Consider the following 144,179-nt stretch of genomic DNA (forward strand, 5'->3'; position numbering starts at 1 on the left):
ATTGTGTTGGAATAGATAGCTCCACTCCTCCCAGGGAATTGGAGGGTCCACCGTATGGTTTTGCCAAAATGAAGGTAAACCTCTCACGTTTGATTCGTTACTGTTTGACTGCGCCATGATAAAATGTTCCTTTGTTACAGCTAATTCTACTTATGTACAGATAAAAACGTGGTTAAAACTGAATTAATCACAAAGTTAAAACATTAAAAAATGAAAGAGCATTCTCTCCGCCAGTGAGAATGAACGTATCAAGGTCATAATTAAGTACCAGTTATTATGGCTAACAAATTAATTATAAAATACGATTAAGATAATGCAATTCACAACAGATTAGATGTGGGCAGAATGAATTTAGAACGTATAAAACTGCTTTTATTAGTTTTTTGAGACATCTCGAGTCTCCTTTTTTCGATAACGGCTTCGGCGATGTCATCTGTTTCGAAAAAGGCTCCCTCAACTTCGGTTGGAACTTCGTTCATTAAACTTGACAATAAGGCTTTTTCGATAAAGGAGAGCACATTTTCCTGGTTGTTTGAACTTTCACGATAACTTTTCGAAATTCGGGCAGTGAGCAATATTCGCATCGGCTCTGGGATGTTTTGCCAAGTTTATATCCAGGTATTTCAAAATAGCTCCATCGAGTAATTCACGAACTTCCCCCATGTCGATACCCTACCGTTGGAGAGCTTTCGTGACTGATTTCAAAGACTTGAAATTTTTTTAGATCCGACATTTGTACATTCTCGGAAGCATTAGGAATCAAATTGATTAGCTGCAGCTTCCTCGCAAATGCTGCGTTGAAAAAGATTGGATGAAGCTTCTCGGAACGAACTATCTTGTCGTGAGTACTCGACCATCTTGTTTATTTCGTTGCACAAATTTCAAATCCGTGAACACCCGAAGTTCACCTGACAGCTTTGTATTCTACAACGTCCCCATCAATGTGTTAATTTTATCCATTACTTCTTTGAAGGGTTTCAAAAAATCTCCTACTGCTAGGTTAAACCTGTGAGACGCACAACCAACTAATGGCTTATTTGCAAGGTTAGCAAAAGCCTTGTTCATCTCTGCATTATTTCCAAAAAATTAAACTACGTTGCTGATTTTTTGTTGTAAATGGCCAAAACCCAGACGGGAAATTCGTAGTGGTTTCTTGCAGCAGAACTGGTCTCACAACTTAGGGCAAAATAGCCAACTTCACAATTTCATAACTTTTTTGTTTTGCGACGCGAAAGATGCAAAAACTCCCACAAAGTGTGTTGAACTTTTAGTCCAGCCATCAAAAATAATGCAGAATTGTTAGGGCAACTTTTCCCATAATTACTACTTGACATCTTTCATAGCAATTTCCATGTGTTTTTTCGAATTATTGATACAAATAAGGCCATGCTTTGAAACTTTCTGGTTTTTTCTTCCTCCACAAATGAGAACGGTTTGAGACCAAGAAGTACCCAATTTAAACAATCGTGAATTTTCTTCCCTTTTTAGTGGCATTAAGCACTTTTGTTGCCAAGAAAAAAACTGGTTAAAACCATCTTGTTTATCTCGGAGAGCTTCTTTATGCTTCGACTATAAGTGGCCGAAGAGCTTTGAATTAACTGTATTTATCTTTAGGAAAACATAACCATTTTTAACTGACACTGTGGAAAAGGGTAAAAAGTTTCAAGCAAGTACGTTTCTGGTTGTCACCCAATTTGCTGAGAATAGAGAACTGCAAATAGAGAATAGAAAAAGCAAATAGAAAGCGAAGCGAATATGCAGCAGCATCCAAATCACAGCAGCAGGTCAAAATTTTTCCATATTCCCGCGCCAAAAATTACTCTCCAATAAGTTCTCTCCCGCAACCAATTATTTGCAGTGTTCTCTGTTAGCAATCAATACATTTCGCCTATAAAATTGACAATTGCTTGCAATTATTTAGAGTGCAATTAATTTTTGAGAGGCCCTGGTCGCGACCAAAATTTGGTAGTTCTAGACAACCGCGACCAAAATTGGATATTTTCAGACCGCCGCGACCAAAATTTGGTTTTTCAAGACTTTCTGGACTAAAGTATTGTATCCGCGCCGGCGTGACTGAAGGAAAGTTAACCAACACCGACAGAAAGTTGACCGCGACCAGCGCGACCGAATGAAAGTTAACCGCAAACAACGCGACAGCAGTAAGTTTAACGGCAATTGGCGCGACCGAAAACAATTGAAAGCAATTGAAAGCAGTTTCATCGGGTAATGTTTCAGTTTTTTGGGTCCAAACTGTGCATTTTGGGAACTTATTCCGCAACAAGGACGCCCCATTTTTTCTTCTTTCGATCTTTCATTTCCTTTGATTGTTCTGACAAAATTTTAACATGTTTAAAGACTTTTCTCTGGAATCCAGGAACATACCAGACACAAAATTGTACGCCTATCCAGTGCACCGTTTGGCTTTGTAAGGAGAGAACCTCTTGAACCTGAGTAGATTTAAACACCTTCGAACACGTTTAAATCTACTCAGGTTTAAGAGTTTCTCATTGTATAACATAAACTTATGGAGCTGCATCAGAAAGATTTATTTCGGCGATTTCAATTCAACCTTTGTCCAAGTTTTTATTAGAAGATTAAACAATTCTTGATATCACCAATTGAGAACTAAGAAATGCAATGTGAACTAAAATGGTCGCATTGGGCAGATAAATTAAAGAACGTGTTCTGTGGTGTCGAAATTTGAAGTCAAAAAAGCTGCATTGTACAAACTTGCAAATAGTTGGGAGTTTTGCTGTATCTGAAAATGAATGGTTATTTCAATAAATTTCTATAATTTTGAAACTAAATAAAGAACAAGACTGCTCGTATCAGGGCGATGCCTTGAATGTTCCGACTGCCTTTTAAGGTCTATGGAGCAGCAAGAACATGAAAAATTTAAATAGAATAAAATAAAATAATTATTTTTTTAAATATGAGATTTTTTTTTGTGAACACATCCCCCCACAAGCCTTTTTAAGTACAATGTGATAAATTTTGCATCAAACATTACAAGCACCACAAAACGCTAAATAGTCATCATTGAAAAGTTTTTTTTTCGAAAAAATTTGGCAAGTTTAGTTCATTATAACAAAAATGCACCACTTAAGAGGGACATCAGATAGTTAGATTAGCCATATTTTGAAATGCATAATTTATAGACATGAGAAACCCCGCCAACAATGTTTAAGTTTTTAGTATTCCTAAACATTATTTACAGGCTCAAAAATTATGAAAAAGCCACTGACTTGTCAAGAAAACTCATGAAAATAAGAAAAAATACCGAATCTAATTGCGGAATTACTTTGCCTCTTCACAATATTTTTTGCTAAAGAGCAGTTTGTTATAGAAAGCCGTTAGTTAGGTACGAAAAAGATATTGTTCGATGTTATGTATACTAATAAGAACTACCAATATTCCTTGTGTTTAACAAAAAAATATCTTAAGCGCAATAACTTGTTTTCGAGGACAAAAAAAAAGTTAAACAACGCCATGAGTGAAAAAAAATTACACTGCACAAAATTAATTTGTCACTGTCATCAAGTAATTGAAATAAAGTATCAGTTTGAATGAAATTCTACGGTAAAAGCTTGAACCTGTATGTTCAAATCGGCCTATATAAAATTATTTTTTTTAAAAATTTTTTGATCAAAAAATACTAAATGTTAGAAAAGTGTCTCAAAAGCTTAATTCCTAAATGGCATGAAAATTCGAAAATTTCCAGTTGCCTCTTACTTTTGAAAAAATTCCATAAGTGAAAAATAATGAAGATGTCCCAAATGGCTTAAAGACTCTAAATAATTCTGAAGGGGAGAAACATTGTTCAAAATTTAACAAAACGCCTAAAAGTCGTTTTTTTTTCAATAATTGGGCAGTTTAAATTGTGTCGAAAATGGATCTTAAAACGGTTTTGAGAGAGCTTCGAACACTAATTTGGAGGGCGTTTTTTTCGGAAGTCCGCCCACCTCTCCAAAACCAACCAGGATTTGAGTTTGAGAAGGAACGCATGGCTTCAGGGAAAAGATATTTCCTCAAAATCACCAAAATTTTGAATTAGTCTGAAAAAGAAGCAAAGCAAAGTTGGAACATTTGGTGAGCGATGCATACAGTGCTGATGTAAATTTTCCGGACAAAATGCATTAAGCTAAAAATTTACAACCCGTTTTTCTCAAATTGGTTGATTTTAAGTAGAAAATGATGAAAACAAAATGCTTAGACTTTTAGCAGATTTAATATAGTGTAATTTGTTTTGCGAATTTCAGGCAAAAAATTTTATTCTAAAAATTAACCAATTTTGGCTTTTTAGTCGTTTAAAAATTACCCCAAAATTACCAGGTCAAATACTGACATAACTATATCAAAAAAAGCCTTTTACGTAGCCTAACAAATTTTAAGAATAAATATTCTCCAAATTATTGCTTAAGTTGCTTGAATTTTGCTTAATAGACAAAATAGTCGTTTTAAATATACAAAAGGCCATTTTTTATTCATAAAAAATTTTAAAATTGGGCAATTTTTTGAAGAGCACGCCCTTCATAGAATTTGTTACGCTAGTTAAGAGGCTTTCTTCAAAATAATTATGTCAGTTTTGACCTGGTAGTTTCGGCACAATTTATGATTGACTAAAAAAGCCACAATGATAGATTCTAGGGTAAACTTTTTCGTCCGAATTTTGCAAAACAAATTGCATCATATTAAGTCTGCTGAAAATCTAAACAATTTCTGTCCTCGTCATTTTTATCTAACGTCAACTCAATTTGAGAAAAACGCGTTTTAAATTTTTAGTTTAAGGCGTTTTGTCCGGATAATTTAAATCAGCACTGTAGATTGATCTGCAATATACGTACACATGAATACGGTGACACATTTTGTCACAAGTCACTATGGTTCAAGCATAGATATGAGAAGCGTAATGCTGGACAGAGCAGGCTTGCCAGTAACTAATCAATTTATGCAGATGCGCATCTAAGTTGACCAAATTGCTTTTCCGAACTCCACCAAAACAAAAAGGGAATCTAAAGATTTTTTTTAAAAACAGGGCAAAAATTTGGACAATAAATTGCGGATTTTTAGTGCGAGCTCCTTTTTGGTGCGCGACAAAAATTGATCTCGACAAACAGTACCAAGGCAAACCTTACATCCGCTACTGTTTTTGTTGATCTATGAAGTTAAAATAAAGTATCTATGAAATTTTAACAACTGTTTATAATCCATGAAAAATACATAGAATGAAAAAATATCTGAGATAATATTTCCCAGATTTTGTATATCATAACAGAAAACGGAATATGGTCGGTTATAATGGATTATAATGGATTTTTGTTTTCAAAATTATCTATTATGATGAACTATCTTGACAAAATAATTGATTTGAGTGCCAAAAGTAAAATATTATAATCAATTTTAAGGCATTATAATGGGCTCCTTTTTCAAAAAAATCGATTTTAATGGAAATATGATCAATTTCGTGTGCTGAATAAGATATCTGTAAGGAATTATAATGAAATACTTTTATCTCAGATACCCACTATAATCGATTAGAGTGCATGATCGATAATCGAGTCGGTGTTCGGTGTGAGGAAGAATAATAACAAACTCATCACTGGATAGAGTAATTTTAAAAAAAAAATTTCTCAGTTTTTGTGTAAAGTTTTTTTGTTCAAAAATTTTATTCTTGCATTTCAATGAGTTTGCTTCTCGGCTCAAATTAAGATACTTTCCCCCTAAATAGACTAAAATAGCATCTCCCAAAATTCAATTTGGTATTTTTTTGCTAGAGCTGAATGTAAATTGCACTACTTTTTTGTTCCGACTTTCAAAATAACGGAATGAAAGAGCTTGGGCGGGTTTTTTTTCCTCCAGACAAATTCCGTTTTTTAACAAGCCATTTTCAACAGAACTTTTATTTCCTGTCGCAAATTTGTTTACTTGAGAAAAAAAATTGTTTTTGTTTTGTCATTCGGGAATTATGACATTTAAGAAGCTACCATGTGATAAGTTCATCAAAATTAGAATTAAATAAACCTATAAATGGGCTCTTGAAGGTATATTTCCTAAAAAAATGACAAAAAAGTTCCGTTGAGAGTTTTTATTGTTTAGTTTTTGTTCCGATCATTGAAAATGGGAAGAAATTTTGTTTTCGGGTGTTTTTGTTTCTTTTTTTTGTTGTTTTCCACGCAAAATCAGGTATTACAAAAAATCATTGGAATGGGTTGAATGATACATCATTTTAGTGCATTGTAAGCCGTGTTTCGAACGACATTAGCAAAAATTTCAAATTTTGTCACCTTCTTAAGAGAAACTAGAAAAAAACACTGATTTGAAAATTGGTTTTCTCCCAATCTTGAGGAACGTTCGTTATTTTAAAGTTTACTTTCGATTAAGGTTTTCTAAAAATTGTACAAAAAATGAAAGAAAACTTAAATTTTTTCTTTTATTTTCATTTTTTATTTGTTTTCCATTTTTTGACAAAAAGTTGTCAATTTTGTCTGTTGTACTAAATTTCTACGCATTCGTAATCACACCGCGCGCTAAAAACGACAAATAGTTTTTCATGAGCATGGTCGGAACATTCTGTGCTTCTTGCACAGCAGCCACTGTATTCTTGTTTTAACTGCAGGTGCTTCGCAATCCAATTAACATGTTTCTTCACTGTGATTATTTTTGCCAATATCAGACTTCTGGGAACACTTCAGACTTCTGGAAGTACAAATTGGTCCACTTCAGATACGGAAGTTTCGAAACTGTAATATTTCATTTTCATGAGGCAAGCAAGCCAAAAAAGCCATAGTAAATCCAAAAAATGTTAATATGATCATAATAATTTGATAATAATTATTATTTCCAATGTATCTAACACTTCATCATCATCATTTTTATATCGCTCTATCTATGACAAAATGCAGTTAATTTTGGTAGATCGCTTTTCTACACAAATTGTCTCTTTTAGGCATCAACCGTTTTCAACCTTCGAAAAATTGCAGAATATACCGGATGTTTGAAAAAAAACTGTTTAGTGCATATGTCTATATCAAATGGTATTTCAATATTTACCTCTTGAACAAATATTTATTTCAAAAGTCTCCGATGCTTTATAAACCGAGTTACAATAACTGTCAAAAATGGATCATATTGATCAACATATCTATCTAAGCTTGTCAGAACTGTCTGTTTTTCCCATTCTTCAATTTGAGGTACATTTTTTTTTATCAAACGGGAACATTTTATTTACTCATAAAACGAAAATACTATTATTTCTGGCTGGAGAACCAATACCATTTTTCATTAAAATGAAATCAATTTTTGAATGGTATCGACCTTAAACTGCGCTACGGCAAAAATTGAGTTCAGATCTTCCTCCTAAGAAGCAATTCGTTTCATTGTTTTTTCATCTATTTCAGTTGGTGTTTTCAAACTGAACGTGCAACAATTATTCAGGACGTACCTTTTTCCTACTCAGAACAGCTTTGGGAACTAAATAAATTTGCACCAAACGGGAATTATAAAATATAACGCCCATTAGATTTGTATCCACAACGCAGCAGCTAACTTTTCCTGTTTCCCTTCCGAGAGGTTACATGGTAAGCCAATGTCTAATTAAAAAGGAAGATTTTTGCCGAGGGGGCGCAGATACAAGCCGATAATCAACTAAGCCGAAAGCAATCAAAGTATAAGCAATACATTGGCTGGAAAAAAATAATAGCAACCTTTGTCTTTATCAACGCCTCCCGCAAATTTTCAAACACTGGTTAAATTTAAAAGTGCACTACAAGTATAAGATGGCCGCTTTTTTATCTATTTAACCGTCGCAAAACTGTATTGCATAATTTTTACAATCAATCATTGCCTAAACTGCGCTAATTAAACTTCAAAAGAGCTAGTTTGTTTTTAAATATCATCTTTCTTACATACGTCATAACTGTTTCCCTCTTAATAGACTGTAGTCTTTTTTCAGCTCTTCAATTTTAATCACACTGTTTACCTTGTCATTTGGCACATCCTTTGTCCCTATCGTCAAAGTAGTCCCTAAATCTGTCTCCGTCCTCTCAAAACCTAATTCTCAAAATCCGCGCCCACTTCAATTGCATTCACATTTCAGTTCGTGCTGGCACTCTAAAAGATTGATGGAAAATTGAACACAGGTAAATTAATACATTATCACTATTCTGTACTAATTTAGCGTATTATTATTTTTTTTGAAATGGTTGAGCATTAAGAAAAAATACTAGTAAAGTATATGGAAACAAAACTTTTGGGGTGCATTCATAAAACTTTTTTTTCAGTAAAATACCAGATCAGAAATCTGAAATCTTTAATAATTACTTCAATTGAAAAGCAAGGGTTTAAAGAAATAATTTTCCCTAAGCTAGAACAAACATTTAAAAAAATAAAAAACTTTATTTAATTTTTTGATGTTATTTGGTTTTGAGGAGAAAAAATATTCATATTGTCAACATATCAGTTTTCAATCAAAGCCCGGGCTGTCGCCGCAGAGACAATTAACGCTATTTCAGGCCCTGATCAATGGCCACTTAGCCATGATCAGGAAGAAAACATGGATAAATTTCGGAATTAGCGCTGAATTATCTCTGAAACAGTGCTAAAATCTCTGCCTTGAATTAGCCCTGCAACTTCTCTGAAACAGCGATGAATGTGAGATCCAGCACTGATGTATCTCTGAAAAAGCGCTAGTTTTTGGAATAGACATTGTCAGCATTATTTATCCAAAATTGAGTGCTGCTAATTAAACATAACAAGACTGCTCGTATCAAGGCAAAACCCTGAATGTGCCGATTGGTTTTGAAGGTCTATCGAGCAGCAATAACATGAAAAAATTAATTGTAATAACATAAAACTAAAATTTAACAAGACTGCTTGTTTCAGGGCGAAGCCCTGAATGTTCCGACTGCTTTTTAAGGTTTATGGAGCAGTAATAGGTTTGAAAAGTTAAATGTAATAAAAAAAATGAATTTTTTTTTCAATTTGAAATTTTTAAAATCAAAATCATCCCCCCACACGCCTTATAAAGTACAAAGGATAAATTTTCCTCCTTATAACAAATCAATTATGGCAAATAAACTTCTTTCAACCAATTTGGAACAATTTCTAAGACGGATAAAATCTCCGCTTACGCGTTAATACCTCGAAACATATCGCGCGTTAATTGTCCCAAATTGGCCAAAATTGCAATCTTTAAACCCCCGTTACATTACAAAAAATAATTTCAGATGAAATAAATTTTCACATTAAGGCTCAGGACAACAATACCTTTTGAATGATATTTAAAAAAACTCGTCAAAAATGGCTAGTTAAAAAGTCGAATTTTGTCTGAAGAAAAAAGCCACCCGAGCACAAATATTCCGTTACTTTCGTATCGAAAGTCGGAACAAAAAAATTGAGACTTTGTGAAAATCATCCCCCACATGCCATATTAAGTAGAAAGTGATCGATTTTGCTCCTACCAACAAATCAATTATGGCAAATAAGCTTCCTTGAAATAATTTGAAAAATTTTCTGAGACGGATTAAATCTCCGCTTACGCGTTAGTAGCGCGAAATATATCGCGCGCTAATTGTCCCCAATTAGCCAAAATTGCAATTTTTAAACCCCCGTTACTTTACAAAAAATAATTTCAGATGAAATAAATTTTCACATTAAGGCTCAGAACAACAATACCTTTTGAATGATATTTAAAAAAACTCGTCAAAAATGGCTAGTTAAAAAGTCGAATTTTGTCTGAAGAAAAAATCCACCCGAGCACAAATATTCCGTTACTTTCGTATCGAAAGTCGGAACAAAAAAATTGAGACTTTGTGAAAATCATCCCCCCACACGCCTTATAAAGTACAAAGGATAAATTTTCCTCCTTTTAACAAATCAATTATGGCAAATAAGCTTCTTTCAACCAATTTGGAACGATTTCTAAGACGGATAAAATCTCCGCTTACGCGTTAATACCTCGAAACATATCGCGCGTTAATTGTCCCAAATTGGCCAAAATTGCAATCTTTAAACCCCCGTTACATTACAAAAAATAATTTCAGATGAAATAAATTTTCACATTAAGGCTCAGGACAACAATACCTTTGGAATGATATTTAAAAAAACTCGTCAAAAATGGCTAGTTAAAAAGTCGAATTTTGTCTGAAGAAAAAACCCACCCGAGCACAAATATTCCGTTACTTTCGTATCAAAAGTCGGAACAAAAAAATTGAGACTTTGTGAAAATCATCCCCCACATGCCATATTAAGTAGAAAGTGATCGATTTTGCTCCTACCAACAAATCAATTATGGCAAATAAGCTTCCTTGAACCAATTTGAAAAATTTTCTGAGACGGATTAAATCTCCGCTTACGCGTTAATAGCGCGAAATATATCGCGCGCTAATTGTCCCCAATTAGCCAAAATTGCAATTTTTAAACCCCCATAACTTAACAAAAAATGATCACAAGCAAAATATCTTTTCAAATTCAAGTTCAGGACAACGATAAATTTTGAATGATATTAAAAAATTCGGTAAAAATGGCAAGTTAAAAAGTCGAAATTTGTCTGAAACAAAAACACCCCGAGCACAAATATTCCGTTACTTTCGTTACGAAAGTGGGAACAATAATCATCGCTGTTTCAGACCCTGATCAGTGGTCACTTATCCATTATACGAAAATTTGTCACACTGATTTATGATATAATTCTGAATCAAGGATGACCATCCCTGCGTCTTCAATCCGGGTGTGATTGCGTAATTGAAAATTACATTTTGGGTTTACTGATCTGGTCCACTGTTTCGGGTTACTAAAAAACCAATTTATCGACCTACCACCAAAGTTTTTCCACAGTATGAGAAACTCCACTTTTTGTTCCGGTCACCATCTTAGAATTGGGGGGAATTATCAAGTAGGGTGGTGGAGTATTCTTTCCTGCCAATTTTGACTGTAGTTTTCACTACTGCGAAGAAAGCTCAATGGGTTGAGAGAAGTACTCTAACAAAGCCTTCGCAGTCGCTTTTCCAATTCTGAAGATATGCTTCAAAAACATTCACTAATTGTCGTGAAATTTCTAGAGTCAAGAAAGTTTTTAGTCAAGCTTCAAATTTTTGAGACCCCCCCCACCCCTCTCGAGAAAATCCTAGATCCGGCTTTGGTTCAGATACAGATTTTTACTTTATCTCAAACTAGTTTTAGTATTTTTTGCAGTACTTTTAGATATTATTAGTTTAATTTCAACACACTAATGCAACCCATTAAAATGGTAGAGTTTGACAAGAAATGTAATTTTCGAATTTTTTAAAATAAGATTTCATTAAGTTTTTTTGAAATGTGACGCATTGTTAGAGACGGTGCCCATTACTTTTATGATTAAGTGCTGAAATCGCTTGTATGCTGCATTTTGTAAGCGTGAGCTCGTTTAAAATAAACATTACCTAATTGTTTTTGAGTTACTATCCTGTGGGTTGGATTTATGACTGGTTAGCTAAAATCAGTTTTTTTATTAAGTAGTTTTTTACGAACATCGCCGTTCAATTCTTCATCGACAGCTAGACCTGGGTGCTGGAGGCGATGATGAAAAGGTTATTCACACATTGGGCTACTCACGCACTTCCTCCCTGTCAATGTTTTTGGCACATTTCGCCCGTCACACGTTTAACCACCAAACGTTTCGCCCCTTAGACTAATTGCAGTCGGGCTGATACGTAGTCAGTCGGTGATATTTAACAAAAATGAACACGGCTGCTCGTAGCATTACTGACATTTTATAACTTGTCGGGAGAAAAAAAACACCACGAGCACAAACAGTCACTTTTTCGCTTCCGTCCAAGTCGGAACAAAAATGCTTGAAATCATATATTTGTTATTCAATTGATGGATATTTTTGAGGAAGAATACTGCAGATACGTAAAAAGGGAAGACGGAACAGTCAGGACGTTACCCTGATACGAGCAGTCCCGTTTACTATTTAATGACATACTGTTAGTGAACCGTCAATCAGCTCAGAAAAACTATTTATTCAAGTTCTATTGCAGAAACTCTTCTATTGCTATCTGATATTTTTTTGTTTTAACATCACCATCTGACCTGTATCAAGCAGCGCAGCAGGATGGTTGCAAGAAAATGCAAAGCATGTCCCCACTTTCCTTTTAGGATTTTCTTTGAAGGGAAGTGGGACAGCGGATTTGATCGGATGCATGCTATCATTCGACTACTTCCATCATTTAAATAGGCAGCAGACGCCCTTGAGAGGTTTCATTTGGTTAACCATCAGCTGATCCCAATTCAATTACCTCACACAAGGGGATCGGCAAAATAAGTTACAACTAGACATATCTTTTGAATGGAAAATATTATCAAGGGACAACTTTATTTGGTCATAGTGGCTTTTCAGATACTTTTTAGAAAACAATATTTGCCCTTTCAACAACTTCATAGACATAACCAGTAGCATGCCGGAAAAATGCAGATTGTTTCTGCACTGGGTGGTTTTTTTTCTCCGGGCAAAATTCGAATTTTTTACGTAGTCATTTTTGGCATAATTAACGCGTCAGTGGCCATTTAAAATGACTCAAAATTTGCTTCAATTAAATAGAGGTGTTTTAGTTGTTTTAATTAATACGTTACAATATATTTTAAAAAAAGCACTTTGGACTTATAAGGCACGTGGGGAGTTGATACTCAAAAAACCCTGATACAAGTGTTCTTATTAATTTTTTTAAAAATTTTTTAACAACCAGTGGGAAATTGACTCCAAAGATAACTTATCTAAAAAGGGGTAAACGCAATAGCATAAAACAAGCAAACAATTCCGGTCGAATATTTTTGTCGAATATACTTTTCGCCCAATATACATAGCCCCTCTTTGTCAGACCCATCTCTCTCGCTGTCATCACCCACGCAATCAAGGCCACACCATTTATCAAAAAAAATTAAAAAGGAAAAATCACACGAAATGTAACAAAAAATATTGCGAAGTGAAAGATGGAATAGAAAATAAGGAAACCACTTTAAAAAAAACAACAGCCAAGTCAATCCTAGTTTATTGTGGCAATTCTATCTTCATAATTTGGCCTACTTCATTCTTTTTCTATTGAAATTATGAATGACTATCATTTGTTTTAGCGTAAATCAAAAATTGATAATATACAAATTTATGTTTATATACATTTGTTGGGCTCGTTCTGATGTAAAATGCTCAGTGATTGACCTCGTAGTTTCGGTGAAAATTTTGACTGACTTAATGAAACTAAAATGAACCAGCTTCGTAGAACTTTAGGCACCAAATAAATCAAATAGAAATCGAAGCTACGTTTTTTCGAATTGTTTTTGGAATCTTGTTAACAATTTCCCCCATATTGCAAACGGGGGGGGGGGAGAGATTGTTAACAGGGTACAAAGTTCGTACATGCTTAACTGTTTACTTTTTTCTTTATGGGGAGTGGGGAGATTCGTAACAAGGCGCGGGGGGGGGGGAGGATTATTTAACAAGATCCGATTTTTGACTAATTTTAGATCAGATAGCAACAGGAGCTTGGAATTTTCATTTTTTTTGCTTTGTCCAGATAATATAAATCAAATACTCCACGCCGCCCAAAAATCGCTATTTTAACTGAAAACTGATATGGAAATGCATGATTGGCTTCTTTACACAGATTAAAATATGATTTTAAAACATCTAGCAGGGAGGACGACTCTGTGAAAAGGAGCAATATTTTCTCACATTTTTGTTCTGACTTTCTGCTCGGGGTGGTTTTTGTGCTCGTGGTGGTTTTAGTGTGCAGACAAATTTTGACTTTTTACTTAGCCACTTTTGACGGAAATTTTCTACATTATTCAAAAAGTATTGTTGTCCTGAACTTATATTTGAAATTATATTTCACGTGTGATCATTTTTTTTGCAAATTTATGAGGTTTTAAAGATTAACATTTTGGCAAATTTGGGACAATTAGCGCACGAAATACTTCGCGCTGTTAACGCGTAAGCAGATAATTAATCCATCTTAGAAATCGTTCCAAATTGGTTGAAAGAAGCTTATTTGCCATTATTGATTCGTTACTAGGAGCGAAATCTGTCACTTGGCGTGTGGGGGGATGAGTTTCACACACAAAAAAAATAAAATAAGTTTTTTTTCTTAAAAAAAACTGTTTTTCTTTATGCTTTGTTTAATTTTTCCATGTTATTACTGCTCCATAGACCTTAAAGGGCAGTTGGAACATTCAAGGTTTCGCCCTGATACGAGCAGTCTTGTTCAAGTCTTAAAGACAACTGTAGTCAATTATTGCCGGTAGTGATAATGATTGTTTTAGCTATTTTGGGAATTATCTTGATAAACGATCTTATCTGACTCAAATCAAACCTCTCGATGCCAAAAATGGATTCGCAAATGTTCATTTAAAATTTATGCGAGTGATGTTTTTTCGTTAAACCCACAATTATTTATAGATAAATCAGAAAACGGTTCTGGAGTTTAAATGGGGTACCATGTTTTTAGCAGTCTGATCTTTTAGCAGACTCAAAACGACTGATGAGTCAGAAAGCGCTTTTCCAACGCTGCATTGGCTATTACCGACCGCATATTGGATTTCGCTCGGCAGGTTTGAAGCTAGGAATCAGGGCTGCCCTTAATTTAAACAGCAGACCAATTTCTACTAGACCTATTTCAAAAGATTGATTTGCTAGGATACCGGTTGATAGTTTTTAAAAGAAACCGTGATATAATAGTCTTGAAGGGCAAAACTCACAGCAAACTCTTCGTCCTTTTGCGGTATCAACCTATCATCTACCAGTTGAATGACATTCGCCTGCAAACATAATCAGTTTTCAATTTATTGTTGTTCCGACTTTCGATACGAAAGTAACTGAATATTTGTGCTCGAGGTGGTTTTTTTTCTTCAGACAAATTTTGACTTTTTAACTAGCCTATTTTGACGTGGTTTACAGACTGGCTTTTTGGCCAATTTAGGACAATTAACGCGCGATATATTTCGCTATTAACGCGAAAGCGGAGATTTAATCCGTCTTAGAAATCGTTCCAAATTGGTTGAAAGAAGCTTATTTGCCATAATTGACTTGTTACAAGGAGCGAAACTTATCATATTACAGTTTATATAGCGTATGGGGATGTTTTTCATAAAAAATCAAATTTAGGGAAAAAATTTATTTTATTTTCTTACATTCAATTTTTTTTGTTTTTACTGCTCCATAAACCTCAAAAGGCAGTCGGTACATTCAGGGCTTCACCCTGATACGAGCAGTCTTGTTCCGACTTTCGATACGAAAGTAACGGAATGTTTGTGCTCGGGGAAGGTTTCTTTCTTCAGACAAAACTCGACTTTTCAACTAGCCATTTTTGACGAGTTTTTTAAATATCATTCAAAAGGTATTGTGGTCCTGAGCTTAAATGGGAAAAACTTTTTCTTCTGAAATTATTTTTCGTAAAGTTACGGGGGTTTAAAGTTTGCCAATTTGGCCAATTTGGGACAATTAAGGCGCGATATATTTCGAGGTATTAACGCGTAAGCGGAGATTTTATCCGTCTTAGAAATTGTTCTAAATTGGTTGAAAGAAACCAATTTGCCAGAATTGATTCATTACAAGTAGTGAAACATAATCCTTTGCACTTTATATGGCTTGTAGGGAGATGACTTTCTTAGAAAAAATGTCAAATTTTAGAACTTTTTTTTCTTTTTTTAATACATTTAATTTGTTAATGATATTTATGGTATTACTGCTCCATAAACCTTAAAAGACAGTCGGAACATTCAGGGCTTTGTCCTGATACGAGTAGTCTTGTTATGTTTTGATTTTTCATGTTTTAACTACTCTGTTTTTGTCAGGTTGATAGAGGTTTGTTGATAAGGCATGATATACACGTTTGACCCAATCCTAATTGACTTTTTAAGAGTTTGAATAATTTATGCGTCTTTTTGCTGAAAAAAATCCGTTTTTACTGTTTCTGCTAGGAAAGTGTTCTGCTAAAAAATTGCCTTTAAATGCAAACCGCTTTTGTTCGTAAAGGTAAATTTAAATCCGCCATTTAGTAGTTTTTTACGTGGCGGGATGCTGAAAGCATTTATTCTAGAGTACATGGAAATTTTTAAAAACTTCGTTTCAACTGGCAAATTGTCAATCAGGCAGCTAAATTACTGCTTGAATCGGATAATGTCTTCGATGATCAACTTAAAACCTACTCGTTCATTTTTGATAAATTACTTTCAAAAGCATTAGACGTTAACGGATTTTGGTAGACAAAAAAAAACAAAAAATGGGGAACTTGAATTATCCCCTCGCCAACATCCCCTTTAAATTATGAAAAGTAAACAACTACGTAATCAGCGTCTAGCAACAGCAACATGAAAAAAATTCCAAGTTTTCCTGAATTGAATTTGTAACCATTTCAAAACTGCCCGCACTCAGTAAAAAGAGAAAATAATAGATTATGATGGATTTTTATTGTCAGTCTTCATACATTTCAAAAAAAAAAACATTATAATTGATTAAAAATTGGTTATAATGTTACTATTTTTCGAAACAAAAAATCCATTATAATCGATTATAATCGACTAGTTTTCGAAAAAATGATTTCTGAAATTTTATTGAATTATAATCCATTTTAATCGATTATAATCCACTTTTATTCAAAAAACGTCATCGTTCATTCCGTTTTATTTTAGTTTTGTTTTGTGTGCTTTTCAGTTGGTTTCTTTTTTTACTGTTTACTGTTTACTGTTTACTTTCTTACTGTTTACTGCTAGGACAGATTGGGGGGAGGGCGGACGCTTTTTTCCAGGGAGTCGACCCCCTGCCTGCCCAAAGAGTTCTCCCTTTGTGCTGTTTTGGGATTTCCTTATTTGGTGACGGACCCTTTTGCCTTTCGCGCCAATAAAAACAAATTTTGAGCTGAAGCGCGCGCCAAAAAAAACGGGAAATTTTTCCAAAAAATGCCTAAAAAAGCCATTTTTGGGCCTGTTTCTTCAAAAGTTTGCCTGCGGCGCACAAAATTGGGCCAAAATAGGGTCTTTTTTGGGAGACCTCGGAAAATCAATTTGGTCGACCTAAAGTCTTATAAAAATCCGCCTCCGCTCGTCGAGAAAATCTCATATCCGCCCCTGGTTTACTGATTTCTAGCTTGATTTTCACTTCTATATTTTCACTGTGTTTTCATGCAGAATAGCTAAATTAAAATCCATTATATTTCATTTTTCTCGAAGATTTAAATTTTGATAGGAAACGGGATTATAATCTTTTATAATAGAATATAATAGATTATAAAAGATTATAAGAGATTTTCGAAAAAAATATAATCAATTACAATTATAATTTATCAAATTCTCATCAAAAATGTTATCATTATAATGGATTATAAATCATTTACACATCTAAAATTGGCGCTTATAATTATTATATATTTTTACTGAAGTTACGATTATAATTATAATATAGTCGATTTTTTCCTGTTTTTACTTAGTGCGGGTGAGTTAAATCGTTATTTACTCAATATAATCCTTTAAATTATTTTGCTTGGAATTGTCACAATTTAGCCAAACTGGCATTTTTCAAACCCAAAATTGACAAAAAAAGATCACAGGTAAAAAAAAAACTTAAAAATTGAGCACACAAGGTCATCTTTTCCAAATGGTACAAAAACTCGATTCAAAAGCGACTAATTAGGAAATTGAAAAATTTTCCTAACAAAGTTTTGCATCTTGAAACACTTGTACCGACCAATTAACTTGCCTAGCTACAAACTGGAGTGGTTTTTGAGTCGGGTTAATTAGTTGCCTACGCAACGCGTTTGTAGATTTTTAGCGCGATTTATTCGTCCTTAAAATTGTCACTTTCGTCATTTTTAAGCTTCATAACTTTTGTCTCAGGATAAGCTTTTACTTTTTTATGGGGCCTAGGAAATTCGACAAGAAATTAGACGACCGTAAAGAAACGGAATTTACGGACAACCAGTATTTACTCAGCCAAAACTCAATTTAAGCCTGTAAACAAATTCCATGCAATTTGCTCGCAAATTATTGTCTAAATTGGACAACCAGTATTTACTCAGCCAAAAGATAATTTAAGTCTGTAAACAAGTTTCACTTAATTTCACGCAAGTTATTGTCCAAACTCCGTTATTTTCTGATCGTCTAATTTGCTTGTCGTCTAATTTCCTAAACCCCTTTTTTCTTAATGAGCGCACGAATTATAATCTGTCCAATTTCAAGAACAAGATTTATATGAAAAAAAAAATAAACTTATGAAAACTGCCGATAAAAAAAACTTTAGAGAAAAAACTCTTGGAACATTCAAGAAAACCTAAAATTTTAAGTTTTTTTAAGAACAAAACATAAAGAAGTAAGACTAATGAGTCAACTTTCACAGACAAAAAAATGAAAAACAAAAACCAAAAAGACTATTTTTTTTCTGATAATTCCAGAAAGCCACAGAAAGTTTGTGATCGCGGTAGAGATACTTTTTATACTTACAAACTGATACTCCGATAAAAACATTGTTGCTTTGAATGCGAACGTTAAAATAACAACCGCACAATCGCTTTATTATTATGAAACTCAGGAATTGGAAGTTTGCAAGTTTAGTCAAATTATTGAATTAAATTACGCGCATTGACAACTTAATCGAGAAAAGTAGAATGAAATGCAAGCGTGAAAAAATCGACGTGAAAAAAGAATCACGAAAGATCTGATTGATCATTTACCAACTAATTGACTGGTGTATGATGCCCAATTGTTTAACTTCTTTAAATGAGAACTAATTTGTTTGACCTACATACTGACTGTTTGTAATTATCATATCGAACCATGAGATAGTTTTTCCTCAGCGCCCACACTCAGACTGAATTGGATTTCTTCAATTTCTTGCTAACCCACCAATGTTCGGCGATAGTGATCAACCTTAGTTTTAGCTAGAGGGTTGGTTCATTGGTCAATTGGTTCATTTTTGCTTGTCATTTTTGTTGACTGGGGACCGGTGCCCATCGCGCATATTTCCAATATAATAATTTTCAGGTGTAGAGCCTCTTGAAAAACTGCCGCTCTAGCCTCGTACTCTCCTTTCTAAGACAAGTGGGTTGCTCTTGTTTATTAGCGTTTTCCCTGTCCACTTCACATGAAAACTGAAGCCGCTAGTTGACATTCTATCATCTTCGTCTCCAAAAACCTCACTTGGTGGTTATAGGAGGACATTAGGGCCACAATGCTCCCTCAGAATAATGGCATGAAAAAATTGCCCAATCCAAGTTTCCCAAGGTGTGTCAGATGTTGGTTTTGGCCAGTAAACGGGAACCCCCAGTAGATGCGGCTTTCTCATCGTGATTCGTAACTGCTGGCTGCGTCATGTAATATGTCTGAATATATCTAAGCTAACAGACTAACTAGGAATAAGAATTGTTAAAAGACTAGAAATAAATTCCGGTAGATAAAATATAAATCGACAATCTATGCTCTAATCTTTCAACACGCACCAGGCAGAGTGAACACAAATCTCATATTCAAGTGTCAATCTCGGGATGGCTGTCCGGACCTTGAAACATACAATTAAACAACAAAGCTAGACATAATGACATAATACAGCCACACCCGCATCCAAGTTTAGGCGTAAATAATCGATTATAACGGATTATTATGATGATTTTTTGACAATTATAATCGATTATAATTACCAAAATTAGGTCCTTAAGGGATTTATAATTGATTATAATCGTGATATTTTCCAAGAGATTATAATCTCTTATAATCGATTATAATTGATTATAGTTCTTACTAAAAACCCTTAAAATGAATTATAATCAATTATAATCGATTATAATCTCTTATTTTGTCAGAATTTTCCTATTTTCGAATTGTATCTTATGGGTTATTATTTTTGTGTCATTAAGAAAATCTCTAAAAGAGAGATCTCTTGAACACTTTGGTTCATCTGAACACAAAGTTTTACCACGAAACAAAAGTTTCACAGAGATCCTTTCATATGACTGGAAAGGTTCTTGCGGTAGATGAAAGATAATTTTTCCGAATCAATCAAAAAACTAAATCAATTTGCTGATGTTTTGGTGTTTATAAAAGCTTAAAATATGCATCACAAAACATTTCTAATGGGGAACAAGTGAAAAAAAAAACTTATAAATATGAATTAATTGGAATTTTTTGAAAAGTTTTTTCTCATTTTTCATAGGAGCCAACGCCCACAAAAAGCATAAAATATAAGCAATTTAGATGCAACTTCGAAGACAAAAATGGACAAACAAAAGGGATTATAGTCAATTATAATCGATTATAATGGATTTTTGTGCAAAACTAACGAAATAGAAGTTTGAATAAAAATAATGGATTATAATCAATTATAATCGATTATAATTGTATCGAAAAATAGACGAATAAATGATCGATTATAATGGATTATAATTAATTATAATTTGATTTGAAAAAAAAAGAGATTATAATCGATTATTAATTGATTAAAATCGATTGTTTCTCAATTTTAGTGAGACTGGTACTAAAATCGTGATATAATCGATTATTAACGCTTGAAACTGGATGCGGGCAGCTTAACACGGTACGCTGTGCCGTACCATAGAGACAATTTCGCGCTAATAATGCGTACGCGGAGATTTAATCTGTCTTTGAAATTGTTCTAAAATGACTGAACGAAGCTTGTTTGCCATCATTGATATTTTACTAGGAGCGAAATGTAATACTTCGTACTTTACATGGCGTGTGGGGGGATGATTTTCAAAAAAAAAATCTAAAATTTAATTCATTTTTTTTCATTTTATTTTAATACATTTAATTTTTTTCAATTTATTTTTTGCTCCATAGACCTTAAAAGGCAGTCGGAACATTCAAGGCTTTGCCCTGATACGAGCAGTTTTGTTTTGACTTTCATAATGAAAGTATTGGAATATTTGTGCTCTGTGTGGTTTTTTTAGACAAATTTCGGTTTTTTAGACTTTTAACCAGCCATTTTTGACGGATTTTTTTATCAATCAAAAGGTATTGTTGCCCTGAGCTTAATATTGTAGAGATATTTTATCTGAAATTTTTTTTTAAAGTTATGGGGGTTAAAAATTACCATTTTGGCCAATTTGGGACAATTAAGGCGCGATAAATTTCGCGCTTTTAACGCGTTAGCGGAGAATTAAACAGTCTTAGAAACAGTTTCAAATCGGTCGAAAGAAGCTTTTTTACCATGACTTATTTGTAACAAGGGAAGTAACACTACATCATTTTGTACTTCATATGTTGTGTGGGATGATGATTTTCACAAAAAAAAATCTCAAATTTTATTTTTAACAATTTCCTTTTATTTCATTACATTAAATTTTCTATGTTATTACTGCTCCATAGATTTTAAAAGGCAGTCGGAACATTTAGGGCCTCACCCCGATACGAGCAGTTTTGTTTTGATGAGTCTCAATGACGGGCAAATAATGGAAAAATATATTATCACTTACATTGTACGCATCTTCAAATTAATCTGTATTCATTTTGCAAAACTATATTTTTTCATTGCTGAAGACTTTCCCGCACTGACAGAAATGGTTTCCGGTCGATTTAAATTGATTTTAAATCGATTTAAAAGCGATCCAAATTGATTAACCATGGACATTTTACGAACTTAAATGGATTTTAAATCAATTTAAATCGATCTTTTTGAAAATTTTAAATCGATTTAAGTGTCTAAAAAAGCGATTCAAACCGATTTCGATAGATTTTCCGACTCACTAAAATCCACCCGAATCTCACTTAAAACCATCAAAATCTCACTTAAATCCATTTTAAATCGATCTTTTTGAAAATTTTAAATCTATTTAAGTGTGTAAAAAATCGGTTTAAAATATTTTTTTTTTGCTAACAAGGCGAAAAAAACATACCCTTTGAAAAATTGTTGGAAATTTTTATTCTCGATTTTTAAATGTAAACACTAGTGCCAGATGTTATAGAATTTAATGAAATTATCCACATAAATCAGTTTCAAGCACGAAAAAAGGCAATGAAATTATAGAAAATTGTTGTAAAACAGATCTTGCAAAATCCTATGTAACAAGCAAGAAAAAGGTCAGAAGAAATTAAATTTTGATCTTGTTAATATGCAATTATATCATAGAAAGATATGATAATGAATCAAATTTTGGGCAAAACTTATAAAACGAATCAAGAGAAGGGTCAATATAGAGAGTTTTTGAACTCAAAATATGCAAGAAAATCAAAGAATTTTATCGATATTGTGGTCTTTTTATTTGGTCTTTTTATGCTACAATACGCTATGGATGTAAAATGAAAAATGATAGGCAATGAATAAATGCAATCAAATTTCGAAACTGATCAAATAAAAAAAAATCGATTTAAATCGATTTAAATCCGTTTTAATCCCCTTCAAATTAAAAACAAAATCAGACTGGAAAAAATGCATTTAAATTGATTTAAAATCGATTCGGATCAATTTTTTTTAGCTGGGATTTAAGATCAATTTAAATCGATTTTAAATCGATCCAAACCAATCTTCATCTTTTTTGTTTTATCTTCGTACTTTTTTCATACTAAAATCGATCTAAAATTAATCAACATACTTTTTTCATACTAAAATCGATCTGAATTTAATCAACGTACTTTTTTCATACTAAAATCGATCCCAATCCATTTTTGTCAGTGCGGGTAAGCTTTCGAACATTTTGGCAATTTAGGTTTTGTCGGCTTTGATTTCGACATGATTGAAATTATGATAGTTTTTTAGCGCAAAAATAGGTTTATCAAGAAAAATTAATATCAGATTGAGAGCCTGAATTTTGTTGAAAAAAATGATTAAAATCTGATGACATAAATTTTGATACCAAATTTGGAAGAAAAATTGAAAACGTCTATTTTGATTTTTTTGTTTCAACTGTGCCTTCATTTTGATTTTCCAGTCTTGATAAGTTACTCAAATTGTGCATGAATTACTGAACTATTGAGCTTGTTTTTTCATTACATCAGCATATACGAAAACCATGCTAAACTGTCTTCGCGCTATAGTTAATTGAAAAAAGATAACGCGCTGCAAAGAATACACTAATTTTTTTGGTACTATTTGACCAACCAACCCTTTAACGTTTCTAGTCGCTTCTTTGCCGCCAATATACACTAAAGTCAATTCCCCGCTAGCCCCCCGCTTTGTTCTTTGATAAGTTTTAAGCAAACCATTTCGTTCCAATTCAAAGTTTGTTTCTGATGCTGATAGAACGGGCGTACAAGACTACAGGGAGTGCCAAGTCATGTTTTTGGCAGAAAGTTTCAATAAAAGCTCAAAACAGCTTGTATGACACGTTTTGTTGTTTTGACAGTGATTTTAAAATGTTGCCACTCGTTGTTGTCGATTTTTTGGCCTTCTTACTGGCCTAGGAAATTAAGATTTAACGATTTTGACCCACCTAAATAGTTCATAAACAGTGTTTCTATTAATGATTATCTTGCTAAAATTGTACAGTCAACTCTAGTTTGTTACTTTATCAAAAATTGCTACGAGTTCGTTGAAAAACAAACGATGCTCGATGAGGATTAACAGTAAACAGTCTAGAAAAGTTCACTTAAGTGCATCATTACATTCTGGAATTTAAGGAATCGATTTTTCAAGGCACCAATGCAATTTTACCATCTAACTGAGGAGATAAACAGTTTCAATCGATGAAGTCTTACTTTTTTCGCTTCCTTCCTTGAATGCATGCGCTTCCACTTTTAGACCAACAGCACAGAAAAACTAAACAATTGTTTGGACGGATAAAAAAGAAAGTGCACTTTGAAACACATATATCTATAGATTTTATAATAAGAATTTGCTGCTTTACTCTTTTATTAGCTGACTCTATGTTGATCGAATTTACCAACCTTTAGATTTTACAATTTTTATGATATAGAAGGTTTCTTAGAGGTATATATTTTCTATGGAAAGGCTTTGGAGGTTTTGAGGTTTTCATGCCTACGAAAGTCGAAAGCTTTCTACAGCTTCCAATTAGTTAGAAAGGTTAACCTTTTAGTTTGACATTTTGCCCAACCTCTATACTTTTGCGGTTTATTGCTAGTCCAAGCCCACGAAAAAAGACACTTTAAATATTAAATCCCACTCAGAGTAACTTTATAATTCTTTAAGACTTGAAAAATCAACATGGACAGAAAGAATCTCATAATGAAAGATGCTAAGTTAAAAAATATATATATTTTTCGAGGGCATCAAGTAGTTCAGAGACAGATCTAAGATTTTCTCGAGGGGGTGGATTTTTAATACGTTTTCAAAAAACTTTTGGGTTCTTTTTTTTAGATTGACCAAATTGATTTTCCGAGCGCTCCCAGAACTCTATAAAGACCCTTAATCTTTTTTCGACAAAATTTTTTCCACCGCAGGAAAATTTTTGAAAGAACCGGTCAAAAATGCTGTGTTTCGGCATTTTTTTTGAAAAATTATGACCCAAAAAAAATCGTTTTTTTTGGCGCATATGTTGGCGCCAAAGGCGCCTTTAGAAAAATGGTAAAAAGTTTGGCAGACAAAACTGGATGTCAGAAAACACAATACCAAAGGGGGACCCTTTTGTGGGTAAGTGGGTCGAATTTCTGAAAGTGCAACGGAGCGTCTGCGCGTTCCCTTCCCCCTAAATCCGCCCCTGAAGTAGTTGTTCTGACCCATCCGAAGGGATGGGGAATGAGAAGGAAATGGATTAACTTGTGTTTTTCCCATCAATTTTGACCACCTCAGAAAAACTTGTAAGGGTTAAATGAGCTATCATATGGAAGCCTAATTAGTCGTGATTCAGATTCCAAAAAAAAACAGAAAGTTTTCTCTGTCGACGAAAGCTGGTCGAATTTTTTTCAGATTAAGTTACATGGAAAATGCACGAAGACCAAATTACACGGCGCAGTTCTGAGTTTATTGAGCATAAATTGTCCATTTTGGCATTGCTATACCGAATTTGACTGCCCTTTCTTTTTTTTGAAAAAAAAACACCGTTTGAAGAACAGAATCTTAAAATTAGAAGTGTGAAAAAAAAACTGAAAATTATTCGACTTTTTATAAATTATTCGACTTTTTATTAACTATGTGCGATATTTTAAAAGCAACGGCATCTATCCTGTTTTTTTATTTTTTTAAGTTCATGTAGAATTCTGTTTTTGTCTCGTGGTCTTTGACGCATGAAAATGTATAATACTTCGTGTGAAGTGATGCGATAGAAATGAGAACTCAAGTAAGCCTTTTCTTTTTGTATTCACTTTGACATATAGCTAAGCTCTTTGTTCGCTCAAATGTGATAATGATTATTACCTCTAGATCACTCTTCAATCATCATCAGGCCGGGTTTTACCCCTCTAAGGCTATAATCAATCTCAAAATTAACCTATACCCCTTAGCTACCCGTTTTGCTAATAACTAAGAAGGCCCACAAGCCCAAATTGATTTTTTCCTCTGAGGGCGGGTACTGGGACGAGACTTATTATAACTTCCCAATCAATTTACAGGAAGCAAATCTTCGTCTTTTTCACTTTTTTACCACATTATTAGAAACGAGATCTAGCTATGCTTCTTCTAACGGTAAAATAGAAAATGAAGCATCGCAAAAAGGGTATTTATACGCTCCAGGCGATGTTCTTTGCTCATGAAAAAAAAAGACTTTTCGCTAGGCTAAAACGCACTGAACAAAGGCCTGCTACTTCCATCCCCTCTATTCAATTCTGGGCGGTTTCTGCACCATAAATTAGGTTCCCCGATAAAGTGACAATAATGCAGGAAAGGTTCAATTTATCAATTTATCCACCAAGATCATAGTTTATTGTCAATTTTAATTCTACTGCCAACATAATTTTGAGCAAGCATCACGCCATTTTGTCTATACACTACTCAAATCGAACAAAAAGATTACTTGTAATTTTTTATCGTAGTAGATTAAGAAAAAACGAGTCCGTCTCTTCAAACGAGGACTATTTTTCTGGCTGTTTTTAGCCAACAATTTCATTTCAATTGTGGCAGACAGTATTCTCAGACCTTCTGCTGCTTTCTGTTTACTTTCGCGTCTTTTTTTCTTCTACTTCGACTTAGTTCTACTTCATCTATAGTACAAGTGCCGTTTCAGCAGACAAGTATAAAAGCAGACCAAGCTAAGTTTCAGAAAATCTTTCATAGATCTGCTTTTTGTCGCCAAAATGTAAAGAATCTTTTCGCCGTCATCTTTTCCAAAATGAGATCATATTAATTAGTATGAAAAACTTGGACAAAAAAATTGCAAAACTGGTCTAAAATTTATTGATATCGTCCTTCAATTACTACACCTACTGGTGAAACAATGAGTTTATTTTTTCTTTTACTTTGACAATTTTGTATAATCAAAAACTCCATAAAACACAAAAACAACCTGCTTTTTTATGGCGGCTACGGTATATTTTTTGAAAAAAAGTGCTCAAGGATTCTATCCTTAATACCCGGTCTGTTCATTGTGTGAGGTACTTATCATAAATAATGTAGGCGATTATTTCTCATGGACCAATTAAAACGAAGGAAAAAAAGAGGAAGTAAAAACTCGAAAAACGCAAGTTCCTTTCATAGTCATTGACGTGAAACTAAATTTACCTTTTCGCTAAATTGGCATTGCGTGGTTTAAATTGCTGCTGAGTCTTTCTATCTAACTGAAGGTTCTCTGCTCCGAGGAAAAACATCATTTTCATTCCAATTCATTTACACGTTTAAAGTATTTTAACCTTATAAACGACCGCAAACCCTGTTCTTAATACCCTTTCTAAAAGGAGTAGTTTAGGGCGGAATTTGTTGCCATTAATAGATTTTTTGTTCGCAGTTTGAACCCATTTCCCGCTTCCAAGCAGTAGTTGCAAAATTTTATAGCTAATTTATACGACCAGCTAATTCTGCTGATTGAATTCGTCTTTCACCAAGTGGCCATTAAGTGTGAGCTGAAACACCTTCATACCGTCCCCGGTAATTTGAAATTATTTCATTTCAGTTTCTACAAAATGTTGCCCGCACTAAATACAAACTATTTCCAATCAATCAAATCACTTTTCAAAAAAGTCTACGGCACTATAATAGATCATTTTTGAAGCCAATTTGATTTGAAATCGCAACTCATTTTTGTCAATGCGGACAACGACCCTCAGTTTTGGTGTGCAAATTAACTTTTCGAAAAAAGTTTATGGAGTTCAGCATTGAAAAGTCTGCTGCAGATAACTTCTGTCGGAAATGATTTGATTGATTTTTTTTTAGTTTAAAAGTTTTATTATTGGCCGATGAACTGACCTCAAATTTAAAAATTATGCACCGTTATATACTGAACTTCAGTGATTTTAATAATTAGAAAAAACATAAATCAATAAACCAAAAGATGGCTGATATGAAATCTTTTATTTAGGGTTTGTTTCAGATCTGACAGAGAGACACATTTTTTCCGTGCTTTTATCTTTTCAACTTTTTGTGTCCTGGAACTATGTTTTATTCGTAAACAAATTGGACCTATGTTTTCGACTTATACACATAGCGCAACAGGTTTCTGACATTTCTGAGTACTCTTGTTTTATCCTATATATATCAATGTTGAACTTTTAGTAAAATTCGAATTGGTCCAATTTGTGTGTTTTGTAGAGAAAAATGGATGCAAGACGGGGCAGTGTGCACGCACCGGCACTGGAGGCGGAGGTGTTCCGTGTGGTGTTTCTAGGAGCACCCAAAGTGGGCAAGACGAGTCTGGTGAAGAGAATGCTGCACAACAAGTACTCCGACTCTTACTCGCCAACTGTCGAGGACAGATACAGGCACGAGTGTATCACCAAAGGTTCGTGAACCAACATATAATGGAGAAACGGTAGTGAATAAACTAGCCAAAGTATGAACAAATGAGCAGAGTATATTAACCAGCTGTTATTTTCGCATCTATTACATAATTTTTAGATAGTTGATTTGTATTGCTGAATTATAGTTCTGCTCGTTTATATACTGATTTAAGTCCAAAGGGGCGGATTCACAGACTATTTCCTGTCTTAATACAGTAATACTGTCTGTTTGTCACGTCAGCTTTTCAGCCGGATAAGTTTGCCCAATTCCTTAGTCCATGAAATAAGCGTAAGGTACGAGTGTAATAAACTACCTTATCTAATGGAATCGGTTATTTATTCCCAAAACTGAACAAGGCTGCTTGTATCAGGGCGAAGCCCTGAACGTCGTGACTGACGTTTAAGGTCTACTGAGCAGTAGTAACATGAAACAAATTAAAAGTATTAAAACAAAATGATTTTTTTTTTAAATGGGAATCGCGCATTAATTGTCCCAAATTGGCAAAAATGGCAATCTTTAAACCCCCATAACTTTGCGAAAAAGGATCACAGGTAAAATATCTTTTCAAGCTTAAGCTCTGAACAACAATAATTTTCGAATGATTTTTTAAAAATCTGTCAAAATTGGCTAATTAAAAGTCAAAATTTGTCTAAAGAAAAAAAACCACCCCAAAGAAATAATATTCCGTTACTTTCGTTTCGAAAGTCGGAACAAAAAAGTGACCTGGCCTTTCAATCTTAATTCAATTTTAAGAACAAACTGTTTTACATACGATCATAGCGACGACTGAACATGGTGTTATCGTCAAAATTGTGCTATCGTTAGTACCAGTCAACAGCAATTAGGACAATGACCTTTAGCGTTAACACTCAATCTGTGTTAATTCGCACAAAAAAGCACTACCACTTAACCTTTTTTAATTACATAAAATTGCATAACTTACCCTTACAAAGAGTTTTTTTTTTTTAAAAAGAGTGTTTTTTGATAGACACTTTTTTTGGTTTTTAACTAATAAGCTCATCTATTTTCAATTTCCTGCTCAAATATTTTCCTCTTAACATTTTATTCTTTTAACGCGTGCCATACTCCGACTCTGAATTTCCGGACATTGCTTCCTTGTTCCCCGGCTCTTTATTTGTTGTTGACGACTTCGAATTTCCACTATCTCCGCTTATTGATGCATCTCCTCGAACGTTCCTTCTAATGTTTTTTTTCGACCAATCTCTGCAGTCCGTTTTCTGTGCGACAATTGCAATTGGCCGGCTACTATTCTCCTCAACTTTGTCCAGTCTGAGTCTCTCCTCCGGGACCTTCCTTATCACTGGGGCTGTTGTCTGTGGTAACGTCTTGAGATCCAACGTTTGGATCCGTTACTTTCTGCTCTCCACCACAACTTCACAACACCGTAGCCCGAGTCGAGATTTTTCACCTAATTTGAAGCAAGATTTGAGCGGTTTGAGCGTTCTTTTTTAGACAATTACGCTCAAAATCTTGCATCAAAATGAGCGGTTTGAGCGGTTTTTGAAATGTTTATCTAAAAAAACCGCTCAAAAACCGCGCAAGATTGGAGCGGTTTTTGAGCGTTTTTTTTTCGATAAACCGCTCAGACCTATCATATCTTGAGCGGTTTTTGACGGGCTCTCGACCCGGGAGAAGCTGGTCCAAAGTCAACAATCAAAGTCATCCCATCTGGTTTTAGTTATTGTTCCGACTTTCGATACGAAAGTAACGGAATATTTGTCCTCGGGGTGGGTTTTTTTTTCTTCAGACAAATTTCGTTTTTTTAACTAGCCATTTTTGACGGATTTTTTAAATATCATTCAAAAGGTATTGTTGTCCTGAGCTTAAATTGGAAAAGATATTTCACCTGTGATCATTTTTCGTAAAGTTATGAGGGTTTAAATGTTGCCATTTTGGCCATTTTGACCAATTTGGAACAATTAACGCGCGATATAATTCGAGCTATTAACGCGTAAGCGGAGATTTAATCCGTCTTAGAATTCGTTCAAAATTGGTTGGAAGAAGCTATCGTTTCAAGGAACGAAATCTATCCTTTTGTACTTTATATGACGTGTTTATATGATTTTCATTAAAAAAATTTAAATTAAAAAAAATTTCATTTTATTTTGTTTAAATTAATTTTTTCAAGTTATTTTTGCTCCATAAATCTTAAAAGGCAGTCGGAACATTCAGGGCTTCGACTTGATACGAGCAGTCTTGTTATATTTGATATTGAAGTAAAATAATACTGGCTAAAATGCGCTGTTAAGTCCGTGACTTGTGCTTGGCCTGGTTTAACTGAGTGAAAAACGTCCACGATCGCGGATTGCAATTTTTCCGAGCGTCAATCGTCTTATCTACCACGATCGCCCGCTTCACGCTCATGTCGTTCTGATATTGATTGTCCTACAGGTCTAATTCTCGACATCTTTCATTTTGTTTTTTGATTATACAGTCTCGCAACTCTCTTATTTTGCAACTCGATTCGTCAGGCCTGCTAGCCCTTTACAACTGGAGATTTTCACAATCTTACATCCCATAGGGTCTGTTATTGTGAAAACTTCATTCTCATTGTTGCTCGCCTCCTTGACATTTTTTGATTTTTTTCAACCGCAAATCGAATTTCGTACGCAAACAAACATTTTTCGAAAAAAAATTTTTGCATGCAAAATTTAATTTTTTGTGTGCATAACGTAGTCCTGGATACGATAATTTTGGCTTTTATTTTTTTTGACCTAATTTTTTTTTCTTCAAAAACGCTGAAAATTCCTATTTCTCTTTTATTAGGTGTTTATATGCCTTGATCAATGTCTGATAATTTGAAAATTCAAAAATTTAAAATAACCACCATTGAAAAAATTTGCCAAAAATTAAAAGTTTGTTACTTTTGTGATATAATTTGTGAAAGACAGCTCGAAAACGTTTCAGGTCGTTTTCTATGCATTGTAAATGCAAAGACCGTCAAACCATTGGTGCTTTTGCGAACACAACCGAAATTTTTTCAGAAAATAATTTTAGAAATATTTTTGGTTTATGGAAAAATACCTATCATACAATTTTCATATATGGAAAAATATTATCATAGAGATTTCATACATATTTCTGTACGTATGGAATTGTATGACAAGAAGTTTCTCATATATGGAAATTGTATGATAAGAAGTTTCGGTCATCCCGGGGACCGTACTCAGCTAATAACTCGAGATCATTACTACTACACCTCATTTCAGTCGACTTAAGAAAAGGTGAAGCGAGTGCCACACTCTTCAACGTACCGACTTGCGTTTTTTGTTCGAGGGCCGCCCCTAAACATTCTTTAGGCAAATCACACTTAACTCTTGTTTTAAATTTGTTGGTAAAATGAGCGTTTTCGGTGATTTCAAAAATTTTCTTTTTGACTAATTGAGAAAAATTGTCATGTTTTTGAAAATATTTTTCAATCCAAATTATTTTTTCCAATTTTCCGAGTTTTGAAAAATCTCTAAATGATGAACACAAAAGCGCTAAACCGGGTATAAAAGTTGGCTCATGATGCCGCGTTCCAAGAAAAAAATATGCCCGACCTTGACGCTTTCAAACCCTAACCATTCAGTTTCTTCATTTGCCAGTTGAAATTGCGGTAAATTAACCGAGATGTTTTGATCATCCAATCGTTTAAAACACCTTTCCTTCTAACTAGTATGATCTTCATGACTTTTCTTCAAAATTATAAGAGATCCCAGAAACAAAATATATTCGGTACATTCAATAATTTCGTATCTGAAGACAATTGAAACATAGCTGGCTCATCAGTCAAACCATTAGAACGTGCCATAAATTAGTATATACCTGTTGTAGCCACGCCAATAATGTTAAAGTTACAAGGTTGTCTTGTCTCAGGATGCAGATTCAGTTGACAATATTGATACTTCGAAACTATTGTAGTAAATAGTGGAATATCGCGACGATTCCCCTCAACTGAAAGTTGACCAATTGAATCAAAAATTTAATTCAGTATTAAGCATCTGATGTTTTTTCTTGTGAATTGCGGTGTTCATTTGTTTCGAATCTGTTAACAATTTATTTAAATTAATATTTTTTACTTTTAAAACAATAGATGGTTTAGTTAAGGATCCAAACTTTTTTTACCATGTTTGTATGTACCCAATTTTGTCTAATATTTTGATCTCTTCCAGTACTTTTTCTTGCAAATTAAGTAGGAAATACCGTCCTTTTTGATGCGTAAGTGTGAAATGTTTGTTAAACCTCGATTTAACAACAAGGTGTTTCGGTAGTCTATTTTTTCATAAATAACCTCAGAAATTCGTTTGCAAATTGAATTTTCAGCAACTTGTCATCTTCGCCAAATGTACTAACTTTATGTAGGATAACTCGGGTGGCAATTTTTGCGACACCTTCAACCAAGTCCCGTGATTAAATTACGACCCATAATTGATCTTTTGTTGTCATTCAACACTGTCAGCAAATGATCTCTCACATTCCAACCGTTGGAATTGTCACAGCATATCAGTGTGCCATGACTCTTTATGGCATACTGGTTATAATTACGTAGCTATCTGTCTGCCAAAACCCGGTAAGAAATTTCATTAACTTTTGCTTTCATATAAATTGATATCAGATCTGTGGTACTTCCACTGTCAACTAAAAACATTAACTGGTTATTGCTTGGTTGTAGCTGATTATTTTGATCCTTGTCCGTCGAAAAAACTTTAAATCCCCTATCTGTTCACATTTAAAACTGAAATCAATCTTTGATTCCTCCACAATTCTCGAATCTTCTTTCATGTCATCAATTGCATTTTTACAATAATCTTCCCACCAAGCCCAATAAAAAAATTGCCACTATTTTCCGAACTCTATAAGATTCATTGACTCTTCACGATAATTCTTCTCGTCCTCAGCATTTTCTTGTTTCTTTTCATCATTATAATAAGCAATACCACGGAATGGAGGTCCCTTTCACTTCCATCTCTTGACACTTGTCTTACACTTCTGCCTCTCAAATTAGCACTAGATTGATCTTGTTGACATCCTTTCCGACACAATCTAGCAAAGTGGTTCTTCATTCCACACTTTCTGCATTCTTGACCAATGCCCATACGAATTGCATGGATTCCCTTGACGACTCCCGCTGTTTTCTTGCTCGAAGGTCACATTTCCGCTCAGTTCGTTACCATTTCCGCCACTATCTTGCATAGTCTTCGTATCCTTCTGCGTTTGCTCTAACTGTATTGCTAACTCTAGAGTCGCTTCTGGTGTTTTCGGTTGCTTCATGAGCTTATACTGAATCTCTGAAAGTGATATATTTTCTACGAGTTTATCACTGACCATTACGTCTTCTCCCACCCGAACTTGCAGTGTTCTTCCAGGCCCCTCAAGAGACAATAGAACTGATCCAATGTTTCACCTTTTGCTTGTGAAAATAGTACGTATTTTTCAAATCTTCCATTTCCATACTGCCGGAAAACCATAGAGAAAAAAACCCACAAGAAAATCAAACCAGGTGGCAATATCAGCAATGCCTACATCCTAAAAAATTCAAAACACGTGCCTATTGACTTCATCCACGATGGCACGGCTAATATTGACTCCCTCTCCAAACAAATTTTTGTTTCTGGCAAGAAATGCTTATTTTTTAATCTAAGGTTTTTGCCCGGAGTTGTTTCTGAAGTTTTCAAATAAGCAGGGAATTTTGTAAATTCTTTTAATTCCAATCTAGTTTCTAACCAGGAATTCAAAAAACCTAGACTAAATTGAGCCCGAAAGAACTGCTGGTAGTGTTTCAAACCCCGGTCTCACGTTAGTTAAGAGAGTTAAGTTTTAGTCCATTGATCACAAATAGTTGTTGGAATCCATTGAGGACACACATCAGTGAAAATTTGCGCCACACAAAGGTTTGTCATGCATTTTATGGACGTGTCACAAAAACAAAATTTTGCTATAAATACGTTTTTACAATTATTACGAGGCCAAACTGTGCTCTAGATAGGCGCACAATTTTGTGTCTGTATGTTCTTGGATTCCAGAGACAAGTCTTTAAACAAGTTAAAATTTTGTCGGAACGATCAAAGAAAATGAAAGAACAAAAGAAGAACAAAGGGAGCGTCCTTGTTGCGGAATCCACTTACAATGCACAAAATGCACAGTTTGGCCTCGTAATGATAAATTTTTCGTATAGCTTAAGAAAGTAGGAAAAACAATATGCTACTGATATCATTCATGGAGTTAGAAGTAAATGGGGAGAAATTTACGATGGAATAAAAAACTCAGACACTGCGGCCGATACTTGTTCTTTGTTTTTTGAACCGCAAAACAATATGTATGAAGATGAAAAACTGTACGGAATCGTTTCAAAAAAACCGAATAATCAAGTAGTGTACAGGTTGATACATCCAAAAATTGCTTTCAATGTATGCAATTTGCTAAATATATCCACCGAAAAAGTTCAAAGTGTGTTTAACTAATTTTTTTCAGTAGTAAATTTAATAACACTAATAAAAGCGTTAGTAATACAGGTTTCTGGTGGAACTTACTTCTCAGTTTTATTAAAAAAGTTAAGTGTAATTTTAAACAATAAAAAGTAATAAAGTTCTGCTCTCGAAAATAGAAGTTTTTTTTATAAGGCGTTATATTAAAAATACTGTTCCCTTCACACCTAAATCTCAAAAAGAAACGCTTTATTTTAGTGCTTGATCACAAATACAATAAAAAGAAGATCCAATAGTTCAAACATTCTAAGGACGCTAAATAGGAAGCTAGGATTTAGGAAATGCTAAATAGAAACCTATTTAGCATTTCTACTGTAAGATATTCTGTTAAGTATCTGCAGCAGCATCGCAGCAAGTGTCCAAAGAACTGAACGTAGCAAGAAACAGCAACCAGAATTTTTTTCGTTTTTTTTTTGGGGGGGGGGGGAAGAGTGCAATCTTGCTCAAATCTCGCAATAAATAAGCGAAAACATTTTGAATATCTCATGATTTCCTTCAAGACTTCATTTTTAAGCAGATACCACCCGACAGGCTGATGTCTTTTTGAAATCATATTGAATTTAATTTTTAAATGTAGAATTTCATAAAATCTGTAGTTATCCGTTTCTGCATTACGAAGCCAAACTGTGTGCTGGATAGGCGCACAATTTGGGTCTGTATTTTCCTGTGTCCGTAGTTTGCGGTCTGAATTCCAAAGAAAAGTCTTTAAACATGTTCCAAAGTGTAAGAGGATACCACTTAAAAAATTTCCGTGGTTTGGCGTACAAATACCTGTAACGTAAATTTCGTCGGCGCATGTATTCCACAATAAGCAAATATAGCTAGTTGTTCTGGATTCTGCAACTGTAGGTAGAAACCCCAAATGTAAGTTTCCTGTGTCAGAATCCGCCTATGTAAGCAAACTCCGCAAACTGTAAATAAAATCCGAATTATGTTTCTTACTGAATTTGAACACAAACAATTAAAAGCTTAGAGCTTGAAACCTGACCTATAACAATGTGGAAATTAAAAGCAAGGACTTAACCATTGTCAGCGAAATCCACGAACAAATCTTAAAACATTGGTTAACTAAAACGATGGATGTCACGCTTTAGTATGTGGGTTACATATACCAGCAAGTTTGTATTGGAATCATAGTTTTGAAACACAACTGAAAAAATTCATTATTTGGAGTTAATGAATTGAAAGTGTTTGGAAACACTAAGCACAGCATATCGTCAAATCAGGTCAGCAATTGGGATTTGATCAATCCCAAATACTGATCTAATTGGTGGAAAGTGAATTCAAAAAATTAAGGCAGTGGATCATGATAGTGGAAATTCTAACCATGAGGGCAGTATTTGAGGTTAGTCGAGAGTGAAATTAAAACATGGCTTATTGATCTCATCTCAAATACTACCCTCAGCGTACGCCATGGGTACTTCTATGAAGGCGTCCCTCAAAAAGTATTTACGCATGCGTATAGCATATAATGTTACGCATGCGTATAGCATATAATGTTTTGGAAGGTATGTTTGTAATCTTGCAAAAAATGTTGAGTCAGAAGTTTCTCGGATTAAAAGTTTTAATACTCATTTTGCTTATATCAAAAACTTTGGTCGCTTCAACTTAATTTACGATTTAACAACCAAAATTGGTTTAACCATAAACGGTAAGATGTATAGTTTTAAGAAAACAAAATGCGGAGTCCACTTAGAGTTTGCGGAATCCACTTAAAGGTTGCAGATTCTGTTAACAACTTGCGGGTTCCGCTTATAAATGCAGATTCCAGGACAGCTGATTTTATCAATACACATTCTAATTTTTTATTTGTGGGCTCCACAAACTATCCCAGAATCCTCTAAAACTGCTAGGAATTCCGCAAGTTTGCCAATTTTTAGAGCAGTTTTGAACGTTCTAGGTGTTTGTTTGAGGAATCCAAAACGGCAAAGAAGGTCAAAGAAAAGTAGCAATGTAGAGGCTTTTGCAAAAAATCTGGTTTTGGTCTCTTCCGGAATCCGCTTTGGCCTCGTTTTGTGGCACAGTTTGGCCTCGTTTTGTGGCTTGAAAACAAAAGAAAATATCGACTTTATAATTAGCCTTTTGTGACAAAGTTTTTTTTATATCAGCTAAAAGGTAATGTTATCCTGAGCTCAATTTTGAAAAATTTTTTACCTGTGATAATTTTTGTAAAATTCTAAATTTAGCTTTTTGTGACGGAATTTTTTTATATGAGCCAAAGGGTAAGGTTAACTTCAGCTCAAACTTGAAAAGATATTTCATCTGTGATAAATTTTGTAAAAGTTGCCAAATTGGGAGAATGATTGCGCAATTTTTTTCCTGCTTTGAAAGTGTGAGCGGAAATTTAACCAGTGCAGACTGTATTCTTAGCATAGAGATAAAAAATCATAAACTTATTTGAGAAATCTGGCAATTAGTTTTGACCAATTTTCAGCCAATCAGATTTGAGATAGTGATATCAGCAAAAACTTGAGTTTTTCACATTGGAGATTTTTTAAAGCTCAGAAACTTTGAACCAAATAGGCATGGAAAGGAACAAATTTAGTTTTTAATGGTCTTTGTTTCAAAGGCAATAGCAAAAACCCAAAAAAATTAAATTCTTTGCTCAGAAAAAAGTATATTTTCTCGTCTGTCTACCAATGTTAATGTGTCACCCATATTCTTTATGACGAAAAAAATCTCAACCATAAACCAGATTTCAATTGAAATTTTCCACCAACAAATGTACGATGCAATTGGTAGAGACCAAAGTCAAGCTCTCAAAAATCATTACAACAGATTCATCTCGACGAAAATACTGCCGCCCGAATATTGAAAAATTTGCATAGCTTTAATTTTAAAAAAGAAATAAGCAGTTTCCCCAGTTCCGAACAACATTTATAAAACTTGAAACTTGAAACTTGGGCAACAACAAGTGAAGGACAACATGTTTTATTGGACGCAAACTCAAGAAATTGAATTAGCAATATTTTGCTCCCGAAAGAGCAGAAAATTTTCACATTGTTTCGCGATGGTTCCTTTCGTAGAGCTCCGAGACCACTTGAACAGCGTTATACATTATTTTGCGTTATTTTTTGCCACAAAATTCCGGTATATGGGTTTTTTGACCGGAAAAAGCAAAAATCAATACACAGAAATGCCTCGAAAAACTTAACTTGGAATTTCAACTGCAAAATTTTTTTGGATTATGAATTTGGATTTTCAGCCGGCTCTAAAAACCGAGCATCCTACTCCCTACAGTTTGGTTGATAATATCATTTTACTATCAATATTCAAATTTATACTAGCAATTTTCAAAAAAAAATCACTTACTTGGATTCTCCGAGCAATATCGAAAACCTGCTGCCATGCAAAAATTGACAGAAAAGTTTTTAGTGTTGGTTTCGCCCCCTCCCGCATTTTTGTCCACAGCAATCGATTACCAAACCCAGAATCAAAGTGTTACTGCATTATGTTCAAGATTTTTGCATTAAAAAATAGTGTCGGACTTTGGAACGTTTTTGACCGTTCAAATGATCTCTGATCTACAAATACATACAAAACTCGCATTCAACCTGGAATCGGCAAATTGGCAGAAGCAGACTATCCTTGTGGACCTTGATTTTTAAACTTAATGCAATAATTGACCAACTGAAACCTCTTTATCGACCTTTTTTATCAACCAACCTATTTTGACCAACTGAAAACTTTTAAGAAACCGAGTCTTTTTGGTTATATTAAGATGATAAATCATAATTTTAACTTTGGCAATGTAGTATTTTGTTCTAAGCTCATTGTAACTTACTCAATTTAAAAAATTCTGTAATTAAACGTTCCTTTTTTGTTCTGAAGGTACATTACGACAAACACTACCTAAATTATTTTTTCAATTCGTTTTATAGCTCTATAAACACGCAATTAATTGTTCTTGAAGCTAGCCTTTTCTTGTGCTATTTTATCTATATTCAATTTTTTACAACCCATTAACCAGAGTTACAAATCGTTTTGAATTGGGTTGAGACATGCTCTTTAGTCTTTTTAATTCATTGCTATAAGCAAATTGTATCACTTTTTATTTTACATACCCGGGTTGAAGTTGCATTGACATTCAGCAATGTATCTTCTTTATTGTAGTGTTTTGATTTTTTAAAGAAATGTACCAGTCCTAATACATTTTTAACCAAGTTTTAACTATGCGCATTACGTTTGCGTCAATTAGCTATGCAAATTCAAACATATGGATGGTACATTGAGGACACATCGATGGACATGGATGTAAATTCAGCTTTGATACATCGATTGTACAATGATGAAACATTGATGTGACATAAATATAGAAAACAAACTCAAATACATTGCTGGTACATTGATGAAACAGGGCTAATACATTGATCGTAAATTGATGAAACTTTGTTGATCTCACACTTTTTGCAAAAAATGCGGCCGTGAAGTTAAAATTTATGCTATTCACGAGATACGCATTGATGATGGTTAACCAGTACGAAACTAAGATATGAATTTGGAAAAAATTGTAGTCAAATGGTATTGATATTTTTGATATTTCGAATATTGGTGCAGAGTTCTTGTCGGAAAAAACACAATAATATAAATCTACTAAAATATATAAATGAATGAAAATAATTATACCGCTGCAGCCTTTAGATTTGAAAAGTTGAAAATGATCCCCATGAAACTTATGTTTTGCGGTACAATTTTCTTCCGAATTTTTTTGTTGTGGAACGAAATACTCTGATGGATAGTTTCCTTGAAAAACGATCTGAAATTTTTCTCGAGAAAATTTTTTGCTCAAAAAAGTCTGCAATCTTGAAAAACAAAATACACAGGTGAAAAAACTATAGTAGTGTCTGCTAGAATAATGACTCATTACCAGTTCACCAGAACACCTGTTCACTTTGCAGCCACGTTTCATTGATGAATCATAGAAATTACATCCATGTTTCAGTCATGATTCATCAATGAAACATCAATAAAATTTGCATCCCTATTTCATAGATGAAACATGGCTAAACATCGTTAAAATGGCATTGCAACTTGAATGATACATAGATGCAAGAATAATGAAAATGTATCTATAATACATTTCTGAATTGCAATGCAACTTCAATCCGGGTAGCGTGTGGGGGGATGATTTCAAAAAACATTTTAAAATTTTTTTCTGTGTTGTTTTTGAAATTTTCATCAATTGTTTTTTGTAAATACTCCATAAAAATTATAACGCAGTCGGAACATTCAGGGCTCCCTTTTCATTAAAATCTTGCAAGATTTGCGTTCCAAGAACACTGGGGTGAAACATTGTGTCTAGTGTCTATTAATAAATGCAGTAAGTCCGCTATTTGCAGATAAACACCTTCTGTTAATTAGATAGGAAAAAAGTGCATTAATTTAAGACGCTTTTGAAAGTTTCTTTGCCTTTGTTGCTAATTCACTCTTTCTAAAGCTTTCATTCATTCAAATCTAATCTTTCCCGCTCAAAAACTGGCAAAAGGAAGCTATTGCTAATCGGCTATTGACAACAAAACAATGCGCCGTAAAGTTTTTATCAGGCTTTCTGCTATTTTTGTTTTGCGTACGTCAATCGGTTTTAATGTTTTCACTTGTTTGTGAAGGAAAACCAATCGGATAAAAATTGATATATAACGCTAAAAAATTCAATTTATATATAAGATCTTTGTTCACCTCCAACCCAGCACATGACGATTTGATTTTATCTTGTAAGTTTTTCCATTGATGTACTTATACTTGATTTATAGCTGTATAGACCATTTATTCCATTAAAATCCATACCCCGTTCACTTTGAATGGAATCGATTGAAAAGTTCAATTTATTCCCCCTGAAATTTTTCTTAACATTATAAAATGAGAAGGAAAAGATTAAAAATTGATAAGGTAGCAAAAGATAATGTGGCTTCAAGCAGGCTCCCTCCAAATAATTTCTTTGAATCAAATCGACAAAAGTGCTTGTGCATTAATAATCGATAAGTAATCTGAGCAACTTCATAAATAAGTCATGCTTAGCTCAAAATAATTCTTCCAGCTTTGGACTAAATAAAACTCTCTTAGAGCTAAAAAAAACTTCCATTAACCGAGATTTATCATTTCATCATCCGCCCGTTTCTGATGTAAGACAAATTTGGTGCGATAAAAAAGAAGGTCAGCTAGTGAGAAGGAACCTTGCATTCTAGTGCTTTTTTTTCTACGCTATGTCTGACTTTATAAAACAGCTATAAAACACAGTTATAAAACACTAAAAAACAGCGGATATTGCAACCAACAAAAATCAACCCGAGCCTAAAGTTTCTAATTGTTAAAATGAAGATTGGCTTGTTCGTATAGAAAAAAAAACACGGGTTGACCAAAAATGCTGTTTATACAATTTTCATAAGTGGAATAAAAGTAATCATACATTTTTCATGCATTTTCATGAGTACAAAAACTGGCATAAAAGTTCTATGATTGGAGATTTGATATCTCAAATTTTTTTATCAGCGCTCGTAACCGAACACAAGTTACAAAGACCCTGGATTACTCAAATTTAGGGTCACCAAAAGTTAGACCGTCTTGAATGTACAATTCAATGGAAACAACGTGAATATAAATGTATTACACAAACGTAGTCATGTATCAAAGTTTTAAATTTTGGCAAACAGTTTCAAAGCTAATCGTTTTTCAAACATTTTTGTGGGGCAAGTTTGAAAAAACTTGCCCTCAAAAAAGCTTAAATAAATATTTTCATATATGGAAACTGCATGTTTAGCATTTTTTAGCTAAAAGTTTTTGTTTTTCTTATTTATGACCATAATTTAATTCCAAACAAAAAAATTTCATCTAAAATTTGATATCTTTACTTTTGTAAATATATAAAAAATTTGAAAGACTAGTATTTTATTATAAATTTAGTGTGTGGAATTGCATGATTAGCATTTTCAGTCTACGAAGGTTGACCCGGGAAGTTACCGGAAAATAAAATTAGGCTGATTTGTTCTATTTTCTTTGAAACTCATTTAGATATGAATATTTATAAGAGACTTCTTAGATTAGGTCAATTGTTTTTAACTGTTGTTCTTACAACGTGTACTGTTAAGTTTCCACACGATTTTTTAACCCTAATTTTTTATTTTAAAAACTACAAAACTGACAATTCCTCACAAACTATATTGAGTCTGACTGATTTTTTAAGAATTAATCTATGCAATCACAGCAAGATGAGTCGACAGAGTTCCAGATCAATTCATCACTAGATCGTGAAATTCGCCTGCGGCGCAGAAAAATTTGTCAAATTAGGGTCTTTATAATTCTTTTAGAATGCTCAGAATATCATCAGTTAGGTCGACCTAATAAAACGTCGACATTTTTTGAAAATCCGTCCCCCTCCTCAAAAAATTCTTAGATCTACCTCTGGCACAAAAATTTTCGACTACGGCAATCAATTCCAGCAAAGTTGATTATTTGCGATTGATTCAAAAGGATTTTTCTTCGGTAATAATTAGTTAAAATTTGAGTTAAATCAGCTGGCAGCCGAACTATAGATAAAAAATGCCAGTGAAAAAGTCTGTAGTGGATTTAGGGGAGGGAACGTTTGTACTATGTTGTGATATAAATTTTTGGAGATTGACCCTAAAATTTGTTTAAAGGCGCCAATAGATACTAATTTTGTAATTGGAGCGTGGGCTGAAAAAAAAACAATTTTTCGGTTTTAAAAATTTTGCAAAAATGGGGTCCTTATAATGATTTGGAAGAGCTCATAAAACCAATTTGGACAAAGATCGACAAATTTTTTGAAATTACGCCCTCGCCGTTCGAGAAAATCTAGGAAAAAACTGCCCTTGAAATTATTTTATGATTTTTTGTTTTTCTTTACGCTCAGACATTTTTTTTCGTTTGTTATTCCGAATCACTGCTAAAAAAGCCCTAAAAGAGCTCAATCCTCTCTGACTCCTATTTGTCGTGCCAGAAAAAAAATACACTTTAGACTTAAGTTTCTTTCCATCCCTAGAGGGTGTATGAACAGTAGCGGGCTCAAATTGGCGCAATATATTGGGTGTGGGTTTCGAAAAATAGAATTAGTTTAATATAAATTTTCTCAAGTATGAACTGGGGCGAAAGACCCCATAGGTTTCAGTGTGCAAAATAATTCAAAAAAATGTACATTGGAAAATTACAAATTGTCGCCTGTAACAAATTTAGCAAAATTTATTTAAGAAGCAGTAAAAAAAATACAACGTAAATTTGAAGAACGTCAGAGACAATCAAATGAACAAATACTTCGGTCTTAATTTTCAATATGCATTCAAAATTTGCTTCTATCTGTTCTTGATTTCAAATATTAAGCAACTTTTAGAAAAACGAAGTAAATAAACATTTAAATCTTAAAAACGGTAAATTTGAAACTCGTGACATGAAAACCAATTAGCCGACAACAGAAATACCGAAAAAGCTCTCGGAACATGGCACGAACACCTACAGGGGGACCCGAAGGGGGACCTAGCATAGGGAACCGAAGGCGCTAAAACCACTTTTGGTTTGAAAACCAGTTTGACAAAAATTGGCAACATATGCCAAGTATTTTTTGCGATAACTATTTATACTTTAGTTTTGATTCCGTCTCCGATGTTTCATTGGAACCATGTAACAGGATGGATAGAGGCGATTCTTTTTAGATTATTTGAAGAGGACACCATTTAAGTTCAACAGCATTTGCGTTATGTCCACAACCAATCTGAATTTATCACTCAAGATGATTAACTTTGACAACATGGACAACTGATCAAATAAAACTATTTCATGTCAAGTTATTGAAGTGACATCCAGAACAAGAATTTTTTGTTTCATCGGGAACTGACCTGAAAATCACGAAAGTTTAAAAAGTTATACGCATATTTCACTTTCTTTTCAAATATAACTCCAAAATGACACAAAATGGTTGGTGCGCAAAATGTCAAATTTAGTTTAGTTTCAATTTAGTTAATTACAATTTTTTTCGTAACTGTAATTTTCGTAACTGTATTTTGATCAATTATTGTTTTATCAATACTTTTGTCAATTGGATATGATGACACATGGGAGGTCAACATTTTTTTAAACTATATCGTTTTCACATCCGCAGTTTTCCCAATTTCAAGAAGCACACAAATGCGAGATTGTTTTTAGCTATAATTGGAATTCAAACAATGCTAAAAGCAGTTAATCAGTTACCAATAATCGTTTAATAAGCTCATAAATTGAGAGGTAAATGTTGAATTTGATGCATGTCAAATTTCTTATTTCAATTATATTTCTTCAAAACATAACATATGATTTTTTTAATTCTCTCAAACGCTTTCTGATCACCTTATTGTTTTGCTTTGATGGAAGAAAACACATATCTATAAATTGATGAAAAATAGCTTGGAAAACCAGAATTTTCTAAAACCAGGAGTTTTGCCAAACCAATATCAATGCAAAAATCAAGATAGCTGCGGTCGAATGATTGCATTTAGCATCACATTAAACTATTGATGAGATCAAACGAACCAGGAACTTACGTTTTCAGTCGGGAAAGAGAAGCTTTTTTCCGCCCAAAAAAAATCAAAATAAACTATTTAGATCAAAGTCATCATTGCCAAACAGGCCGGAAAAAATTCAAATTTTTTTTTCAATATTTTGTGCCTGTGCAAGAGGAAGAGCCAAGAGTTCGGGCTTACCCATCATTGTTGGCAATTCAATTGCGCTACATTTCTCCCACCGATTTTCCGAAAAATGTATGATAAAAATTGATTGATGTGAGGCACTGTCAATAAACCAACGTGCCTCCAAAATTTTGTTAATCACTTAAAGTACCTTTTCTCAGCAATTTGTGGTACCTCATTGCTGAAATTTGCTGTTGCGAAATGTCAAGAAGTGGCGGGGTAAAACTAGGGCAAAGTGTGGGTTTTTTCTGTCCAGCTTAGGTTTCTCAAAAAAGTTCGTAAAAATTCAATTCTTTTCAAGTCATTTTTAAACACCTATTGGTTGTGGTTCGGATTTCAAAAAAATTCAAAAAAAATTTCTCGGTTTCTCGAAAATCTAGTCTAAATTTTTCAGCTTTTCACAATAATTTACACTTAGGAATGAATTTCGTATTAAAATATACTGCGTTTTAACGTAATTTTCAAATGTAATCACATCAGTCTTGCAGATTCTCCTTGAACCCCCTTCTACCCTTACGCGGTTCGTGAGGGTCGAAAAAAATTGGATTCAGGACCCTCTTTGCTGCTGTTTATAGTTAGCTACAAAAATTAAAATACATTGTTTCGCGATGGTTCCTTTCGTAGAGCTCCGAGACCACTTGAACAGCGTTATACATTATTTTGCGTTACTTTTTGCCACAAAATTCCGGTATATGGGTTTTATTGACCGGAAAAAGCAAAAATCAATACACAGAAATGCCTCGAAAAACTTAACTTGGAATTTCAACTGCAAAATTTTTTTTGGATTATTAATTTGGATTTTCAGCCGGCTCTAAAAACCGAGCATCCTACTGCCCTACAGTTTGGTTGATAATATCATTTTACTATCAATATTCAAATTTCTACTAGCAATTTTCAAAAAAAAATCACTTACTTGGATTCTCCGTGCAATATCGAAAACCTGCTGCCATGCAAAAAATGACAGAAAAGTTTTTTAGTGTTGATTTCGCCCCCTCCCGCATTTTTTTCCACAGCAATCGATTACCAAACCCAGAATCAAAGTGTTACTGCATTATGTTCAAGATTTTTGCATTAAAAAATAGTGTCGGACTTTGGAACGTTTTTGACCGTTCAAATGATCTCTGAACTACGAATACATACAAAACTCGCATTCAACCTGAAATCGGCAAATTGGCAGAATCAGACTATCCTTGTGGACCTTGATTTTTAAACTTAATGCAATAATTGACCAACTGAAACCTCTTTATCGACATTTTTTATCAACCAACCTATTTTGACCAACTGAAAACTTTTAAGAAACAGAGTCTTTTTGGTTATATTAAGATGATAAATCATAATTTTAATTTTGGCAATGTAGTATTTTGTTCTAAGTTCATTGTAACTTACTCAATTTAAAAAATTCTGTAATTAAACGTTCCTTTTTTGTTCTGAGCAAATTTCGTCTGATTTAGTCTAAAAATAACATTGAATTAGGAAAAAAGCAAAACAGAGCGGTAACCATAGTTATAAAACGAAATCAGATAGCGTTGAAATTTTAGTAGAAACCTATCTGAGAAGCTAGCCTGACAGCAATTTTTGACTAATTGAAACCAGAAACAATTTTGAATTTACACTTTGAAATTTCAAATTTTCTCGGTGAATGCGAATTTTAAAAACAAGAGCAACAAAACTGCTCGTATCATAGCAAAGCCCTGAAAGTTCCGATTGCCTTTTAAGGTCTATGGAGCAGTAATAACTTGGAAAATTTAAATGTAATAAATCAAAATTAAAAATTTTTTTCTAAAAAGTTTGAGATTTTTTGTGAAAAAATCCTCCCACACACCATATTAAGTACAAAGTGATAGATTTTGCTCCTATTAACAATTCAATTATGGCATATAATTTTCCTTGAACCAATTTGGAACAATTTATAAGACGGACTGAATCTCGCTTACGCCCTAATAGCGCGAAATATATCGCGCGTTAATTGTCCCAAATTGGACAAAAAATCGCCAAAATGGCAATCTTTAAACCCTCATAACTTTACGAAAAATGATCACAGATAAAATATCTTTTCAAATTTAAGCTAAAGACAACAATAGCTTTTGAATGATCTAAAAAATTTGGTCCAAAATGGCTAGTTAAAAAGTCGAATTTTGTCTGACTAAAAAAAACATCCCGAGCACATATATTCCGCTACTTTTGTTACGAAAGTCGGAAGAATAATATGATACTACTTTTGGAGCCATAACAGCGCTTTTCTTGACATAATCAAAATTGACTGGAAAAAGAACAAATTATTGACCCTAATCAATAATTTTCTTTCAGAAGTGTCAGAACTAAAACGATAGCCAGTTGCTGAACACGTTAAAAAATTTTTAATTATCATATTTTAAAAACAGAATCTCAAAAATATGGGGAAAATATTTAGAAATCAATAACATACATTTTTTTCTCAAATGATTTTTCATTATGATTTATTTAGTAAGGGCAATTGAATCAGGTAAAAAACTGCAGAACATGAGGTTATTATAGCTGATGTAACATACCTAATGCAGTAGACTTTGAAATAGCTTAATCACAATTGAAATGTGAGCATCACCAAATTTAAATGTTGTAAAATTTACTCTAAAGATTAGAAAAATTCAGACCAATTCTGTTCAATCAAAATAAAATTTTTAAACGTTTTAAAAATTGCAATCAGGATTTATGGAGCTTGAACGCGGTTCCATACTTTGCCCCCTATGAGCAATCCAAACACTCGAGGAGAGAAATAAATCAGACCCTACGCCAAAGTTTTTTAGTTTCACTTCGTGATGAGGGCTCGCTTTGCTCGAAAAGCTGTCGGTATTTTGACTCTATAGGTTTCTTTTTGACTACCAATTTTAAATAATTTCACTTTTCCAATATAAGAAGAAATGTTTTTTTTTCCTAATTTGAGCTTTTATGTTATTTTTGACTAATTATTCTTCTGCAATAGTCAACAATAATGCCGTGTAATGTCACTGACACCAGAAAAAAGTAGCAAACGTTTTTGATTTCTAAAACTTCAAGGAATCAAAATGCACTTGTTTAATTATTGCCATGTAAAAACACGAAATGCAAAAAAAACTGTAAAAATTCAGGAAACTCTTTTTTTTTGGTTGTTTTTTGCTTAAATATAAGGTCAATAAGAACATTTTAACAAAACAACTCCTGCAGGATGTGATTCTATCACTATACAAAAAACCTTTGACTTAGTTGTTTGAAAAGGGCAGAGTGTAAATGGAAGTCTCTCATAGACGCACACAAAAAGTTTTCAAAATACCCAGGGCTGGGCCAGAAAACGTAACAGCCAAAAAATAATAACAGAACATTTTATAACAGGCGACAATTCGTAACCAGGCCATAGCAAGATGCGAGCAATTTTTTTTTCAGTGTTCTTGCTTTATTTTTCCGACATTCGTAACGAAAGTAACGGAAATTTTGTGCTCGGGGTTTATTTTTCTTCAGCCAAATTTCGACTTTTGCTAGCCATTTTGAATTTTTTATTTAATTCAAGGCGACAATTCGTAACCAGGCCATAGCAAGATGCGAGCAATTTTTTTTTCAGTGTTCTTGCTTTATTTTTCCGACATTCGTAACGAAAGTAACGGAAATTTTGTGCTCGGGGTTTTTTTTTCTTCAGCCAAATTTCGACTTTTGCTAGCCATTTTGACTTTTTTTATTTCATTCGCGTCTTAAGCTGAATTTCGAAAAGATATTTTACCAGTGAGCATTTTTTGTAAAATTATAGTGGTTTACAGACTGACATTTTGGCCAAATTTGGACAATTAACGCTCGATATATTTCCCGCTATTAACGCGTAAGCTGAGACTTAATCCAACTAGAAATTGTTTCAAATTGGTTGAAGGAAGTATTCGCCATAACTGATTTGTTACAAGGAGCTAAATCTAACCTTTCGTACTTTCTATGGCGTGTGGGGTGATGTTTTTCACAAAAAATTGCACAATTTAAAAAATAATAATTTTCTTTTATTACATTTATTTTCTCTTTATGTTATTACTGCTCCACAAACCTTAAAAGGCAGTCGAAACATTCAAAGCTTCGCCCTGATACGAGCAGTCTTGTTATCATTTTGGAACATATTGTGTTTTATGTTTCATGAAAGTCCAGATTTTTAAATTGCGACAGTTAAACCGACAAAAACTAGACAGACGCCTTTTTAGCAGAAAAAATAAAAAGTAAATTTACTAAGCAAAAGCGTTTGCTGATGTGGCTCGGAGAAACTACTAAAGAAGATACCTCGCAGTAAATAAAGATAGCAAGCCATAAAAGAGAATCACGTCTTGATCATCAAGTCTTGTGCTCAGATTAAAAAATATATTTCATCAGGAATCATTTTTTGAAAAAAAATTTCGCTTTGAAAATTTCTTTGGCTGCTAAATTGAGACTTTATTGCGCGATATATGTCAATCTATATTTCAAACGCGGGAGCCGCAGTTGATCTGGCTTAAGAATTGTTCCAGTTTGATATGAGGCAAGCTATTTCAAATATTAAACAAGACTGCTCGTATCAGGGCAAAACCCTGAACGTTCCGACTGCCTTTTAAGGTCTATGGAGCAGTAATGATATTAAAAAAATCAAATGTAAAAAATTCAAAGATATTTAAAAAAAAACTGAGATTTTTTTCTGAGAAATTCATTCACCCACACGCCATATAAAGTACAAAGTAATAGATTTCGCTCGTAGCAACGAGTCAATTATGGCAAACAAGCTTCCTTTAACTAATTTAGAACGATTTCTATGACAGATTATTTTTCCGCTTACGTGTTAAAAGCGCGAAATATATGAAAACGATCACAGGTGAAATATTTTTTCAAATTTGAGCTCAGGACAACAATACCTTTTGAATGATATTAAAAAAATTCCGTCAAAACTGGCTAGTTAAAAAGTCAAAAATTGTCTGAAGAAAAAAACCCACCCAAGCACAAATGTTCCGTTACTTTTGTTACAAAAGTCGGAACAATAATACGTTGTTAGACGCTAATTGCATCACTTTGTGCTTTATAAAGTATGTTTTCAAAAACATCATCTGGTTTTTCTTCTTTTTTAAAAACTTTTATTTGCAAATTAAGTTTCTATAAAAAATTTCCCCTTATGTTTGGCCTTTGAAGAACAATCGGAACATTCATTGCTTTGCCGTGAAACGAGTAGTCTTATTGTATGCCGAGACATTGATGATACTTGTTAGATTTAATGAATGTGTAGACAAGAAAAGGGGTTTTTTCTTTACCCCACCTGGTATAAGCATCAATGTGACCCACCTGGAATAAATATGGCCTTTACATGATAAACTCGAAATAAATGTATGCTATAGGCTAATCAGTCCGCATGCCAATTTTTGCAACAATCGGACCATTTGAATAATTATCTTACATTTGGAAATTTGCAGGTTGGGGAGAAAAGAGCCGAAAAAAATATATTGTTAATGGCAAAATTTTAAAACCCGGTCATAAAAAGATTCAGCGCATATCGAGAAAAAACTTGAAGGTTAAAAATTGATTCGAGTTCCTTGCGCTTCATTTTTCTGACCATGGGCTTTAATACCATATATTGAAAATGAGCATGTTTAATTACACCTCTGATTGTTTCATCATATTTTTCAGTTTTTTCATGTTATTACTGCTTCATAGACGTTAAAAGACAGTCAGAAAATTCAAGGCTTTTCCCTGATACGAGCAGTCTTGTTAATCGTTATGAAATATTGTCTATTACAGGCTTTCAGCTGCTACGAATTGTCCCCTTTTAGACCTAAATTTTTAGATTGGTTTTCGTTCTATAGACTAATTTGATGCGATTAATTGTATCGTGCAGCTTGTTGCTCCTAATCTTATCTAACAAATTTCTTCAAATTCAACTATTTTTTCTTATTTTCAAATATACCAAACACAGTTTGGTTAAAGAGATCCCCAAACGTTCTATTTTTCATTTTTCAGTTTATCGTTTCCACCGACGTTTTGCATGTATCCACAAACATAGGTGCAAAATGCACTCTAAAGTATCTACCAAATTTCGTTTAATGTGATTACAACTAAAAATGAAAAGTTTTTTCTCTGAACTTTTTCATGCAACCAAATTGTCAGAGACTTGATCCTCGTTGCATCTATTTTTTCAAAGAAATTTGTGCTTTTTGTTTCTGTTTAGTTTTTTTGACACAAGCTCAATTTCTAATAGGAAGAAAATCATTTGATCGTTGAAACCAATGAAAAAAAAACTGCTAGTAAAACTGCTTCGAATCTCCAAATTGGATAAATACACTCTCAAAACTTAATGTAAGCCAATCACCTGGGCCATCTTTTGTCCCGCATTTGCATTGAAATGAGGTACTCAGAACTTAGTATCAATTTTTCTAATATAAGCTATCATAACCAAACTTGAGATGAAATCTGATCTTAAAGTTCCACATGCTCCTTCAGCCTAACTGTGACACGTGTTTCCAGCTAAAAAAATTTTAGCCGATGCATTGTACACTTGATAAGCATTTTGAAAAAAAAAAATATTGCGACGAAATTCTTTGAAAAAAAATTCTATATTTAGTTGGAAAATAGTCAAACTTTCCATCGATGTTTAGAATGTTTCCAAAACAGTTTGCAGTCTATCAGCCTAATATATCTCGGACAGTGAAATAAATTTACCCTAGTCGATCAAGGTGTGTTATCTTGTAAGATCTTGCAAGATTCTTGCAAATTTGGGTTATCTTGCAAGATATTGCAAGATCTTTCAAGAGTAAGGTTATCTTGCAAAAATCTTGCAAGATTCTTGCAAATGAGGGTTATCTTGCAAGATATTGCAAGAGTGAGATTATCTTGCAAGATTTTTCAAGAGTAAGGTTATCTTGCAAAAATCTTGCAAGATTCTTGCAAGATCTTGCAAGATACTTGCAAGATTTTGCCAGATAACCATCTATGAAAGTTTTTCACAAAACCGTGCACCAGAAGAACCATGGACACGCGATTTGACTATGGTCGCAAAAATTTTAAGTTTAGACAAAAAAGTTTGGACACAAAATTAGATCTAACAAACTACTAAATTATTGCTGTATATGCTTCTACAATTTTCATATGTAAGCATTTTTTTATTTTTCGTAAGGTAAATACTTTCAGGTTGTCATTATAATTTATGCATTTCAAATTAAGATTTTAAAAATAAATTTTTTTGACTTTGTTGGAATCTTTCATCTAATTTTGTAACTCTAGCGATTAAATTTCAACTTTTTTTATTTGTTAAAATTTTGACGAACTGAGTCATGTAGTTTGAGATAGAGTGTGTTACGTTCACATAAATCCGACAAGTATTTATTTTCATCTTATTATAAGCTAGATTTTTCCTTTTTTCTGTTGATTTGTACAAGTATTTGAATTTTTCTTCTTGTTATTGGTACTGCTTTCTTCTTTCACAAACGCTCTAGGTGGTTCACTTGTGTAACATATCTTTAAAGATCTTGCCTGATTTAAGTTTATCCTTAAAGGAGGGTATCTTGTAAGATTTTGCAAGAATCTTGCAAGATCTTTTAAAGAGATGAATCGACTTTATTCTGAATTATTCTGAATTATTCTGAATTGACTCGCTAGTAATACTTTCTTAGTGGTTAATGCTAGTGAGCCATTTTTTTAGTCTTGTTTTCTATTTTTTTTTTTTCAAAAAAATAAAAGGTTAAAATTTTTTGGCAATCGTATGTTCAACTTATCAAAAGGTTCTCACTGTATCCATTTCTTACAAAAACTTGGCGTTTTTGTTTCCGTTTAGTTCCAATTTTGACAAAAACTCAAAATCTGGGTTCTCAGAAGTGTTTTTTTCTATGCATTTACGGAGCGACCTCCATAACAAAAAAGCTCAACATTCAAAAAAAATTGTTTAGAAAATTGTAACTTTTTCTATCGAAAAATCAATTTTGTACTCGAAGAAAATTTTTCTTAAAAAGTGTTGCATGCAATTTTAGGTTTTTGATCTGCAACTTCCATTCAACTTTTTGTCCAGTTGCAAAAAAAAATCAAAAGACCCTGTTCGTTTCAAGTTATGTTTCTTGCGTTGGTACCAGACACTTCGTCTTCTTACTGATAATTTATGCTTGGGAAAAAACTTCAGAAGAACTTTTCAGCGCCAATTGCAAAAGTTTGAGCTTTTGTTCAGTTCGAGATACCACTAGGCATGGATTTCTGATAAATGCATCAATGGTTGTGATGTGATTTTATTATATTCACGCATTTTTTTAAATGAAAATCAGGTGAGAACCACAAGGTAAGAGCTGGAATTCGTAGTCACAATGTCAAAAGGTTTTCAAAAAAAGTTGAGCATTTTGACAGTTTGTAGGTCGACAAAATTGATTTTTCGAGCTCCTCTAAAACCTTTAAAACCCATTCTGCTTTGCAGCAAAATACTTTTGCTATGTCTTCTAGAAGACCAAAAAAAAGTTTGTGTTCAATTTGGCTTTTCGAACTTCCCAAAAACTGTAGTACGAAAACTTGCAACATAAGACAATTCGCAATAACAGACAACTCGCTCCAAACGACTTTTATGTTGTCTTTAAAAAAATGAACAGTTCTATTTGGTTGCGAGTTGTCGCGTTACTTACCGAAATGACGTTTTTAACCCTTTTCTTGAAATTTTTGGCCAAAATAATCAATCTTTGCTCTCACTTTAAAAATTCTTGCAAACTTCACTAAAAATTGCTTTTTTTCAGCCCAATCGGTTTGAAAATTAATGCTTGGTTAGACACCTCATCATTAATTAGCTCCACATTTTTTAAAATCATTTTTTGTCATTTTGCTGTTTTAATGAGCAAATCGCTCCTTTTGATTAAGCTTCAATAGCTGTTTCAACAAAGGAGAAATTTGAAAGAGCTCAGAAAAAAAGCCAATTTTAAATATCAAAATTAATTGCGCTTAATCCTCCAAACTTATTGCCAAACTTTCTCTTTTACTTTAACTGCTTTCAAGTTCTATTGTATTTTTTTTTCGCGCCGAGCGAAAACTTGGAAACCATAAACATATATAACTTTTCAAAGATAAAATGTATGAACCCACGCAAAAAAACTTCTTTGAGCGCTGCATCTTTAAAAATGCATGTGACAAATAGCATGATTAAAACCACGAGATAAAAGAGGCAACATTTTTGTACTTATTAGTAAATATTTCATCTGTCTAATTAAAGAGAACATTTTCACATGGCGCAATGGGATAATTAACGCATTTCTAACACCCACTTGTTCCGAAAGATGAAAAACTCTTCAGCTTTTTGACACACTAGTGGACAAAATTACGCGCTAACTCGATTTTACTCTTTAAAACACCTGTTTTCAAAGTTCATTTTGAACACATTTCCTTCGAGATTCAGTACAGTTTATACGCAGACCAAAAGCAAATGATAATGACTTCTTGGTCTCGAAAAAGGTTGGATTTCTATTCGTTCTTCCTATTCACTCCCAGTGGTCAAATTGTGCTGGTCTATTCCGTAAGGTTAGGGGGTTTAAAGATTGCCAATATGGTCAATTTGGGACAATTAAAGCGCGATATATTTCTCGCTATTAACGCGTAAGCGGAGATTTAATCCGTCTTATAAATCGTCTGAATTTGAATTGAGGCGTGCTCTTTGATCTTTTAAATACTTAGCTATATGTTTCATGTATTGCTTTGCATAGCATGTGGAGAGATGATTTTCGCAAAAAGATTCTGGAATTTTTTTTTTTAAAGTTCCATCACTTTTTTTCTAAAGCGAGCACAACTCTTTAGACTTCAAGGGACAGCCAGAACACTCAGGGCTTCGCCCCTGATACGAGCAGTCGTGTTTATTTTCTCTGCAATGATGGTAATAGCTGCTTTTTAGGGCCTTGATACCGATATTCAGCTGGATTTATACGTGGTGTTTTATGGTGCTTCAAAATAAATGTTTTTAGTGGTTCAGAATAAAAGTCCCGGGTAGACCAAAAATGCTAATTAGGCTTTACATAAACTGAGCCTTTGAAAAAAAATAATCATACAAATTTCATACGTTTTGCTTGATCATACAAATGTCATCATATGGTGTCATCGAATTTTCAAAATTATTTTCCTGTTTTGGCATATAAGTCGGTGTATCGTTGTAAACAAAGAAGAAAAACTTTTGCAAAAAAATACTAGTCATACAATTTTTATATCTAGAAATTGTATGACCAAGATTTTTTGATGGCTACTAAGTAATTTAGAAATTGCCTCAAAATTTTTTTCGTTTTTTTTTCAACCGCAAATCGAATTTTGTACATTTTGTAATGTATTTTTTTTGTGTGCATAACGTAGTTCTGGATACGCAATGATTGGATTTTTTTCCGTTTCTCTGGATAATTTTTTTCAAAACGGGTAAAAACTCTAATTTTTTGGTATGGCATGTTTATTTATGACTGTTTGAAAAAAGTCTGAAAGTTTAAAAATTCAATTTAAAAAAAATCATTATTCAGTAACCAATTTTGATGCTTTCAGTAAAAATAATCAAGTTTGATACTTTTAGTATATCATTTGAGTAATAAATTTCTTAGACAATTCAGGTCGTTTCCAGTGCATTGTAAATGCATGACAATCAAACCTTTTGAGTAAACCAAGTTTGAAATACATGACAATCAAACCTTTTGAGTAAAATGCATGACAATCAAAGTTTCGAGTAAACCAATTTTTTAAAAACCTTTTTTTAGTTTATGGGAAAATGCTAGTCATACAATTTTCATATATGAAAAATCGCTAATCATAGACCTTTCATGCAATTTTTTGTACTTATGGAATTGCATGAAAAGTGTCTGATTAGCATTTTTCATAAATGAAAATTGTTTGACTAGCATTTTTGGTCAACCCGGGGTTTTGCTTCACTTTCATGGACATGTTCCGACCACGGAAGTTTAAGTTGAGAAGTTCAAATGGTAAGGAAAAAGTCAACAAAGTTCAAAATATCAATGATTGTCTACTATCTAATCCAGTTCCTTCCCACAATCTTTATTAGTGGTCGTCGTAAAAATTACAAAAATTGTTAAGTGGAACAATCATTTCGGGTGTCCGTTTCGATGAACTGTTGGTGTTTTAAGAATTAAAAATAGACAATAATTGTAAAAATAGACAAATAATTGTTGATATCAATTTGATGCAAGTTTCATTTCCTATACGCAACAAAGGAACTCTGCTGTTTTTGCTTCCATGATTATAATCTAAATTGAATTGCATCCTAGCTTCAAGTATAATTTTGATCATAAGTGATAAGGATATAATCAATGTCGTAGTCTCAACGTAGCTGATATCTTTTCTCAATTTTAAGTTGGGACTCTATTGGTGTTTAGGAATCAAGTACTGTCTAGAAGTTATTGACACTGGGGGCTCATGTGAGTTCCCAGCGATGACAACTCTCGCAATCCGAGCGGCAGACGCAATAGTGTTCGTGTACGCAATAGACAACCGAGACAGTTTCGAGCGACTGGAAGGTCTCCGAGAGCAAGTGTTTTCCGAGAAGGAAGAAGACGAAGTGACAGTACATGTGCTTGCCAACAAATCCGACTTAGATTCAACGCGACAGGTCGCGTTCAGCGAAGCCGAGTTGAAAGTTAAAATAGGGTGGGATATTTCCCTATCGGAAGTTTCGGCCAGATCAGGCGAAAGCCTTCAAAGCAAACTGGCTGAGATAATCCCGCCCACTTTTCTGACTGGAATTGGGCCAGGCGAAGGAGGCAGTGGGAAACGGAACAGTGGAGGCAACGATAACGGAGTGCATAGTAGCGGAGGGATGGGAAAGCGAAAATCGATATCGGAAGCGTTGTCGAAGCCGTTCCAGTTAATGGGAAGTCGAGCCAGTCGGAGGCGAGATACGACAGTAGCGGACTTGGCCGCAAATCAATCTTCAGCTGCAAAACCCCAAGCTAGTTCACGCTTGTCTATAGGATAACCCAGAACAGTAATTTTTATGTCACTTTATGTTTCATGTTTCGCGGTTTTTCCCAACCCTCACAATCCTTCGAAACTTCATTGCAAGGATTCGGGAATTTGACTGCGAATAGTTGTTGTTTGTGTTCAAATAAATAATTTCAAGAATTGCAGACGAATTTGATTTTGTAACATTAATAGCTGTGATTTGTAAATGTTGCAATATTGCGATGTAGTGTTCCTAGAGATTTAATTTTATTTTTCATTCAGTTAAACAAGTAATTTTGCTGCAACAACAACACAAACAAAAAGTTTGGAAAAAACTAAAAAAATATTGAGTTGTATGTTTATAGTAACATTTCCTAAATTACTTTTTTTGTTTCGAATCTCGAGAATCATTTTACGAACAATTCTTTTCTATATTTTAGGTGCTGCTTTTCAATCGCTATTCAGAGTCATATTAAGTTAGAGTTAACGTATTTTCTGTTTCTGATCAGCCAGTTTGTAGCTTACTTCTAAACTTCAGTTTGGTTTTTGAGTTAAAATGTCTACATCAATTTCGTATCAGACTTTGCATCCCAAATAATGTCGGAATATCAATTGATAAAATTATTTTCTGAGTTGACGATATTTGAAATTTGTTTTTCGGAGAGAGATTCTAAATCTAAGAGGCTTAGTGAATCATTGCATCTGGCATGGAGTCTGTAGGCTGTAGCAGGCAGATGTAGATGCTATAAAAAACAACCATAGCCTTGAAGCTGAAGTTTTCTTTGCTAATCTGACATGAAATCAATGAAAAATCTTTAAATAATTATTCTAGTCTTATGTTGGATGGCAGTTCATAGACTACAGTGTACTTAATCTTTTCCCCAATCAAATCAATGTGAGCTTTAGTCTAATGGATCGTTCTCAAGTTGTTTTTGCTCAGAACAATAGTTTTTGCTTTTAAAGCCATGGCGAGAAAAAAATAATTTGGGCGTGTTTTGAACCATATGCAAATAAATGCCAGAAAGATGGGGTATAATGATAAATTATATATTAGCCCTTTAAGTCTTGATTTGGGCTACAATAAAAAAAACTAGAAAATTTTATTGAGCGCTGAGAAAAAAATAAGGGTGAACTCAATGTTTGCATAGGTTGGTTAGGTGGAAATTGTACATAGTCCACCCTACCAACCCCCGAAATGACGAATACATCATAAGAATTTGAGAAAAAAAAAGATGTTTTAGAAGCGTGCTCATACAGGTTGAGAGTGGCAAAAGTGAACTACTCATCCCTCTGATTCTTTCATTGTGCGCATATTCTCTTTCGGTACTATTTAGACAAAAATTGATTTTTTGCTGCTTGGAAAAGCAAGGAAAAACGTGCTTTGGTTTATCCTATGAATGACAATAATTTTCGAACAATGCCTAGTCTCGCATATTGCGTGGTCTTGCTCCCAGCACCGTCTTACGATCAAACGAACAGTTCCCGCTTCCCAAGTTCTGTTACAATTCATGAAGTTCTGGTAAATATATAAGCTGAGAATAAAACCCGTTCACTTCTATGAAAAAAAAAATAGGGACTATAAAACCATAGCTCTATATTGTTCAGACTACAGAATAGGAGAAAAAAATTGTTCGGCTGTTTTTTGCACGAAATATTAGGTCAAATTAGGATAAAATATTTATATTGTTAGGATTTAATTACACGTTTACAAAATTCAGCAATGCTCAATTCGAAATATGCCACTTTGGAGCCTTTTAAAAATTGGAACCTGATCTAGACTACATTTTATGATTGGATAATTTAGATATTTTACCAATGTAAAGTATTTAATATTAACCAATCATGATCCATCTAACTAACAACCCACTTATTTGTAAGTGCTGAAGTTACTTGTAATTTCAGCACCAGAGAGATTTGAATTTAACTTAGAAATTAGTTGGACTCTCCCGAGCACTTCAGCAGCCGCAATAAACCAGTATACCCTAGATCTATTGAGCCTAGCAGAGACTAGTTAAACAACCTGAGACTAGATAGTATAAGAGTAAGATTAGGATCGGTATTAGACTAAGAAGTTGCACGAATCTATCCGGCCGAAAATAAGATAGCGTGACGAGCAGACGGTGTACCCTATCCGAAATTACTCTATGAGTTAACCAACTCGGTCATAACTCATCTGGTGCGACCATAAGTCTCGAACAAGACCTTAATAGCTTAGAATTAACCAAAATAGATTAGAAATTAGACAAAAACATTTACAAAATGTTATACGACAATAATTTAATCGAAATGTCTCTACGACTCAATAGATCAGAGCCAATATTCCGAACCATAACAGAACTACCCGGAATTGGAAGAAGACCTCGAACCAGAGACGACATACGACAAAGTAGAAACTTGCCATATAGCTATATGATAGTTAGGCAAAAACCAGAACAAACTTTTATATTTAGAATACTACTGGCAATGAATTTAGATTTTCATTTGCAAACATAAAACCTTGAAGTTAATCTTCAAAATCATTTCAGGCGCTAAAAAAAATTATTAATATACAATAACGATTGATAAAAAGATCTAAGATCGTTTTCCTAAAACTCTGCAGTAATATACAAAACATGTTTGAAAAATATTTATTGAAAAATAAAAAATAAAAATTAGTAGCATGACAATAAATGGTTAGTAATCATAAATCATCCTGTTGTTCCAGCTCCATCATCTAAAACATAACAGCAATCATAAACCCACTAATATCATCAAAACACTAAATCTTTCCTTTACACACATTTAAAATTTTATTAAAACTTAAATTCACTTAATTTTAAAACCAGATCATCAAGGCTTATCCTTGGATCTTAAATCATTTTCTACTTAATTAAAATTCAAAATTGATCATCAAGGCTTATCCTTGGATCAAACAGAACAACTTTGTTCTCCCCCACCCACTTAATTAGTGTCTAACGACCTCAAACGTCGATTCACTACCCAACCCTTTCTAAAGACCTAAGACTAATAGAAACTTTTAAACAAAACTAATCATTCAAATTAGGATAAACAGTGAAGAACTTCGGTTATTCACCCTTCACTTGACCCCCCCTCTTACCAGACCCAGGATAAATCTTAGACTTAGTAAGTTTAAAATAGTATCTAACGAACTACTCGCGTTCTAATTATACCTGAACCTTGTGGATCGATTTACTATTCTCCAACCCTTGAACACAATCACTACCCCTAAGTAAGATTAAGTAAGTTAACACCTTAACTTATACTAGCCACGAGAAAGTAAAAAATCATTCTTCGGAATCGATATACTTTTCTCTCCAACCCTGAACAAACAGACCCAGGTTAAGCTAACCAAAAAATCGTAAGAACTAACAGTTTAAGAAATTAGAAACAATTTAACAACCTTTTGCATCCGTCATCCTAAACCTTATGTCATTTAAAAACCTAGGAAATAAACAAACAATCGTTTTACACAATTGTGAAATAGATAACAAAAAATACGACCTTGTAATCACACCTCATACACAAACAGTTGGATACATTCGAACAAAACGACAAACACTAAAAAGAAAAATAATAACGAAACAAAGACAAATAACACGAAAAAGATTTTCAAAAAATCGAAACGCATTTTCAGAATCAGAAACCAACAGTTTAGACGAACTTTACAAACTAAAAGAATCAATAGATAAAAATTGCCCACTTCACGATCAATTATATTTTTCTGACTCAGAAACAACTTCAAATTCATCAAAAAGAGGAAAAAGAAGAATAAAAAAGCAGTATAAACACAAACCAGTACATTTATACAATTGGAATCAACCAATTCGACACATTAATAATTACATATTAACAGTCATCGAACGAAAAAATGAGCTCAACGCACACCCCAGGTGAAGAAAGTCCAGATGATGATGAAATCTTTCCTTTTATAGTAGATGCAACCACTGATAGAGGACAGCATATATTTTGCAAAAATTTACTATTAAATTTATTTGAACCCGGAATCAGTCCATGTAAAACAGAGTTCCCAGATGTAAAAATCAAAAGACAAATCATAGACCACTACTTAAAAGATATATGCAACATAACACAACAGTATGGAATCTACTCCATAGAATTCACCTCACCAAACCATAATAATAGAAAATATACAATTCAAACAGACGATCTTGATTTAGAATTTTCAAAAGTTTTTTCAGAATATATAAAAAGCATCCAATATCATAACTCACAAAGAGCAAACTCCATATTCACCAATGAAGTTTTCGCAATAATATATAGTTATATTTCGATATTAGAAAACGAAATCCCAATAACAAATGTCTCACCGACAGAAACATCTAAACATTTAAGAGTACGACATGAAATCACACTAGTCTCTAGTTATTTAAACATCATTAAAGAAAATTTCACGAAAGACGACGTTTCACAACATACAAAACACGATCTACAAAAAATTTTGGCATGGTTCATAATAGATTATTTCACACACAATATTGATTTAATTGCACAAGCAAGAAAAAATTTTAGACCCCAAAACTCGAACGATGATACCGCTATCACAGAACAATCAGATTATGTTTGGGACCCCGAATGGTCTCATCCCGCATTTATAAGCTTCCCACAATCAATCTCAAGTCAAGCAATAAGTACGATATCTTACATAAGAGATTATGTAAAAGTAATACCATTAACCATTGATGCAACACCATTAAACTATAATACATTTTTGCCCGATACACAAAATAATAGTTTAAACTCTACAGTCATACACAATGAAAACCTCAATGGAACTAGGAATCTTACTCAACAAGATATCCAGACACCATCACACTTCATAAATGAAGAAATTGTACACACAACAACTACACAACAAAGTATTTCACCAATACGCCCAAATTTAACAACACCAAGAAATACAAATCCTTCACAAACACAGGTAACCTTACAATCAACCGTTAAACCTTCGGTTGCCCCTAAATATTCACATATGGATTACCAAACATACAGACCCATGACAATACCATCAAAAACACGCAAAACATTCACTAGAAACAACTTTACAGACCATAATTATAATTATACACATCCATAAAAAACATATAATCAACCACAAAGAAATTTTAACCAATATACAAGATCTCGAAATTGGGATAACCCAATGACCCAACCTAATTCAATAAATTTCCTAACAAATCCTCCACAGGATCACAGTGAAAATTACCCATTTTTTCAACAAAATAAAAATAAAAAACAGACATCTTATCAAATGGATTATTTATCCTCAGATGATGATTTCTTACAACCAGATATATTTGCACCAAATAATCAAGAAAATCGTAGACAAGGAATACAGAGAACACGTACAAATCATAGAAATTTTTCTCCACAACCAATAGATGCACAACATCAACAACCAATTCAACAACAAAATCTAATTAATACACAATCTTTTCAACCAAACCAACAACAAAATCCAATGACTGCACACTCGTATCAAGCATCACAAATGCAAAATGAAATACCACTCCCATATTATCTCCAACAACATGAAATAACAAGAAACCAACTTTCAAATTTTTCTCAAATGCCAAATGCAGCAGAATCATTACAAATGACAATGAATCCATACCTTATGGGTGGATCATCAATAACATCAAACAAACCTTTAATGGTTTTCACAGGAACAGACCCTGAATACTCTGTAGAAGATTATTTAAATGCAGTAACAGCAAACCTGATTTTAAATATTGGACCTGAACCAATTAATACGCCACTACATCAAAATTGGATACATCGACGCACAGCGTTAATACAAACAACCTTAGATGGCGCAGCCCAAAAATGGTTTTCAGTACTACCTCTAGAAATAAAATCAAACTGGAAAAGGTTTACACAGGAATTCTCAAAAATGTTTGACTCCGAAAGAAACAAACAACAACAAAGAGTTTTATGTAATGAAATTCGCAGATTACCAAACGAAACCATCAAGCAAATAGCAGTACGAATCGAAACACTAGTTCGAAAAGCATATTCATTAAATACACACGACTATAAAAACACAAAAATGACAGAAATCTTAATGATGACCTTAACACCACAATTAAGGAAAATAGCAATAAAAAAGAGAGCATCCCATCCTTCTTCAATTCGAGAACCCGATTTAGATTTTCGAAAACTAGTAGACAAATTAGAACAAGCAGAAATCACGATGAAACTAGAAGAAACGGAAAATCTGAAATTACAATACGTTAACAGAATTGAAACGACTCCCACTAATATTAATAATATACAGGAATCAGAGACAGACCTCGTTGAAAAAATCACTGAAATACTCAATATTTACGAAAAGAACCCAAACTTTAAAGGCAAACCATCTTTCAAAAAATGGTGTAATTATTGCCGACGATACGGACATAGTATTTCCGAATGTAGACAAAAACAGCAAGACAATCAAAATAAACCTCAAAAATATAAAGAACCAAATAAATCATTCTATCAATACATGAAAAAAGATCAAAATCTACCGAACAAAACAGTCTACAGCAACAACAGTTCAGGAAAACCACTCCCGAACAATACAAATTATACAAGAAATCAATCACCATATAACTCAAGTTATAGAGGAAGATCACCAGAACGAAGAAACACGAATAATTCATCACAAAATCACTACAATAGACCAAATAGTCGAAATAACTACTCCAGATCAAATTCAAATACACAACGATTTGTTTCTAGATCTAATTCCCAATCAAGAAATAACTACTATCCAAACAACCAATCACGAAATTCATCATACAATAGGAATAGAAACTACTCCTATAATCGAAATAGAAGTTATTCAAACAACCGAAACCAGAATTACCCGAACAATCAATCAAGGAATAACTCATATAATAGATCGAACTATAACAGACCAAACAACAATTATCAAAATAGATCGCGAAATAATTCACAAAATCGACACTCAAGTTATAATAATCGTTATAGAAATTATTCCCAATCACCACACCGGAATAATAATAACTATAATAATTCTAATAATCGCCACAGAAGTAGTACACCTAAACATCAAAGACAAATCAATCAAGTACAGTCTAATCCAGAAACAACATCAGACCCTCCAGGTATTGATGACACAGTAACTGATACGTTACAACTCAATCAAATAAACTGTACATCATCAGATTCAGAAAGTGATACTGAAAACACTCTTTCTATCAATATGATAAAAGTCGAAAATGACTATGAATCTGTCATATATGAACAACCCTTTTCATCACACATATATGAAAATCAATCAGAATTTCTTCAAAATTATTACACTACACCCATAAACTCCACACCAACGATGCAAGAAACAAATGAGATTAACACTACAAATCAAACCAATAAAAATATCAAAACAAAATGCTTGAATACAAACCACATTTATCAAAATATACAAAAAGAACAACCCAAAGAAAAAATTTGGACAATACCATTTCTCTTAGAAAGCCCAAGAAATAAAGAATTTCAACCACCAGACCTTGAAATAGATTTTTTAATTGATTCAGGAGCAGAATCAAACATAATAAACATCCCCACATGGAATGAAATAAAAACTTTACACCCAAAGCTAACACCTCTTGAAACCTCCAGTAAGTTAGCAACAGCACAAGGATCAACATTGATAAACTACGGAAAAATCCAATTATTTCTCCTCCCCACCAGAACAATGGAGCAAAGCAAAACTTTAAATAAGCCATTTAAACAAATATTCCATATCACTGACATTAAATATAATATCATTGGAATACCATTTATATCGAAGTATATACCAACAATTAACATACTAAATAGTAAAATATTAATCAAAGATAAATATACAAAAACAAAAGAAACATCCTTAACATTTTTTCAAAGATTAAATAAACAACCACCATTCTTTTCAAAATTCTACCCGATATTTAACCAACAAAGAAAACACCTAAAACCACTATCAGGAAATATCTATAATTTTTCAATCAAACAAGTTCACCAATATGATAAAGAACAAAACAAACAAAAATTTTATATGTCAGAATTTGAATTCAAACCTATTCACAAATTTTTCAAAATCACAATCTCATCCATAAAATATTTGAAAAATTCGAATTCCGATATCATTTCCTTACATGTCTATAACAACACACCTTACCAAGTAACATTACCTTTAGGACTTTTAGGATATTGTGAAACCAACGCTACAATATCACCAATACACGAAAAAGCCTATCGCGTAAATAATATACTCCAATTACTAGATATTTGCCAATCTACAATTCTTAATGAAGAATTATCTATAAATAATATAATAAGTAACGAAAACAGAAATACAGATTATTTCACAAAAACTCCATATTTCAAACCTACATTCAACATAAGTAACTACACAGAGGACCAACAAAAATTTTTAACAATGTTTAATTTCCAACATTCACAAATAACACAAGACGAATTCGAAAAATTAGCCAAACAGCTAATTAAATATTCATCAGTCTATGCAACATCAAAATTCGATGTTGGAAAAATCAGTTCATCACTACATCTCCCGTTAAAACCAGACGCAGTTTTCAAAAAACAGAGAGCAAGTAAAGTGACAATTCACTTACATGATAAAGTAAACAGATTACTCGACATTTTAGAACAATACAACATTATATCACCAGTAAACAAAGAAGAACAACCAAAAGGCAACACATTTATCAACCCTGTTATCATTCTAGCTAAAGGAGAATCATTAAAAATCGTTCTCGATGCTAGATACCTCAATTCACTTATAGATGAATCAAAATGTAATTGGCCCATTGAACCAATACAAGTTATTTTAACAAAAATAAACGGCAAATACTTTACAACCGCCGATATGAATAGTGCATACAATCAAATGCCACTAGATGAACAATCACGACGTTTAACACAATTTGTTATCGGAAACCAACAATATGAATTCAACCGCTTATTCTATGGAATATCCATAGGACCAGCAGCATTTTCAGCTTTTATGAGCAAAATTTTTAGACCACTAATACTCAAGAAAAACGCAATCACCTATTTAGACGATGTTTTTATGCAATCACAAACAAAAGACGAGATGTTCAATGTTTTAGAAAAATATCACCAAATACTTCAGAACGAAAATCTGAAGGCCGCCCCCGATAAATCACACTTCTTTTTAACACGAGTTAAATTCTTAGGACATAATATAGAAAGAAAAACAATCACTCCATTGAAATCACGCATTGACGCTATTCAAAAACTTCAACCACCAACAAATAAAAAGAAAATCCAAGAATTTCTTGGAATGTTAAACTTTTTAAGTAAATATGTTTATAAAATGCAATTATATCTACGACCATTTTATAACATCCTTAGACAACAAAATAATTTTGAATGGAACACAGAACATCAAACACGATTTGAAGAAATAAAGAAACTTTTAACTGAACAAATTTCAAACACAATTCCAGATTCAAATCAACCATTTTATGCAATGTGCGATGCTTCGAACTTTGGCATCGGTGCAGCACTATTACAATCACATAATGGTACAAATAAAATGAACCTCATATCAGCAAATTCTCGATTATTCACTCAAGCAGAGCTACGACTCTCAACTCTAATGAGAGAATGTACAGCCATAATATATACACTGACAGAATATGAATTTCTGATACTTGGATCAAAACATCCAACAGTTCTATTCACAGACCATAAACCAATCATCTTTCTCTTTACACAAAAATCTAACCCAAACCACCGAGTTTACAGATTTCAACTAATTCTAATGAAATTTCCAAACTTACATATAGTTTGGACTGCAGGAAAAAATCTTGCATTACCAGACACCTTAAGTCGAAATACACCACCTGAATTACTTACACGAAAAACAACAGTTGAAATACCCAAAAACATAAAATTCTACCTTGCAGAAAACGAAACATCACCCCGATTGGAATGCAAATATGCAGTAAAAACTGATATTGAACAATCGCAAATAAATAATTTACAACATTTCCCACTTTATTTAGATTGTCAAAATAATCATTATGAAGTTGATCTACTTGGAACATCAACTTTCAAACCAATCCCATATTCTCAATGGATAAAAAATAACACCCAACAAAAACGAACAAAACAACACCCGCCTAAAAAAGACCATTTTCCACTAATTGAAAAAGAAAATTTAACTGATAAAATAAATTTATCAGGACCACAAACAAATGATTCAAAATACACAATAAATCAAGTTTTTGACCTTCACGACCCACTTGATACAATACCCTTATCTAAATTCGAAATTGAAAACATTTTTCTCCCTCCAACAGAAACGATTACAATTTCAACACTGAAACAATATCAAAATCTTGACCCGATAATTAGACAACTAAAATCATGGCACAAATATAAAACTAAACCTGTCAAGGCAGATTCAACCATTCTAGGAAACAAAACACTCCTCCGATACTTTCGCAAATTTAACAACACAACAATTAACGAAAATACAGACCTTTTAGAGTATAACCTGAATGAATCTACAGTTCCCTGTCTCCCTTTAAGTATGATTCTTATAGCTTTTAATATTTCACATACGCAAAATATTAAAGGACATTCTGGATCAGAAAAAACATATTCGAATTTTATACAAAATTTTTACTTCCCAAATGCACCAATTTGGATAAAAGTACTATGCAATGACTGTATAGTATGTCAACTAAATAAACCTTACCCAAATCAAAAACAAATAGCACAAAAACAAGATTTTAAAGGACAAAGCTTGTACTTTAACCATCGTATCTCATTTGATACCAAAGGACCAATTTCACCCTCATCCGAAGGAAACTCCTACATTATGGTAATTGTTGACGCATTTACACATTATGTAGCACTTAACCCAGTACCACATTGTAACGCTTATTACGCTTACACAACACTCTATGAACACTGGATAGCAAAATTCGGACTACCAGAAATTTTAGTTACAGACAACGGTACAGAATTCATAAATAATGAAATCATCACACTATGTCATTTATATAACATTAAACACAAACCACGTACATCTCACGCACCTTGGACAAACGGCTTAGTCGAAGGTATGAACCGTTCATTACAAGAATATCTCAGATGTATCATCAATGGAAATGATACAAGATATACCGAATGGTCAGCAGATGTAAAACTATTTCCCTTAGCATATAATTCACAAATCACGACAACTTTAGGAATGTCACCATATGAAATGGTTTTTAACCAAAAGCCACGCAAACCAATAATGTTTACAGCAAATTCTCATAAAAACGCACAAGGTTATTGTCAACCAAATAAAGACTCAATTTGTTATAACCTACCTTTCCATACACACGATGAAGATCATTTTCATCACCCACAAATTCTTAAACTAGCCTCCGGTACACACACCGAATGGATTCTAAATAGAGATAAAAAACACAATGAAATTTATCAAAAAATAACAAAAAAGTTATTACAAAGACAAAACATTAATGAACAAATCAATTCACGTTTTACACCAGCCTCCGAATTAAAAATTGGAACATTTGTTTTAATACCTAATTTTAATACTCAAAAAGGAATTTCTAAAAAATTACAACCCCTTCGAAAAGGACCATACCAAATAATTGCAAGACCCACTGATGTCACATATAAAATTACCGACTCAAACAAAAAAGAAATCGTTCAACATCGAAACAACCTATTACCTTATTACCCAAAAGAATACGCACTCCGCGAATTAACTCAATTATATTCTTTCACAGGATTAAAAATCATTCAAAATGAACCACATCTGAAAAACACAGAACAAAATGATAACCCCACCGAAAATCAAAACACAAAACCAATCGCCACCAAAAACAATACACAAAACCATAAAGAATCCCCAAAACAAAGAAAAAATAGAAAAATGACCGAACAAATAATACCCCAAGAACAAATCGACAAATCAGAAAATAGAAAAACAACAAGACTCCGAAATCAACCACGTAAAAACTATAAAATATTCATCCCCCAATCTAAAATTTTAAAGAAAGTGGAATTTCAAAAGTAATTTTAACATTATACTTCACTATCTTGAAACCTTCGAAACATTTTTCATTTAAATTTTTCAAAATAACATGCTGACAAGTACGTAATAATTCTAGTTCAAAATAGACCAATAGGATTCATCCAATCCGTCACTTTCTCTAACTCAAACTAAGACCAATTAGACGAATCATATAGAACTCCAGGCACATCTATAACTATAACTTTACGACCTCCAGGTCAAAAATAAGCAAACCACTCCAACTTGACAACTAAAATAAATATCACCATAATACCGTACCCCTCCCTTATCTAATAACCCAAAGATCAACAATATTTCCCCAACTCAGACCACGAATACCCCCAAAACAAATTTGTTAACTTAGCCTAAAGTAACAAAATGAACATTTTAATTAGCCTAAAGTATAAAAATCTCACCATACCCCGGATCATTTGACAAACAAAAATAAAGAAAAAGACGACCTCCCAATCACCATGAAAATTGCCCCCAACAATTTTTTACAAAACTCAACCCACTTGTCAAAAAACTAATAAATAATCCGACCACACTTGAAAATCGCCTCAAACAGCAAAAAATATTCGACCAAGAGATCATTTCTTAAATGCTCTTCTCTCAATCAGTTACTCAAATACTCATAAATCTTAAACATTTTTTTACAATACTTGAAACCTTTATAATATTTCTTTTTGATATACTTGAATCTTTTCTAATAATCCTAATCATTTTTTGTAACATTTTTTTAATTTTCTACACCATACTCGAACTATTCCTCCAACTTTCCAAAACCCTTGATTACATCCACAGGTACGATTCATATAACTTGTCTAAATGATACGAAAAATTTTCAGTAGAACTGATATTTTTTTATTGTTTGTAATTTTCATAGCATTCTTATCATCCCTCATTTTGACAATATGTAAATGTATAAAGAAAGCAATCTTCACATTTGCCCTAGCAACAATCCTTCTAATTCTTTTTTTGGAAGAATATTATAATAAACATAAACCTTCCCACTAAAGTAACAATTCAAAAATCCATCAAAAATTGCTACCCAACAGTCACAAAGTCAGTCTTCACCGACATCATCCCAAGATAACCAACCACCACCTTCAATTACTCAAAATCCTCCAACATCTACACGAATTTCTTTTCAAGATAACCCATACACTTTTGAAGAACGACACGCTCGTTTATCAGAACCACTAGAACCAGTTCAACGACAAGCACCTCTAAGCGAACCAACATATAACCTATACCCAACACTACCACAAGAACTAAGTAGAATAAGAAATCCTAGTCAAAACCAAAATACAGTCGAAATAAATAGACAAATTATACATCCTCGACGAAACAGAAATTTTCAAACTCCCCGAGTTCATTTTGATATACCTCAATCCCCATCACAAAACACTCCAGAAAACCCCATTGGTATATTACCAGAAACCCCTACGCTTCTTTCACAACGTAGCACCTCAAGCCTACCATCAGATTACTTAGGTTCAACACCAACATCTGAACAAATACGTGAAAATCCCTTTAACCCCCCAAACCAGGCATCACGACTACCATATTGGACAACACATTCATTTACACAAGGTGAATTAAATTTAGTCAATAATCCAATAGATATTTCTACGGATACAACAACATCCTCATCACTACCAGAAACATTATCACTACCATCAACACCATCAATAAGCCAGATTTCACCACCACCTTTTAACTTAAATTTTCCAAATAATCTCGACGCCAGATATCGAGAACAATCATCAATAAATATTCCTTTAAGACTAGATTGGAATACATTTACAGCACCTCCACCATTATTTGGACAACATCAAGAAAGTAACCGCCTTCATAACTGGGCACTTAATAGATTACAATATCGCCAAGATATTCACAACGATATCCGTGATCACAATATTCAAATACTCCAACAAAACAGTTTACAATTAAAGTTTGAAATCACAGTTAAGTTAAATAATATTACCCAACATCCCTACCCATTAAATCCACCTAACATAACAGCTCAATCACTACCACCACCGTTTATAACTACTGAAGTAATATACAAATACGACAGATATACCAAAAACACAATTGGCTACATTACATTTTATAATCCATACTCAGGATTATCATACACATGTATATTCTAAAATTATTAATTTTTCTCCAACTCCTTTTTCTAGTAATCTCAAATCAAAACATAAACCCTTCCCCTCGTACAGGACCACAAGATTTATTAGTAACACATTACGATTGTGAAGAAAATGAACAAAAAACACTACATAAATATGCAATAAATCAAGTATCACAATGTGAAACAGAACCACAAGCTATAGAAACCACAGATGTAATAGCAACACTCTATTCAAAAGCCCGAGCAACAACAGTTACAGGTTACAAATTCACAGCAACATTTTCCGAAAAGAAAGTACATTGTTCACAAGTCTCGAACGGAAACAAAAACCGACTTGACCATGAATCATTCTATCAGAGTAATATAGAACGTCTTTTACATCTCAATCCCGACGATTGTAAAAGTGAATTACTTAGACTAAACATCACACAAAATAAAAACTCCGCAAGAAAGTTAGTTAATTTTCAAGTTTTTTCAGACTCTGTACATCAATCACAACTTGAAAGACACCAAGGACATATAAAACTAGACGAAAAATACCCGTATAACGGCGCACACGGACGATTAACCTATGACCTACACGATAAACATTGGATACCACACATTGGTATAAATGACCCATCAAACTGCAAAGCAGACACAAAAAATAAAGGATACCAAGAAATAATGTTTTTCGATTGGAAAATACAACTCGAAAAAATACAACTAACACGAGATTTATCAGATAATACAATGATCTATCAAGGAATCCGATTACCTTGTAAAAATGATCAAGGTTATTGCGACCCTACAACGAGAACACAAGCAACAATTGTTTGGTTCCCCGAAGATACATGTACAACATTTCAAGTAGCAAAAATACACGCTCGTATGATAAAATTTCACGAAAAATATTTTATACAATCAATTCCATATGAACAAGTCCATCCATCACGAAAACTAAGTTCTAATTTTAGAAACATAGACAATATAGAAAATAAATTGACACGTTTTCAAATATATCAAGAAACAGAACTTGCATGTAAATACAGGAATCCACTTCACAGAACACAATACTCTGAAATATTAGTTGAATACGAAAAAGGATTCGACATGACCACTGGAAAAGTAAAAATCGACCCATATGCCACAGGTCATCCTCCAAACGAAGGAACATCCTATATACCAGTTAATTTTGAAAAAAGCAACGGACAACCTGGTGGACATCTAAAACCCCATGACACCAGAAGCACACGCTTACAAGAATTATCACTAATGAATACTACATATTTCGGTAATATCCACTATGATATTCATTTAGATATGAAACTAGATTATACAATTAGCCGAATTTTTCAAGAAATGTCACTCTCCGAATTAGAAACACTACACCAACTATGCGAATTAGAACGAACACAAATATTACAATCACTTGCACTAGCAGTATTAAAAATACCCTATGCAGGATACTTATTATCTGGAAATACATCAAATTTTTTAGACTATGAAGGAAACATCTTATGGTTTTATACTTGTACTAAAAAAGTATCACCACTATACGTTTTTGAAGATAAACGATGTTATAAAAGAATCCCTATCTTTTATAAGAATAAAGTACATTTCGTGGATACACTTTCACGAAGAACCTATTTCTGGGATACCGCAGTCCCATGTGGATCAGAAAACAGCCACAATGTAGTACAACTAAACCCTGATGAAAATAAATATTATCTTCTCACTCCATATCCCACATTAATGCAATCACTCAAAAAATTTTCACCAGAAAGCATTCGCGCTATTGCTCGAAACCCAAATATAGACTTACAATCAATAGGAATCTATTCAAAATCAGATATTCAACATCACATTAGAACACAACAATTCCAAGAATTATTAACACAAATGGACACTATACAAAGACAATCAATAGACCAAAATTTACGCAAACTTGCAGAAACCGCAGGATTTGCCGATATCTACACGCAAGACTATAGCGGATATTTTAAAGACTTTAAAGATTATATATATCTAAACGGTGAAAAATACCGTCCCCAAGATATATCACCAATTAACATTTTTAGCTTTGTTACACTCAAAAATGAGATCCTCGATTTTCTAGGATGGCCCTACTACATCTTAGAAAAATTGACTATTTTATACGCAATGTTTAACTTTATTGGATTTCTTTTCTCACTTTTAAAAGGAATCTACAACACATGTGCTATACACACACAAGTAAACAGACAAGCAAGCGTAGCACGCATACTCTTTGCAGGATTTTTTGGAATCTTTTCTACATCTATAAACAAAATACTTTTAGACGCACAAATAAAAGAATATAACACAAAAATAGCAACACGACAAAATACATACGACGAAGAACATAACAATGTAGACATAACGCCAACGGCACCACAATTACCACCCCTACCAAATAACCATCCACTATCCCTAGTCCCACGAAATTTTCGAAATTTAGCCATCACACATAATCCAAATTTTCGACTCACCACATCACAAAGTCCCATTCAAAATATAATGACACACCAGTCACAAGATCAAAATACTTATGAACAAATTATTGAACAACCCCATACCACCGCTTTTCAGTCTCAAAATAATCATTTTTTTAGCCCACGATGAGCCGCCAACTTGGATCACTACACCGATCAAATTCCCACCCAACCAATCTTACCTCTCCAATCCCAATAATACCACTTTTTGCTTTTCCGCCACCCGATTTTCCATCTAGTAATGTAACATCAGGCATGAATTCCGACACTAATTCACACATCTCAGTTTTATATTCCATCTCACAACTCAATAACCCGAATATTGAAACCCCCGATGAATTTGCCGACTCAGAACCATCCCCATCAAATCATTTTCATAATTCTTCTAATTTTTCTCAACCCCCTTTTCAACCCATATTATCCAATAACCCTGACCCAATCACTTCCACACCCTCTTATGCTTCCCAAGTTACCCCAACCTACTCCTCACTTCATTCTGACCAATCATCTCATTCTCCAGACACCCCCCGAATCTCCCCAGAGCTAGATAATTTTATTACCCTTCAACAACAACCCTACCACCTCCATACCCCAACAATAAACCAAATCTCCTCCACAATCAATTCATCCAACCCCCCTACCCCTACACCCTCTTCAAATTATACTGAATCATTAGCACCATCATCCACATCAACTGAATCTTCACTCAACACTAATAGAGCTTACCGCACTTTTAAAAGAAAGTTCCCCAACCATCCTTTCCCAGCAAAACCAGGAACAGCCCGTGAATACATCAACCACCCCAAGCATACTAACACAAAAGAATTTTTAGCCATCACCTTACCCTCATTCCCACAATACACCTTAAACACCCCCCACGACACTAACGAAACACGCAACTTTGTAGATGAATACGTTTTAATGCCCACTCTCTCTTGGACCTCATATTATCATTTTACTAACCCTCTTTGCTTACCTTTATCTAACACTCACATCGATATAGAGCGAAATACGGACATGCTATATCGACTCACTACACCACTAACCGCTAGACAATTTACTTACGTTGGATATAAAAAATCACTAAAAACACACACTGCACCTAGAGCTAACGAATATACACTCGAATACTATGATCACAACATCATCAGAGCTAACCAAGATCAATTCTTAGACGACGATCGCTTCGCTAATCCACAAATTACCGAGAAATTTTTCATCAAGACACCATATATATTTACACTAAACATCTTCGACCGAAAGTTTGATCACATTATTTCAGAAGCACTAACAGACACACAAGCATACGAAAGTTTTAAAGAACGCTTCCAAATATTTTCACTAACCTTTCATTTCCTTGCACCACACGAAAGAGATTTACACTGCTCACACGATATTATGTTGCGCACTAAACAAACCCACACATATAGTTATTATCGCTTCATCCAAAATCACTTTGACCTACACACACCCTCTAGACAACCACACCATCGCTTTCAATTCATTAATTCCAAATACACTTCACCATTTTTCCTAAATTTCACATATTGCATTAAAGATACTAACCTTCATGGTATTCTTCGCAATTATGATCCCATAACCCAAATGTACATCTTCTGTCCCATCACCAAGACCTTCAACGCCGAAGAATCCCGACCCTTCCTTATCCCGCACGAGTTTGTACAACCTATAGAAATCCCAATTTTAGAATTCATCCACAACACTAAATTCAATCACAAATTATATAATCTAATCCAAAACACACCTTATGAGTTTGCAGTTGGCACTGAAGAACTAACCACTATTAAGGCACTTCAATTGCTTTGGCCACTGCTTCAGACTAAAAATATCATCCGCATCTTAGCTAAACTACTAACAACTTCAGAACTAATACACGACATCTTCCCCCACGGTTTTTTCCCCGACGACTAACAGGTAAGTATGAATTAAATGAATATTACTAACTAATAAAATATAAAAAAAACTCACCATACTTTATCCATGTTTTCCTTAGATTTTTAGCCTTCATCCGACGATCACCTACAAAAACCACAAAAACAAATAAAGATCGCAAATTTCATCAAACAGATTTCAACAATTCTATTAATCTCTTACACTTATAAATTTATAAATTTAATACCAATGCAGTAAATTCATTTCTAAAATTTTCCCCACAAGCAGTAAATCTAATTATGATGAAAATTTGTAACTTAAAATTCCCCCATAACTAGCAGTAAATTTCCAAATTCTATGCAGTAAATTAATAAAATGCAAATGCAGTACTAACCTTTTGATATTCTCATTTATTCGCACAGAAATTCTATCCACACTCGCACAGCTCGCCCACGAAGAATTGTTTAAAATAATGAATTTCAGTTTCAAGTTTTCACACTCAACAACTCTAACATATAATAACATGTTTCAAACTTTCCTTTAACCCGGTTGGAAAGGAATCATATACTAAACAAAACTAACCAACGCAGCTTACTAAATACCACAAATCATAGAATAACAGCATGACTAAGAAAAGGAAACCAACGGTACCCAAACCGGATTAACCCAGTTTAAAACTGGATAATTTATTCTTTTGAAGACTATTATAAAGTCTAAGAAAGAAATAATAAAACACAAAAAAGTCGAAAGACAAACCCATACCACGAACAATTTGCTTTTTGGAAAAAGGACATAACCAACAAGACATAAGAAAAACCACAACAAACCCAACATAAAACGTTGTCACATAACAGGACCCCTCATAAAAACCGCATGAAATCATACTCCCACTCCTGGCCTAACCCACCAGGAAGGACGTCCTGAGCATGCTCTATAGCCGGCCTAACCCACCGCGCTACATCCACGCTTTGTGACCACACCTCTATTTTTAATAAGAGCTACTCAAGTGTGAGTAACTCTTCAAAATAACCGAACTAAAACAAAAAGCTTTTGTGAAAACAACTAACTAAAATCATAATTAAAAAATATTAAACTAATAAATGTTTTATAAAATGTAAATTACATTATGCAATACATAGATCAGAATACAACACCAAGGACGAACATCTAAAGACAAAACGACCCCACTACACTCGAGAGAGAATGGCCAACCACAATCGATATGCCACTCACAATCACAACTCAAAGGATTTAGAGTACGACTTGACTTCGCAGAAAAGGACTTCATTGAACTAGACCAATGACCACCTCGATGTTCAAGTATACGTACAGATCCGAGTAACCAGGCATCCCCTCCACGCACAATCTCCACGCCATTCCCAAATTAGATCAGACACAAAAGAAGTTCTCCACGCAGAACAGAAAAACCTGACATAGCAAACCATTCTGAAATCAGATTTGAGTTTGTTGCAAAGACTTAGTCGTTGTCACTAGAAGACACAACGTCTTATGTCTCTAACTCCAGCTTCCTGGAACTTCTTTAACAAAGAGGAAACAGAAGAAATATGATGTTCGCCAAACACCAACGTCCATCATCCATCCTTCGAATTGCAGAAGAACTATTCTAAAAAACTCTGTAAAACCCGGATGGGTGGAACCTGATCTAGACTACATTTTATGATTGGATAATTTAGATATTTTACCAATGTAAAGTATTTAATATTAACCAATCATGATCCATCTAACTAACAACCCACTTATTTGTAAGTGCTGAAGTTACTTGTAATTTCAGCACCAGAGAGATTTGAATTTAACTTAGAAATTAGTTGGACTCTCCCGAGCACTTCAGCAGCCGCAATAAACCAGTATACCCTAGATCTATTGAGCCTAGCAGAGACTAGTTAAACAACCTGAGACTAGATAGTATAAGAGTAAGATTAGGATCGGTATTAGACTAAGAAGTTGCACGAATCTATCCGGCCGAAAATAAGATAGCGTGACGAGCAGACGGTGTACCCTATCCGAAATTACTCTATGAGTTAACCAACTCGGTCATAACTCAAAATCTATAAAATAAACATCAACGCATATGTTACCCAGCAGTAATTTATTTCTAAATAACTCAATGTAAAGCAGTGAGAAAAAGTTTTGAAACTTATGAATGCAGCAAACTTTACGGCCAGTTTTTGGTCGAAAATAATTTAGAAATACGAAATGATAAATACCCGATAGATCATGAGAAGTGATTTCAAGAAACTTAATCAAGTGATTGGCATTGGAATAATCGGGCTTTAATTATTTGGGAGCAGGGTATAGTTTTAGAGGAGGGTATACTTCGCTTCCGATATAATCTTATTGTTCTGCTGAAATTGCAATAATTAAGATAACTTTTGTTTTGATGAATGGCGTCCGGTTCCAGATTTAGTTCTGAAGTTACCATTATTTCTTAGCTGAAACAACATTGAACCAAAGCATCCAAATATCTAATATTTGATAATTGAGTGTTCTCAATTCTTATTCAGAGTGATGTCATATCTCGGCTCACATCTAGAACAAATGTTTACTTGAAATTATCTGAAGTAAGATTGCTAAATAGGTTCTTCTAAGAGAAATTGCTATAAAATTTCTAGTACACCGGCCATGAAGGAGAATACTTCAACTGTTAACTACAACATGGGTTATACCATAGCAGATGCAACTTTAACAGCAGTGTCTGTAATTCCTAACTTCATCTGCCTCTTCCACATTTACTCCATGATGAAAAGAGAGAAAGTTATTAAATATTACCTCTACTTTTCACTCGTCATTACAACTTGTATAACCAGCACAGTAGGGAATCCCATGTATTTGATCACCAAGACAGTCGGCCTCCCGAACATGCTCAGCTCCATCCGTGCGAACTACAACTTGTGCACTTTCCTTCTGGGAACCTACTTATGTTCAAACTCGGTATTGCCTCTAACGCTCGGTAAGCCTAGTCAGTAATTATGCAGATGATGTCAGAAGATTCAAACTTGTGAAACAAAACTTGTTTTTATGTTTAACACAGAGGCGAAGCGGAGCTTTGCAACACTTGTGATAATTCAAGAACATAGCATTACACGACAGTGAATACGAAAGAGACGGAAGTCGATTTTTTTGAAAATTTAGCGTGAAAAAACTAGTTGGAAAAACTATACATCTTAGAAAACGTTTCGTTAATTTTTCTCGCATGATGTTTATAAACAGCCTTGAAAAGCATGGGGAATCGCTTACCGAGCGGTAACTAAGCCGACATAGTTTGAGTCGACCACCGCTGAGCCGGAAAAAAATGTTTAACAAAAAAATATTTGAGCAATACAGTTTCGAAGTTCGAAGTTTTTACGCCCTTTTCCCCGAGACCCAAAAACGCATGCGATTTTTTTGCCCTCGAAAGTAAGAGATGGTAAAATTAAATAGTACATAACAGCTCTCAATTACAGTAGAAACTGTTCCAATTAAAATAAACACTTCGTGTTTTGGAAAAAAAAGGCCAATGAAAAACCGTATAAGATTTTTAAAAAAGTGCAAAATCGGCTATTAAATATAAAACCAAAACCTGATTCTGAAAAAAATCAACAATTTTTAATAAGTTTTATTGAAAAAAAAATCAGATTAAAACTACTTGAACTGAACTCGGTAGTTATATTTGCATTTTCGAGAAATAAGGCGTGTCAGCCTGCACGCGAAAGTAACTGCCCGTATTTCCAACTGAACTGTAAGCCAAAATGTTCAGTGGAAAAAATTTTAGCTCCTGATTTCATGTACAGTTGCTCTCACTAGTGAAAGAATAGGAAAAAATTAAATACACAAAAAATATCAAACGTGTGCCTCAGTTTACCTTGAAAAAATTCAGTTTGAGACAAACATGCCAAGTAAAACAATTGAATGATAAATTCGCATCGAAACCAAATTGCGAAGTGATAATAAAACCGACAAAACTTGGTCAGGTGCCTGTTTAAAGAAACTTACAAAATTGAAAATAAAACTCGAACTCACCTGCTCAAAACACTCAAAACCATAAAAAAGTTGTTTGCACTTTAAAACGACACAGTATGAAGCCACTACCCCAATATAATATAGACCGAATAAATAGAATAAAAATTGTTTTTTTTTCAAGTCACCATAGAAAAAAAATCGAATGCAACAGTTTTCCGAACGGATAAACGCTCCAAATTTATTTTTTGATTGATGAAAGTACAGATTTAAGAAAATGATACAATGTTTATGTTGGACAAGCTGTTTGTCTGGAAATAGTCTATGTCAGGGGTTGATCTAGAATTTTCTCGAGGTGGGAGGCGAACTTTCAAAAAAAAAAAAAAAATTTGTCGATTGATTTTCTGAGCTCCAAATCACTTTAAAGATCCTATTTCGACCAAATGTTTTGTGGACGCCTCTTTCCTCAAGGATTCGACCCCCTGCCGACCCAAAGGTTCCCTCCTTTGTACTATTTTGTGATACCCAATTTTTGGCTGACGGACCCTAAAACTTTTTCTAAAGGTGCCTTCGGCGCCAATATATACTAATGTCTAGGGGGAGCGCGCGCCAAAAAAGAGCTAGTTTTGGCGCGGCGCAGTCATTTTGGCCAAAACAGCGTCGTTTCATGGGAGATTACGGAAAGTCATTTTGATCGACCTAAAAAAATTTTTTTCGAAAATCCTCCTTTCGAAAGGGTGTCCGCCCCGCCCCTCTTAAATCCGCCCCTGATCTGTGTTTTAATTTGATAACGTTTAACAAACTTGTTTTAAAACAGCCCGTCCCAAAATGTTCAAAAGATTGTTTTTTGACCAGAATTTTGAAAATATCAAGTTTCCATTGAATTTGCGTCCTGCAAGTTATCATAATCCACTAAACAAGATTTAAATCTTTGATCTTCTTTGCCTTCAGTCTGTCTGAGTTTGGAGCAACTATATGCAGTGTACTATCCAAATAAGGCATATAGAAGAAGTGCTCAGAAAACATGTCTGATGGCAGGGGTGTACTTGTGCGTGTCTTGGGCTATTGGCGCATTCAATGGATGGTACCTGCTGATCCTGCCCAACCATTCATTCCTCAACAAAGGAAAGACGGACCGCTGTTTTTTCGAGGTTAGAAATATTATCTAATCTAAATTTAAAAAATTGGGTTAAAAACTGGCAATGTAATAAATAGTATTATGTTATTAATATGTAGTGCATGGATGTTCTGACTCAAGAAACAGGTCGTTACTATTCAATAACACATGAGACTCGAAAGAGATACGTGTGGACTTTTTAAAATAAAACAATTTATTTCTCGAGGTTGAAAGACAGATTAAAAATCACGTGACGTTTTTACGTCATTTTTGGCACGTTTTGACCAAAAAGACGCGTTTCCTGGTCGATTCTTTATGCAGGGGGATACATGCATGCAAAGGAGAATGAGGTCAAATTCAGAGAACGAATACACTAGTGGGAGGGGATTGGAATGAAATGCGGAGAGAGAAAACAGGCATGCGAGGGGGATGGGGTTAAAAAACAGAGAGGGAAAATATGCGAGCAAGGGGAGCGATGTCAAAAGCAGAGAGGTAAAACATGCATGTGAGGGAAAGGGGTCAAATGAGTAGAGGGAATACATTCGTGCGAGAGGATAGGGATCAAATGAGACAAAGGAATACATGCATGTGGGGGGAATGAGGTCAAATTTGGAGAGGGAACACATGCGTGCGGGGTGATGGAGGTCAAATGCGCAGAACGAGAATATGCGTTTGAGAAGATGGGAGACAAGTGCAGAGATAGAAAACACGCATGCGAGGTGATTGGCGTTAAATACAGGAGCGAAAATATGCTAGCGAGGGGATGGATGTCAAACGCAGAGCGGGAAAACATGCATGTGAGGGGAAGGGGTCAAATGAGGAGAAGGAACACATGCGGGCGACGGGATTGGGGTCAAATATTAAAAAGGAATACATGCATGCGAGGGGATGGGGGTCAAATTTGGAGAGGGAAGACATAAGTGCCAGGGTAAGGGGTCAAAGAAGAAGAAGAAGAAGGAATATATGCATGCGAAGGGATGGGGGTCGAATTTGGAGATGGAATACATGCGTGCAAGGGTAAGGGGCAAATCAGAAAATGGAATGCATGCATGCGAGGGGATGTGGGTCAAATTTGGAGAGGGAATACGTGCGTGCGAGCTGATGCGGGGTCAAATGCGGAGAACGAATACATGCGTGCGAAAAGATTGGAGAGAAGTGCAGAAAAGGAAAACACCTGTGCGAGGAGTTGGGGTTGGAAAATAGTGAAGGAAAAATGAGAACGAGGGGAGGGATGTCATATGCAGAGGGGTAAAACATGCCAGCAAATACATGCAAGCGAGGGAATGAAAGTCAAATGGAGAGCGGGAAAACATGCATGTGAGAGCAAGGAGTCAAATGAGTAGAAGGAATGCATGCGTGCGACGCGATAGGTGTTAAATAAGGAGCGTAAAAAATGCGTGAGAGGGTAAGGGAGGGGATAGGTGTTAAATACGGAGAGGAGAGTTTTAAAAAGATGCGTACGATTGTAAGGAGTCAAATGAGAAGAGAAAATACAAGCATGCGAAGGGATGGGGGCCAAACATGGAGAGAGAGTACAGCGTGCGAAGGGATGATGGTTCAAATCCGCAGAACGAATATATATGCGTGCGAGGGGGATGGGGTTAAAATACAGTGAGGGGATACATGCCTGCCAAGTCATGAATGTCAAAAGCAAAGAGGGAAAACAAGCATGCGAGGGGATGAGGTCAACTGAGGATAGGGAATACGAACGTGTGAGTGATAGGTGTCAAATACGGAGAGAGAATACATGCATGCGAGGGGATGGATGTCAATTTCCAAGATGTAAAACTTGTATGTGAGGGAAGAATGGGGGTCAAACACAGAGAAGGAAATCGAGCGCGCGAGGGGAAGAGGTCAAATGTGTCGAAGAAATACATGCGCGCGAGGGGATAAGTACAAATACGGAAAAAGAATACATTCAAGCGAGGGTAAGGGGCCAAATGAGAAGAAGGAATACATGCGTGCGAGGAGATTTTTTGAATGCGTGCGAGTCAAATGCGGATAAAATAAAACGTCCGCGCGAGGAAATAGCAACACAAAATTTGTGTGCAAAATGATAGGGTCAAAATGATAGGGGTTAAAATACAGTGAGGGTGTACATGCGTGCCAAGTGATGGATGTCAAATGCAGAGAGGGAAAACTTGTATGCGAGGGGATGGGGGTTGAATACAGAGAGGGAAAACAAGCGTGCGAGAGGATGAGGTCAACAGATGAGAGGGAATGCATGCGTGCGAGGGGATAGGTGTCAATTACGGAGAGTAAATATATGCGAGCGAGGGCAAGGAGTCAAATGAGAAGAGAAAACACAAGCATGCGAGGGGATGGGGGTCAACTAAGAAGATAGAAGACCTGCATGCGAGGGGATGGGGGTTAAAATTGGAGAGGAAATACATGCGTGCGAGGGTAAGGAGTCAAATAAGAAGATGGAATGCATGCGTGCGAGGGGATGGGGGTCAATTTTGGAGAGGTAATACATGCGTGCGAGCTGATGGGGGCTCAAATGCGGAGAATGAATACATGCGTGCGAAAAGATGGGATACAAGTGCAGAAAGAGGGAATACACGTGTGCGAGGGGGATGGGGTTGAAAAACAGACAGGGGAAAATGTGTGTGAGGGGAGAGATGTCAAGTGCACAGAGGTCAAACATGCATGCAAGGTGGATGAGGTTAAAATACAGAAAGCAAAAAAAATGAAAGCGAGTGGATGAACATCAAATGGAGATCGGAAAAGGATACATGTGAGAGCAAGGGGTCAAATGAGGAGAAGGAGAACAGGCATGCGAGGGGGATTGGGTTAAAATACAGAGAAGGATTACATGCGTGCCAAGTGATGGATGTCAATTGCAGGGAAGGACAACTAGCATGCGGGAGGATAGGGTTTGAAGGCAGAGAGAGAAAAAAATTGAGTGCCAGGTGATGGATTTCAAATGCAGAGAGGTAAAACATGCATGCAAGGTGGATGAGACTGAATATAGAGAACAAATACATGCGTCCAAATGAATGATTGTTAAAAGCTGAGCGGAAAAACATACATGTGAGAGGAAGGAGTAAACTGAGGAAAAAACACGCGCGTTCGAGGCAAAGAGGGTCAAATACGGAAAAGGAATACAAGCGTAGGTAGAAATGAGAGGTTAAATGCGGAGAACGAATACATGCGTGCGAGGAAGATGGGGTTAAAATACAGTGAGGGAATACATGCGTGCCAAGTGATGGATGTCAAATACAGAGAGGGAAAACAGGCATGCGAGGGGATGGGGGATAAATACAGAGAGGGAAAACAAGCGTGCGAGGGGATAGGTGTTAAAAACGGAGCGTAAATAAATGCGTGCGAGGGTAAGGGAGGAGATAGGTTTCGAATACGGAGAGTAAAGAAATTCGTGCGAGTGGTAAAGGGTCAAACGAGAAGAGAAAATACAAGCATGCGAGGTGATGGGGTCAAATATGGAGAGAGAGAGAGAGAGAGTACAGCGTGCGAAGGGATGATGGGTCAAATGCGCAGAACAAATATATGCGTGCGAGGGGGATGGGGTTAAAATACAGCGATAGAATACATGCGTGCCAAGTTATGAATGTCAAGCGCAGAGAGGGAAAATATTCGTGAGAGGGGTTGGGTTAAATAAAAGAGCAGAGATAATTCATGCATGCAAGGGTGATGGGGTTGAAATATAGAAAGGGAATTCATTTGTACCGAGTGATGGATGTCAAATGTGGAGAGGGAAAACAAGCAGGTTAGGGGGCGGGGGGTTAAAAGCAGAGAAGTAATACATGCATTCGAGGGGATGGGGGCCAAGTACGGAGAGTCAATACATGCGTGCGAGGGGATGGAGGTCAAATGCGGAGAAAAAAACGTGCGCGCGAGGAGATAGGGACACAAAATATGCATTCAACAAAAAGTGAGGAAGGGAAACTTGCGTGCGAGAGCCTGGGGGTTAAAATTTGACAGACAATACTTACCTATGAGGGATGGGATGGGATGAAAAGTGGAAAACGAATACATGCCTGTAAGGTAATGGGGGTCAAATACAGTGAAGACGACGTGTGTCCGAGGGAATTGGGGTTACAAATAGAGAAGGAGTACATGCGTGTGAGAGATGTGATGAAAAGTTAGGCGTTAGGCGGACGCCTTTTTTCAGGGATTCGATCCATATTTGGTGACGGACCCTTTGGCTATATATACTAGTTTTTAGGGGGAAGCGCTCCGAAAAAAAACTTGATTTTTTTGGTCAACATTTTCCAAAAAGTGCCTAACAATGCTTTTTTGGCCTGTTTCTTCAAAATTTTGCCTGCGGCGCACAAAATTTGGCCAAAACAGGGTCTTTTAAAAGCTATGGGAGAGCTCGGAAAATCAATATGGTTGGCCTAAAAAAAGGTCGATAAAGTTTTTGGAATTTTTTTGAAAATCAGCCTCCACCCGTCGAGAAAGTTTTATATCCGCCCCTGGCTTACTGATTTCTTACTTCTTACTGATTTTTACTGTGCTTTTATGCAGAATAGCTAAATTACAATCCATTATGTTTCATTTTTCTAATAAAATAATTCTTTGATAGAAAAAGGGATTATAATCTATTATAATAGATTATAGTAGATTATAAGAGATCATAAGTTTTTCGGAAAAAACTATAATCAATTATAATTGATTATAATTTTTTAAATTGTCAATAAAAATGTTATCATTATAATGGATTATAAGTCGTTCAAAAATCTAAATTTGGTGCTTATAATTAATTATGTTCTTGCTAGAATTACGATTATAATTATAATATAATCGATTATTTTCGCTTTTTACTGAGTGCGGGTACAAAAAAATTATTTATTATTTTTTCGAACTAATATTGTTTTTTTTTGGAATTAATGTGATAAAAGGATCTGAATAGATGGATCTGAGTTGAAGAAAATTTGACAGTCATAACAAAATAGGCAAATAGGGCAACAGTTTTTGTCAAAAAAAAACTACATAAGTTTAAAAAAAAAAAAAAAAAAAAATACTAACCTTTTTCAATTTTATGCGCACAAGTTTTTTATACGGTTATCAGTTTGTTTTTAAATTAGCGTTATACGGTTTTCTTTCTATAATAAGTGTGGGCGTTTGCTTTACTCGCTCAAAATTAAAAAGAAAATCAGAAAATCAAACCCGTTTTTCTTGTCATTGGGACAATTTTTTTATTTACTTAAATTTCGTTCGATTTACAACTATAAAGCCCCTGTGTGATATGACCCTTGATGATTATTTGTGGTACCTGGTTTTGCAAGGAAAGCATAAAAAAGGCAAAAAACAAAAGCTCTCCCGAATATAAATTTCCGCCCCGTTTTTAATGGTCGATGTTTATGTTGGTTTTGGTTTGTGGTGCTCAGATTTTTGTCTAGGACGCCCGTTAAATAAATATTGCGTAGATACTGCAGCATTTAAGTGGGACTATCTATATGCCCTGTCAAACGTCATAGTCATGTCTCTGAACTTCAAACTTATGTGGGACTCAGACGTATACTGTTTGATATTTGACCTTGCTGGAGCTTAAACTATTTTCTTCAAAGTAGTCTTTTGAAATAGACCGACCGTTATGAAGCCATAAATCTGGCGAAGTAAGGCGTTTAGGAGTCTGTTTAGAAGGCATAGGCGCAATGATGTCTGCTGAGTCTAATTTTCTTGTCTAAAAACACCCCAAGGCAAAACTATATATACTTTGTTTGCATAATTATTTATAAAAAAAAACATAGATTTCGCATGCTCAGTGAAACTTTTCGGTAAACTTGTGTAGACTTTCGGTAAACCTGTTATAAGGCAAATAAATATAATATCTTGACCTTTTATAAAAAAAACTGTTAAGGTGAAAGTAGAAAAATGAAAGTAGGAAAACGAGTATGAAATAAAGTTGTGGAACTGATCCGTCGTTTAGGAAGTATTGTATAATGAGATGCTGATGGTCTACCTCTGCTGTAACTTCTACCTTCCCCTGGCTCTCTTGCTGACGTCACACTGTCTCCTCTACAGCAGACTGGGAGTGATGGAAACAATTAGCGGTGCAGGTAGTGCTCAGAATCACAACAACAATTATGATGCCTCCAGTTCAACCGTCCAAATCAACTTGAACATGGTGAGAGGTTCACATCACAACATACAGCTTAGAATTAAAAATGTGTCTGACACAATATATCGCATATAGGCTAGGTAAATTTACGAAGAGGCCGGGAGGGACGGGACAGGGCGGCAATTTGTGGCTTTCGCCGCCCAAAAAAAACATCGTTTGTTATATTTACTACTTCCATTAACTGCTGCCGATTCTTAAAACTCGTGTCAATTGGTCTTAGCCAAAGAAAATCAGTAAAACACTCTCAAAATGTCACAAAGCAAATTTTTCAATCAATTTAAGCTCCAAAATCGTGGTTTCTTAAGAAAAATTTTTCCAAAATCATCTCAAACAATATTTTCTAATGGTAAGCGGGGTAAGTTGAGACCACTCAGATTAGTTTCTAGCTATAAATAGCCTAGATTTAGCTAATTTTTGATCAGAAATATGATGAGAAATAATTTTTTTTTAGAAAATCCTTGCTTGGTTTAAACATTTCAAAAAAATTTCTGGTCAAAAATTTAGATGAAAAGTCAAGTGTTTCTCGTCAGAATAATAGAATTTGCTTAGTACGGGTATAAAAATAAGTTACCCTGAAAATAAGAAAGATTTGGGATACTCAAACTGCATTCATTTATTTCTCATAAACAATAAATGAAGACGATAAGGAAAAAAGTTGTCCGAAAATGGAGATCGAAAAGCTCCAAAACTATTTGAAAATCTTGCAAACAAAATATAGCAAGCAAACAAACTGCAAATTGCATACCCTAAAAAAATAATTGGGGATAAAAAAGCACTTTCTGATTTTTGCTACAAATAAAAATCAAAATGAACCAGGAAAGATGAAAAACAGTTTTGAACGATATCGCAAAAAAAAACATTCAGAAAATCTGAAAAACTTTTTTAAAGCATCTGAAAAAACAACCAAATACATCAAAATTATCAAAAATGAAGTTCATACAAAATGTTCAGAGAACTGGATCACAAAAAAATCACAATAAAAACGGCGCCCGTAGAAGACAATAAAAACGAAAACTCAAGTGTTTTGAGTTATATCCTTTTGGGCATCTTATTTTCAGCCGGGGAGATTCGTGCAACTTCTTAGTCTAATACCAATCTTAATCTTACTCTTATATCTCTTAGTCTCAATAGATCTAGTGTACACCGGTTTATGCGAGTTAGTTCCAGAATGAGAACAATTGTATTCTGAGCTGAATTCAAATTGTTCTGGTGTTGAAACTACAAGTAGTTTCAACACTTACAAATAAGTGGGTAGTTAGTTTGATGGAGTATGATTGGTTGGTATTCAACCTTTCATAGAGATATAATATCAGAATAATATCCAATTATAAATTCTAGTTTAGATCTGGTTCCAACCATCCGGGGTTTAGAAAGTTTTAGTTTTTCAGTGTTCTATTGTAGTGGAGGATAGATGATGGTGTTTTTCTTTAGAAGTTGCGAGCATATTCTTTTTTACGACTAGAAAGAAGGATTGTAATCACGATCGTTTCGGGATATCGTAACATGATTTCTGATCGGTTGTGATGAGTGTTGAATGGTTGATTAGAGAAAAGCAATGTTCTAATCTCGTTCGGGAGTGGCAGATAGTTTGAATTTGGATGCAGTGCCTGGTGACTCGATCTGTAGTATACTTGAACATCCAGATGGCCATTGTTTGGTTGCAATGGGTTTCCTTTGTTGCGATGCCAAGTCGTACTTTAAATCCGTTCAGTGTAGTGACTAAAGGCAGCATGTCAGGTGTGTTTTGCAATTCCGTAGCTGGATTGTGATTGAGTTTTCAAGTTCCTTGCTGCTCTTCTTTGGTCTGTATGTTATCTATATACTGCATTGTAATATTTACATATACAAATCTTTGTTAATTTTTATTTTAATTATGATCTTGCATTAGTTTTTATCGCAAAAGCATTATTGTTTAGTTCGATTAATTTTAAGAGCTTCTCACACTTGAGTAACTCTCGTCAAAAAAAGAGTTGTGGGTCACAAAGCGTGGATGTAGCACGGTGGGTGAGGCCGGCTATAGAGCTTTCTCAGGGCATCCTCTCTGGTGGGTTAGGCCAGGAGTGAGGCTATAAATTCATGCTCTCTTTTTTGGAGGGTCCTGTTTGAGTTCAACTTTTTGTGCCTTTTTATTACTGTTTTTTTTCCTTTTTTGTCTTGGTTGTGTCTTTTTCTTTAAATTTCAAATCGTTTGTTTTGGGTTTGTATTTCGAGTTTTTTTGTGTTTAGTTCTTTTAAGTTCAGACTTGAAAGTAGTCTTCAAAAGATAAATTTGTCCACTTCTAAGCTGGTGTTAATCCAGTTTTGGTACCGTGGGTTTTCTTTTCTTAGTCATGCTGTTAGGTTGTGGTGTTTAGTTAGCTTGCGTTGGTTAGTTTGATTTATTATATAATTTTTTTCCAACTGTGTTAAAGGAAAGTTTAAAACGTGTTAAAACTGGTTAGAGTTGTTATCAGTGAAAGTTAAAACTTAAATTCATTATTTTAAACAATTCTTCGTGGGCGAGCTGTGCGATTGTGGATAGAATTGTGGGTGAGTGAATTTTTAAACTATAGAGAAGCATCTTTGAAAAGATTAGTACTGCTTTTAGTTTTATAGGCAACGTTTATTAATTTACTACTTTGAAATGATTAATTTTACTGCTTGAGTTGGGGATTGAAATTATCAATTTATTTTCATTGTAAGAATACTTACTGCATAGGGGAAAAGAATATATGTATATCATTTTACGTTTTATTTTTTCTGTTATGTTTTGGGTGATAAAGCTGAGATGAAGAGATGATTTATATTTTACTAATAACTTGTGTATTTACTAACTAATTTTTATTTTTTATTTCCAATAAACATTTTTTCTAGATATCTTTTTAAACTTACCGCAGATTAAAGGAAACGACTAGTGATGTTTTTATCAGTCGTTGTTGTACAATAATAGGTTTAGCGCCTGTAATTATCGGTGAAGATTTTTCTTCAAGGATACTATGTTTGCAAATGAAAATCTAAATTCATTGCTAATAAAACTCTAAACATAAAAGTTTACGTCGGCTTTTGCCGTACGACCATGAAACGTATGGGTAAGTTCCGTTGTAGTCGTATATCGTTTCTTGTCCGAGGTCGTTTTCCAATACCGGGTAGTTCTCGTATCGTTCGGAATAATGGCTCTGATCTTTTGAGTCGTAGAGACCTTTCAAATAAATTATTATCGTGTAACATTTCTGAGAATTTTTGTCTAAGTCTAATCTGTGTTTGGTTAGTTCTAAGCTATTTTGTTGCTTAAGGTCTTATTCGAGACATATGGTCGCACCAGATGAGTTGGGACTGATGTCTAACTCATAGAGTAATTTCAAATAGGGTACACCGTCTGCTCGTCACGCTATCTTATTTTCGGCCGGATAGATTCGTGCAACTTCTTAGTTTAATACCGATCTTAATTTTACTCTTATATCTCTTAGTCTCAATAGATCTAGTGTACACCGGTTTATGCGAGTTAGTTCCAGAATGAGAACAATTGTATTCTGAGCTGAATTCAAATTGTTCTGGTGTTGAAACTACAAGTAGTTTCAACATTTTCAAATAAGTGGGTAGTTAGTTTGATGGAGTATGATTGGTTGGTGTTCAACCTTTCATAGAGATATAATATCAGAATAATATCCAATCATAAATTCTAGTTTAGATCTGGTTCCAACCATCCGGGGTTTAGAAAGTTTTAGTTTTTCAGTGTTCTATTGTAGTGGAGGATAGATGATGGTGTTTTTCTTTAGAAGTTGCGAGAATATTCTTTTTTACGACTAGAAAGAAGGATTGTAATCACGATCGTTTCGGGATATCGTAATATGATTTCTGATTGGTTGTGATGAGTATTGAATGGTTGATTAGAGAAAAGCAATGTTCTAATCTCGTTCGGGAGTGGCAGATAGTTTGAATTTGGATGCAGTGCCTGGTGACTCGATCTGTAGTATACTTGAACATCCAGATGGCCATTGTTCGGTTGCAATGGGTTTCCTTTGTTGCGATGCCAAGTCGTACTTTAAATCCGTTCAGTGTAGTGACTAAAGGCAGCATGTCAGGTGTGTTTTGCAATTCCGTAGCTGGATTGTGATTGAGTTGTCAAGTTCCTTGCTGCTCTTCTTTGGTCTGTATGTTATCTATATACTGCATTGTAATATTTACATATACAAATCTTTGTTAATTTTTATTTTAATTATGATCTCGCATTAGTTTTTATCGCAAAAGCATTATTGTTTAATTCGATTATTTTTAAGAGCTACTCACACTTGAGTAACTCTCGTCAAAAAAAGAGTTGTGGGTCACAAAGCGTGGATGTAGCACGGTGGGTGAGGCCGGCTATAGAGCATGCTCAGGGCGTCCTCTCTGGTGGGTTAGGCCAGGAGTGAGGCTATAAATTCATGCTCTCTTTTTTGGAGGTTCCTGTTTGAGTTCAACTTTTTGTGCCTTTTTATTACTGGTTTTTTCCTTTTTTGTCTTGGTTGTGTCTTTTTCTTTAAATTTCAGATCGTTTGTTTTGGGTTTGTTTTTCGAGTTTTTTTGTGTTTAGTTCTTTTAAGTTCAGACCTGAAAGTAGTCTTCAAAAGATAAATTTATCCACTTCTAAGCTGGTGTTAATCCAGTTTGGGTACCGTGGGTTTTCTTTTCTAAGTCATGCTGTTAGGTTGTGGTGTTTACTTAGCTTGCGTTGGTTAGTTTGGTTTAATATATAATTCCTTTCCAACTGTGTTAGAGGAAAGTTTAAAACGTGTTAAAACTGGTTAGAGTTGTTATCAGTGAAAGTTAAAACTTAAATTCATTATTTTAAACAATTCTTCGTGGGCGAGCTGTGCGATTGTGGATAGAATTGTGGGTGAGTGAATTTTTAAACTATAGAGAAGCATCTTTGAAAAGATTAATACTGCTTTTAATTTTATAGGCAACGTTTATTAATTTACTACTTTGAAATGTTTAATTTTACTGCTTGATTTGGGGGTTGAAACTATCAATTTATTTTCATTGTAAGAATACTTACTGCATAGGGGAAAAGAATATATGTATATCAATTTACGTTTTATTTTTTCTGTTATGTTTTAGGTGATAAAGCTGAGATGAAGAGATGATTTATATTTTACTAATAACTTGTGTATTTACTAACTAATTTTTATTTTTTATTTCCAATAAACATTTTTTCTAGATATCTTTTTAAACTTACCGCAGATTAAAGGAAACGACTAGTGATGTTTTTATCAGTCGTTATTGTACAATAATAGGTTTAGCGCCTGTAATTATTGGTGAAGATTTTTCTTCAAGGATACTATGTTTGCAAATGAAAATCTAAATTCATTGCTAATAAAACTCTAAACATAAAAGTTTATGTCGGCTTTTGCCGTACGACCATGAAACCTATGGGTAAGTTCCGTTGTAGTCGTATATCGTTTCTTGTCCGAGGTCGTTTTCCAATACCGGGTAGTTCTCGTATCGTTCGGAATAATGGCTCTGATCTTTTGAGTCGTAGAGACCTTTCAATTAAATTATTATCGTGTAACATTTCTGAGAATTTTTGTCTAAGTCTAATCTGTGTTTGGTTAGTTCTAAGCTATTTTGTTGCTTAAGGTCTTATTCGAGACATATGGTCGCACCAGATGAGTTGGGACTGATGTCTAACTCATAGAGTAATTTCAGATAGGGTACACCGTCTGCTCGTCACGCTATCTTATTTTCGGTCGGATAGATTCGTGCAACTTCTTAGTCTAATACCGATCTTAATCTTACTCTTATATCTCTTAGTCTCAATAGATCTAGAGTATACTGGTTTTTTTACGAGTCGGTCTCTTGGAAAAGGCAACTAAGTTGTAAGTTAATTTCAATATGCTTTGGTGCTGAAATTACAAGCAGTTTCAACACTTACAAATAATTGGGTTGTTAGTTTGATTGAGCATGATTGCTTAGTATTCAATATTTTACAGAGATAAAATATCAGAATAATATCCAATAATAAATTCTAGTTTAGATCTGGTTCCGGTTTTCAGAAATTTCAGCCAGAAAGAACCTTAAACAAGCAAATCAATCCACGTATCATTGTAAAAGAAAACATTCAAGTCAAATTTTTAAAGAAAAACAGGAACTTTTGTTAACTTATGAAATGTTTTTCGTTGGATATTTTTTGACATATTAAAACAATACGCTATGCCATCAACTTGAATCGATTTATATTTCAATCCTAAAACACTAATTTTTTTAAAAGTTGAATTAATTCTACGCTAAAAAATCAGAAACCGCGCATCCGAAAAACTGAAATGTAATGCAAAAGCCTTTTTTTAATTCAAATTTTTCATAACAGAAAGTTTTGGCATGTATAAAAAGCAGGAAACCGTGAACTATATTTACCCTCTTGAAAATGATGAAAAGAAATACTTTAAAATTTTACCAAAAAAGTGACATAAATGAAACAACCGGCAAGTAAGCCGACAAAAAATCAATGCATATCGGATTTTTTTCACCGGTAAGCCCAAAATAAGTTCAGTAGCTCTAGACTAGCTGTTATATTACAGCTGTGAAACGTAGAACTTGGCTAGAAAAGGAAATCTCAATATTGGACATCCTATCGACAAAGTTACTTACAAAGTTACACTTGCTTATTGCACGATTAAAAAGCCGTACCTCAATTTTGGCTCATAAACGTAGAGGATAAAGTCAGGCAATATCAAATTAGTCTTCTGTTAATTACCAGATTAAGGCGAGGTAAACTATATTGAGGGATAAAATGAAGAAGGTTTAAAGAAACGGTGATGATGAAAAGCTTCGGGGTTAAAAAAGAGGACGTATCACAAAAAGAGTTTGTAGCACAAAGGTTAAATCACAAGGAATTATCATAATATGGTTGAAAACATTGCTGCTATCTTATCAGTTGATGGCGCGTTTATTTCAGAGTGTGAGCACTCGCTACCAGTATCGTTCATCCATGAACAGTCTGCTGGTCCTCTCTTCCTTTTGCCTCCTCTCCTGGACTCCCCTAATGGTCATCCGCACCGCAGAGATCTTCGACAACACGTTCCAAGAAGGAGTAAGTTTATTACGGGGCCTAAGCAATGGCACGACACGCAAGTTAGACGATTGTAATTTAACTATAAATTTAGACTATACCTCTTTGTGAAATTAGACAATAACTCGTTGTGAATTTATACAATAAGAAATAAGCCAACAAAACTTGTTGCTTAGAAACAAGTTGCACAAAAACAAGAAGAGTAATTATTATAGAACCGATGAAGATTATTATTTATAATTTTTATTAAAAAATTGAGTAGAAAAAATGGTACATTTTTGAAATACCTAAAGTGTACAACTCTGATATTAATAGACTGATTTTCGGTTGGCCAAACAGTGTTTACTCAACTAAAAAATTTAAATCTGTAAAACATTTAAGTCTGTAAATAATTAATTTAAAAACGTTTATTTAAAACATTGTGTTTTTCTCAATTCTGTCAACTTTTCCCTGAACCGCACTCTTGCTCGCCTTTTTATAAAAAGTAAATGTGTTCAACATTCTTATCTGCCATAGAGCGTAATTTGATCTTGAAATCAAAAATCAAAGCGTCAAAAAAAACAGATTTATATGTAGAGCAAAAAATTGTAAATATTTTAAAATTAAGTAAAAAAGATATGAAAGGCACACAAAATATATGTAGTGACAAGTTTATGGCGTATTTACTACTTTTACTCAAGGAATCTTACCCGGATTGACCAACCTATTAACTTATTTTAAGATTTGTAGAAAAATTCAAGAGAAACCACCAAAAACAACTTAGAATTGTTTCTATACCGTAATTACGGATAAAATCATTTAACAAAATTTTTAAATTTTCTCAAATTTATGCCTGCAAAAATTTCAGACTGTGGTTATAATTTATGCATTTTGAACAAAAAAAAACTACGAAAAAAAGCCTTGTTTTCCCAATAAACCTTCTACTTATACGTATATAGCGGTTCGAAATTACTAAGGAGACAAAAAAACATTTTGACAAATCATGTCATATAGCCCCGGACGTGTTGAATGTGTTGTGAATCTATTTAATGACAAAACTTCTAACAACTAGCAAAAAGTTATCTCTAAAAGTTTGTGATCGTGTCAGATTCATGTGTCGAATGGATAAATTCGGCAAATGAGTTTTTGTTATTTTACTCAGCGACAGCGAAGAAGCTACGTAATGTTTACGAGAATATTATAATTAATTTTAATGCAAAAATTATTTGAAAATTTTTTGCGGGGAAAAAGTCACTATCTTACATCTTTTCCAGATGATAAAGCTCCTAACTTGTAATATTCAAGAGCCTTATTTTGAAAGTATTTTTGAAAAAGTTCGACTTGTGCAAAACCCAGGTAGGCGAGGTCATATATATGACCAGGCGCGGATCTAGGAATTTCTGAATTTCTCGAGGGGGGGGGGGGGCGGATTTTCAAAAAAATTTTGAAATGCAGGCCAAAAATTGCGTTTTTAGGCACTTTTTGGAAAATTTCGACCAAAAAATTGCGTTTTTTCGGCGCGCGCTGCCCCTCAAAATTAGTATAGATTGGCGCCAAAGGCGCCTTTAGAAAAGTTTTAAGGTCAGTCAGTCAAAAAAAAATGGATATCTCAAAAAAGTACAAAGGTGGGGCCCTTTGGGTCGGCAGGGGGTCGAATCCCTGAGGGGAAAGAGCGTCCGCCCCGCCCCCCCCCCCCTAAATCTGCTACTGTATAAGACCCCGCATTGTCTGAAATTTTATATCACACAATTTATATATATGAAAAACTTCTTACCACACAACACCACACAATTTTTAACGCACAGAAAATTGCATGAAGTTTCTAAGAAAAGCAGTTTTCCTTGACACATACTGTTCCATAAACCAAAAAGTTTAGTTTTTTCTTATAATGTAATTTCCAAAAAATTTTGGTTTAATCGACACAAGTGACAAAGACCTTGGTTTTTCTCACACAAAAAGATCTAAAGAAAGTAAACAAACATTTAATTTTAGCAAAACTCTCAAATATGAAATTTTTATTATTATTAAGACCATTTATCCACGGGGAAAGGACCAACACAAGAGCTGTACAGCTCATCACGGCGAACCGCTGTTGTGCCCTTGTTTAAGAACTACATGCAATTTTTTTTTTTGGTTATTTTTCTGGGCTGGGTAATGTTGCTTCACCCTCAAGCAACGAGCACGGATCATGGTGGGCCTCGAACATCCGACCTTTCGATTGAGAGGCGGAGACGTAACCACTTCACCACCGCTCCCCTTTTAAATTTAATTTAATCAGGCATTGATCAAGGCATAAATAAACATGCCAAAAGAAAGAAAAAAAGCATTTTGAGAGATTTTGAAAAAAGTTATACAACTAAAAGGAAAAAACCAACGTTCGTGTGTATTGAGGACTACGTTATGCGCGCAAAAAATTAAGTTTTGCCATTTCTTTTTGGAAAAAATTTGCTTTGTTACAAAATTTGTTTTGGGGTTGAAAAAAGAACAAAATTTTTTCGAGGCACTTTCGAAATTACTTGTCGCCATCATGTCGCCATCAAAAAATGCCAATATTACAATCTCCATATATGAAAACTGTATGGCAAGTATTTTATATAAAAAATGTTCAAAACGCGTTGCTTTCAATTTTTTCGAAATTCATTAACACTGGCTGCTTTGTCTGCAATTTTTGAGTTCATTCTTTGATTTATGACAATGTTCATGATCAAAATTGTTTGTGGAAAAATTGCTTATTTTTTAATCTCTATATATTCTAAATTTTTTTGGTGTATGGAATTGTATGGTGAGCTTTTTCGGGGGTATGGAGGTCAACGCGGGAGCTTCTTTAGCTTTTCAACTGTTTAAGTTATACAAATCATGGTTCTTAACAGAACACATCTGACGAGCTTCAAGTGAAAGATTAAACATCGCATTGAAAACAAATTTTTTGTATTTGATTCATCTAAATTGTTTTAAATAGTTACTTTTATCTTAGGGCAAAATTTCCTCGGTGGTTTTGTGGGCGGAATGAATTATAACTGAAGTTAGTAAAACTTTTTCAAATCTGTTTAGATTCCAGGTACAGTTCTGAATGCAACAGTTATTCTCTGGCATTCCTCTACCCTTTTTAACCCACTCTACATTCTGTTCAAAGAGTATCGCAGCGGCAATTTCAGACCAGCACTCCCGCGTAAACTCAATCAGCGCCACGAAGAACACGAATCCACTGCTTAGTGGAAATATTTCAAAACTAATCCTCTTTAAGAAGCACTTAAATATATCAAACACCTTTATTTATGTCATATATTTGAACTTGCCAATGGATATTGTGGTTTTTATTTGGATTACGAGCTTTTACTGTGAAATCAGCTATAAGGCCATAATCAAAACAAACAATGAAACTTCGAATTATCTGAATACTTAATCCATCTGATCCTGAATTTATATTTATATGCGTTTTACTGCGAGCGTAAAAACGTAGCCAAATCGTGAATAAACTGCAACTGTCAAGCTAAAAAAAATCAAGAAAAAGGTCATATCTCAGCAGCAAAAAAACAGAAGAAAAATTAAAAAAAAAACAGTTGAGAATGCTGATAAGTAATTACACCGATTCAGACAAAGTGAGGAAACAGAAAAAACGTAGTTATAAAATAATATTTCAACGCTCTTTATATCGATGAGCAAAAGTAATTCGCTATGTAAATAACTGAAAACCAACAACGTGAACGGGGCAGTACAACAGTGCCGAAGTACAACAGTGCCGAAAAAAAATTAGTTCAACAGTGCCGAAAATGAAAACTTTGTTCAACAGTGCAGAAAATATGAAAAGTTTCAACATATTAAGTGCGGTAATCAAAAATTAAACGGCGAACCTTTATAATCTTAAGTGACACTTAACGATTTTGAGCGAGAATATTTGCAATTTAGACGTTTTGGCCCCAAAATAATTGTTTAATTTGCAGTTGCAGACATTTTGGCGCCAAAATTGGAGTGATTTTCTTTGATAAATAGCGTCAATAATTTTCCGCTCTTTAGAAAATGCGTTAAAATTATTCTGAAATTTTCCCGCCTTTTTCGACACTGTTGTACTTCGGCACTGTTGAACGCCCCCACGTGAACATCTCACGGGTTGAAAAAAAATGGAAGAAATTTCTATGACTCGCAGTTTTTCATTTACGAAAATTGCATAACTAGCATTCCTCCATAAGCTTCAAACAAGTTTTTTTGTTGTTATTTTAGTGTCCAAATACATCTGTACTGAAATATTACCGAAAAAAAAACTTTCTAAATTATTTTTTAATTTATATGTTATTAGCTTAACAAAACTGAGCCTAAAACGTTGATGATGACAATGACTTTTGAAATCTCAACTTTGTCAGAGCAGGATAGAATAACTGCAACTGAGATATGCCAGGAACAAGTACTTGCAGTAATGAGAAAAACTTTTAAGGAGGCCATTTTAATTTTAATAATTGGCCCAAAAAATTTTCCTTCATTTCTTTGAAAAAATGCAATTCGTGTGGGGTGCTTCTTTCAAAAGACAACTCATCAGCAAGTATAGACAATTCGCATTTAAAAAAAAAACATTTAAAAATTTGGTCAGCGTAGCTGCACGACAGAGGGTAGGACTTTACACAAAAGTTTGGGGACGGCTATAGCTGCGGAGCTGCCATGCGAGCGTTTCGCGCCCACCGGTTAATTTAACCCTACCCGCATCCAAGTTTAGGCGTAAATAATCGATTATAACGGATTATTATGATAATTTTTTGACAATTATAATCGATTATAATTACCAAAATTAGGTCTTTAAGGGATTCATAATCGATTATAATCGTGATATTTTCGAAGAGATTATTATCTCTTATAATCGATTATAATTGATTATAATTGATTAGAGTTCTTACTAAAAACCCTTAAAATCAATTATAATCGATTATAATTGATTATAATCTCTTATTTTGCCGAAATTTTCTTATATTCGAAATATATCTTACGGGTTATTTTTTTGTGTCAATAAAAAAATCTCTAAAAGAGAGATCTCTTGAACACTTTGGTTCATCTGAACACAAAGTTATACCACGAAACAAAAGTTTCATAGAGATCCTTTCATATGAGTGGAAAGGTTCTCGCGGTAGAAGAAAAATAAATTTTCCGAATCAATCACGAAACTAAATCAATCTGCTGATGTTTTGGTGTTTAAAAAAGCTTAAAATATGCATCACAAAACAACTCTAATGGGGAAGATATGAAAAAAAACTTATAAATTTGAATTAATTGAAAAACTTTAAAAACATTTTTCTCATTTTTCATAGGAACCTATGTACACAAAAAGTATAAAATATAAGCAATTTAGATGCAACTTCGAAGACAAAAATGGACAAACAAAAGGGATTACAATCAATTATAATCAATTATAATGGATTTTTGTGCAAAACTAGTAAAATAGAAATTTGAATGAAAATAATGGATTATAATCAATTATAATCGAATATAATTGTATCAAAAAATAGACGAATAAATAATCGATTATAATCGATTATAATGGATTATAATTAATTATAATTTGAATTTAAAAAGAGAGATTATAATCGATTATTAATTGATTAAAATTGATTGTTTCTCAATTATAGTGAGACTGGTACTAAAATCGTAATATAATCGATTATTAACGCTTGAAACTGGATGCGGGTATATTCGCAAGTGTTGATTTCCTTCAATTTTGCTAATTGCTTTTTGTTGCGAGTCGTCGGAATGTCTTTTAGATACAACCATTGAAAATGGGGAGGAACTTTGTATTCGGGTGTGTTTTAGTTTTTTCTTCTTTTTTTCTCTTTGTTTTCTATGAAAAATTAGGTACCACAAATAATCATCGGACTTGGTTGAGTGGTATATCATATTGAGGCCCTTTCAGTCGTGATTCGAACCACATTACAACATTCCCAAAAAAATTTTCTGGTGTCGAGAAAAATCGATTAGAAATTTTGAGCTTTCGTCTTAATTTAAGCCGTTTACAAAGCTTATTTAAGACTAATTTTAGTTTCACCTGAGTAAATTATTTTTCGACATTTTCATGCTATTTTCAAAATACTAAAAAAAATCTGCAAAAATTTGAAAAAAAAAATTAAAAAAAACTTTTTTAATTGTTTTTTGTTTTTCTTATCATTTCCATCAAAAACTGTTGCCTTGTTTGCCTATTTTACTGTGACTGTTGAATTTGCCTAAATTATAGTTTTGCCTCACATCTTTTTATCACACTACGCATAAAAAACTAGTATTTTGAAGAAAAAAAATTCTTGTAGTTTTGTAGTTATATGCAAAACAACAGCATCAGGACTACTTTATAAATTGGAGAAGTATAATTTTGCGCGCCGTTTTTTGGACAAAATTTGAAAAGTAGAGAATTTAATTCGCGATTGAAAACTTGATGCTGATTTAACGTTGCCATACACAAGATTTCCGGCTTTTTCAGTGTGCTGGCCTGTTTTCAAATTTGATTCCCAGATTTTGTTCTTATGTTGGGCTTCAAATTGTAAATGTTATCAAACTTCATAAAAGAAAACAAAGGACGAATTTAAAGAAAAAAACAGATTTGATAGATCATTTGCTAGAAAAAGTAAAAAAAAGTTATAATTTTTTTGTCTTGGAAGTGTGAACATTTTCTCAAAGAAGTCCTGATGGGATTAAAACTCCAATTTGATGTATTACTGGAGCTTCTCCACCGTTTTTTTTTGCTATTTGATTTTGCTTTAAGAAACCATTTTAACGATAAGTTGTCCTAATCAAATTTGGTCGTAGGAAAACAGATCAAGCTTGAATAAGTGTTCAATAATTGGAAAACTTGCACTTTATGAAAAAGAAAGTTAAGTGTACTGCTGAACAAAAAAAAATTTTCATGTGAGAACACTTAGGTGACAAATCATTCTTACCTTTTCAACTGGCAAACACGTCCATTTACATAAAGTATAGCAAAAACAAAACTTTGCGAACAAAGCGAATAAGGCAATTGAAGCGCAAAAGTTTTTTGTGAAAAAAAGCCAATTAACATAACCAAATTTCAGAATGGTAGAAATCAATTTTGTTCAAGGAAATTTCAATTGCCCGTCTTCATTCGCACAACTCTAAAGTTGAACATTTTGCTGGAAAAATTAATCATCAAGAGTTATACAAGTCCATATAAGCAATGTAGAGTCACGGGACAAGTTTTTGAGTTCAACAAGCAAAAAAGCGAAGTTTTCCTCACGTTTGAGAAAACTTTTTTGAATTTTTCGGTTGAAATTTTGTTAGCTGAAACAAATGCTGAATCAATTTTTCGGAAGAACTTTGCCGGGTAAAATTTAGGAAATTTCATTTTGAAGGCATAAACAAATCAGTATGTCAAAACTAGATTCAAAAGTGTACTGGCTGAGGAAACAACTTTAATTTGAATTTACAGGCTACAATTGATTCTTTAAGAAGCTGATGAGCTTGTCGTACTCATTGTGCCGCGGAAAAACGACAACCAAATTAATCGGAAGAGTTTTTTAGTCCGATGTCAAGAATCGAAAGACCATTTTGAGCCGATAATTTCAAATTTCTGATTCTGACTGCAAAATGCCGCTAGAGCAAGAACAACTCTGAAGCCACCCGCATTTAAGTTTAAAAAAATTGACTAAAATGAACTTTTCTTGGCTCTTTTTCCTTGCCCCCCCCACCTGCAAAGTTTTATATTTGAAGTTACTGTTACTTTTGTCCGATTGTCATGAAAAATGACATGCAGACTAACTGGGCCATGACAAACATATTTGGTCTTCATAATTAACCTGGTAAAACCACTCGTTAGACCATAAAATTCATGTTTGTGTGAGGTGGGGGGAAAAGGAAAAAGAGCCCGTTTCTTGACTAATTTTTTGCCGGCACAATCGGTTACCTTTTCATCTGGAAACGAGGACATGAAATGAAAATCAATTAAAACCCATCTTTTTCTCTTTTCAAGCTGAATATAATAAAATAAAATCCATTGAATTGTTTTTAGTTAATCAATCTTTTGCAGCATTCGACAACTTAAGAAAACATTTTCCTAATTCAAATAACTAATGCAGAAATAATACAAATTGTTTCAAAACGTACTGATTCAACAGCCTACTCGAATTCTAAACCGTTTCAAACTTTTAAAATCGCCGTATTGATGGTAGGTATACAGTGCTGATTTAAATTAACCGGACAAAACGAGCTAAACTTGAAATTTAAAACGCGTTTTTCTCAAATTGGGTTAAAATTAGACAAAAAGTGAAGAGAACAAAAAATGCTTAGAATTTCACCAGAATTAATATGGTGCCATTTTTTCTCCAAAATTCTCAACAAAAATTTTACCCCAAAAATGGGTCATTTTGGCTTTTTTCAATTAATCAAGGATTACGCTGAAACTACTTTGTTAATTGATAAGAAAGTTATGTCACAGGAAGCCTCTTACGCAGCTCAACAAAGTTTAAGAAGGGTTAAATCTCCAAAAACTAGTATAAGAGAAAAAAATTTTCACTTGATAGTCAATAAATGTGATTTTTACTATATAAAACCCAGAATTTCTGTTTAAAAATAAATTTTAAACAATTTGCGCAAAATTTTGGAGATTTAACCCTTCTTAAACTTTGTTGAGCTGCGTAAGAGGCTTCCTGTGATATAATTTTCTTATCAATTAACGAAGTAGTTTACGCGTAAACGTTGATTATTTGAAAAAAGCCAAAATTACCCATTTTTGGGGTAAAATTTTTGTTGAGAATTTCGGAGAAAAAATGGCACCATATTAATTCTGGTAAAATTCTAAGCAACTTTTGTTCTCTTTACTTTTTGTCTAATCTTAACCCAATTTGAGAAAAACGCGTTTTAAATTTCTAGTTTAACGCGTTTTGTTTGGTTAATTTAAATCAGCACTGTATGTGGTAAGGTGTTTGGTTAGCTTAGAGGAGTTATGAATGGGAAGTTTGAAGAGAAAAAAAAACAAATAACCATTTCAGAGCCGAAAAATTTTCATTTAAGCAAATGAATGCACGTGCATTACTCAAGGTATAAGTAATAGAAAATACATTTTGAATTCTTGATCTCGATTTTTTTTTCAAAAAGATGCAAAAAACTTAAGTGGAAAGTTGTTTGCGATGGATTTGAATAAGGGTTTTATAAAGTTTTTATTATAGTAATTTTTATCAATTTTGCGGAGACAATCAAAATAAGTCTAACATAATCAAATTTTATGCGTGGATCTTCAGTGCAGGTAGTTATGATATACTGGTTGACTTGCGTCTGATTAAAACCAAGGTTTCTCAAATTTTAACACAGCTTCGGCTCTTTTTCCTCCCCCCCCCCACCTTATATTTTTAGAGTAAATTTGTGTCTGTTCACATTGTCATATTGCGGACTAAATAGGCCACGACAAACATATTTGGTCTTCATACTCAACCTTGTAAAACCACTCGTTACACCATGAAATCGATGCGTTGACAGATTTTGTTTTTTTTTGGCATTTTTCAAAAAAAAAACGTTTCTTTTTCAATCGGGTGAAAATGTCTACATGGTTTTGTAGCTTCTTTTTAGATAATACCAGTCAACAGTTTATAAATCGTTCCGGTGCAAGCATCCGATATGTCAAAGATCCACTATGTCAAACATTCGAACTTTTATAATAATTATGTAATCATATTACGTTAGAACTTCAAAAAAAGGACGTAGTGCAATTATCCGATTCCAACTTAGACGACTCTCGGTTGAAGGTCGCCGGTGGGCGCTTAGCGGTAATAACCGGCTCTATTATTCATAAAGAATTCTACCTTCTGTTGGCAAGCTCGCAACACGTTGGTGCGACCGCTGCCATCAATCGACCAGCATAGCATCTGTTAAAATAACTCGAATCTTTGCCCTAATTTTTGAAAAATGTCGGATGTTTGACCTAGTAAGGCTGTTTTCGGGTGTTTGCAGCATTTTTTGGTTTTTCTGATATTTGACATATCGGATGTTTAAACAGAACGTACCTTTTGATATAATTGAGATAAATTAAGAAAATATAATATAAAGTTATGAAATTGGGAAAGTATAACATTATCAAGTAAAGGAATTATGAAATTATAAGTGAAAAATTTTTCCTTTTGAAAATGGGTCGTCACTAAATTTGAGTCCAAATAAAAAAAATCAGACTCGTCTTCTTGACAAAGTTTATCTTGCAATTGTTTAAGCATCCAAATCACCCCTGCAAGCGCTTCAAAGTTATCTAATGACCCCTGGGAGCTATCCTAGCAGTGGTGAAAAAGGACTGGAAAAAGATCTATCTTATGCTTTAGTTCCTTAATACCCTTTCGACAGTGATCGGAGCAATACACTGTTTTCAAAAGTTTCACCCCCATGCATGCTCCGCAAAATGAAACAAGACTGCTCGTATCAGGGCGAAGCCCTGAATGTTCCGACGGCCTCCTAAGGTTTATGGAGCAATAATAACATAAAAAAATTAAATGAAATAAAATAAAATTAAAATTTTTATCTAAAATTTGAAAATTTTTCTATGAAAATCATCCCCCCACACGCCATATAAAGTACAAAACAATAGATTTCGCTCCTTGTAACAAATCAATTATGGCAAATAAGCTTCTTTCAACCAAATCGGAACGATTTCTAAGACGGATTAAATCTCCGCTTACGCGTTAATAGCGCGAATTATATCGCGCGTTAATTGTCCCAAATTGGTCAAAATGGCCAAAATGGCAATCTTTAAACCCTCATAACTTTACGAAAAATGATCACAGGTGAAATATCTTTTCAAATTTAAGCTCAGGACAACAATAGCTTTCGAATGATACAAAAAAATTCCGTCAAAAATGGCTAGTTAAAAAGTCGAAATTTATCTGAAGAAAAAAAAACTCACCCCGAGCACAATTATTCCGTTACTTTCCTATCGAAAGTCGGAACAAAAAGACTCAAATGTTTTTTCTGTAATTACTATTTCAAATTTTCGAAGCAACCTTTTCACCTAACTAGTCAATCCACCTCGCATTGCAACTGCCACTAAAACCAGTTTTGCAAAGTTTTCATTTAAATTCCGTGACTATTGAAAGTACATCATCAAACTTATTTTAAAAGTTGATGTGCGAAACAAATGATCGTGAGCTGAAAACAAAACCGAACAGTTTTAGATAAAAGTTTTGGTATTGGAAGTTTGGTGATAGTGAACTCATCTACAGCCGAGACAAACACGCTGATAGATCATAAACACCACAACGCCAGTATGACTCTTCAACCCGTTTAACTTAATAACAAACAATAGGGTACACTTCAAAAAAACGCTATTTAGGCTACGTCCTACGTTGGAATTTACTTTAAATACGCAACTTTAAATACGCACTTCGATCAAAGACCCAGTGAGAATAAAACTTCCTCCACCTACTCTTGTCGGTTTCAATAACTCTTTAAAAAAATGATAACGAATCTCAAAACTAGAAATAAAACAGGAAAAAAAGTCATGAGTAATAATTGGTAAGTATGAATCATGGAGATCCTTTTGTTGTATAGTTGGGATCCTTTGTAGCCATTATAAAACATGATATGGCTCAAGGAGATAGTTTTTCAAAAAATAAAGTTGTAAGGCAGGCTATGTGCAGGCCTAACTTGGATATGAAACCATGTGAAACAGTGAAACCATGATTATCATATGCAGAAAAATTAGTCCTTGAAATATAATCAGCAGATAAAACTCGAGCCAAATAACCAAAATCTGTATAAAAGATTACATTGCAAGACTCAATGAAACAACAAATAAATATATCTTATGCCGCAGTATCAAAAAAAAATTAGGTTTGTAGGCAAAAAAATGAAAAGGTTGCCAAAAGCTTTTCAAAATATCAGTCTTAATTTTTGTAAAAAGCATTGATATTTGATTATTCTACTGTTTACAGCCAGCGGTTTAAAAAAAGAAAGAAACGAAGCAAAATTAAGGAGAAACTAACTAAATTAACTCTAGCACGAAAGAATTAATTAGTTGTTTTTACTGTGAGAATTTAGCCAGATTCAGTCCTCTAAGAATTTGCAGAATTTAGACGGGCTACAGTAGGAGTCTAACAGCCCATCCCACATGTGAACTACGAACGCTAACTTTATGAAACTCACATGACGGGAGAAAAAAAAATGACGGGTAAAAAAACGAAGCAAAACTAAGGAGAAACTAACTAAATTAACTCTAGTACGAAAGAATTAGTTAGTTGTTTTTACTGTGAAAATTTAGCCAGAATCAGTCCTCTAAGAATTTGCAGAATTTAGACGGGCTACAGTAGGAGTCTAACAACCCATCCCACATGTGAACTACGAACGCTAACTTTATGAAACTCACATGACGGGAGAAAAGAAAATGACGGGTAAAAAAAACGAAGCAAAACTAAGGAGAAACTAACTAAATTAACTCTAGTACGAAAGAATTAGTTAGTTGTTTTTACTGTGAAAATTTAGCCAGAATCAGTCCTCTAACTAAGAATTTGCAGAATTTAGACGGGCTACAGTAGGAGTCTAACAACCCATCCCACATGTGAACTACGAACGCTAACTTTATGAAACTCACATGACGGGAGAAAAGAAAATGACGGGTAAAAAAACGAAGCAAAACTAAGGAGAAACTAACTAAATTAACTCGAAAACGAAAGAAATAGTTAGTTGTTTTTACTGTGAGAATTTAGCCAGAATCAGTCCTCTAAGAATTTGCAGAATTTAGAGGGGCTACAGTAGGAGTCTAACAACCCATCCCCCATGTGAACTACGAACGCTAACTTTATGAAACTCACATGACGGGAGACAAAAAAATGACGGGTAAAAAAACGAAGCAAAACTAAGGAGAAACTAACTAAATTAACTCTAGTACGAAAGAATTAGTTAGTTGTTTTTACTGTGAAAATTTAGCCAGAATCAGTCCTCTAAGAATTTGCAGAATTTAGACGGGCTACAGAAGGAGTTTAACAACCCATCCCACATGTGAACTACGAACGCTAACTTTATGAAACTCACATGACGGGAGAAAAGAAAATGACGGGTAAAAAAAACGAAGCAAAACTAAGGAGAAACTAACTAAATTAACTCGAGCACGAAAGAAATAGTTAGTTGTTTTTACTGTGAGAATTTAGCCAGAATTAGTCCTCTAAGAATTTGCAGAATTTAGAGGGGCTACAGTAGGAGTCTAACAACCCATCGCCCATGTGAACTACGAACGCTAACTTTATGAAACTCACATGACGGGAGAAAAAAAATGACGGGTAAAAAAACGAAGCAAAACTATGGAGAAACTAACTAAATTAACTCTAGTACGAAAGAATTAGTTAGTTGTTTTAACTGTGAAAATTTAGCCAGAATTAGTCCTCTAAGAATTTGCAGAATTTAGACGGGCTACAGTAGGAGTCTAACAGCCCATCCCACATGTGAACTACGAACGCTAACTTTATGAAACTCACATGACGGGAGAAAAAAAAATGACGGGTAAAAAAACGAAGCAAAACTAAGGAGAAACTAACTAAATTAACTCTAGTACGAAAGAATTAGTTAGTTGTTTTTACTGTGAGAATTTAGCCAGAATCAGTCCTCTAAGAATTTGCAAAATTTAGACGGGCTACAGTAGGAGTCTAACAACCCATCCCCCATGTGAACTACGAACGCTAACTTTATGAAACTCACATAACGGGAGAAAAAAAAATGACGGGTAAAAAAACGAAGCAAAACTAAGGAGAAACTAACTAAATTAACTCTAGTACGAAAGAATTAGTTAGTTGTTTTTACTGTGAAAATTTAGCCAGAATCAGTCCTCTAAGAATTTGCAGAATTTAGACGGGCTACAGTAGGAGTCTAACAACCCATCCCACATGTGAACTACGAACGCTAACTTTATGAAACTCACATGACGGGAGAAAAGAAAATGACGGGTAAAAAAAACGAAGCAAAACTAAGGAGAAACTAACTAAATTAACTCTAGTACGAAAGAATTAGTTAGTTGTTTTTACTGTGAAAATTTAGCCAGAATCAGTCCTCTAACTAAGAATTTGCAGAATTTAGACGGGCTACAGTAGGAGTCTAACAACCCATCCCACATGTGAACTACGAACGCTAACTTTATGAAACTCACATGACGGGAGAAAAGAAAATGACGGGTAAAAAAACAAAGCAAAACTAAGGAGAAACTAACTAAATTAACTCGAAAACGAAAGAAATAGTTAGTTGTTTTTACTGTGAGAATTTAGCCAGAATCAGTCCTCTAAGAATTTGCAGAATTTAGAGGGGCTACAGTAGGAGTCTAACAACCCATCCCCCATGTGAACTACGAACGCTAACTTTATGAAACTCACATGACGGGAGACAAAAAAATGACGGGTAAAAAAAACGAAGCAAAACTAAGGAGAAACTAACTAAATTAACTCTAGTACGAAAGAATTAGTTAGTTGTTTTTACTGTGAAAATTTAGCCAGAATCAGTCCTCTAAGAATTTGCAGAATTTAGACGGGCTACAGAAGGAGTTTAACAACCCATCCCACATGTGAACTACGAACGCTAACTTTATGAAACTCACATGACGGGAGAAAAGAAAATGACGGGTAAAAAAAACGAAGCAAAACTAAGGAGAAACTAACTAAATTAACTCGAGCACGAAAGAAATAGTTAGTTGTTTTTACTGTGAGAATTTAGCCAGAATTAGTCCTCTAAGAATTTGCAGAATTTAGAGGGGCTACAGTAGGAGTCTAACAACCCATCGCCCATGTGAACTACGAACGCTAACTTTATGAAACTCACATGACGGGAGAAAAAAAATGACGGGTAAAAAAACGAAGCAAAACTAAGGAGAAACTAACTAAATTAACTCTAGTACGAAAGAATTAGTTAGTTGTTTTAACTGTGAAAATTTAGCCAGAATTAGTCCTCTAAGAATTTGCAGAATTTAGAGGGGCTACAGTAGGAGTCTAACAACCCATCGCCCATGTGAACTACGAACGCTAACTTTATGAAACTCACATGACGGGAGAAAAGAAAATGACGGGTAAAAAAAACGAAGCAAAACTAAGGAGAAACTAACTAAATTAACTCGAGCACGAAAGAAATAGTTAGTTGTTTTTACTGTGAGAATTTAGCCAGAATTAGTCCTCTAAGAATTTGCAGAATTTAGAGGGGCTACAGTAGGAGTCTAACAACCCATCGCCCATGTGAACTACGAACGCTAACTTTATGAAACTCACACGGGAGAAAAAAAATGACGGGTAAAAAAACGAAGCAAAACTAAGGAGAAACTAACTAAATTAACTCTAGTACGAAAGAATTAGTTAGTTGTTTTTACTGTGAAAATTTAGCCAGAATCAGTCCTCTAAGAATTTGCAGAATTTAGACGGGCTACAGAAGGAGTTTAACAACCCATCCCACATGTGAACTACGAACGCTAACTTTATGAAACTCACATGACGGGAGAAAAGAAAATGACGGGTAAAAAAAACGAAGCAAAACTAAGGAGAAACTAACTAAATTAACTCGAGCACGAAAGAAATAGTTAGTTGTTTTTACTGTGAGAATTTAGCCAGAATTAGTCCTCTAAGAATTTGCAGAATTTAGAGGGGCTACAGTAGGAGTCTAACAACCCATCGCCCATGTGAACTACGAACGCTAACTTTATGAAACTCACATGACGGGAGAAAAAAAATGACGGGTAAAAAAACGAAGCAAAACTAAGGAGAAACTAACTAAATTAACTCTAGTACGAAAGAATTAGTTAGTTGTTTTAACTGTGAAAATTTAGCCAGAATTAGTCCTCTAAGAATTTGCAGAATTTAGAGGGGCTACAGTAGGAGTCTAACAACCCATCGCCCATGTGAACTACGAACGCTAACTTTATGAAACTCACATGACGGGAGAAAAGAAAATGACGGGTAAAAAAAACGAAGCAAAACTAAGGAGAAACTAACTAAATTAACTCTAGTACGGAAGAATTAGTTAGTTGTTTTTACTGTGAAAATTTAGCCAGAATTAGTCCTCTAAGAATTTGCAGAAATTAGAGGGGCTACAGTAGAAGTCTAACAACCCATCCCCCATGTGAAGTACGAACGCTAACTTTATGAAACTCACATTACGGGAGAAAAAAAAATGACGGGTAAAAAAACGAAGCAAAACTAAGGAGAAACTAACTAAATTAACTCTAGTACGAAAGAATTAGTTAGTTGTTTTTACTGTGAAAATTTAGCCAGAACCAGTCCTCTAAGAATTTGCAGAATTTAGACGGGCTACAGAAGGAGTTTAACAACCCATCCCACATGTGAACTACGAACGCTAACTTTATGAAACTCACATGACGGGAGAAAAGAAAATGACGGGTAAAAAAAACGAAGCAAAACTAAGGAGAAACTAACTAAATTAACTCGAGCACGAAAAAAATATTTAGTTGTTTTTACTGTGAGAATTTAGCCAGAATTAGTCCTCTAAGAATTTGCAGAATTTAGAGGGGCTACAGTAGGAGTCTAACAACCCATCGCCCATGTGAACTACGAACGCTAACTTTATGAAACTCACATGACGTGAGAAAAGAAAATGACGGGTAAAAAAACGAAGCAAAACTAAGGAGAAACTAACTAAATTAACTCGAGCACGAAAGAAATAGTTAGTTGTTTTTACTGTGAGAATTTAGCCAGAATTAGTCCTCTAAGAATTTGCAGAATTTAGAGGGGCTACAGTAGGAGTCTAACAACCCATCCCACATGTGAACTACGAACGCTAACTTTATGAAACTCACATGACGTGAGAAAAGAAACATACGGGTAAACAAACGAAGCAAAACTAAGGAGAAACTAACTAAATTAACTCGAGCACGAAAGAAATAGTTAGTTGTTTTTACTGTGAGAATTTAGCCAGAATTAGTCCTCTGAGAATTTGCTGAATTTAGAGGGGCTACAGTAGGAGTCTAACAACCCATCCCACATGTGAACTACGAACGCTAACTTTATGAAACTCACATGACGGGAGAAAAGAAAATGACGGGTAAAAAAAACGAAGCAAAACTAAGGAGAAACTAACTAAATTAACTCGAGCACGAAAGAAATAGTTAGTTGTTTTTACTGTGAGAATTTAGCCAAAATTAGTCCTCTAAGAATTTGCAGAATTTAGAGGGGCTACAGTAGGAGTCTAACAACCCATCGCCCATGTGAACTACGAACGCTAACTTTATGAAACTCACATGACGTGAGAAAAGAAAATGACGGGTAAAAAAACGAAGCAAAACTAAGGAGAAACTAACTAAATTAACTCGAGCACGAAAGAAATAGTTAGTTGTTTTTACTGTGAGAATTTAGCCAGAATTAGTCCTCTGAGAATTTGCAGAATTTAGAGGGGCTACAGTAGGAGTCTAACAACCCATCCCACATGTGAACTACGAACGCTAACTTTATGAAACTCACATGACGTGAGAAAAGAAACAGACGGGTAAAAAAACGAAGCAAAACTAAGGAGAAACTAACTAAATTAACTCGAGCACGAAAGAAATAGTTAGTTGTTTTTACTGTGAGAATTTAGCCAGAATTAGTCCTCTAAGAATTTGCAGAATTTAGAGGGGCTACAGTAGGAGTCTAACCACCCATCGCCCATGTGAACTACGAACGCTAACTTTATGAAACTCACATGACGTGAGAAAAGAAAATGACGGGTAAAAAAACGAAGCAAAACTAAGGAGAAACTAACTAAATTAACTCGAGCACGAAAGAAATAGTTAGTTGTTATTACTGTGAAAATTTAGCCAGAACCAGTCCTCTAAGAATTTGCAGAATTTAGACGGGCTACAGAAGGAGTTTAACAACCCATCCCACATGTGAACTACGAACGCTAACTTTATGAAACTCACATGACGGGAGAAAAGAAAATGACGGGTAAAAAAAACGAAGCAAAACTAAGGAGAAACTAACTAAATTAACTCGAGCACGAAAGAAATAGTTAGTTGTTTTTACTGTGAGAATTTAGCCAGAATTAGTCCTCTAAGAATTTGCAGAATTTAGAGGGGCTACAGTAGGAGTCTAACAACCCATCGCCCATGTGAACTACGAACGCTAACTTTATGAAACTCACATGACGTGAGAAAAGAAAATGACGGGTAAAAAAACGAAGCAAAACTAAGGAGAAACTAACTAAATTAACTCGAGCACGAAAGAAATAGTTAGTTGTTTTTACTGTGAGAATTTAGCCAGAATTAGTCCTCTAAGAATTTGCAGAATTTAGAGGGGCTACAGTAGGAGTCTAACAACCCATCCCCCATGTGAACTACGAACGCTAACTTTATGAAACTCACATGACGGGAGAAAAAAAAAGGACGGGTAAAAAAACGAAGCAAAACTAAGGAGAAACTAACTAAATTAACTCTAGTACGAAAGAATTAGTTAGTTGTTTTTACTGTGAAAATTTAGCCAGAACCAGTCCTCTAAGAATTTGCAGAATTTAGACGGGCTACAGAAGGAGTTTAACAACCCATCCCACATGTGAACTACGAACGCTAACTTTATGAAACTCACATGACGGGAGAAAAGAAAATGACGGGTAAAAAAAACGAAGCAAAACTAAGGAGAAACTAACTAAATTAACTCGAGCACGAAAGAAATAGTTAGTTGTTTTTACTGTGAGAATTTAGCCAGAATTAGTCCTCTAAGAATTTGCAGAATTTAGAGGGGCTACAGTAGGAGTCTAACAACCCATCGCCCATGTGAACTACGAACGCTAACTTTATGAAACTCACATGACGTGAGAAAAGAAAATGACGGGTAAAAAAACGAAGCAAAACTAAGGAGAAACTAACTAAATTAACTCGAGCACGAAAGAAATAGTTAGTTGTTTTTACTGTGAGAATTTAGCCAGAATTAGTCCTCTAAGAATTTGCAGAATTTAGAGGGGCTACAGTAGGAGTCTAACAACCCATCCCACATGTGAACTACGAACGCTAACTTTATGAAACTCACATGACGTGAGAAAAGAAACATACGGGTAAACAAACGAAGCAAAACTAAGGAGAAACTAACTAAATTAACTCGAGCACGAAAGAAATAGTTAGTTGTTTTTACTGTGAGAATTTAGCCAGAATTAGTCCTCTGAGAATTTGCAGAATTTAGAGGGGCTACAGTAGGAGTCTAACAACCCATCCCACATGTGAACTACGAACGCTAACTTTATGAAACTCACATGACGGGAGAAAAGAAAATGACGGGTAAAAAAAACGAAGCAAAACTAAGGAGAAACTAACTAAATTAACTCGAGCACGAAAGAAATAGTTAGTTGTTTTTACTGTGAGAATTTAGCCAAAATTAGTCCTCTAAGAATTTGCAGAATTTAGAGGGGCTACAGTAGGAGTCTAACAACCCATCGCCCATGTGAACTACGAACGCTAACTTTATGAAACTCACATGACGTGAGAAAAGAAAATGACGGGTAAAAAAACGAAGCAAAACTAAGGAGAAACTAACTAAATTAAATCGAGCACGAAAGAAATAGTTAGTTGTTTTTACTGTGAGAATTTAGCCAGAATTAGTCCTCTGAGAATTTGCAGAATTTAGAGGGGCTACAGTAGGAGTCTAACAACCCATCCCACATGTGAACTACGAACGCTAACTTTATGAAACTCACATGACGTGAGAAAAGAAACAGACGGGTAAAAAAACGAAGCAAAACTAAGGAGAAACTAACTAAATTAACTCGAGCACGAAAGAAATAGTTAGTTGTTTTTACTGTGAGAATTTAGCCAGAATTAGTCCTCTAAGAATTTGCAGAATTTAGAGGGGCTACAGTAGGAGTCTAACCACCCATCGCCCATGTGAACTACGAACGCTAACTTTATGAAACTCACATGACGTGAGAAAAGAAAATGACGGGTAAAAAAACGAAGCAAAACTAAGGAGAAACTAACTAAATTAACTCGAGCACGAAAGAAATAGTTAGTTGTTTTTACTGTGAGAATTTAGCCAGAATTAGTCCTCTGAGAATTTGCAGAATTTAGAGGGGCTACAGTAGGAGTCTAACAACCCATCCCACATGTGAACTACGAACGCTAACTTTATGAAACTCACATGACGTGAGAAAAGAAACAGACGGGTAAAAAAACGAAGCAAAACTAAGGAGAAACTAACTAAATTAACTCGAGCACGAAAGAAATAGTTAGTTGTTTTTACTGTGAGAATTTAGCCAGAATTAGTCCTCTAAGAATTTGCAGAATTTAGAGGGGCTACAGTAGGAGTCTAACAACCCATCGCCCATGTGAACTACGAACGCTAACTTTATGAAACTCACATGACGTGAGAAAAGAAAATGATGGGTAAAAAAACGAAGCAAAACTAAGGAGAAACTAACTAAATTAACTCGAGCACGAAAGAAATAGTTAGTTGTTTTTACTGTGAGAATTTAGCCAGAATTAGTCCTCTAAGAATTTGCAGAATTTAGAGGGGCTACAGTAGGAGTCTAACAACCCATCCCACATGTGAACTACGAACGCTAACTTTATGAAACTCACATGACGTGAGAAAAGAAACAGACGGGTAAAAAAACGAAGCAAAACTAAGGAGAAACTAACTAAATTAACTCGAGCACGAAAGAAATAGTTAGTTGTTTTTACTGTGAGAATTTAGCCAGAATTAGTCCTCTAAGAATTTGCAGAATTTAGAGGGGCTACAGTAGGAGTCTAACAACCCATCCCACATGTGAACTACGAACGCTAACTTTATGAAACTCACATGACGTGAGAAAAGAAACAGACGGGTAAAAAAACGAAGCAAAACTAAGGAGAAACTAACTAAATTAACTCGAGCACGAAAGAAATAGTTAGTTGTTTTTACTGTGAGAATTTAGCCAGAATTAGTCCTCTGAGAGTTTGCAGAATTTAGAGGGGCTACAGTAGGAGTCTAACAACCCATCCCACATGTGAACTACGAACGCTAACTTTATGAAACTCACATGACGGGAGAAAAGAAAATGACGGGTAAAAAAAACGAAGCAAAACTAAGGAGAAACTAACTAAATTAACTCGAGCACGAAAGAAATAGTTAGTTGTTTTTACTGTGAGAATTTAGCCAAAATTAGTCCTCTAAGAATTTGCAGAATTTAGAGGGGCTACAGTAGGAGTCTAACAACCCATCGCCCATGTGAACTACGAACGCTAACTTTATGAAACTCACATGACGTGAGAAAAGAAAATGACGGGTAAAAAAACGAAGCAAAACTAAGGAGAAACTAACTAAATTAACTCGAGCACGAAAGAAATAGTTAGTTGTTTTTACTGTGAGAATTTAGCCAGAATTAGTCCTCTAAGAATTTGCAGAATTTAGAGGGGCTACAGTAGGAGTCTAACAACCCATCCCACATGTGAACTACGAACGCTAACTTTATGAAACTCACATGACGTGAGAAAAGAAACAGACGGGTAAAAAAACGAAGCAAAACTAAGGAGAAACTAACTAAATTAACTCGAGCACGAAAGAAATAGTTAGTTGTTTTTACTGTGAGAATTTAGCCAGAATTAGTCCTCTAAGAATTTGCAGAATTTAGAGGGGCTACAGTAGGAGTCTAACAACCCATCCCACATGTGAACTACGAACGCTAACTTTATGAAACTCACATGACGTGAGAAAAGAAAATGACGGGTAAAAAAACGAAGCAAAACCAAGGAGAAACTAACTAAATTAACTCGAGCACGAAATAGTTAGTTGTATTTACTGTAAAAATTTAGCCTGAATTAGTCATGTAAAAATTTGCAGAATTTGGAGAGGCTACAATAGGAGTCTAACAACCCATCCTCCATGTGAACTAAGAACGCTAACTTTATGAAACTCACGTGACGGGAGAAAAGAAAGAATTTGAAGAGGGCATCGAAAAATCTACACTTTCGCCTCCCACGAACCAATGGTAATAACTCGCGCCAGTGCAATTTGTCTGTTTAGAAATTGAACCTCTCGTGGTTTGGGACAATAACTTGATAAGTTAACCTAATAACTTAATAAGTTAACCTAATAACTTAATAAGTTAACCTAATAGAGAACGGCTTAAACTAAGAACCCCAGACCCTTATTTACATTTTCATGCTTCAAGCAAAAAAATCCTCCTCTGAATTTCGGAGAGTAATTGACGACTCCACATGGACAGTTTTAAAAAATCAGATTTTTGCGTTTTGATAGGTAAACAAGACTGCTCGTAACAGGGCGAAGCCCTGAATGCTCCGACTGCCTTTTAAGGTTTATGGAGCAGTAATAACATTAAAAAATTCAATGAAATAAAAAAAACGAATTTTTTTTCTTCTAAAATTTGAAATTTTTAAATGAAAATCATCCCCCCACACGCCATATAAAGTACAAAAGGATAGATTTCGCTCCTTGTAACATACCAATTATGGCAAATAAGCTTCTTTTAACCAATTTGGAACGATTTCTAAGACGGATTAACTCTCCGCTTACGCGTAAATAGCGCGAAATATCGCGCGTTAATTGTCCCAAATTGGCCAAAATTGCAATCTTTAAACCCCCGTAACTTTACGAAAAATGATCACAGGTGAAATATCTTTTCAAATTTGAGCTCAGGACAACAATACCTTTCGAATGATATAAAAAATTCCGTCAAAAATGGCTAGTTAAAAAGTCGAAATTTGTCTGAAGAAAAAAAAACCCAACCCGAGCACAAATATTCCGTTACTTTCGTATCGAAAGTCGGAACAAAAAGACTTCAACTGTTATTTACGGAAGCTATTAACTTTCGGGAAAACCTTCTAGATTGGGCAAGGAAAATTTACGAAAAGTAAGAACCGAAGGTATATGGATTAGATTTTATGTCAAATATGACTTTTAGACAACACCTACGATGAAAGACCCCTTGTGAGAAAAGATACCTCCACCTCCTCTAGCTGGTTTTAAAATCTTTTGGAGGCAAAAAAGGTGAAGACAAACACCCCCGTTAACCACTTGGAAAAAGATTTGGGACTTTCACTGAATTAGGAGAAGGCACTTGAAAACCTAAGGCCCAAACGGCCTTCCCCGATAACTCGAAGGCCGAGACTGACAAATGAAATAGACTGCAGACAAGAAATTGTGAATGCTTAGAAAAAGTGTTTTCCTCAAAACGGAACATTTCCTCTAGAAGAAAACCCAAAGTCAAAGGGATGAGTAAAAAGTGCTTGCGATATGTATAAATGAACAACTAACACTAAAAAAAACTGATAACCTACCCTTAAGTACGGCAATTTTTTGCTCTAGCGATTGAAGCATAGATGGTTTTCGTTTGTGTGGAGAAAAATTACGCTGAGAGAACGATCGTTTCATCTGGGGACCGATCGTTTATAGCATAAAATGTGAAAAATGAGTCTTTTAGCAGACCATTATACTAAACTGATGCATACAGATTTACAGACTCAAAAAGACGCTCAGTCTTGGATAAAGCCTCCCCAATTAAGATATAATTATCTCACTATTTGTCAACAAAACTATCAACTTAAAAACACAACAGTCTAACTTAGCGGCACAGCAAAGATTTACGCGCACAATAACACTCGTGCCGAATGGAAGCGCATCGATTCAAGCGGTCGCTAATCGCCAACGCCGCGTTTGAAGTTATCTTTCTGACTTGCTAATTGTATTGAGTCTGCTAAAAAACCGGTCTGCTAAAAACCCTAGCACTATTTAATTTCATCGGTTTGTGTGTGAAAAACAGAATATTTTGAATGAGTCTTCTGTTTTCCTGTGCATTAAATATATATATGAAGAAACCACTTATTACTTTATTAGATAAATACAAAGGCAATCAATTTTTTTTTCAAATAATTAGTGTCGTTTTTAGTGTCTACTTAGGTCTTTTTTCTCACTTTTGAAAATTGGAAAACTTTTTTTTCAGAGTTTGAAACAGTAATAATTACATCGGTATTGGATTAATCAGTACACTACGAGATACGTATTGAAGCCGTTTCAAAAACTATTGATATCACACGTGCAGAGATTAAGAAAAAATGTTTACAGATGCCATCTTCACAAGGTATAATTTATTTATTTAACTAATAATTACTACTCAAAATCTCTTCACTTTTTGATAGGTTTAAGTTGAGCAGATTTTTAGAAAAAATGTTTCGTATGTTTTTTATGTCTAGGTTGGAAGAAAAAACGTGAAGACACTGAAATATGCACAATTTGCTCATTAGCTTCAAAACGAGGGTCGTGGGTTCGAAACCATTTTCGTTGCAGTTTGAGGGTTCTCAAGGTCATCCGCCTCCTCAAGATGGGAATGGCTGACCAAGATGACCATACAGTGGGTAGGGTCAAAAAAAACAAATGGGAACAACCGTATTTTGATGGCGTCAAATTTTACTGTTGGTCGATCAAAACTGGATGTCATAAAAAAGAACCAAAGAGGGACCTTTTGGATGGGTAGAGGTCGAATATTTAGGGGTCGTCTTAAATCTGCTACTCAACTTAAGTACAAAGTCATTTATATTTGATTTTTACTGGCATAATTTAACAGCTTTGAAGAATAAAAGCTAGACCGTACAGAAAAACATGTAGTACAGAGCCGAAGAAAACTATTCTGGCCAGATAACTTACAAAACAGATCCAAAAACAGAAACCAGTTGCATCTTGTAACAGAGACCAGTTGCTTATCAACTATATATGTACACTCGTATTCAGAAACGCATATTTTAAAGCCTGTGCATTCACATTCTTCACTTTTTGCATTGAAAATAACCGATTGTTGAACAAGATTAGTAATCTGGTGTTTTGGAGTTCATCATTTGGAGAGCCACAAACCAATTCCGTTTTAACTTTTAATTCAGCTTTTGAGTTTATAAAGAATTGCAAAAAGTTGAAACATACAGAATTAATTAAAAAGAGCAAATAATCCTTCAGAGCGCCCATTTTTAAAAGAAAATCTTTGTCAAGGTCACCTTAAATTTCAAAACTTGCATGCAAAAATTGTTCACGTTTGGCAGATTTCTCTTTTCAATTATTCAGCGGATTTAGAAGGGGCGCGAAGCAACTAATTATTTATAACTGTCATTTTTTAAACCACACTTTTTTACGATTTATTTGCGCTTCTCTAGAACTTTTTTTTTGAATCGAAGCTCCAGTTATTATCAAAGCAACGCCTTCAACGTGTTGCTATATCGCAGTTATCGAAAAGTCTGTTTGAGGATTATCTTCAAATCTTGACCAGATTAAACAACGTCACTTCTCTGCACCAATCGTGTGAAAACTTTATTGCTTCAGTTCGAGGTCAAAGATCTAACCGATTGTCAGACCACCAATAAATAATCCTCTTAAAGTCAGGCAATCATCATCAATGGTATGTTTTGATACGATCGATCTTTGTTTTATCGACGAATCGCGCTTGCTTAGTTTTTGTGTACGACTGAAACCTCGGGAATGCTAATATTTGAGTGTCAAAGCCCCCACTTTGGAGTTGAATTAGAATAAATATTTGAAAAATAAAGACACTTATCTTTTATTATTTGCAAGTAGAAAGACAAAAGATCCCAAAAGCAAACATAGGCTGTCCAAAAGTACTTTTGACGTGTTTACTCAACCCTTTCTCGATAGTGAGTCTTTGAGATGCTTCTAGATCGCTCTTCAAAAGAGCTGATAGCTAAAAACTCGAGCCTAAAATAGATGGATGTTCATTACAACTTTGAATCAAATCAACACATCATTCATAAATTATCTATAATTTAAGCCTGACAATCCTCAAAAACGTTATTATTCTGTTCATGAACCAAATACTTTGCCAACATGCGACCTTGCCAAAATTATTCTGTACATTGTGTTGTTGTAACAATTTTCCTTTTCTTTGCGGGGATCTCTCAGGGTACTGATGATGCAAATTTAAGCGAAGTGTGTTTGGATCTTACTGCAAGAACGGTTGAAGCGCTTGATTTGCTCAGAGATAAATTTACAGATGAGAGCGAATTGAAAAACGGCTCCCAACAGGAACGAAATATTTCGCAACCATATTTCACGCAAGACGCTTTCAGCCGCTTGATGAAATCTGTTGGGCTGGGGCGAGGTACTATAACAGTCAGGACTACAGAACATCACTGGAAAATGATGGTGATCAGCAAGAAAACCAAATCGACTACTCGCTTTTACGAACACGGGGAAAGATCTAGAAGGAATCATGACGACATGGATTCGGAAGTTATCGCTGCCGACGAAGTTCAAGTTCACATTGACCCCAATGTGTTCATCAATGGCGACAAATCCGAGAACCCGACGGTGAAACCCTTCAAACATCAGACTCATTCGACATTAAGATATAATTATCTCACTATTTGTCAACAAAACTATCAACTTAAAAACACAACAGTCTAACTTAGCGGCACAGCAAAGATTTACGCGCACAATAACACTCGTGCCGAATGGAAGCGCATCGATTCAAGCGGTCGCTAATCGCCAACGCCGCGTTTGAAGTTATCTTTCTGACTTGCTAATTGTATTGAGTCTGCTAAAAAACCGGTCTGCTAAAAACCCTAGCACTATTTAATTTCATCGGTTTGTGTGTGAAAAACAGAATATTTTGAATGAGTCTTCTGTTTTCCTGTGCATTAAATATATATATGAAGAAACCACTTATTACTTTATTAGATAAATACAAAGGCAATCAATTTTTTTTTCAAATAATTAGTGTCGTTTTTAGTGTCTACTTAGGTCTTTTTTCTCACTTTTGAAAATTGGAAAACTTTTTTTTCAGAGTTTGAAACACTAATAATTACATCGGTATTGGATTAATCAGTACACTACGAGATACGTATTGAAGCCGTTTCAAAAACTATTGATATCACACGTGCAGAGATTAAGAAAAAATGTTTACAGATGCCATCTTCACAAGGTATAATTTATTTATTTAACTAATAATTACTACTCAAAATCTCTTCACTTTTTGATAGGTTTAAGTTGAGCAGATTTTTAGAAAAAATGTTTCGTATGTTTTTTATGTCTAGGTTGGAAGAAAAAACGTGAAGACACTGAAATATGCACAATTTTCTCATTAGCTTCAAAACGAGGGTCGTGGGTTCGAACACCGTTTTCGTTGCAGTTTGAGGGTTCTCAAGGTCATCCGCCTCCTCAAGATGGGAATGGCTGACCAAGATGACCATACAGTGGGTAGGGCCAAAAAAACAAATGGGAACAACCGTATTTTGATGACGTCAAATTTTACTGTTGGTCGATCAAAACTGGATGTCATAAAAAAGAACCAAAGAGGGACCTTTTGGATGGGTACAGGTCGAATATTTAGGGGTCGTCTTAAATCTGCTACTCAACTTAAGTACAAAGTCATTTATATTTGATGTTTACTGGCATAATTTAACAGCTTTGAATAATAAAAGCTAGACCGTACAGAAAAACATGTAGTACAGAGCCGAAGAAAACTATTCTGGCCAGATAACTTACAAAACAGATCCAAAAACAGAAACCAGTTGCATCTTGTAACAGAGACCAGTTGCTTATCAACTATATATGTACACTCGTATTCAGAAACGCATATTTTAAAGTCTGTGCATTCACATTCTTCACTTTTTGCATTGAAAATAACCGATTGTTGAACAAGATTAGTAATCTGGAGTTCATCATTTGGAGAGCCACAAACCAATTCCGTTTTAACTTTTAATTCAGCTTTTGAGTTTATAAAGAATTGCAAAAAGTTGAAACATACAGAATTAATTAAAAAGAGCAAATAATCCTTCAGAGCGCCCATTTTTAAAAGAAAATCTTTGTCAAGGTCACCTTAAATTTCAAAACTTGCATGCAAAAATTGTTCACGTTTGGCAGATTTCTCTTTTCAATTATTCAGCGGATTTAGAAGGGGTGCGAAGCGGACATCAACCCCCCCCCCCCCAGGGATTCGACCCCCTGCCCACCCAAGGGCCCCCTCTTTGTACTATTTTGATATATCCAATTTTGCCTGTCTGATCCTTAAAAAGACTACCAAATTTCCAAATTTTCGAATTTTTTTTTGAAGCCCTCCCCTCTAGAAAATCTTAGATCCGCCCTTGTAATTAATTCTGTCGTTCCAATCTATTTGCAACTAATTATTTATAACTCATTTTTTAAACCACACTTTTTTACGATTTATTTGCGCTTCTCCAGAACTTTTTTTTTGAATCGAAGCTCCAGTTATTATCAAAGCAACGCCTTCAACGTGTTGCTATATCGCAGTTATCGAAAAGTCTGTTTGAGGATTATCTTCAAATCTTGACCAGATTAAACAACGTCACTTCTCTGCACCAATCGTGTGAAAACTTTATTGCTTCAGTTCGAGGTCAAAGATCTAACCGATTGTCAGACCACCAATAAATAATCCTCTTAAAGTCAGGCAATCATCATCAATGGTATGTTTTGATACGATCGATCTTTGTTTTATCGACGAATCGCGCTTGCTTAGTTTTTGTGTACGACTGAAACCTCGGGAATGCTAATATTTGAGTGTCAAAGCCCCCACTTTGGAGTTGAATTAGAATAAATATTTGAAAAATAAAGACACTTATCTTTTATTATTTGCAAGTAGAAAGACAAAAGATCCCAAAAGCAAACATAGGCTGTCCTAAAGTACTTTTGACGTGTTTACTCAACCCTTTCTCGATAGTGAGTCTTTGAGATGCTTCTAGATCGCTCTTCAAAAGAGCTGATAGCTAAAAACTCGAGCCTAAAATAGATGGATGTTCATTACAACTTTGAATCAAATCAACACATCATTCATAAATTATCTATAATTTAAGCCTGACAATCCTCAAAAACGTTATTATTCTGTTCATAAACCAAATACTTTGCCAACATGCGACCTTGCCAAAATTATTCTGTACATTGTGTTGTTGTAACAATTTTCCTTTTCTTTGCGGGGATCTCTCAGGGTACTGATGATGCAAATTTAAGCGAAGTGTGTTTGGATCTTACTGCAAGAACGGTTGAAGCGCTTGATTTGCTCAGAGATAAATTTACAGATGAGAGCGAATTGAAAAACGGCTCCCAACAGGAACGAAATATTTCGCAACCATATTTCACGCAAGACGCTTTCAGCCGCTTGATGAAATCTGTTGGGCTGGGGCGAGGTACTATAACAGTCAGGACTACAGAACATCACTGGAAAATGATGGTGATCAGCAAGAAAACGAAATCGACTACTCGCTTTTACGAACACGGGGAAAGATCTAGAAGGAATCATGACGACATGGATTCGGAAGTTATCGCTGCCGACGAAGTTCAAGTTCACATTGACCCCAATGTGTTCATCAATGGCGACAAATCCGAGAACCCGAAATTGAAACCCTTCAAACATCAGACTCATTTCGACATGGATCGACATCCTAATGAACTATGTCTAAACTCAAGTTCTCTTATAGCGAAATATAACTTCAAACAGGAAGTCATCACTTACCCAGAAATGGTACAAATGTGTCCTGAAATACTCAACCAAATAGCCCAAATGGCATGTGTGCATCATACAGTTGATGTCGAAATAGTAATGGACGACGACTCTAAATCAATGTCGATGCTACATCGAATCATCTTCGCGCTGATGATCACAGGTGCAATAGGCGCGCTGAGTATTTCAGTTTCCTTTCTTCTCAAACTTTACATCGATAGACATCATGGAGTGAGCGAGGGCAAGAATTACAAACGGGTCATAACATTCTTCATAGCATTGGCTATTGGAACTTTAACAGGAGACGCATTTTTGCACCTAATTCCAGAGTCAATGCACAGTGAAAGTGAAGAAAAAGAGCACGCTAGTCATTCTCAATTGGCTAAACGAATGATAGCTGTAGTTGCTACAGTTTATATCTTATACTTCATCGAGAAAACTCTCGAGGCAATCAATACATCGCAACAGACTAAAGAAAGCGAGAAGTATCAAGAGACAGAAACAGAATTGAGGAGAAACTTAGGGAAGATATCGATGACTTCGCAAGAATCTGAACTTACGTCAAACCATCTGTTGCCCGAAAATATCTCAGAAGAGACTCCTCGCGTTGTTTCTTCCGCAGCTCCTATTCTTTGCCACTCTAATGAAACCTCACCCAAAAAGGTGCAAACCAAAGACAAGTTTACATTCGAGCAAGTTCCACAACACGATCATAATGTTCAAGAAAGACCGAAGCTGACGATGCACGATTCATGTAGTGGACATAATCATGGTCATAGTCATGGCCATAGTCATGGAACCTCGAGGTCCATGATGGTCATAATCGGTGATGCGTTTCACAATTTCATAGATGGTCTTGCAATCGGCTCCGCTTTCTCGTCTTCTCTCGTTGACGGTCTGGCCACTTCAATCGCGGTAGCGCTGCACGAGATCCCACACGAAGTCGGCGACTTTGTCGTTCTTGTCAGCAACGGCGTGAAACCGAACCAAGTGCTGAAAATGGCGCTCATTTCCAACACCGTGGCACTTGCAGGAGTTGGAGCCGGAGCACTGATTGGATCCAGTGCGTCGGAGTCCGCCTACGTTCTCTGCACGGCCGCTGGCTGTTTCATATACGTTGGATTCATAAACATGCTTCCCCATGCCATTGACACTAGTGGCCCAGATTTAGTGGTTCAAGGAGTGATGCACGTGCTTGGTATTCTGGCAGGACTCGCTATCATGACACTAATCGCTCTCCATGAAAGCAACATATCTGATTTTGTAGAAAACTTATTTAATTAAAACTGAGTTTCAATCATGTTTAACCAGTACCTGAGTCAAACAAAATGTCTTTTTTTTTCTATGACTTTTTTCACTTCTCGGCAGTGTTTTTAAAACCCAGATTGAGTGATTTAGGCCCAAGATTCATGCTTTTGATTAATCCAAAAGCAATATCCCAATCCAAAAGCATTCCATGGAAGCGAAGTTGAGCTTCGCATCATTTGCGATACAAAAACCAATGAAAACATTTTGGGTCACGATGCTTTGTAATTGCTTATTAATTTATTTATCTTGTAAATCTCTCTTTTAATTATGGTATTTTCCCTGATGCAATGAATAGGGCAAAAAATTTTGCATTACACAAAATAGCAGCAAACTCAATTTGAATAACTTCGCCTTTTTCACTCTTAAGTAGTTGTAGCAAAATTATTTAAAGTTATGCATGCCAGATTATATAACTACCTGGAAAGTTTTGGAGTCCTTTTTGAATGTCAATTTTGTTTTCAACAAAAGTTTGCTATACCGGTTGACGCATTCGCTGAATTAACAGAGGGGTTAATAAAGATTTTGAATAAAAACTGCTCGATCTGAAAAAAAATCACTTGATACACTTGATTGTTATAATGTCCTAAACAAAGTAGAAAGAATGATGTTTTCTGCCCCAGAGGTTTCCAGCGTATATCCAGGTTTTATAGGAGACGAACAGCTCTCCTTTATTAATCATTTAGATAGAATGAAATTAAATTGCGTCGAAATGGCGATTTGATATCAATATTGAGATTTATTGTTCCTCAACGCGGTTCAACAATGCATTAGACCCAAAATCTCAGATTTCTGAGGGCAGTTTTCGCGAAATGTCAAATAATTTCAAAAGTAATCAAAAATTCAAAATGTGACTTTCCGATGTGTAAGTTTTCGTGTAAATTGTTCGAAGTGAAGATTAAAACAGGGGTGCTTCCTACAACATTTTTTTTCACATTGAATCCAAAATCTATGATTTGGAACGTGTTCCCGCTCTGATCTCCAAACGAAAATAGTTGAATCCGAATCCGTAAATTAATAAGGAATATTTTTCGACAAATAACTCAGTCAATAGATAAAATTCGGCATTCTCTATCGATCATAACATCATATAACTTTTTATCATCTGCCCCGAAAATGGGACAAATCGGCGCAAGAACCGGTAATAATGTCCTTGAGACAAACTGCTCTTTTTGGCGGTCAGCCTTATTCAAGGCTGAACCGAATTAGAACCAAAAAAACAGTTAAAATAGGATGTCCCCCGTTTTTAGCATATTAATACATGGGCAGGTGGGAGACTCGAACCTACGTCAACTGGCAAGTTGGTATAGTCGGTACGTTAGCTTAGGTCACTCAGCCAACTGTGCTTGTTTTAACATGTACTTATACTGTTTTTCATGCATCTATACTCTACATTTGCGTTGCAACATCCTCCCCCCTGAAGAAGGAAGAACAGGAGCGAGCTTAACGGTCGGCTGCATAATACGTGTTTTTATCGGTCAAGAAAACCAAGCAAACATGCCAAGCAATAGATTTGAAGTTTAAATTAGAAATGGAACAAAGCTTACGAAGCGGAAACAAAACCGAAAACTTTGTGCAGACATCAAAAAATGATTAAATAAAAACTTTTTATGATTTCAAGTTCCCCTGAAACTACAATATACCTCTTTTGCAAATTGTAAAAATCCATGATTTAAAAAATTCATGATGTGGCAACTAAGCCGACATAACTTCAGCAGAAAAACAAAAAAGTTAGCCGGAAAAAGTTTTCAATTGCATTCATGTTGGAAAAAAAATCCGGCAGGGATTACACTCAGGCCTTAGGTTGCAAAAACAACGACGTTACGTGTAGGCCAAGTGCAAAGGAATCTGAAAGTTGTAAGGATTCAATGATAAAACAGTGCAGGGTGGCCCCTTTACTGAGCATAAAATAGATACCTCTCTCTTTTCGCGAGAAAAGATACCAAAAAGATTCCAAACAATTTTTTTCAACAAGAAGACACTTTAAAACACCGCTAAAGCTGTTCAAAAAACAAATGATTGCAAAAACTTTAAATTTCACAATTGTTCCACAAACGAAACAGCTACCGGGTCACGTACAGCTTCAAGCTTGGGGTTCTTTTTTTCCAATTCCTCGACCAGCTCTGTAGCTCTTTTCAACTCATCATAAGTGGAGGATATGTCTCTTTACACAGCTCCTGGAGTTCTGCGTTTGAAAACTTGCAACTTGCTGAGATCGTCTGCATACGCCCTTTTTCCTGTATTCGCTACAGTTTTCAATTTGGTTAAATCCTTGTACGCTGCGGACATTTTGATAAGTTGGTGCAGCTCAGCTGGTATAACATAACTTTACCAAAATTCGGTACCAAAATTCTTGGATTATTCGCAGAGCGCCATATACCTCAGAAGCTGAAGCGCTCATGTACTCCGTTTCCGTAACATTCATTGGAGAGAACCCAGACTCTACAATCATGTTTTGTCCACAAACTATCATTACAGAATCAATTAGCGTTTGTAGTTCTCAGAACGCGTCTGAATTTCCTGCGAGGTAAGAAGTGCGCAAAATGGTAGATTGGTCGTCGCAACTGAATTTGTAAGCAGTGATGGCGTCAAGCACGGCAGAACACCATAGAAGTAAATACATAGACAACTCGATATTCAAAGACAGGCCAATTTCAATTGTCATCAAGTAACAGCAGTTACGCTTACATTCCGCAAAAAAAACAATCCAGAACTCCACAAACGACACTTTCTGTTACAAGTGGTTTCGTCGAGGTGCAACCCAAACAGTTTACCACAGTATAAGTTTTGCAGCTGCTCTCGCGCGTACGCAGCTAGTGCATGAACAGCTAAAAAAAAATTAGCTTTCGTTTTTCCACAGTTCAAAGCCGTAAATGATGAATCGGGGAACATCTTCTGGTTGTAGCTAAGTCTTTTTCGAATCACAAATTCGCTAGACTGAAACGTCTGCTTTTTCAGAACAAGACTCAATACGTGCATTGCAACAGCATTCCGTGTACCAGTTTGAGTATCACAATGGTTGAAAAGCGCTGCATGCATAGCCGGCTGTCGATTGAGAGCTCCAACTTTCAACCTTAGACATTCAACTGACAGAAAATTGAGTTAATTAAAATCAGAAACAACAGTTTTGCATCAACGGTTCATCTGGTTTTCTTAACGTCAATGTATTCACTCACTTATGCACTTCCGAATTTTCGAGTCAATCGAGATCGCCCATTGGTTACGTTAATCCGCTTTTTGTCCAGCTGAAATTCCAAAAACTCATCATCGCCGTCCACCAGTCGTGCTTAACTGAATTCGCTAACAAGAGCTGGAGTGGCCTTGCACTTACCCATTTCACATCTGAAAATAGTTACCTGGGAAAATAAGTTACCTAAAAGTGATTTTTAGATACCAGTGTCTTAATAGATACGAAGTCGCCTGCTTGAAACAGTGATGAAAAGTTGGTTAAGGGACAAGTCTAGTTACTGATTACAAGACACTTGCTTTCGCAAGTGTAGCAAAAGAAACAAGTTGTGTCTCACTATAATTGATTTTTGTCTTTCTTTTGCTGAGATAAACAAAATTCATGAGCAAATTTACATTGAAACATCAGAAAAGAGAAAAGTTTTACATTCCCATGACCAAAAATTGGCCGTTTTCTTTAGAACCTGCCCTTCGATCAAAATAATAATTTTCAATATGACACCTTATGCTTTTCGGAAAAACAAGACAATTAAAACCCGGGTTTATTTCGAATGTTGTAACAAAGTTTGCGGATCAAAAGTTTAAATGTTTATTGATAGTTAACGCGAATTATATACGCACCATACCCGTTACAGTTTCATGAAGGAAAAAGTGATAGTATTACCAAAAATAAGATGGAAAACGATATTTCACGATGTGCGACAAAATCCGACAAAAATCTCAAAACTGTTTAGGAAACCCAATTTCCAATAACAGTATCATTGAAAACGATGTCCCGCTGTAGCAAAAAAGTTGGTCTCTGCTTTACAGAAACAACGGAAGATGGGCAAAAGATTTCGTCCAAATTTGTCACAAAAACTGCTATTATTGAATAATTGCAGTTTGTTCAAAGTTTTTAGCCTACTGTGATCATGTGAAACTCTTATAGGTGCTGGTACTTTTAAAACAACGCCAAATCCATACTTCGAATCAGATACAATTTTTACTAAAAATCGATCAACAATAAAATTCCGCTCGTTTTCGTATTATTTACTGGAAAAACCACAGACTATTAAAAACTTCAGTTTCAAGCTTTAATAGAACATGCGATAAAAAAGATCAATTATTTTAACCCCACGAGATTTTTTTTATCAGACAACCAATCGGCTTTTGCTGCAGCTGTTTCGAAAATATTGGAACCAGATAGGAAGCTGAAAAATCAATTTGTTTATCAAATCTGTTTAATCTCAGACTTGGGAAGGTGGTTCTCGAGAAATGTCAAAAAATAGTCAGAAAATCAAAATTGTGACTTTTCCGAGGGCCACAACTCTTATCGTCAGCAAAAAAGTTGGGAATAGTCGCATAAGCAAATGAATTTCCTGCAACACGTTCTTTGAATTGAACCCAAAACCTCAAATTTGGCAGGGTAGTTTTGAGAATATTAAAAAATATGACTATTCCGAGGGCGAATTACTTTGTAGTATTAAACAAATTGGGTGTAGCCTCTCATGCAGGGTTTTTTTCGATACCATTCTGTTCATTGAAACCAAAAACTCAGATTTGAAAGGGGTATTTTTCGAGAAAACGAAAAAAAAAATTAAACATATGATTCAAATATTCCCCCACATATTTTTTCGAACGCTTCGACAGAGAGGTAAGTAAAAACAGACTCTAGGGGAGTATACAGGCACACAGGGGAGTAAGCGGTCTTTCAATTCATACCAATTTTTTGAAAATCGAAAGAAGCTTCTGCGAAACACTAAAATTTTTCAAATGAATTAGGAACTAATTTTCCTAAAGGAAAAAAAAGTAATTTCAAGAAATCGATTGGTAAACATACAACCAACATGAAAAAAGTGGAGTGGTGTTCAACTTGTGCTTCCCTTGATTGAACCAAAGCTAAGTTTTCAAGCCAATAAAAAATAGGCTGAAATAATTCGGGATGAAGAGTTTTGTTTAAGGGAAGCAAAAAAAACAAAGGAAATTCGAAGTCAAGGCAAGTAAAATTACAATTTGTAGGAGCAAATCAAACAATGAAAGCAACATTGAAAAAACAAATATATTCAAATGTTGGCCTTTGTTCAAAATCTTAGTTGTTTAGTTACTAAAATAAATGAGAAGATTTTCCCAAAGACATAGCTTTTCTCATACAAAAATTAAGAAGTCGCCGCTTCTGCAGGATAAATTTTCGCCAATTTTTTTAAATTAAAGATTTGAGCTTTTTTTCAAGAAAACTAATTTCTTAGAAAACGCTCAGAAATTCAAAAACATGATTTTCCGAAATCCATATTTTTTTAGAAAAAAGTAGGTCGTGGCCGCAGATAAGATTACTCAAACCGGGTGTCTCGTTTCAACGCTTAACCTAAGAAAATTCAAAATAAATATGAAAATAATGGTCGAAAAACCAAATTTTGAATTTTCCGAGGACAAAAAATTGTGGGTGGCAGCTGAGGCAATAGACCTTCCAAATACCCGTTATTGATCCATTTATCAAAGCTTTCAATGTTCGATGGGCCAGACTTTTTGTGAAAAAAAAATTGGACGTAGTCGCATACGAAATAGAACTCCCTACAACCAGTTCTTTAGATTAAACCCAAAATCATATATAGATACGGGAGCGCATTTTCTAAGAAGTTTCAAAACGATTTAAGAAAACAGAGAAAAAATCAAAAAGTATTTGCTTATGCAAGAGAGTTTTTCACAACTTGCTATCTTCATTGAACTGTCCTTAATCTTAGATTTGGTAGGTCAGTTTTCGAGAAAAGTCAAAAAAATTTAAAAAACGATTAAAAAAATCAAACACTTGACAATTTCGAGGGCCATAACTTTGTGTTAAAAAGTCTCAGATTTGGGAGGGTAGTATTTGAGAAAACGAAAAAAAAAATTAAAAATATGGGTAGAATATTCTCCCATAGACTTTTTCGAAGAGTAAAAAGAACTTAGGGAAGCATGTAGGCAGACGGGGGAGTAGGCAGTCATGTAATTCATACTAATCGGTGGAATGGTTTTGAGAAAACGCGAAGGTTTTGCAAAAAGTGAAAAAAATTTTCAGAGCATCTCAAAAAACAATAACAATAAGAAAATGCAATCTCACTCATCTTTTTCATAGTTCTTGTTTTTATTTAGGCGGGAATTTTGGGCAAAAATATCAAGCAAGACATTTGAACTTCAAATTAGCAACGAAAATGAAGCCCGTGTTTTTGAGCAGACACCAAATAAGCCCAAAAAAAATTCGTTTTAAGAAACTCTTAAAAATCAAACCCTGGAACTACAATGAACCACACTTGAAACATCATTGGAAAGCACTTGCAGTTACTGTGGAACTTGCTTATGACAAAAAATTCCATGTTGTAGATGATAAGTCGATAAACCTTCAGCAGTTTGGCAAAAAAATTATCGGAAAGTTTTTTCATTTGCACACATACAGAAAAAACAGGGTCCGGTCCTTAGGTTGCAAAGACAACGGCGTTACCTCTAGGTCAAAAGCGAAGGAACCTTGAAGTTGTTAAGTTTCAATAATAAACTACGTTGAAAGGTTGTTTATGAGAAAAAGTCTGGTTCCCGATTATGTAAATCAAACATAAGCAACAAAAGCTTCATGTGCCTCAAAACATAAGCAACAATTACAAAAGTTCGGATTAATATAGAATCAGAAATACAATTCACGGCCTCGGTGTTGGTCATTTTAAGAATATTTAGGAAAACGAATATTTGAAATAAACTTAATCATTGGAATGGTTTTTTGCAATTCTCCCAAAACATACAATAAATTTAAGCGAGAAATTAGTAGCTGAATGAGATATTTGTTTAATCCAGTTTCATTACTTAATTTTTCACACAACTCAGTTTAAGGTGTCAGCTAGAAGAAGAAAAACTTCAAAAACGACAAGAAATTTCAAATTTTTGTATACATAGTACGTTAGTACAACGTGATATGTTTCTCGTCTAGTAGCGCATTGATAAGAACCACATACCCTGCCTCAATTGAACTTGGAGTGATTTCTCAAACGGAACAATTGGCGCATCAACTACAACGCACTTTAACTAACCTCTACTGGTCGAGTTTGCAGTTTCTAAGGTGCCATATCTTTTCAAAAATTTGGCGGTGAATTAGCTTTTCAATGTTCAGCATTGATAAATCTCAGACCCCCTTCGTCTTTGAGCTGAACGCTACAAAACTTTTACCACAGCAATTTGTTTTGGACAGTTATGTTTGAAAATTAACCTTTCGACCAGTGTGAATAATTGAAACGCACGCGATTTCGTTCGGTGCGTATACAAAACAGTCCCATACAAAAGAGTCCGAAAAATCAAAAGGTTCTAAACAACAGTCCCATTAAAACAGTCTAAAACCACTTGAATTTTTTTACCTTGATCTTTTGGCGCCGACAGAACTGATCTACGCTTTAAAAAATCAAACATGAGCGTAATTAAAAATCAAAGACCCGAACATTGATCAATAATTCAGATCAAAATCAAAGGCCGCATGGTATCGTGGTTAAAGCGTTAGACTCAAACTCTAGAGCTCAAAGGATCGAATCCCCGGCGGCACAAAAATTTTTCCAATTGTCCGAAAAAGGTTGAAATTTGGGTAAATATGATAACGGGTGTATCTAGGGTACAAAAAAGTGAAAAATCAAGGATAATAGTTAAGTTTTTATTGCTTGGCAATATGGATTTACTCTGAAAACTGAAAACAAAAGAAACTTCTGATTATAATTTATTATTATAACTACATCCTTTCAAAAACCCAATGATATCGTTGGGTTGATATGACCTAATCATAGTAATTAAGTTCTTGTCGAGTTTTTAGTACTTAGCCTTTTAGGGTTGGGGACCAGAATCGTGAACAAGGAACTGCTCGCCATCATGAGTTTTCTGTAGAGCCAATTCAAAGCCAGTAAGCGATGTTGGCTCTGCCATCTTCGGTCTTTTTTTCGCGTCGAACTCTATTTACAGTTTGCTGATTAGAAGAATAACTTGGTAACTGAACAGCTGTTTCTCGGTTCACATCACGTTGGGCTGCGAAAATAGTCTACCGCGTTGTTACATCAGATACTGCTGCTGGATCTTAGTAACTTTCTGAACTTACGTTTTTCGATGTCAACTTGATCGGGAAAGTGGCAGTGATCTTTACCGATCTCAACGGAGTCCTCTTTTGTACGCAAATGGCCATTGCAACTACTTTGTACGCAGCGCCAGGAAAGAGAGTTGTTTGACAGTGTTCGGTGTTTAATATCAGCATACCCTTCAAAAATCATGAACCCAGAACTTTCGTTAGGAAGCATTATTTCCATCGATAGTTAGTAAATTTTGTTTCCATTGAGTGTTTCCAAAGGTTCGAACTTGAACAACATGTCTATTTTTGCATGGATGAAAAAAAAAGTCCAATTTTCTATTTTTCGTTAACTTTTATGTTTCGCACAATATTGCTTTTAATGAGTGGCCGCTGCTGTAATCTCTGTTGTTCTATTTTCTCTGCTATACTACCTTTTGTTATCTGATTAGTTGGAATCAAAATGTGTTTAATCCGAGATAAATTTTCTTATCAGCTTCTGGAACAATTATCACTGTGATCAATGGGATTGTTTTTTGGGCTTTTTTTCGGACCATTTTTGGGACTGTTTTGTATGGGATTATTTTTTGTACTTTGCCATGGTTTTCGGACTGTTTTGTATTGGACTGTTTTGTATGGTACTGTTTTGTACAGACATGTTTCGTTCTACTTACGCGTAAGCGGCGGCGAATTATCCATGCTAAGAAATCATTCCACAATCAATTGATGCAAGATACTTGCTCTATCAAAAAGACAATATGCCTAGTTCAGTTTTGTTTGCGAAAAGTTACCAGTGCCCCAGTTTTACGTCATCCATTGTTGGTAAAAAAAAGTTTTTAAGGCGTCAAAAAGTTTTTAAGGCGTCAAACACGGAGAGCACGCGCCCAGAAAAAGCAATCTTTTGGACAAAATTCTTAAAAGTGCTTAACAACGGATTTAATTTTTTGTGCCAAAGTGACGTACTTTGGAGAGTTTTGCCAAAGTCTTTATGGTGTTTCAGTGGGACTCAGGGGGACAATTTGATTGAACTTAACTTTTTTGAAGAACATCCCCTTTAAAAAATCCTGTGCATGTCATTGGTCTAAGATGATTTAAAAGACATAGTCAACAGTCATTTGGAAAAAGCCACTAAACGCAAGCGAGCAAAAAAGTTACTTGAGTTGTTTTTGAAGAACTTGCAAATTTGTAGCAGTTGGAACAGTTGCAAGCTGCCCGAGCGAAAAAGAGCCCGGCCCGAGGGCACGAAGTGCCCTAGGCCATCTTCAACTATGTTCTAACTGTTGAAGAGATTGTTTTTGCTCATTCTGAGGGAAAGATGCTAGAAAATTGTGAAAGAGCCTAGAAAGTTGTAAAAGAGCCCAGAAAAGTGCTCGAAACTATGCAAATGATTTCTTTTTTCATTCATGCATTCTAATATTTCATTTTTCATTCATGCCTTGTCGTGAAAGAACATGTGAGAAAGAGCAAAAACATACTCTTCCAAAAATCGGAGAAAAAATATAGTGTCTTAGAGCTCTTTGAACTTGAGGCACAAAAAATTATTGATAAGTTTTTGATGAAATTACACCATATTGAGAATAATATTTTTTTTCGCGTCCATAAAAAGAGTGGAATTCCTCATCCTTTTACCAAATGCAATTGAACTTAATGGAAAATATTAAATTTGGTTACAAAAAAACTTCAAGTTTCCACGTCTTAAGATATAAAATGCAGCACTAAAGCTCCTTGAATTTCACAAATAACCTATGATAACTTTTTCTTTTGGTAAAAACAACTCAATTTGAGAAAACTGGATTAAAAAGTAAAGTTTTTTCTGCTGAAAAACATTTTCCGTTTCAAAAAGGGATCAATTGAGCAATCTCCCCCTTCTCGCTGGAGGAGGAGAGATAGCTCAATAGGTATCTGCAAAATGTTTACACAGAGGCGAAGCGGAGCTTCGTACCACTTGCGACACAACACATAGATAGAAAACTTGTCAACAAAATATTTCGAATCTTGAAAAAAAAAAACTAGATGAAACGAAACTTTTGTATAATTTCAAAAAAGCTGGTTGTTTTTCAGATTTATTTCTAACAAAAAACAATTTTGTATAACTACTTGTTAACCCAAAACCTTAGTTGTTTCTCTGCTGAAATAAGCTCGAAGAGTAAACTATTTCGAGATTATCGCTTTTCCCCAGGAGACATCAATTCTCTAACAAACAATTAAGGAGTCGCCGCTTCTGCAGGAACCATTATCGCAACCGGTTCTTTCAGCTGAATTTTTCATCCCAGATTTGAGTGTCTAAAAATTTCTATATAACAGTCAAAAACATTGAAAAAAAAACAGCCAAAAGGTTTTCCAAAATCCATAACAAATTCCTGCAAAGAGCAGATTGTGACCGCTGAAGCAGTTATAAGTCTCAAAACTTGGTTTTTTGATTGAACACAACCTGAGAATTACCTCGGTAGTTTTCGCGTGAAGTCGAAAAGTTTGCAAAAAACTGTCAAAATGTCGACTTGTTTGAAGGCCACAATTGTTTTCTAAAACAAACAGGGCATTGCTAGTTATAAAGGTAGGCTTTCAACAACCTGTTGAACCTGTTGTTTCGATTAAACCTATGATGTCGGATTTTACAAGATATCTAGCGAGAAAAGCCCACAAACCGGTCTCAAATTAAAAACTTGACCTTTCCAAGTCTTTGCTTCTGGTGTGAAAAGTAGGGGATAGCAGCTTATGCACAAAGGATTTACCCATTTTGTTACTTCGAGTCAAACCAAAATCTCAAATTTGGGAGGGTAGTTTTCGAGAAATTTCAAAATTTAAGAAAAAAAACGGTCAAAAAACCAAAATTTTGACTTTTCCGAGGGTCAGAACTTTTGGTTTCAGAAAAGTTTGGTTTCGGTGCAGTCGCATATGAGCTTACCACAATCCGTTCTTTGAGTTGAACCCAAAATCTCAGAAATCGCAGGGTGGTTTGCGAGAATAGTCAGAAAACGGTCAAAATATCAAAAATTTGACTTCTTCGAGGGTGATAAATTTTTTGTATTAAAAAACTTAAGAGTTGCCACTAGCCGATGCAGAGGAGCTTCCGACTGCCCATTATATCAATTGAACCCACAATATTAAGTTGAGAGCTTGGTTTTCGAGAAAACCTAAATTCATTCACAAAACGGTCAAAAGTCAAAAATTTTGAACATTCCGAGTACCATAACTTTATGTGCGAAATTTTTTTTGGCGCAGTTGCTTATGCAGAGAGCATGTCAAAACCCGTAATTATCACTGAAATCAAAGACTCCGATTTTGGAGGCTAGTATTTAAGAAAACGAAAAAAAATCAAAAGCAAGGGTCAAATATACCCCACATACTTTTTCGAAGGATGTTGACAGAGAGGTCAAGTAAAGAGGGATTCTAGGGGAGTATACAACACAGGGAGTAAGCGGTCAATTGAAAACTTTTTTTGAAAGTTAGTAGAAGTTTCCGAAAAAAACTTTTCAACTAAAATTGGAAATAATTTTTCACACAGAGGCGAAGCAGAGCTTCGCGCCACTTGCGATACAACACAAAAATATTTTAAAAAAAACAAAAGCCGAGAAAAATGAAAATTTATGGAAAAAATGTAGGTCATATAAACTTTTATATATCGCGATAGCAGATCATTACAGGCAAACATGCCAGAAACTTGAATTTTAAACAACAACAATGGAACAAAATTTACGAAAAGAAACAAAGCCGACAATCTTTGAGCAGACACAAGATGAGCCAAGAAAAATATTATTCTATAAAAAACGTCCACTTTATACAACAATGGACAACACTTGCACTTGCAATTATAATGAAAAATGTTTACAGCACAAGAAAAATCAGTGATGAGGCAATTAAGTCAACCATCTTTGAGCTGGAACCACCTGAACCGAAAAAAAAAACGATAATTCGATTTTTTTTTCATCAAGGTTGTTGTCGTTGTTGTGTTTGTTGTTGCTGTTGTTGTTGTTGCTGTTGTTGTTGTTGCTGTTGTTGTTGTTGGTGTTATTGTTGTTGCTGTTGTTGTTGTTGAAAAGCCTTGTAACTAGCATTTCTCGGGGCCAGGGTCGCCCAAACAGCGAAGAAACGAAAAACAACAATTCAATTTTCTCGAATTTTTTTCCGACTTGCTTGATCTGATAAAAAAAAACAAGATCCGGCCACGAATCGAACCCCAGACCTTAGGGTACAAAGGCAACTGCTTTACCTCCAAGCCCAGGGGGAAGCAACCTGGGACATGTTAAGAGAAGGTAAGAAAAGTGAAAAGAAGTCATTCAACTAATGTTGTTAAACAAGTTAACCCGAAAAAAGTCTTTATTCCAGTTTGATAACGCTTGCTTATCGCAAGCGTAATAACAAAATGAACTTTCAATAACCGAGTGGTAAACCAAAAACCGACTGAAAAAAAGTGCGGAGAGGAGTATTGAAATTGATTTTCCCTTGAAAGAACCCAAAACTAGATCATAAAGCCGATAACAAATAGGCCGAAAAAATTTGGATCGAGAAATTTTTTTAACGAAACAAAATGAATATTTCCCGTTTGAAAAAATACTGGTCAAGGTCAGATTCGAAATCAGGACCTTTGGCGTCCCAGGAATATTCGTTACCTCCAGGCTAATGGCCGACTACGCATAGAAGTTTGATATCATTATGAACCAAGATACAAGAGATTCTGTTCATAAAGTTATTAAATCGAAAAAAGTCTGTTCCGATTTGAAAACGCTTGCTAGTCATGCTTAATAACCACTCGAAAAAAATTTGAATGTTGGAAAATCATAAGCCAAAACACCAATGTGGAACACCAAAATTCACACCATCAAAACTCAATAAGTACTTTCTGATTGAAAAAAATTTACTAAAACTGATGGATCTTAAGCCGGACGAATTTTTGGTCTAAAATTAAAAAACGCGATTGCGTGCATTATTAAGGTGCTAAAAACACCTTCTTTGGTATTTAGATGCAAAGTTAGAACAGTAAACCTGGTAACTAGCTTTTCTCGGGGCAATGGTCGCCAAAATTTGCAAAAAAAAATTAATAATTTTAGGTTATTTCTTTTTCAAAAATGTTTCTTTAAATTTAGAAAATGGAGGTGAGAAAGATTGCTGAATTGATCCCAAAAAAGAGTCTTCAAAAATATGAACAGTAAGTGCCTAGTAGAAAAAGTTAAATCTTTTAATGAAGTGGCATGAAAACAAGTAACCAAATTTTTTCACAAAGCATAGACTGACAAAATGTTTCCTGGTACTTGAATAAGTGCCATAAAACTACGCCAGGATATGGAAGAAAAAATTCTTCCATGCTTAGTTGGAGCCGGATTAGTGGCGTAAACCTAAACAGAATACTATAAAGGAGCCGAAATCATAACTGAGCATTGTTATCAGTTGACTGCAACACGTTCCATCGAAAGAGGTGATTAACAAAGCTTAAACATGTATTGAAATGAATGATAAATGTTGAGTTGAGGATAAAGATCCTCATTTCAGTATTAGTTTTGAAAAGCTCAGGTAAAGACATTGAATTACGAAGAGTAGCGCATATTCATTATTCAATTCAATAGAATTCAAACAATTCTTTTAAAGATGTTTTTTTTTATAAATTCAAATACACTTTTTTCATTTCAAATGGTCACAATGTTCAGCATAGAATTAGATTTCTTTCATTTTCTCTATTTTTGCGTACAGCAGAGATAACAATTTTTCATACGAAGCTATATGCATAATTCATAAATGGTCTACATGTTCGATAAGAGAAACTGAAATTCGCTCACTGAAGAGCATGTACCTGAATGTTAAAGAGGCCAATTATGATGTCACTGTTAAGTGTGAAAGAATTTTTGGGACGCGCATGCGTCATGAAAAGGTAAATTGTCTTCCTCCATTCAGTTTTGAATCAGTATTCCTGTCCCTTTAACTAATAAGATGTATTTTTTACAGGTAATTGGAAAATAATATGCTCATTAATTTTCATCCATTTGCCAACTTATTCGGCTTACTTCTTGTTAAGGAAAATCCAATAACTCTACAATGCCCCCAAATATGAACCTTTCAGTTAAGTTTACAAATAAGCTGAACCAAATAATTCGCTACTTTTGGTTTGTTTCACGTGATTTCTCAGATCGTTTTCTTTTGGAGCGGCTGCCACTGCCATGGAGCCACTGATAATAAGGATTTTGATATTTTTTGCAACTTTCAAACCGACAACACCAAGATGCCACAGAAAATTGTGAACTTTTCTAAAATTTAGAAGATGAAAGTGAAACGCACAATTATGTCTCAGAAAATACAAAAACCCGTGCTTTAAAAGCGCAAAATTCTGTGAAAGCAAAAAAAAAATCTTTTTTTTTGTCCTAAGTTTACATATCATTTTTTATATCGGCTCAATCTGCACACTCCATTTTTGTGCCCTATGATGAGAATACATTAGGCACGAGTATTCATTAGACAAAACCGAATTAAAAACAGAAAGACCGATAGATCAAGCATCACTCTGCAACTTCTGCAAATTCTGACACACTTAAAATGATCAAGTCTCCCCAAAAAAAAAAACATAAGCTAGACCATGTCATGGTGAAATTGCTCGTAATTATGCGAAGGAACAGAATAAAAGCAGCCCAATTGATTCCGTTGTAGTCTCATCAAAAGAGGTTACTATGACTAGCGTCATTGAAATTAGAGACAGACGTAAAACCAATCAGCTAAATTCGCATGACTAAACCTTCAAGGATCTAATTATATCAGATGCGGGCACAAAATCGAAAGACCAACAAAAATACTTTCCTTTTTTTTCAAATAGAGAATAAGTAAATAACCCCTTCATCCTCTTTTGGCAGAAGACTATTATTGTTTGAAATGAATTCGGTTAGTTGATCCTCCGATTCAGCGGCGCATAACATCAAAATAGCGCCCAGCTCAACATACAGGATGTTAATCGCAGTTATCATCACCATGACGCTAACAAAAAGCATCTATTCATCATCGCTTGGCTGGCGAAGCCATACAGTTTTTAATGGCATAGCACAATTAAAATCGCAAAATCATTAATGCATGAATGTTGATTGGGAAAATAATGGGAACTCACGTAAGACAATTGCGGATGTCCCGCAACCTCTATTTTGAACTGGAATGCAATTTCCTATTTCTTATTTGTGTCTGACGTAAATAGGTTGCTAAGCTTCCGATACATTCAGTTGTTAGTAAATAACTTCACAGGAAGAAAGGCATCCTTTTCAACAAACAAATTGGTACGCTGAAAACCGCAATAATAAAAAAGATACATGAAGCAATTTATTCAACGATATATTTTCACATCAATGAATAAAATTAACACGAATAGCCTTTGTAAAACCAAAAACTATTTTCCGCCCCCGAAACCTACCTACAATACAAATTCCTTCCCGCAAAAGACAAAAAAATAGAAATAGAAAATATATCTAACATACTTAAAACAAACCAAGGTTTATGTTTTACAAAGGTAACCAGAGTTTAGCGAAGCACATTAGTAAGATTACTAAAATAAGATTTCTGCAAATTCTAAGAAATGTTGATTAAAGCACAGTAAAAAAAAACACTGACCAAAAGCATTAGTATCCTATGTTAATACTTGTCTCCAGCAGCAAAACAGCTCAGAAGATCATTAAAGACTTCGAAGTATTTCAAATGTGAGTATGCACCGAAAACAGATATCATTATATTGTTCATATAGCAGAGTTCGGTAGATAGAGTTTGATACCACTCCTGATTCCGACTATTTGCTGAGTCATGCGGACAACACTTCTGGTTGGCCTCCGATTTGATAACATCAACTTCTCGGTGGGTTCGCAGGAAGTGTTGCTTAGTCGGCTCGGCCGCGTACATTTGAACCGCGAAGTAATTCAGCAGTGTAGCATACTCACACTGGGTCATTTGCAGCTTTCTCAGGGCATTCACAGCGCCCCAGAACTTTCGAGATCCGAGGAGCAAACAATCATCGAAACAGCCATCATTATGTTCCATTCGTTTGTACAGGACGTCAACAAAGGGCAAGACAAGGAGCACGGACATGATCGGGAAAATTACCTTTCCCGGGTCGGCTACATCGAATTGATTGAAAGAGGAAAAATTGCAGGACATCTTTGCTAGATTTTGAAAAGCTAAACTGCCAGGTAAAAACTCGAAGCTGATGAATTGAAGTGTGAACGATTGTACCTCCTGCAAACAAACCCCGAGGTCGCTATGAGTGCACGACAGTTCAATTTTCGGCAGCCAATTTGTGCTTAGGACGGTAAAGATATTGTAGCAGTTTGCGAACCTCTCGCACTCTTCGTGTGATAAATGGCAGTAGTTTAACGGATTTATTGGTACAGGTTGGTTGGTCAATTTTTCTCGACCAGATTTTTCTGCGCTCATATTGCAACATTGGTTATTGTTCTCCTGCTTGGGACTCTAAACAGTTTAGTTCTTGTTTTGAACGAAATCATTATTTCATTATTGGAACGGATCTTTCACAAGACTTGGAAAGTTTTATTGAAAAGCATACTTCACGTCAGTTGGGCATTATACTCAAGCTGAAAACGAAAACGTGACCTTTTTCATAATATTAACCCAGATAAAAAATTTGGGGTCCATAGGTAACTTTTTCCAATTCCGCTGGAAAACTAATTTCTATTTTAGAAACAGCCAATCACTTGTTCGCGCCATTTGAATTTGTTGTTAAAGAGCAAATTCTGCTTTCACCTTCCCGAGCGAATTTGAACCAAAAAGTCAAGCAGCAAAATCGAACAAACACGACCTATATTAGTGAACTGCCCATTTTGCAAAAAAGAAGAAAACGAAAGGTAATGTAACGACGAGAACACAATACAGACTTGAAGCAGTTGTTATCACATGACGGCATGATCTAACAAACAATTTGAGGATACGGCCACCACTTTTGGGCTGTGCCTAATTCTGACCTATTAATTTGGTTTTGGCAGTTCTCATACCGATTTATGATCATCGGGATCTTTCGTCTGTCCAGGGAGCCAGTCGAACAGTTCGGGAGAAAAACTTCTTTCCTGTTTAGTTCTGATGTAAGGCTGAAAAGAAACCGTCAAACATTTAGGCTATGGTCACTTTGCGAAACTGATAATGGACATGAAAGCAGAAAACGAAAAACAAATTAATGCTGACATTACCGTCAAGCTATACTTTACCGACAAAGTAACTATTTTCATGCTTTTGTCTTAGTGTACTTAATTCTTCAGTTTTAAGAGAAATCTTTTAATCTTAGAGCTTGTGAAGGAGACTGCTTGCGCTAGATATTGATTACAGCCAGGGGCGGATCTAAGACTTTCGAGGGTCGGGGATTTTTCAATGTTTTCTCGACCTTTTTTTAGAGACCGCCCACATCCCAATAAAGACCCTATTTTGACCAAAAGTTGTTCACCGCAGACAATTTTTTGAAAAAACAGGCTAAAAACGACCGTTTTTGAACACTTTTGGAAATGTTTATACCAAAATAGTCGCATTTTTTTGGCACGCGCTCTCGCACAAAATTAGTATACATTGGCCTCAAAGTCGCCCTTAAAAAAGCTTTTAAGTCGGTCGGTCGAAAATGGACGCGATCAAATAATACCAAAGGGGTTCGAATCCCTGAGATTTCCACCAACCCCACACACGCCCCCCCCCCCCTTAATCCACCTGATTACAGCACAACAACGTTTTACAAGAACATAATAAAAGATTATTAACAGGCTGTATTTCGGCTGGCTGAAAACAATCTGGGTCAGGCAATTCCAGAAACAGTTCGCCCTCAATACCGGGCAAATCTGCAGGGGGTGTGTCATCTACCATACTGGTATTCACAACATTTTCTTGCGAACAGTCAGTTAACATGACGGAGCGCGTTGAACTTCCATAAGAAGTCGATGTGGATGGGGAACTTTGGTTTGAAATTGTTGGAGCACTTCCAGGGTTACTGAAGCACTGAAATCCAGCATCCGGTCTCATGACTTGAGAGCTCGAATGAATTATAGGTGCTGAGTGAATCCCTAAACACAATTTAAAAAGTTACAGTCGAAACAGAGCTTCACACCACTTGCCATGCAACAGAAAAATCGCATGACAAACTAGACGACAGAAAATGACAAAAAGCTGCTAAGAAAAAATTTAGATCTACCATAATTTCCATATCTTCGGCTTGATTTTCTCTGAAAGTTCACTTTAAGAGAAAAATATCAAGTAAAACAATTCAATGTGAAACACAGAGGCGAAGCAGAACTCGCAACAAAAGCGATATAAAAGCATAAAAATGAAAAACTTTAAGAAAAAATCAAATTGAGAAAAACAGTCGAAAACGCAACCATCGTCATTTAAAAAAATTTTATTATGATTTAAAGACCGTATCATTTTTGGAAGCCGAAAAGAAATTAGCGTCTAAATACTTTTTGAGAGATTAGTTTTTAACACTTGAAATTCTTTACAACTCAACTTTCCTGAATTATTACACCAAAGGCCTGAATTATTACGCGATACAATACCAAAAAGCCGCTAGGAAGGAAAAAATGACAAAATTCACTGCCAAAAACACCAGATGCATCAATATGAAAAACAAAACTAGTTTGACACAGGAGAACACGACAAAAAGTAGCTCTAAAAAGTGCAATAAGAACAACGAGAAATAAGCCTCAAATTAGTAAAAATCTGGGAAAAGTAGTCATCAGCCAAAGAATAAGTAGAAAATAGTCTCGAATTAGTAAAAAATTTGTCCTCGTCCGGGATTCGATCTGCAACCTAGAGATTATCAGTCTCCCGTACTAAACACTCAGCTACAGACGCTTAATCAATAAAAAAAACTCTAGCCACAAAATAAGCAGAGAACAGATGCTATGAAATTTCCAATGTTACAGATCGCGATAATAGCAAAAGTACCAACAAATGAACACTTTTATTGAACCCTTTTATTTGCCAAAAAGGCTAGAAACAAAAGAAGGTTCGTACTAATAAACTACCGCTCGCGAGCGCGCTTGAGTAAAAGACATCAATCAGAAAAAAATATGTAACGACACTAGACTTCGAAATCAGCATCGGAATAAAACTGACCAAACGGTAACAAAACCGAAAACACCTGAGCAGAAACCCTTGAAACAAATTTTAAAAAAAATTTTGAACTAAAAAAAATCAGCCAATTTAAGAAACTGGATCATAAGCTAAGTTTTTTATTCGCTGGGAAATCTGAAATCCAGTTTCGAAACTAGAAGTCCTTCACGTATTTTCGCACAACTTCCTTTTTGTAATAGGAGAGCGAAACTTACCTAAATTTAAGCAGATGAATTTGAATTGAACTCAAAGAGTACATTTATACATAGAGGCGAAGCGGATTGCCGCACCTATTGCGATACAACAAACATAAAACAAAAAAATCAGCTGAAAATGAAAATTTTTAATAATAAAAACTAGGTCATATATACTTTCATATGTGTCGATAGAAATTCCAGGCAAACACGTCAGACATTTGATTTGTAAATCAGCAGCAACGGAACCAAATTTACGAAAAGAAATAAAGCCGACAATCTTCGAGCAGACATAAGTTGAGCAAAAAAAATGATTTTATAAAAAAAGTTTCAAGCCCCACCTTAAACAACAATGGACAAAAATTGCACTTGCAATTACAATGAAAGTTGCTTACAGCAAAAAAATCAGTGACAAGGCAACTAAGCCGACCATTTTTGAGCAAACACCAGCTGAAAAAAAAAAGATTTTATGACAAATTTTTTAATCTTTCAAGTCTCCCTCTGAAATTAGAATGAACAAAACTTGAACTTGCAACTACAATTTAGCCGACAAAACCTGAGCGAAGAAACGAAAAACAACAATTCAATTTTCTCGAATTTTTTTCCGACTTGCTTGATCTGATAAAAAAAAACAAGATCCGGCCACGAATCGAACCCCAGACCTTAGGGTACAAAGGCAACTGCTTTACCTCCAAGCCCAGGGGGAAGCAACCTGGGACATGTTAAGAGAAGGTAAGAAAAGTGAAAAGAAGTGATTCGACTGATTTTGTTAAACTAGTTGTTAAGTTAAAAAAGTCTATATTCCAGTTTGATAACGCTTGCGTATCGCAAGCGCAAAGTGCTTCATGAATGCATCAATCTGTATGAATGCAAATCTGTCGTTATTAAAGCACTTTTAAATCATCAATTTTTTTGCATCATCAAGACCCATTTAAGTGAAACTAACTTCATTATTTTATTCTTATTGAAAATCCGAGTTATTAAATTGATTAAATAACATGAGGACTGTCAATTATACAAAGAACTGTTTCAATCAGAAAAAATACTATGCTTGAGATATTAAGCCGACAAAAAATAAAATAATAAAGGATGGTTCAGAAATTCATTTTGGCCTGGCAAAAAATTCAATTTTATACCTACTAAAAAACACAAGGTCCCGTCGGGGCCCAAACTTACGGCCTTAGGGTGCAACGAATCCCTGCTACCTCTAGACCAAATGGGAGGGAAACTTGGAATTGTTAAGGTTCAATAACAAAGCAAGCTCAATTTCTAACAGATTTGTAACAAAGCTATTTCAAGTGAAGCAAGTCTAGTTCCCAATTACAATGCACTTGTTCTCGCAAGTATAATTAGCTTCGAAAAAAATATATACTAAGCGGCAAAATTCAAAAATATAGTTTTCAAAGAGAATATTTAAAAAACTTAAAAATGTAAGCCTCACCCTCGCCTCGACGAAACAT

General features: G+C 34.7%; 4 protein-coding genes across 11 annotated transcripts in view; 3 read left to right on the top strand and 1 right to left on the bottom strand.

Annotated features, from left to right (window-relative positions):
* The first annotated feature begins 7,309 nt into the window (after positions 1 to 7,309).
* Positions 7,310 to 56,455, top strand: LOC134843678 (ras-related protein Rap-2a-like). 8 transcript variants are annotated; one of them, XM_063859938.1, is made up of 4 exons: positions 7,310 to 7,577; positions 7,952 to 8,138; positions 27,602 to 27,791; positions 55,259 to 56,455. In XM_063859938.1, the coding sequence occupies exons 3-4, from the start codon at positions 27,608 to 27,610 to the stop codon at positions 55,855 to 55,857; spliced, it is 783 nt and encodes a 260-aa protein (XP_063716008.1). In that variant the 5' UTR covers positions 7,310 to 7,577; positions 7,952 to 8,138; positions 27,602 to 27,607; the 3' UTR covers positions 55,858 to 56,455. The 8 variants fall into 8 exon arrangements, with proteins under 8 accessions (XP_063716008.1, XP_063716023.1, XP_063715972.1 ...); XM_063859953.1 differs by having other exon boundaries at positions 8,096 to 8,138; XM_063859920.1 differs by lacking the exons at positions 7,310 to 7,577; positions 7,952 to 8,138 and adding exons at positions 25,245 to 26,066; positions 26,474 to 26,941.
* Positions 56,456 to 76,941: 20,486 nt separating this feature from the next.
* On the top strand, positions 76,942 to 96,005 carry LOC134843717 (uncharacterized). The gene is made up of 5 exons (XM_063859967.1): positions 76,942 to 77,407; positions 79,345 to 79,544; positions 85,404 to 85,601; positions 92,506 to 92,640; positions 95,650 to 96,005. Exons 1-5 carry the CDS (start codon positions 77,080 to 77,082, stop codon positions 95,809 to 95,811), a joined length of 1,023 nt encoding a protein of 340 aa, XP_063716037.1. The 5' UTR covers positions 76,942 to 77,079; the 3' UTR covers positions 95,812 to 96,005.
* Positions 96,006 to 120,604: 24,599 nt separating this feature from the next.
* On the top strand, positions 120,605 to 123,286 carry LOC134843728 (zinc transporter ZIP10-like). Its single transcript, XM_063859978.1, has one exon. The coding sequence runs from the start codon at positions 121,354 to 121,356 to the stop codon at positions 123,223 to 123,225; it is 1,872 nt and encodes a 623-aa protein (XP_063716048.1). The 5' UTR covers positions 120,605 to 121,353; the 3' UTR covers positions 123,226 to 123,286.
* A 15,639-nt stretch (positions 123,287 to 138,925) lies between these two features.
* LOC134843734 (uncharacterized) overlaps positions 138,926 to 144,179 on the bottom strand; it is a 6,894-nt gene continuing 1,640 nt past the window's right edge. The window contains exons 2-4 of the mRNA XM_063859991.1: positions 141,179 to 141,477; positions 140,431 to 140,523; positions 138,926 to 139,891 (exon numbers count right to left, since the gene is read on the bottom strand). Of these exons, the coding sequence (XP_063716061.1) occupies positions 139,064 to 139,891; positions 140,431 to 140,523; positions 141,179 to 141,477 (1,220 nt within the window). The 3' untranslated portion in view covers positions 138,926 to 139,063. The remainder of the gene's footprint in view (positions 139,892 to 140,430; positions 140,524 to 141,178; positions 141,478 to 144,179) is intronic.

This window comes from Symsagittifera roscoffensis, chromosome 1 (assembly GCF_963678635.1).
Source record: "Symsagittifera roscoffensis chromosome 1, txSymRosc1.1, whole genome shotgun sequence".
Classification (NCBI taxonomy): domain Eukaryota; kingdom Metazoa; phylum Xenacoelomorpha; order Acoela; family Convolutidae; genus Symsagittifera; species Symsagittifera roscoffensis.

Excerpts from the sequence above, each read along its gene's own strand:
- LOC134843678 (XM_063859893.1), top strand. Across the intron at positions 27,792-55,258 it reads GCACGAGTGTATCACCAAAG|GAATCAAGTACTGTCTAGAA; the intron begins GTTCGTGAACCA and ends ATTGGTGTTTAG.
- LOC134843717 (XM_063859967.1), top strand. The coding sequence starts at position 77,080 with ATGAAGGAGAATACTTCAACTGTTAACTACAACATGGGTTATACCATA. Across the intron at positions 85,602-92,505 it reads TCCAAATCAACTTGAACATG|AGTGTGAGCACTCGCTACCA; the intron begins GTGAGAGGTTCA and ends CGTTTATTTCAG. Across the intron at positions 92,641-95,649 it reads ACAACACGTTCCAAGAAGGA|ATTCCAGGTACAGTTCTGAA; the intron begins GTAAGTTTATTA and ends AAATCTGTTTAG.
- LOC134843728 (XM_063859978.1), top strand. The coding sequence starts at position 121,354 with ATGCGACCTTGCCAAAATTATTCTGTACATTGTGTTGTTGTAACAATT.